Genomic DNA, 132,939 nt, shown 5'->3' on the forward strand with positions numbered 1-132,939 from the left:
CTCCAGATTGATTCTCAAAACATCAATCACGTAAAAAAAAAAATTTGCTTTTTTAGCCAAGGGTTAACAAGACTAGATGAGAAGACTGTTGTTTCAGAGAGGGAGGGCTGAAGGTGAAAGGGTGGGCAGAAGAAAGAACAATAAAGTGCTTTTTGATTTACAGGCTGAGGACAATTTCCTGAGAAAGGACAAACATTAAGTACTTTTCTGTTATCACTATTATTTCTGTGCATCCCTACAAGAGGGGGCTGGTACTGAATCCCAGGGGAGGGGCCTCAGGTACACAACAGATCAATGATGCTCACGACAGAGAAGCACTGAGCAAATAAATCAGATGTGCTGTTGAATAACTGTGTGTTATGCAAGAATCTGCTGACCAAGTGGGCTGGGAATACAGACAGGTCAAAGGACTTTTCTATAATGGTGGAGTGGAATTTTCTTATCAAGGGAAAGTTTTACCAGACATTCTCAGGAGAAAGTGATTAAGGTGGAGGTCCCAGGATTGGTGTATTACTAGACCACATGCAACCCAAGTGTGAACCATGATGGTAGTTCTTAAAGGGCTCCCACTGAACTCCAGAAACTTCTCTGTACAGACGCTGAGCACCATGGGGCGGGGGGAGGGGGGAGGTGGCGTGAATCTTGAAGTCAGGTGTGGTGTAAACATGGACACGCTCACCAGTGGGATCACTGTGGCCCATAGGATTAAATACTTTGGTAGGAAGATGAGAAGCTTTCCAGAGTATCTCGAGCCTCTTACAAATGCAATGATTGGCTGTTTACCAGGGACATGGTGCACAGATTCATTAGATGTGAGGGGAAGTCACATTTGGAGAGATCTTGTCTCCAAGTCTCCTCTGGACTGGTGAGAGTAGGAACTTGACGATATGGTTCTGTGGCCCCTGTGGCTCAGGACCCTGGCTGTATATGCTCAATAACACTGCCATTTTAGAGTTACTTTCCATTGTCACATAGCTAGTCAGCAGACCTAGTCTGGAAATGGCTCTTATGCTTCCCAGAGTGGTACTCATCCATTTCTATATAGTGCTGGTGCCTTGACTGTCCTGTGAACCCATGTTTGAGTTGGGTCTTGCCAGGCAGGGGAGGTTCATGTGCTATGTGAGAGTGTTCTCTTATGATACCCACAGGGCAGGCATTCTGAATACTTGGATTTAAGTATATACGCTTTGTCTTTTTGTGCTGTGAAAGTGTGGGCCTCCTAATTCTCTCCCTTCTTTTTTTGGAATATTGTTAGGAAATTTTGAATTATGTCCCCTGTTGGAGGACTGACTGAGGGTGAGGATGTTTGCACTTGAGAACGGCGGTACAGAATGAGGCAGAGAATTTAAGGAGGAAGCAGAAATTCCTGAGATCTAAATGATATTGACAGGACCTCTCTGGTGGTCAGTGGTTAAGAGTCCACCTTGCAATGCGAGGGACACGGATTTGATCTCTGGTCGGGGAACTAAAGATGCCACGTGCCCCTTGCACCATGACTGAGCCAGTGTGTGGCAAGGAAAGATCCCGCATGACAAAATGAAGATCCTGCATGCTGTAAGGAAGACCTGACACAGTCAAATAAATGAATATTAAAAAAAAGTTATTGACAAAAAGCCTAAGTTCTGGAAAAGTTGATCTTGGGATGCTGGCTTATTAGGAGACTGTTGATCCTGCTTCTGAGAGTGGAAGTGGCTGCAGCTGACAGTCCCCTGGGATGCAGACTGGGACTTCTAATCTGTGATGAACAGTCTTTTTTTTTTCCCATTTTAGTGGGTAAAAGAGCAAGATGTCTTAGTTCTGGCTGCTGTAACATACTACCATAGACTGGAAGGCTTAAACAGTCCTGGAGGCTGGACAGTCCAAGATCAAGTTCCCAGCAGATTGGGCCTCCGGTGAGGGCCCTCCTCCTGGTTTGCAGACAACTGCTTTCTTATTGTGTCCTCACATGGTGGACGGGGAGCTCTGGTCTCCTCCTCTTCTTATAAAGTCACCAAACCCCCATGGGGGTCTGCCCTTATGACTTCTGACCTCATTTAAACCTAATTACTCCCAAAGGTTCCATCTCCAAATACCATCACCTTGGGGATTAAGGCTTCAACATATGGATTTTGATGAGACACATTTAGTCCATAGAAGAGACCATAAACTGCTGTGATTTATTGGTCAAACCGGTTGCTTCTTCCAGTGGGTTGGTGAGGAATCTTATCTTACGAGCTTGCCCTTTGGCAATCTTGGCAAACAATGTAAATAGCGCAGAGCAAATTTATGGAAACTGACACATCCTCTCTGCATATTCTTGGAGACATTTTTCTCTCACATTATAAAGCCAGTGTTTTGAATGTCTAATACAGGTCCCAAGGAACTCAGGCTGGGATATACCATCTCTTCTGAAAAGCAACACTGGAACTCAGTCTTGGGCTGTGGAATATAAAAACCTGAATGCAGGAAAGGAGCAACATTAATATTAAAACCTAAACCTGCTGGGAGCACTTTATATATATTAGCTCATTTAATCAGTTTAATGACACTGTGAATAACTACTATTATTATTCTCATTTTACAAATGAGGAAATGGAGGCATAGAGAAACTAAGTGATTTACCCAACTTACACAGATAACAATTAGAGGAAACAGAATTCAAATTCAAGCCCTTTTGTTTGGTAGATTACACTCTTAACCACTATTTTGATATATTGTAGGTAGGCAGTAGTTATCGCAATAGGTAGCAATAGCATGACAATAGCATTTCTTGTTGATTCAAGGGCTTCCCTGTTGGCTCTGTGGTAAAGAATCCACCTGCCGATGCAGAAGACATGGGTTCAATCCCTGTGTTGGGAAGATCCCCTGGAGAAGGAAACGGCAACCCTCTCCTGTATTCTTGCCTGGGAAATTCTATGAACAGAGGAGCCTGGCAGGCTACAGTCTATGGGGTTGCAAAGAGTCAGACATGACTTGGCAACTAAACAACAACAACTGGTTCTAAAATTTTTGTTATACTTGGTCTTATTAAAAAAATAAACCAACATTCAAGATAAGATTTGGTCACTGGAATGAAAACACAGGAATTTCCATAGCGCTTTTAAAAAGATTCAGCTGTGTAAATATGATGACTTCCTCAAACTGATCTTTTAAAATGGATTGAAATAAATGTTTTTCTAATGCTCCATGAATCTGCTGTGTGTGTTTGAATGCGTCTATGGTTATACCTGGCTTCCCAAGTGGTACAGTGGTAAGTAATATGCCTCCCAAATGCAGGAGATGCACGAGACAGGTTCTATGCCTGGGTTGGGAAGATCTCCTGAAATAGGGAATAGGAACCCACTCCAGTATTCTTTCCTGGAAAATTCCATAGACAGAGGAGCCTGGTTGAGTCCATGGGGTTGTTCCAGGAAGGGGGGACCCTTTCCAGGGCCCAAAACTAGGCTCTTATCTAACACTCGGAAATGAATTGTCTGAGGAGACGTGTGCTGTCAAAGCAAGAGATTTTATGGGGAAAGGTCACCCAGGCAGAGAGCAGTAGGGTAAGGAAACCCAGGAGAACTGCTGTGCCACATGGCCACAGTCTTGGGTCTTATGGTGATGGGATTAGTTTCTGGGTTGTCTTTAGCCAATCATTCTGACTCAGAGTCCTTCCTGGTGGTGCACACCTTGTTCAGCCAAGATGCATGCCAGCGAGGATTCTGGGAGGTGGTCAGACATGTGGTGTCTCCTTTTGACCTTTCCCAAACTCTTCCAGTTGGTGGTGGCTTATTAGCTCCGTGTTCCTTACCAGGACCTCCTGTCCCTGCCCCACCCCAAATGAAGCTGTGACTTCAAACCAATACACAGTTCCATTTGATTTCATCTTGAATACGTGTATGCATACCTGAAATATTTAAGAGGCAAGTTTTGATTAATGAAAATTTGATATTTCTGAAGGTTTTAGATAAACAGCAATAAAAAATATTGTGCATAGAATGCCAAAAAAAAGGATAAGAACATTCATTCAGTCTCCTGACCTTCCCTGAGTCCCAAAGACCAGATTCAAATGATTTCTATTCAGGGAAGGGAGGGGATACAGAAACAGAGGAGGAACAATCAAATGGTGGTACAGCCTTGAGACAGGGTCCTGGTTCCTACTCAAGAAATATGCATAACAAAGTCTTTGAGTTCTTCTGCAGAACTGGGGCCCCCACCGAGGTGGAGGATGGTAACTTCAGGCTGAACACAAGAGTCTTGGAGCACCACTCTGTTGCCTCACCACCAACCAATCAGAAAAAAGTCACACACCCTGCAGCCCTCTCCCCAGATGTTGCCTTCTGTTTCTGGGGACCAGTAACGACCATCCTGTTAGGTCTCCTGTTTGGCCCCTGTCTATTTCATCTCTGAGAGGAGCCAACAGTTTCAAGCTAAATTGCTGTTATTACAAGGGTGAATGCTATTTTCAGGCAAAGAATACCTTGACTTAGATCAGGTAGAGAGAGACATCTGCTCTGCTAGGCAGGTCTATGCCCATGCACAGCAGGAAGAAGTTAACAGAAGCAAGAGACCTCCGCCTCAATTCCCAAGAAGTATCTGGATTATGAAGTCTCTCAGAGGGGAGTTGTTAGGGGAAGCACACTGACTGAAACCACCACCCTGGCCAGGCACTATAGTAACCATTTACATGAGTTGTTTTAAGACAGGAGGTCCCAGTAAGGAACATGGAACTAATATGCCACCACCAACTGGAAGAGTTCGGGAAAGGTCAAAAGGAGACACCACATGTCCGACCACCTCCCAGAATCCTTGCTGGCATCCATCTTGGCTGAACAAGGAAGGACTTGTTCACCAGGAAGGACTCTGAGTCAGAATGATTGGCTAAGGACAACCCGGAAACTAATCCCATCACCATGAAACCTGAGACTGCAAGCCATGTGGCAGAGCAGTTCTCCTGGGTTTCCTTACCCTACTGCTCTCCACCTGGGTGCCCTTTCCCCATAAATTCTCTTGCTTTGTCAGCACATGTGTCTCCTTGGACAATTCACTTCTGAGTGTTAGACAAGAGCCCAGTTTTGGGCCCTGGAAGGGGTCCCCCTTCCTGCAACAGGATCACAAAGAATGGAACACAATTGAGCAACTGAGTACATTCACACACGTGGGCATATCTACCTAGAAATATGTCTATTGTGATTTTATCCTAAGGATATGAAACTTTAATAAACATTGACTTTTTAATTAAATAACATTAATTTTCTAAATATTTTGGAGATTTCAAAATATCTTTCTGTTATTGATTTCTAGTTCAATTCCACTGTGGTTATAGAACATACTTTGAATGATTTCAATCCTTTTAAATTTATGGAGATTTGTCTTATTTGTCATATTTTGGTTCAAAATATGATCTAGTTTGGTGAATGCTTCATTTGCACTTGAAAGGAAGTTGCTTTCTACTGTGATTCAGTCGAGTGTTCCACAGTGTCAATAAGGTCAAGTTGGTAGTGTTGTTCAAGTCTTCTGTATCCTTACTGATCTTCAGCCTGCTTGTTCTATCAGATATTGAGAGTGTTTTGTAGATTTATCTATTTCTTCTTTCAATTCCATCAGTTTTGCTTCATGTATTTTGAATCCCCATTATTAGGTGCATAAACTTTTAGGATTATTCTGTCCTCTTGATAAACTGACCCATTTGTTGCCATCAAACGTCTCTTTGTATCTGATATATTCTTTGTTTTGAAGTCTACTTTGTTTGGTATTAACATAGCTACTCCAGTTTCCCTTTGGTTATTGAAGTAGTATGTATAAACTCTGTGCATATAAGTAGACTTTATTTGTTAGGGTTCTCCAAATAAACATGTATAAATATATACATGTACATATAAAATAAGTTTTATTATTAGGAATTGGCTCATGTGATTATGAAAGCTAAGAAGTCCAATGATCTGCCATTGCATGCTATAGACCCCAAAGCCTCTGGTGTAAATTTCAGTTTGACTCTGAAGGCCTGAGACCCAGGAGTGCCAGTGGTGTAATTCTCATTCCAACGCCAGGAGGACACCAATGTCAGCTCAAGCATTCAAGTAGAGAGAGAAAATTCAACATTTCTCTTTCTATTTGGACCATCGATGGGTTGGGTGATCCTCATCTATATTGAGGAGGCCAATCTGCTTCATTCTATCCACTTTCAAATGGAAATCTCTTCTGGAGAAGCCCTCACAGACACACCCAGAAAAAAATGTTTAACTAGATATTTTGCATCTTGTGGCCCAGTCAAGTTGACACAGAAAATTAACCATCACAAGTCCATCCCTTATTAACTTGGCATCCATGCACATCTCTAAGCTATACTTAATCTCCAAATGAAGATAATAATAAGGTCATAATTCCACCTAATTATCTTACATACAATTGAAAACATACTCATCCTTTCCCCAGAAGAGGAGATAGAGAACTTGAGAGATGTTTACTTTTCTCCTTGATATCCTGTACTTAAGTACTATGATGCAAAATGAACTATACTTACATACATAATGTAAAATATGTTGCATGATAGGGAAATAAGGGAGAAAAGAAAAAAATTATATTTGCTTAATATACATGCAGAAATTCATGACAAAGCAAAGAGGAAATATTCATGACAAGTATAGCTTTCGTCTCTACTATACAGCTGGTCATGTGGTTGTAGCTGGTATTTTAGTTCTCTTCTTGAACTACCAAATCTGTATTCCCTTTGCCTTGAGCAAGCACCTCAGCTAGTTGTGGTTCTTTACCTAATGGAGTGACCCATACCTTTGTTCCTAAATTGGGCCGTTAGTAGCCCTGCCTGGATTAGGTTGTTGACCTTAATCACAGGGCATGGTAGCACCAAGAGAAGACCTAAAGGATCTTCTGTATTCCAGACATGCTCTTCTTTCCTTCCATTGTGGAGTAGTAGTCCAGTTTCTCCTTGGTGAACAGGACCAATCACACCAGTCAGACAATTCCTTCCTTCCTTGTCTGTTGATTCAGCGGCATGAACAGCCCAAAGTGTCCAGGTATTCGTCTTAACTTCTTGTTCAATAGAATCATTGTTATGTTCCCTGGTGGAAACATTTACCCTCTGGAACAAAGACTTCTAGGCCTGCAGGTCATAAGATCATGGGAGCAGAAAACAGAATTTACCAATGGATTACTTGGGATAATAATAGTGAGTGAGACCAGTGAGTGAGTGATGCCACTCCCGTTTCCATCCCTTGGTTCTTGGATCTCTGAATAGTGGATGGGAGAAATCTTACCATATCCTGGATTTGGATTCAGAGCATGTACAACCTTCTGCACATTTTTGACTAGGAGCATGTGCCTGTTGCAGCACTTCTTTTGCTGTGAAGAGAGTTCCTAGATTAGAAGCAATCCTGTGTGGAATACCATGACTGTGGATAAGACATTCTGTTAGTCAACAGATGTTAGTTTTACTAGAAGTATTGGATGAAGAAAAGGCAAATCCATATCCATACTTAGTGTCAATTTCAGTAAGAACAAAGCACTGCCTCTTCTGTAATAGAAACAGTTCAATGTATTAATGCACCATCAGGCTGACCACCCTGGGGAATGCTGCTATATTGAGGACTCAGTGTTAGTCTCTTCTGCTGGAAGATTAGTCACTCAGTAGTGGCTGTGGCCAGGTCAGCCATGTTGCTGAGTCTATGCATGACCTTACCCTTGTCCCCAGGGCCACTTTGTTCATGAGCCCCCTGAGTGATGATGGGACTGACTGGGGAAAGAGGCTGACTGGTACTGTGTGCACATGCTAAATCACTTCAGTTATGTCCAACTCTTTGTTACCCCAGGGACTGTAGTCCACCAGATTCCTCTGTCCCTGGGATTCTCCAGGCAAGAATGCTGGAGTGGGTTGCCATGCCCTCCTCCAGGGGATCTTCCCAACCCAGGGATCGAAGTCTTATATCTCCTTCATTGGCAGGCAGATTCTTTACCACTGTGCCACCCGGGAAGCCCAACTTGTACCATAGAACAAGTCATTCTCTCTGCTTGATTATTAAAGCCCTCCACTGCTGAGATATACATTTTGGTGAGCATTTACATGGGACACAAACTTCTTCATATTTTTTTGAACATTCAGAGAGGTTTATCCATGTTCCTGTTCCCTTGGCACCAACTTTCCAGTCATGTCTTTCCATGTTCCTGACCATCTAGAAAATCATGGGACACAGCCTAAGAATCTGAGTATAATGCACACCTGGCCATTGCTCCTTCCAAGCAAAGTGAAAAACCAGATGCCCTGCTCAAAGTTCTGTCCACCAGGAGGGTTTCCCTTCCTGCTGCTTTCAGAGGAAGGGCTGTGGTATTGCAGCCATCGCAGACCAGATCTGAGTTGTCCCTTCCTCTGTCAGCTGATCACAGCACTCATCATGCACCAAGGGGTCATGGGTGCACACGAGAGAAAGAGGGCAGGATAGCAGGAGGAGGGATTATGGGCATTTGGGTCACATCGTCTCATAACTTACTTATGTTCTTTAGCCTGCTCAGTCCCAGTCACATACACATCACTGCTATTTGATGATGGGGTGCTGCGGTGCTCATCAACTTTCTGGCTTGGTGGTCAGATAACACCCACTTCACAAGGTGCAGCTCAGCTCACACAGTAACTTGGTGACCCACAACTAAGTGTTCCATCTCTATTAAGGCCTAGTAACAGGCAAAGAAGAGTAGTTTGTTTCTTGAAAGAAGAGGAATTTGCAGAGGATGGCAGGGCTTTGCTCCAAAATACAAAAGCCTGTTGTAGCACTTCTTTTGCTGTGAAGTGAGAGGCCCACGAGGCGTTGTGCCTTTCTTGGTTGTAGGAGCAGCAGGATGCAATAATTTACTCTTCACCATAGATAGGATATCTCCACATGGTCCCATACCACTGGATCCCTAGACATGTCACTGAGGGAGATGATCTCAGTTTAGGTAGATTTATTTCCCAACCTTGAACAAATTAAGGTCTTACCAATAAATCTAGAGTAGTTGCTATTTCTTGCTCACTAGATCCAATCAGCAATGCAATTGTGTGATGTGATATTTTGTAAAAGAGAAAGGTGATCTATATTCCTATGAATTGTTATGCCATGAATCCCACTTAAGCATATTGTGGTGTATGATCCTTTTAACACTCTGTTGAACTTAACTTGCTAACATTTTACCGAGGACTTTTGCATCTATATTAACCAGGGATATTGGTGTGTAATTTTCTTGTCTTATGGTACGCTTGTTTTGGTATCGGAGTAATGCAGGCCTTGTAAAATGAATTTGGAAGTGTTCCTTCCTCTTCTATTTTTTGGATAAGATTTTTTTTTGAGAAAGATTGATATTGATTTTCCTTTTAATGTTTGGTAGCATTCACTGGTGAAGCTGCCTAGTCCTAGACTTTTGTCTGTTGGAAGAATTTTGATTACTGATTCAATCTCTTTACTAGTAATTGACCCTGTCATTTCTTTCTTCTTTATTTTTTAAAGTTTTTTTTTTTTTTTAATGTGGACCATTTTTAAAGTCTTTATTGAGTGTGTTACAATATTGTTTTGGTCTTTTGGCTGCACGGCATATAGGATCCTAGCTTCCTGAGTAGGGATCAGACTTGCACCCCCTGCATTAGAAGGTGAAGTCTTAATCACTGGATGGCCAGGGAAGTCTCTGTCTTTTTTAAAAATAAAAGTTCTTAGTCCAAAATGCTGTCACCTATGTCTAATTCACCAGCTTATCTACTCTGTTCATTGCATGCTAAAATACTAGTTTTTTATTTCATTACCTTGATCAATAACTTCTTTTGATAACTTGGTTTCTTCCAAATACAGTATAACTCAATTTGTCCTCCAACATTTGGCCCTTTGCTATTTAGCTGTCTTTATCTCGTAGTAACACCTTTTTGATACAGTCATGGGGCTCCATTCCACACTCTATGAAATGGTACAGATTGCAAAATGACCCAATAGACCTGTCTACCCCCATCCACAGGTCTGGCACATTCTCACCATCTCTACTCTAAGCAGAGCCATTGAGAGTTAGATGTGAGATAATTATAATTCCACTGGAATGAAAGTAAAGATAAATTTCAACTCCCCCATCTGTCTCAGAAAAATTTAAAAAGTCCTGGTGAACCTGTCCTGCAGACTAATAAGCAATTCTCCACGTTTCCCATTTTAAGATAGAATTTCTTTTTGACTGCTGTGCCAACTGAGGCATTGGTCAATTTAATCCTCAAAAGTTACTTCAGAATATGAGGAGGAAGTGGTAGGTAAGGTAGAGGGAAGGATTTCTTATCTTGTGTTTTTCTGTGGCTCTCAAATTGAAAAAGAAACTATGAGTCACATATATTTAGAAAATTGTGTTCTCCAAATTTATCTTTCTTTCAGGATAAGCACCTAATTCTATAAATAAAATCCAGGACAGTGTGTCCAGAAGGAATACAAACAAGTAATACTGTTTTGTTGGATAAATAAAGTTTGGTAAAGCCGAGGGAAAAAGCAAATGCCATTTCTCAGGTCATGTCTTAGGGGTTTCTACATGTACACAAACACACATATTTTTATGATGAGCCCCACTGTCCTTCCCTCACGTTGCTCCTGACTCTTTCCATGTTTTATTCTGTCCTGGTTTTAGGGATACTTAAAGTAAATTAAAAAGAAAGAGAAATTCTGAAGAATGATAATTCTCAGACTATAGCTGTAGAAAATTTTTTGCCAGAGAGTTTCTCTCTGTCAGGATGTAGATCAAACATTCTGATTAGCTTACAGGTTGCTAACATGTCTGACTGACATGCGTTTTCTAGTTTTATACATAGATAATCTGAAGGATAATTATGGGGTTGGGGACTCAGTCAACTGAGAATATAACGCTGTTAGAAGATGTTTGCTATAACCTTGTTGGAGTCTCTTAAGGACTCCAGAATAAGTACCTGGTCTTGGATTTTATGTTTGAAAACTGCGGTGGTATGGGGAAATCTCATTTAAGCGATCCCCCTGGCTTCTTTCTCTGGAAGCGTGTCTCCTCCTTCCCATTTGCGGTTTTTTGTTTTCCTGTTTTCTGGTAAAACTGCCTTCTTAGCAAAGTCAGCCAAGCTAAACGTCTCTGATTTACCAGCAGAACACTGGCTTTCACTGTTGGGTTAAAGGGCAGAGTGCTAAATTGCAAAATAATGTCATTCAGAGGGCTTCAGAGTAGTGCTGGCCCATTAAGCAGTCTGTGAACATCACCGAATCTCTATCCTAAAGTAAACACAAGTTGAAAAATGATTACATGTGCAAATAATGGTGAGGCAAACAGCAGGAGTAAAACTGGAAAACAAATCTGTAATTTCTTCAAGAGTACTTGAATATATGTTTTCTCTATAACTTTATTTCCCTGAGATCTTCAAGAGGTCTCTCCCCGCTGAGTAACATGCCTGTGTCTCAACCATAGAGGTGAACCACGGAGGCCAGTGGAGGATTAACCAAAAGAGAGGCATCCAGGGGTGTGGGGGTGGGCAACTCTGAGCGGATGGTAGTGTTTGGGAGGGATTCATGGAAATACTTGTTGAGGTGAGAAAATAGATCTAAATTTCTCCTGTCACACAACCTGACCGTGACTTATTCTGTACGTTATGAGAGCAAGCAAGAAGCCTTCAGTGGGAAATTACAGTCTGTAAGAGGCCGCCAGAACAGCTGAACTGGATCCTCTGACTAGAGGGGCCATGCTGTCTCCAGCCTCCCAAGAAAAGCAGCAACGTTCACTGAGCTAGGAATGTGCCACTTGGGGTGGGATAATCAGTTGGCTTTATATTATCAATCACGGAATTTATGTTAAGATTTGTGATTATAATAATAAATTTGTTACTCATTAATATTTATATTGTATAGTTGACATTTAGTTAATAATGCTTCTGTGCCAGATTTCTACATTCTTTACATGTACACGAATACATCTAATCTTCACAACAGCACCTTGAGGTAGATAAATATGATCCCAGTTTCAGTTCAGTCGCTCAGTCATGTACAATTTTTGTGACCCCATGGACTGCAGTACACCTGGCCTCCCTGTCCATCAATAGCTCCTGGAGTTTAACTCACATCCATTGAGTTGGTGATACCATGCAACCGTCTCATCCTCTGTCCTCTCCTTCTCTTCCCACCTTCAATCTTTCCCAGCATCAGGGTCCTTTCAAAGGAGTCACTTCTTCACATTAGATGGCCAAAGTATTGGAGTTTCAGCCTCAACATCAGTCCTTCCAATGAATATTCAGGACTGATTTCCTTTAGGATGGACTGGTTGGATTTCTTTACAGTCCAAGGGACTCTCAAGAGTCTTCTCCAACACCACAGTTCAAAAGCATCAATTCTTCGACACTCAGCTTTCTTTATAGTCTAATTCCCACATGACCACTGGAAAAACCATAGCTTTGACTAGATGAACCTTTGTTGGCAAAGTAATGTCACTGCTTTTCAATATGCTGTCTAGGTTGATCATACCTTTTCTTCCAAGGAGCAAGAGTCTTTTAATTTCATGGCTGCGGTCACCCCCTGCAGTCATTTTGGAGCCCCCAGAATAAAATCTGTCGTTATTTCTATTGTTGGTCCATCTATTTGCCATGAAGTGATGGCACTAGATGCCATGATGTTAGTTTTCTGAATGTTGAGTTTTAAGTTAACTTTTTCGCTCTCCTCTTTCATTTTCATTAAGAGGCTCTTTAGTTCTTCTTTGCTTTCTGCCATAAGGGTGGTGTCATCTGCATATCTGGGGTTACTGATATTTCTCCCAGCAATCTTGAATCCAGCTTGTGCTTCATCCAGCCCAGCATTTCTCATGATGTACTCTACAAATAAGTTAAATAAGCAGGGTGACAGTATACAGCCTTGACGTACTCCTTTTCCTATTTGGAACCAGTCTGTTGATCCACGTCCAGTTCTAACTGTTGCTTCCTGACCTGCACACAGATTTCTCAAAAGGCAGGTCAGAGGCTGGTCTGGTATTCCCATCTCTTTGAGAATTTTCCACAGTTTGTTGTGATCCACACAGTCAAAAGCTTTGGCATAGTCAATAAAGCAGAAATAGATGCTTCTCTGGGACTCTCTTGCTTTTTCTATGATCCAACAAATGTCAGCAATTTGATCTCTGGTTCCTCTGCCTTTTCTAAATCCAGCTTGGATTTAGAAAATTTCAACAGTATGTGAAGTTCATGGTTCACATACTGTGGAAGCCTGGCCTGGAGAATTTTGAGCATTACTTTGCCAGCATGTGAGATAATCATGCGGTAGTTCAAGCATTCTTTGGCATTGCCTTTCTTTGGGATTGGAATGAAAACTGACCTTTTCCAGTCCTGTGGCCACTGCTCAGTTTCCCAAATTTGCTGGCATATTGAGTGCAGCACTTTCACAACATCATCTTTTAGGATTTGAAATAGCTCAGCTGGAATTCCATCACCTCCACTAGCTTTGCTTGTAGTAATGCCTTTTAAGGCCCACTTGACTTCACATTTCAGGATGTCTGGCTCCAGGTGAGTGAGCACACCATCATGATTATCTGGGTCATGAAGATCTTTTTTGTATAGTTCTTCTGTGTATTCCTGCCACCTCTTCTGGATATCTTCTGCTTATGTTAAGTCCAGACCATTTCTGTCCTTTATTGTGCCCATCTTTGCATGAAATATTCCCTCGGTATCTCTAATTTTCTTGAAGAGATCTCTAGTCTTTCCCATTCTATTGTTTTACTCTGTTTCTTTGCATTGATTGCTGAGGAAGGCTTTCTTATTTCTCCTTGCTATTCTTTGGAACTTTGCATTCAAATGGGTATATCTTTCCTTTTCTCCTTTGCCTTTTGCTTCTCTTATATTCACAGATATTTGTAAGGCCTCCTCGGCCAACCATTTTGCCTTTTTGCATTTCTTTTCCTTGGGGATGGTCTTGATCCCTGCTTCCTGTACAATGTCACAAACCTCCGTCCATAGTTCTTCAGCCACTCTATCAGATCTAATCTCTTGAATCTGTTTGTCACTTCCACTGTATAATCGTAAGGGATTTGATTTAGGTCATACCTGAATGGTCTAGTGGTTTCCCCTACTTTCTTCAATTTAAATCTGAATTTGGCAATGATCTGAGCCACAGTCAGCTCCTGGTCTTGTTTTTGCTGACTGTATAGAGCTTCTCCATCTAAACAATCTGGTTTCAGTATTGACCATCTGGTGATATCCACGTGTAGAGTCTTCTCTTGTGTTGTTGGAAAAGGGTTTTTGCTATGACCAGTGCGTTCTCTTGACAAAACTCTGTTAGCCTTTGCCCTGCTTCATGTTATACTCCAAGGCCAAATTTGCCTGTTACTCCAGGTATCTCTTGACTTCATACTTTTGCATTCCAGTCCCCTGTAATGAAAAGGACATCCTTTTTGGGTGTTAGTTCTAGAGGGTCTTATAGGTCTTCATAGAACCATTCAACTTCAGCTTCTTCAGCATTACTGGTCAGGGCATGGAATTGGATTACTGTGGTATTGGACAGTTCGCCTTAGAAACAGAGATCATTCTGTCATTTTTGAGACTGCATCCAAGTATTGCATTTGGACTCTTTTGTTGACTATGATGGCTACTGCATTTCTTCTAAGGGATTCTTTTGCCCAGAGTAGTAGATACAATGGTCATCTGAGTTAAATTCACCCATTCTAGTCCATTTTAGTTCACTGATTCCTAAAATGTTGATGTTCACTCTTGCCATCTCCTGTTTGACCACTTCCAATTTGCCTTGATTCATGGACCTAACATTCCAGGTTCCTGTGCAATATTGTTCTTTACAGCATCGGACTTTACTTCCATCACCAGTCACATCCACAACTGGGTGTTGTTTTTGCTTTGGCTCCATCCCTTCGTTCTTTCTGGAGTTATTTCTCCACTGATCTCCAGTAACATATTGGGAACCTACTGACCTGGGGAGTTCATCTTTCAGAGTCCTATCTTTTTATGTTTTCATACTGTTCATGGGGTTCTCAAGGCAAGAATACTGAAGTGGTTTGCCATTGCCTTCTCTAGTGGACCACATTTTGTCAGAACTCTCCACCATGATCCGTCCGTCTTGGGTGGCCCTATACCACATGGCTCATAGTTTCATTGAGTTAGACAAGGCTGTGTTCCTTGTTCCCAGTTTACAATGTCCATGATCCCAGTTTACAGATGTGGAAGTTGAAGTACAGGCAGGTAAAATGATTTTTCCCAAGTCACACAGCTAGTAAAGGGTGAAGCTGGAATGTGATAAAAAGAGTCTTGGAAATTCGTGTCAGGGTGAACCCCTCTAAGATTAGGGTTTGGACAAAAGTCCAGCTGTGGTATGTGTTTCATGTGGCCATTCTACCTAATTTCCACCAATCAATGATAAGGGAGGCTCTTTGCTGGTTGCCAGGGTGGGTGAAGAGTAATAGTGGTGATGGATATGTGAAGAAGTATCAGATAAGATCTTGTGTGAGTGAATTTATACTTGTTGAGAATGTCTTGTAGTTCTGGGTGGCTCAGCCCACATTCTGTTACAACTCTTTGCCCCATATTCTGAAATTGTCTTGTGGGATACTGTAGCTATTAGGTACATATGGTTACTTAAAATTAAAAACTTAATTTCTCTGATAGACTAGTGGCTAGTGGCTTGTGGCCACTAAGGCTAGTGGCTACCATATTAGCCAGTGCAGATATAGAGCATTTCCATCATTGCAGAAAGTTCTATTGGAACTGTCATTTGACATAAAATAACCTGCCAAAGAGGTCAACTAAACCATATCTCTTGCCTTCTTGCTTTGTTTCATGTGTGTTAATGCTTTGGAATAGTTCCGACTCCATTAAGAATTTAATCAAAGCCATTACCCCAAAATACACCTATGCAATTATACACAGAAACTTGCATATGACTTAGGTGGGATCACAGCCTCTCTGTGTTAGTTACCCATTAGTGCATAGCAAATTACCTTAAAGCTTAGTGGCTTAAAACAACATGGATTTATTATCTCATACAGTTTTGTGGTTCAGGAATCCAGGAGTGGTTTAGCTTAGTGATTCTGACCCAGGACTCTGGTTAGATTGTACTGGAGTGACCAGATTTAGCAAACAAAAATACAAGATGTTCAGTTAATTTGGAATTTTAGAAAAGCAGTAAATAATTCTTTAGTAGAAGTGTGTCCCATGCAATAATCAGGACACGCTTTCACTGAAAAACTACTCATTGCTCACCTGAAATTCAAATTTCATTGGGCATTCTGTATTTTATCTCATAATCCAGTCAATGTGTCAACTTGACTTCAATCATCTGAAGGCTTTGCCCGGGGCTCATGGATTCATTTCCAAGATGGCTCCTTAACAAACCTAGCAAGTTAGCTCTGGTTGTTTGTAGAAGGAATCAGTTCTTGGACACATGGATCTCTTTTTGGGCGGCTTGAGCATCCTTATGTTGGCAGCTGGCTTCCTCCATAGTGGGTGATTCAAGAGAGGGCAGTACCATTTATGACCTTGTCTTGAAAGTCACACACTGTAACTTTCTGAACCTTTGTATTGATTGCACAGGACATTTCTATTCACTGTGGGAAGAGAGTTACAGGAACACCAGGAGACAAGAATCATTTGGAGCCATAGAGTATAAATTTCATGAGGGTAGAATTTTTGTACTTTTTTTCCTCATAGTTGTAGCCCCAGTGGCTATAACAGTGCCTTATACATTTATAGGCACTCAATAAATATTTGTTCAATGCATGAATAAATAAGACTCTGGTCTAAAATCTCTGACCTAAAAGACTCCTTTGGTTCCTAAAATGTTTGGTGGAAATGAGAGAAATTTTCTCAAGAACTTGAGGATGAAGGGATTAGAATATAGATTAGAGGAATTTATAAGGAGACATGTCAATTTAGTAAGTGTTGCCGTTGTTTGTGAAAAGAATCCTAGGACTTGTTGGAAAACTGAGGATTTTTGAAGAAGGCATTGACATTCTGTTTCGAGACTGCTGTGCTAATCTATAGATCGTAGACTTGAACTGCAACACTTCCAGTCTCCAGCCAACCCTGCTTACTTCAGACTGGGCACCATAATCCGAATTGGCAAGAGCCAATTCCTTAATATCCTGTAACTGCTTGTCCTGAGTTCAGTGGTTTTTGTATACTGACAGACTCCTAGTTTTTCTCAAGTCTGGAGTCAAGAGGAGACTCTGCCAGCAACCAAGGACCTCTCTGTCAGTCCCTAACAGGTTTTTCCTCCAATTGCATGGCTTGTCCCTATACTTGTGCTACTAAATATAAAAGGTATGTAGTTATGATACCCCCTAGATTTTCTCAAATTGTTAACGTACAGTGTTAAATACATTGCATCCTTAAAGCTATCAGTTTAACTTTATTTCAGAAATCTGAACAAAGGGCCAGATCATACTTGAGCTCAGTGTTTGAAATTTAAATGTTCACAAGACAAAAATAATAGCAAAAAATAAGGCTGCTAATGAATGATTGTGATCGTGGTGGTGTTAAATGAGTCCTGGACTCTGTGTTAGAAGTTTCTTTGTCTGAACATGACTTCCTGTACATAGCTTTTCAGGTGTGCATTGTGAAAAAGAGTGAAGAGTTACGATTCAGATGCCATGAAGCAGGTTAACACATATGCACTTGCATATACACAATTCAAAGAGAGGAATGCTCTAGGATAAAAATGGAAAGGAGATAGTGAGATTTAATACAATGTCAGGAAGGGTCTTTTGTAGAAAAGTCCCTGGGGCACAATCTCGACACATAAATTACAAAGGAAGAACAGACAGGTTAAAGTTTGTCATAAGACTGTTTCTTAGAAAGAAAAGAGCCTGAGTAGCAAGTCAAAACTGACAAAGATATGAAAAGGGGCTATGAGCGGAAAGTAGCAGTAGTCCTCTTCTCAGTGGCAGCAGAATTGTTTGACGTTCTCTCATTTTTTTGGTATCTGTTGGGATGTAAGCTTCCATTGAAGGCTGTCCTGTGCAAAGGCCATGTGGCTGTCACCACTCACATCACAGGTTATTCCTCATGTGAACTGGTGAGTGTGGTTTTTGCCAACTGAAGCCACCAGGGAGTCTGGAGGGTAAGGGATATACCACTACCTCAAGATCCCCACCCTGGGCGCCACCTCTTTCCTCAAGATATTACAAGTTTGTGAGTTGTGAGGATGAAGACAGGACTCAGTTATAGAAAAAGCCTAGCAGTTTATTTCCTGATGGTTTACAGATGGACACTTATCTCTTTACACCTTCTCAGGAGGGTCTGCGTGGCAGCTTCAGCTGCTCTCTGGACACTGATACAGGGGTCCTGTCGCAGTGCTTGGAGCTCTGAAATGGGAAGAAGAGCAATGTCCACTGAGGGAAGAAAGCCAAAGCCCAAGCTCTGCAGTGCAGGGAAGCCTCCACTAAGGATCAGAGCTACATGGGGCTCAGGTCCCTGGGCTCACATTTTGCCCTAATGGTTAGGATTTGGATCCACAAATTTAGAAACTATTTTTACATTGAAATAAGGGAAGAGAAGATGCTGACCTTGGGACCAGTAGGTTTACAAACAATCGAAAACTTGAAGTCTGCTGGGAATGGTGCCTGCAATGGGATGGAGCTGGGGGTCACCTTACACTCTGGAGAAAGTCCAGTATATGGGGAGCATCAGAGACCACTGATGATGGGGTACACTATGATTTTACAGCTGATGTGGAACTTGGAGTGGCTTTAGTTTCTCTTTCTCTAAGAATATAACAGGGCTCTGGACAGAAACTAAGGTTGGTACTCACGTGTGGTCAGTTGTTCTCTGTCTACTAGCTCCACATATTGATAGGTCAAATTGAGAATAATGGCATCTAAAATCAACAGGAAGAAAAGTTACTATTTGCTATAGAGGAATGGGCCACAAAAAGTCAGGGCAGACTCTGCACCTGGTCAGAAATTAAGTGGTCTGAATAGTGAATGAACAAGCTAGGCTCCCCTTGCACCTCCAGGATGATGTGTATGGAGTCTTGAGTGCTGTGACTCGAAGCGGTTGCTTGCCCACCATGTTACTGGGAAAACTCACTATCTCCTCCAGGGGAGCGGCGCGAGTTGTCAGGGTTTTGAACATGTATGGCCCCTGTCTTCCAAAAACTTACAATGTAGTTAGGGGGCTATGGTTTTTCCAGTAGTTATGTACAAATGTGAGAGTTGGACCATAAAGAAAGCTGAACACCGAAGAATTGATGCTACTGAAATGTGGAGCTGAAGAAGACTCTTGAAAATCTCTTGGATGGCAAGGAGATCAAACCAGTCAATCCTAAAGGAAAACAACCCTGAATATTCATTGGAAGGACTGATGCTGAAGCTGAAGCTCCAATACTTTGGCCACCTGACGTGAACAGCTGACTCATTGGAAAAGACCCTGATGCTGGGAAAGACTGAGGGCAGGAGGAGAAGGGGACGACAGAGGATGAGATGGTCGGGTGGCATCACCAACTCAAAGCACATGAGTTTGAGCAAACTGCAGGAGATAGTGAAGGACAGGGAAGTCTGTCATGCTGCAGTTCATGGGCTCACAAAGAGGTGGACACATTTTAGTGACTGAAAAACAACAAAAAGGGGATCCTCTATAGGATCCAATAAGGGATCCTCAGGGTCCTGGCTTCCTTGGTGGCTCAGACAGTAGAGTCTGCCTGCAGTGTGGGAGATGCAGGTTTGACCCTGGGTCGGGAATATCCCCTGGAGAAGGAAATGGCAACCCACTCCAGTATTCTTGCCTGGAAAATCCCATGGATGGAGGAGTCCAGCAGGCTACAGTCCACAGAGTCGCAAAGAGTCAGATATGACTTAGCGACTTGACTTTCTTTCTTTCTTTAAGGTGGCCAACCCAGTGGGCCTATTCATTGTAGGCCTGATTAGATGGAATGGGTTTCATGATAAGACTTAATCCTCAGTGATTCACTTACTTTACTATTTTATAGATCAAACAAAGAAGCAACACAGAGTGCAATTTCACAACAAAGAGTGAAATTAAGTGAATTGTCCAAAATCAGCTAGCAGAGCCGAGGTCCGCTGGCCCCCAAGCACCCGTACACTTTTCACTAGTTATCACGTTGCTGCTAAAGCTCTCAACTTGAACTGAGTTTAGAAGGTTGACTATGGTTTGTGTTAATGGGTGATACAAAGGAAAACAATTTGGCAGGGGCTTCAGGCTTGGATCAAAGACCTGGGGAAAAGAGGGAACAGTGACTTGGAGCCAAAAGAAGCAGGAAGGACCCAAATAGGGAGAATGGTCTGATGGAAAGAGAATGAGTGTTGGGAATTCAGAAGCTGCTACTGTAAGTTTGCAAAGAAAACAGGTTCTTTTGAGGGAAGATGTCGTAATACATAAAATGAATTTTCTGGCTTATTATTATTATTTTTTTTTTGGTCATACCAATCATACTGGTCTTCCCAGGTGGCACTTGTGGTAAAGAACCCACCTGCCAATGCAGGAGACATAAAAGACATGAGTTTGATCCCTGGGTTGGGAAGATCCCCTGGAAGAGGGCATGGCAACCCACTCCGGTATTCTTGCCTGGAGAAGCCTATGGGCAGAGGAGCCTGGCAGGCTACAGACCACGGGGTTGCAAAGAGTCAGATATGACTGAAGCAACAGCACACAATCATACCAGCATTCATGCTGGGGTAGCTTCCAGGCAAAGCAAAACAGGATGGCAAGGAGTGGACCTGTGAGTGGAGAGAGTGGACATGGCCTCACCTGTGAGTTTGATGGCTGCACTCCTGATGGTCTCCCAGCTGCTGCTGAAGAACGTGAATGAGTGTGTGTGGAGGATCCATAGGATTTCTTGGTTTCTCTTCGACTGGAAGAGATTTGTGTTACAAAGAGGGTAACTGAAAGTGGGAGGGACGGGTGGGCAAGGGAAGGACTGGGAGTTTGGGATTAGCAGACGCAAATGAGTATATACAGAATGGATAAACATCAAGGTCCTACTGTATAGCACAGGGAACTATAGTCAATATCCTGTGATAAACCAGAATGGAAAAGAACATGAAAAAGAATAAGTATGTATAACTGATTTATTTGGCTGTTGAGCGGAAATTAACACAACCCTGTAAATCAACTATACTTCAATAAATTAAAAAAAAAAAAAGAAGGCAACTGAGAAGTGACCCTTTATGAAATTCAGCATCCTATAGGCCCCAAGAACAGACATCAAAAGACCAGTGAGCATGCATACAGCGGCTATTTCATTCTAAATTTAATCAGGGTGGCACTGGAGCTTATAGGACTAATCAACAGATGTTTCAGGAGTCAAGAGCAGATTCCAACTGGAACTTGGGGACAGAGTAGAGGGTGATGTGGCAGGATATCCAGAATCACTGTTCTTCCCAGATGGTTCTCGCTCTAGCTGGGATTCTTTGCTATGTGCTTTGCCTTCTGGGATTTGCCTGGACTCTTGGCCTGAATTTTTGGAAGCAGCACCTATTGCACACTCACCAGCTTCATGCAGAACTGCCTGTAGAAATCCCTGGCTCTTGGTAGATCCTGAACATCCAGGAGATGGTCTAATACCCCATAGAGTTCCTGGAGACCCAGAAAAGGAATGCAGATGATCAGGACATCACGGCAAGCCTGGAAAACAGAGTTTTCTGCGTCACAGTGCATAATGCTAGATCCCCTTCCAGAAGGGAAGGCAGGCTTATTGGTATGTTGGGAAAAGAGCAGTAAAGAGTGATGCAAGGGCTGGACAGTCAGTGCTACCACCTTCCCAGTTTCAAAGATGGAAGTGCAAACTCAGGAAGTGATGGCCAAAAAAGAACCCAAGATGGGATAACTGGTTTTCAGGTTCATTTGAGACTGGTGTCTTCAGATATGGCTTCTGGCCCAGCCAGACCAAGATTCCTGGCACCTCTTGGCTATGGGCAGAGGAAGAGGTGCAGCTGTCTCTGAAAGGGCCACTTACAGTTCCAATCTTGGGATTGGGGTCCCAGAGGTGGAGAAGGAATGAAATCATGCTCTTTTTTATTTCTTCAGCAAAAAAAATCTTCCACCTTCTTCCTGTTAGGGATGCCAGATTCTCAAATAAGAGGATGGCAGTCAGCCTCACATCATCCTGCTCCTGTGATGACAGATGCATGTCTTGGGTGAGTCCCCGACATGGCCATTCCCAGCTGGAAACCCCCCAGCCCACTATGCCCCTTCCCATTCAGTAAAGGAGGCTGGAGTCCAGGCACTGGAGCTCGCTTGTCACAGCCCCTGTGTGTTTCAAGAATGCCTTTTCTTTCCCAGTATCTCTCCATCCACACAACCCGAGTTTAGAGCTGGAGACTTGGTTTCTGACTTTGAGGAACTAATGAGGAAATATGACCACAGGAATAATACACAGGGAATGCTAGTGGGAGAAGGCCAGGGAGGGTTCTTGTTTGTTCTGTATTTTATACATATTAGTCTGACTGCATCATTAGCCTGGAGTTATGGGGCCTCTGATCGAAACTGCTCAAGGTCTAGGATGCTTCTCCAAGATCCCATACACTTTCCAAAGGGATTACAGAAAGCTCAGAAATTTGAACTTTGGGTCTCAGAGAGAGAGAGAGAGAGAGAGAGGATAAACAAGAAAGTGCTTAGCCTCACTATTTTATATATGAAGTTACGGAGCTCCCTTGCTTACTGTCCAGGATGGTTGGCAATGCTTTACAGGTGGTGGAGAAAGATGGCCTTCTATTATCTAAGACACTTTGTTGATATGGTTTAGAGTTCTAACAAACTCTGATGAATTTTCTGGAGGTTTTCTTTTTTCTTTCTTTTTCTTGAGGGAGTTGGGTATCTAGAAAACTAGTCTAAAATACCTATAGGAAGGCAGAGGGATGAGGGGAAAGGTCATTTCGGGTAACAATATTATTTAGATTAGCAACAAACAAGAACCAATAAAAAAGCATTCCCATGGACATGAGGGGAAGACGACAGAAGAATTAACTTTGATGGCAAAATAAAATGTGTGTGAGAAGTGGGCATATGAACAACAATGTTATGAAAAAGGACGCTGATAAAGATCTACCATAAAAAAATAAAGATGGCTTGTTGGGAAAAGGCTAGAAAAGTTAAATACATGAGATGTGACCTTGTAGAATGGAAATGGAAGTAGACATGTTCTTTAAATGTACTAGAAGTAAGGTCAAGGTATATTTTTAAAAGATCTCCTTTTAGAAAGAGAAGCAACCCAATAACAAAGTATCCAAAAGCTAGAGAGTTATTTTCTTAAAAAAAAAAGAAACCATTTGAATTTTTAAAAATCAAAGACCTAAAGCTAGGTGGAGGAGGAATTAACCAATTGGGAGGATGAGAAAGCAGAAAAGAGAAGTGTAGAAGTGTCTTGGGTGCTGGGAGAAGTATTAAAGTTTAATTTCCTGTTATAGAGAGTGACGTAAGCGCTTGGGTGCTGGTATGGGAAATAGTGAGCAGGGCCTGGAGCATGGGACAGCAGCTGTATTTTATACCATTTTTTCAAAGTGTCACCATATTTTTGGATTTTCAAGAAAGTATTTGAATAGTGAAGAAAAGAAAGAGAGAATTTGGAGATTACAGAATTGTATGTTTTACCTATAGAAAAATATAGGGGCAAAGTATCATAATTTATTTGCAGAAAGAGAGAATTGCGTGCATTTAGTTGCTTTAGTTGTGTCCAACTCTTCACCATCTTATGGACAGTAGCCCACCAGGCTTTTCTATCTATGGGATTCTCCAGTCAACAATACTGGGGTGGGTTGCCATGCCGTCCTCCAGGGGATTTTCCCAGCCCAGGGATCGAACATGCATCTCTTAAGTCTACTACATTGGCAGGCAGATTCTTTACCACTAGCACCACCTGGCAAGCCCCCAAAAGAGCATTACAGGACTGTAAAGAACATGTCATTATTAAGACTCAATTTTTGTCAAATTTTATGCAAATTTGATGAGGTTGATACCTACTAGAAAGGAAAAAGTTCTAACCTAACAACCAGAAAGACTTTAGATTTTTTTGCAGTAAAACTGAGAAACATTCTTTTGACCATAAAACTTGTAGACAGACTTGTGATTATTGAAGGCTCAGATCCAAGAGTGTTACTATCACTGAATCAACAACAGTCCAGGAAACCTAACAGGTGGGTCTCTCTGGGGCTGACTTCAGCTCTTTGTTGTTAAAGATTGTTTCAAATCTGTGTAGTGAAGAAAAGAACATCTTTGTTATTTTAAAAAAGATACTGAGTTGAATGAAAGCCCATGAAGTATTTTTTGAGTACAAAATGAGAATGAAAAGTAACACTAACACATTGGAGAAAGTAACACTAATACCAGCAGAAAGCTGCTTTCAAAGGTCAGGTTCAGACTCACACAAAAGAAACGGAAACACAAAACTGGTGGACTGTGGACTGAGGGCACGGATTACAAACTGAAATCTGGAGGTCGGGTGGTTAATAAACCTCTGAAGAGTCAGGAAGAAAGGGTAAGATTAAAAAAAAAAACTGGAGTGAATAAATAGGAAAAAATTGGACTTGAGAGGTGATTTTTCTTCAGATTCTATTCAATACTTCTCAGGCCTCATTTAGAGATACAACACAGTCACTGGCTTGTAAAATATTAAGGAGCTGAAAAATTAGGTTTATGGTGAATAATGAAGGAAATAAAGACTTTTCATTCTGGAGACCATCAGGTGAACAGGTAATTTAATAAGGCCTTAATGTTTAAGAAGGATGCACTTGAGGAGCCAGCCAAGATTTTCCATCTCCTCCAATCACACAACAGGAGCAGACAGGTTTAGATGATAAAAAATAGGTTTATGTTAGATGTGAAATAGATTTCTATATTAATGACAGTGAATAAACCAAGAAGAAATAATAAAATCTAGTTTCCCAGAAGGTATAAAGAAAAATGACCTTCCTTTGCCTAGGATCATTGACTAATCTTTTCTGAAATGAGGGCTGTAAACCAGATCAGGGGTTGACAAAATTTTTCCGTAAAAGACCAAAGGCTGAATAATTTAGACTCTGCAGGCCACATGGTTTCTGTAACAACTAATCAGCTCTGCAGATGAAGTGTGAAGGCTGCCATAGAAAATATGTGACCAATGAGCACGGCTGTGTTCCAATAGCACTACATTTGCAAAAAGATGTTCTGGGTCGAATTTGGCCCATGAGCCATGGGGCAGTTTAATGACTCCTGGGTGAAATGAACTACGCAAGCATTTTAAGTCTTTGAAATCTTGCACATGGAAAAGATGGTGCTGGCGGCATCGACGTCTAGCCCTGTAATGAGTACTGTCATCATCTGTGTTCCCCCAACAGCAAACGTTGAGGTAAGGATTTAAGTGTAAGGGATTTACATGGGAGGTGAGCCCAGGAAGCAAGACGGACAAGAGAGGAAAGCTACGAAAGGGAATATAAGCGGGTACGGCAGATGGACACCAAACTGGTCTGCTGCAAGCACCGCCTGAACCTCTTTCTGTTCACTCACTTCTGGGGAGGGAACATTCCTGAACAGGTTCACTTACATCTTCAAAGAAGGTTCTTGTTTGCAGCACTATTTCTTTGAAGTAGAAGCTCACGTCTCTGTCTGTGAGCAGATCCAGGATCTTTTTTAGAGCCTTCAAGCTTTCACAGACGACCTCAGTGCGGGCCAGGTGATAGAGGCCTCTGATGACAGATTCTAACATCATCTGCTTGTGCTTCTTCACCTATTTTGAAATAAGGTCTCTTAATCTCAAAAACTGTTCTATGTGTATCTGGAATAGGGTAGGAGACCCCAGACAAGGGGACTGACATTCTGTTAGGGTCACGGATCCTTCAACACAAGAGCCACTACTTCAGCAACTTATTTGGATTTTCACTTAATTTCTGAAATTAACACACACGGTAACCATGGGGTGTGGGTTACTAAATAATTATTTTAAAACTCTACTTGTGTCCATGCATGCTCAGTTGGGTCCAATTCCTTGCAACCCCATGGACTGTAGCCCACCAGGCTCCTTCTTCTCCATGGGATTTTCCAGGCAAGAATAATGGTGTGGGTTGCCATTTCCTTCTCCAGGGGATCTTCCCAACCCAGGGATAGAACCTGTCTCCTGTGTCTCTTGCATTGGCAGATGGATTCTTCTTTTTCTTTTAACCACTGAGCCACTTGGGAAGCCCCTAACTCTATTTAGATGAACTACTTTTTGTCCCTCCCCCAACCCCTTTTACCTTGTGAGGGGCTCCAGAAGCTGTATTACCAAGACCCCGGATGGCCATTTGCCTCAGGATGGGGTTGGAGTCCCAAGCACTCTGATCCATCAGGACAAGCACTTCCCGTAGATTCCCATGCTTCCAAAGGACTGGCTCCTTCATGAGCTGAAAATGACACACTTCTCCCCTTTAGTTGAGGGAAGGGCCTCCCTTCAGGAGAGTTCTGAAGGCATCACAGCTATGATGAAAGGATAGGGCCCCAGCTGCTTGTGGAGCAGAGGAAGAAGCCTTGGGTGAATATGCAAATCTGGCAGGAACTAAACTCTAGCAGTAAACAACCCACAGGTCAAGGTTATGAGCTGATGAGAACCAAAACACCTGGTTAAGAATATATGTGCACGTGCTTAGTTGCTCAGTTGTGTCTGACTCTTTGCGACCTCATGGAATAAAACCCGCCAGGCTCCTCTGTCCATAGAGATTCTCCGGGCAAGAATACTAGAGTGGGTTGCCATGCCCTCCTCCAGGGGATCTTCCTAATTCACGAATCGAACTGGGGTCTCCTGAATTGCAGGCAGATTCTTTACCAGCTGAGCTACCAGGGAAGCCCAGTTAAGAAGATAATTCTAATCTAAATGGGAAAATAGAGCATGGAAAACAGGAGTAACTGATGATGTTATTTCTCTGGACTGGCTGGGCCAGCCTTTATCCCAGGGTGTGGAAGGACTGTAGTATTGATATATTTGTTGGTTATATTTTGTTTTGTCCTTTGCAGGTTAAGTCTCTATCCTTCTCTGCTTTGGAAATTGATGTCTACAGACCAGAGGGGAGGAAGAGGATGAGGCTGGGTTCTTTTTCCTCTCTCTCTCTCTTCTCAGGTACTGTATCTCTGGCAGTCATTGGGCCTCTCCCACAGCTTCTGGTGAAGGTCCCTCTTCCGTGGCTCTGGTTCCCACTGGACTCCTGAGAGAGATACCCCATGGGACCCAACGAGCCTCCTGGGATGGCTTGCCTCAGAGAAGAAAGCTGTGCCCGTTATCCGGTAGTTCTCCGAGGAGGAGGTCAGGGATGGGAGGAGTTGTTCTGTGATGTCCCGTATGATTCCATGTTGCCACACGGCCATGCTCCTAGAAAACCAAGGCTCCCATTGTAGCGGAAACTTTTTTCTTTCTAAACAACGGAAGACACTTTAGTCTATTTCTCTATCAGGAAAATCAATAATTTTAAAAAGGGATGTTAACAAGGAAAGAGCATCAAGCCTTAAACTTTATAGCACCCTATCTAAGTGCCTGACTACAGTGTTCAGTTCAGTCACTCAGTCGTGTCCAACTCTTTGTGACCCCATGGACTGCAGCCCGCCAGGCCTTCCTCTCCATCACCAACTCCGGGAGTTTACTTAAATTCTAAAGTGTAGTTTGCCTAAAACTGTTAATTTGTATCACTATTTTTTGAGGAATTGCTGAGTTTGGAGCTGATCCTACCATGTCTTCCCAACCCCCTTTGCTCTTTCATCTGTTTTTTTCTTTTTTCTCCTTGACTCTAAGTCCTTGGTGACTCAATGGCTCTCAGTGAAGTTGTCTGCGCTGCATTTTCACTTTATTTTCAGTTTTTTCTTTGGTATCTAGTTTTGGAGTATCTGAACATTACCTGGCCAGTGCACAGACTCCTATGTGGTGGGTACTGGGGCTACTGAGGAGGGTCCACACGTTGTCTCCCTCGTCAGATTCTTTGGTCAGCCCTTCTCTCATGGCCTGGGCCTGCACACACTTCAGCGTTGTAGTCGAGAGCCTGAAAGAGACAGTTGGCATCACAAAAGTAAGTCATCACCATGCAGGGAATTGTGAATCCCCCAAGTCCATAATCCATAATAAATACCATCAAGTTGTCTGTATTCTATATTTTCACATATTATATCTTGGGGCTGTATATTGACATGTATGAATCTGGTTACTTATAATCACTACATTCTACAGAATAAATATAGCACATTTTGTTTGTTTAAAAAAAATGTTCCCCATAATGCTCCCTTACTTCTGGATGAATGGAGGCTGTGCAAAGAAAACACAGGCAGCCTTGATCTCACACTTTGGTTTTGGGGCCAAAGGCGATATTGACATGTCCTGAAGTCAGTCAATAATTCCCCAAAATCTTAACCTCTCCTGAGAAAATCAAGCCCTGAAGATAGAAAGTGTGAAATACTGTATTTTAGTGGTTCAAACACAGCACCTTGGAAACCAGGATGCACCTCTCAATGGATAGTGCATTCCAGTTGTTGGCCAAACAGTAGTTGTGATGCAGTCTCTATTGACTGTGTCTACAATTCGTGTACACAAACAGATTTAAGTGTGGCTCTTTGAGCTGTCACTGGAGGAGGACCTGGCCACCTGCTCCAGTATTCTTGCCTGGAGGATCCCATGGACAGAGGAGCCTGGCAGGCTACAGTCCATTGGATTGCAAAGAGAGGGACACGACTGATGTGAATTAGCATGCACACATGCATGCTTAGAGCTGTAGGTATTTTAGTAAAGTTACATGTATGTATGTACATGTGCTGAGCCTAACTGCTTCCTTGGTGGCTCAGATGGTAAAGAACCTGCCTGCAATGCAGGAGACCCATATTCAGTCCCTGAGTTGTGAAGATCCCCTAGAGAAGGGAATGGCAACCTACTGTAGTATTCTTGCCTAGAGAATTCCATGTACAGAGGAACCTGGTGGGCTACACAGTCCATGGGGTCACAGAGAGTCAGATGGGACTGTGTGACTGAGTGCCTGGGCCTGCACAGGCAAGCAAGCAGACCCCACCCCCCACCCCACCCCACATGCATGCTCACTGAGTCTAATTGCTCTTTAAAATGCCTTTTAATAGGTTGACTTGACTTTGGAACAAAAAGTTAGGCAAGAGAACAGGGAAGCAAAGCAATGTGTTACAGGATAAAAATCTATACTTAATAATCCTCAAAGAGCTCTATGGAGCAATATAAAATATGAATTTAATAGTTTAAGAAAGCACTAATTTATGACTTAATTGGGACTTTTTTTTTAACTTTTTCAATGGTTCATGAAATAATATTGGTTCTTTCAATTGGTGAAGTCTTAGATTTGAGGAAATATGATATTTATTTTTATTTTTCTTCTTTCCTTGTACAGTGTATATGTGTATACTCGTGTTGGACTCTTTGTGATCCCATGGACTGGGGTCCCCCAGGACCCTCAGTCCATAGAATTTTCCAAGCAAGAATACTGGAGTGGGTTCCATTTCCTTCTCCAGGGGATCTTCCCGACCTAGGGATTGAACCTGCATCTCTTGCATTGGCAGTCTCCTTTGTTGGGAGACAGATTCTTTACCACTAGTGCCACCTGCCTTGAATATTACAGAATTCCAACTTTCCTTGAAAGGTTTCAAGGAAAGAAGACAAAGGAAGTGGATGGGGCACTCTAGAGAAGAGGATGTTGCTGCTTATAAGACTGTTCTGGACAACAGCGCCTGGGTACCAGTTCCGGGAAGAAGGGCTATGAGGCTCAGGGATGGAGGGTCCTTGTTTCTAAATGGGTACTTGAGGCCATGCCAGGCCCTTTTCTGGAGTCTTGGGTCAGGATGTCTCCAGAAGGCCCTTCTGCCTGGCCGTTTACCTGCAGGGGTCAGCTATCTGCTGCCGCTCCCCCTGCGGCATCACCCGCCGCCGGCGGCTGAGGGCTGAGGTGGGCATCTTCTGACCGAGCGTGCAGCTGACCAGCTTCAGGAGAAGCGCGAACAGCTCCGGGTACAGGCTCGCGACAGGGGTGCCCGTCGACACCACTTCATACACGGCACAGGCCACCTGCGGGGAGGAAGGGTCTCGTGTCAGGTGGGGCTGACCTTCCAGGCTGTTTTCCCTCCACAGGATTGCTTCCCAGGTGGACCACACTTGTGGTAAAAGCACACAGAAAGGGGAGAAAACAGAGGGTTTATTTTTCTGGAAACTTCTCAACTCAGATTGTGTTTTTCTCTCAGGGCTCCCATATGGGGTGACTAGTTGGCACCATCAGGTTAGGCTTAGAGTCTTTTGACAACAATTAGATGTCTTGAAGGATAATTTGGAAACACAGAGGCATAGATTTTCCTTGGGCTGGTAAGAAATTGGCTTCTAAACATGATCAGCCACAAAGTCATTGCCACGGGTTGTCCAACTCACAGATATTGCCTCTATCCTGGCTAGGTCATCTTCTAACTCATTCTCCAGTTTGTCAACTAAGGCTCGCAAGAGTTTGCCACTGGAGGCTGGGTTCTCAGCCAGAGATTTCCACAGTGTCTTTGTGTCCCTAGGGAAGGAAGGCAGGAAGCTGATGAGGCTCAACTCCTTGGGAGATGCGCTTTTCCATTGGATCCACTCTAAAACCACATTATGACTAATCACAATTGCAGGGACGAGTGGACATGCCAGCGTGCCTGGGGATAATAAGGATGCTTTATTTAACAATCTAGCATTTGGGCCTTGGGTTGCTGAGGTTTGTTAACATCCATCAAGACAGAAACCTCTCATATAGATGCATTCTCAGCAACCAGAAAGAGGGGAAATAATCACTTTCTAAAACTCACCTACTCCTATTTTAAATATATATATATATATATATATATACACACACACACACATACATACACACACACACACACACATACATATACCTAAAATTCTCATTATTCAATGAGGACATATATTTGAAAAATACTTGGAAAACCATTACCTGTGATTCAAGCACTGTTTCTGAAATTAGTCAGGTGAGATGTTTTCAACTTTTTCTTGCTATCTTTCTCTCAAACCAGAGATTTTTTCCCAGTGCCTTACAGAGGGGTCTTCCCTGGGAAAAGGGACCACCTTAGTTTGAATCTACCTGTCAAATGGCAGAGGCTTCTGTAAAAGGTTGGCAACAACTGCGTCCATGTGAAAGCTGGCTATCTGAGAGATGGCTTCTAGCATAAACTGAAAACTTTCCTCCTTTTGTCTGAGGACCGGCATGTGATGGTAAATTATGCCCAAGATCTCCAACAGCTAAAAAGAAAAAGCCAATTCAATCACTGAATCACCATTTTTCCTTGACATGGTTGGCTTAGGTCATGTACAATCAGCAAGTTGTGGATGGTGATTGATGAAATAGAAATAATGTTAAGGAGGTGATTGATTCTACACATGGCCTATCCCTTGCTCAGGACAATTATTGATAAATTAGGCATTTATTCTTAAATCAGTTTAGCAAACATTTAGTAAAAGGCGGCATTATGCCAGGTGCTGAGTTAGGCATTGTGGGGAATTTACCAGGGTTGCATAAGATGTAGCCCTTTCTCAAAAGGAATGAGTCATCTCATAAATGACTTCAGCTGTACACCCAAAGGCTTGTGCACAAAATTGTGTATGACAAAGGGTGTACAAGAGATTCATGGGACGGATAGGGGAATCCAGAAGTAACTGAGGTCACCGGTCTGGGTCTCAAAGGATATATACCAATTCCAAAAGGCAAGGTGGAGATGGCGAGGAAAGGAATCCTCGTCAGAAGGAACAAGACAGGTAAAAATGCAAATAGAACACAGAAGGTTCAGAGAGCAGTGAAACTGATCTATCCTCCACTTTTGGATACCTGTCATTTTACATCTGTCAACACCAAAACTAAAAGCTCTAATGTGAACTGTGGACTTTGGGTGATTATAGGATGGGTCAATGTAGGTTCATCGATTGTAGCAAATGTAACCTGAGGTGAGGGATGTTGGAAGTGTGGAGATAGGAGGTGTACTGAGACTCTATAACTTCTGCTCAGTTTTGCTGTGAACCTAATGGCTTTATAAAGTACTGCTACTGCTACTGCTAAATCACTTCAGTCGTGTCCGACTCTGTGTGACCCCATAGATGGCAGCCCACCAGGCTCCCGTCCCTGGGATTCTCCAGGCAAGAACACTGGAGTGGGTTGCCATTTCCTTCTCCAGTGCATGAAAGTGAAAAGTGAAAGTGAAGTCGCTCAGTCTTGTTCAAACCCTCAGCGACCCCGTGGACTGCAGCCTTCTAGGCTCCTCCATCCATGGGATTTTCCAGGCAAGAGTAATGGAGTAGAGTGCCATTGCCTTCTAAAATCTATATAAAAACTACATGAAAGCCTGGTAGAAGCAGATGTAGAAAAGCTTTATGGAATAGGAGAATGGTTCAGTTTGGAGCACAGAAAGAATGAAGGTGAGAAAAAAGAGGTGGATAACTTGATAGACAAGACAAAGCTGAATCCGAAAGGGCATTGAGGGCCACCTTTCTGAGTTTGGATGTTAGTCTGTGTGCAGTAGGGAATTATATCATGCATTTGGATTTTTGACATGGATTAGGACACATCTCTATGTGAAAGCAACTTTGCGTCCAGTAGATATTTCTCTTTCTTATTTTGGATAGACATTTTTAGGTTAAATATAACATTTTTCATAGAATTGTAATTCCTTAATCATAAATATCCTGCAAGCCTGATTATCACACAGTCCCATACTAGTGATTCTTGGAAAACATTTAGGTCCCTAGCCTTTACCTAGCATGTGAACAACTTCCCCTTTTATGTTTAACACACAAACACATGTATATTCTAAATTTATTAACCTTTCATTCTCCCATGACTGGCCTAGGGCCTGCCACAGTATATACTCAATAAATGTTTTTGAAAACAAATGAACAGTTGGACAGTAATTAGAACAGAGGTCATTTGTAAAAGTCATGCTTTGGAGAACTCTTTAATTTAGGATGATTAACTCTGGGCTCTGGGGTCCATGACTTCTTCCTCTTGTTACCCTTGGGAAGGAAGCTTTTCGGGGTTAAAAATTCTTTTCCTCATCATTGATCTCTGAATTGCTAATATTTTGATTCTGACTTTAGGAGAGAGAGAAGACAGCATATCCATTTGGAGCTCTTAACCAGACTTCCTGAATTTAAATCCAATCTCTCTGCTTAATTCTCTAGTTGGGAGAAAGGATTGAGGACTTTTCTTTCAGTCAGTTCCTCAAGAATAGCCTTCTTTATCAGAAAATACCTAAAGGATGTTAAAGAGCAGCTCACAGGGTGGCAGTGGAATTAGAAAGCACGCCTGGCCCTCAGTGGCCATCTCAAAGGTTCACGAGATCACTCTTATGCTTGTAGGTCTTACAACCCAGTTTTGCACACCCCACATGCTTCTGGTTCAGATATTCTTCCTCTGGCCAGAGAGTGGCAGCTTGGAAAGTGCTCATGATCACAGACTAGAGAGGCAATTGAGTCAGGCGAGACGGGCCCTCCGCCTGAGCCTGGTTGCTCATACACAACTTGGGTCTCTGTTGAGGCCTCCTGCGGCTGTGTATACTCTTGCCTGTGACTCATCAGAGGACCAACTGAGGAGTGATGACCTGCTTCTGGTACTGGCCTTTCAGAAGTGCTAGAATTGTGCTCAGTTGTCAGACTGGCTGTCAGTTCACCTGGTCTTCCAGAGTAGCTCCCTGCTCCTTCAGGGCAGTGATCATCCAGACGCCACAGGCCTTTGTACATGGGGGATTGAGGCTCTCCAGACCATCCAGGGTTTCCTCCAGGAACACGAGCATTTCTTCACTGGGGATGAGTTTACTGACAATCTGAGAAAGGACCCAGAAAGACTCATGTCACCAACCCCTCCTTCATATCTGGACCCAGAAAGACTCATGTCACCAACCCCTCACATCATATCTGGACCCAGAAAGACTCATGTCACCAACCCCTCACTTCATATCTGGACCCAGAAAGACTCACGTAACCAAGCCCCTCACTTCCTATCTGGACACTCAAAACGTGCTATCCTTTGTTTTAGGATATTAGAAACCACTGGGCTTTCCAAAGAGTTAGCGTATGATTGAGGCCATAGAAACTAGAGAAAATACTAAAATAGGACATAGACATGGCCTTTCAGTCTAAGTAAAACTTTCTTGAAGTTGCTTTCTAAAAATCATTTCGTATTTATTAAATTCTAGGTCTGCCAAGGCAATTTCCTCTCCAAACCTGAATTTACAACATGCCTCATAATGGAAAAATAATGCATACATGGCAATTTAAATGTTGTCAAGTACTTTCATATACATTTCATCTATCATAGAAATGTCTTGTGTCTGCCAAAGAGTAGCTAGGAGCTAGGCTTGAGGATTCAGGAAATCTGTCACATGTACTAAGTGCCTGGCTAAATAGCCTGTGCCTCACAGCATCCAAATGGAGGGTGAATTAAGATGAACCCTGTCTTTTGCTTTTGTGTGTTTCAATATTGAGTAGTCAATAAAAAGGTCAAGAAAATAAGACTTTGTAATTTTGGTCTCTCGACAATAATTATATAGAATGTTTGATTGTATATGCCTCTGTGTATGTGCGAATGAAAAGGCAAGCAGGGTAGGTGAAAAGTTAGCAGTCTGAATAAATTCCAGAAGCATTATCTGGGGCTTTAACCAAACAAGAAGGTCATGGTTTTGAGTTTGTGGGTATGAAAACATTCCTATTCACAACTGAATTCCCTCTGTATTAAATGGCCCAGTGATGTGTGGTAGAACAATCTTTGAGAGGACATGAATTCTTTTTCATGAGTAGCTGCCTGTCCTAGCTGGATTCTGAGTTACCATGGCTCCAAGATCAAGGCCTAGACCCATGTGTCTGTTCTTTGGAGCACCAAATGTCTGCCTGGGTCCAAGCTCAACAGTTATGTGTTTTTTTCTTTCTCATATTGGGATGATATTGGCTTAAGAATAATTGAAGGAAGGGAACTCATGTTTTTGACACTTATCACGCATCAGACACTGTCTTAGGCATTGGACCTGTTTTCCCTCCCTGTGCCCCCATGAGTTTCTCTCCTGTATACTCATCACTTTCTTGTCCCTGCTGCCGCCTCCTTAGTCCAAGCCACCTGAGCTCGCACATGGATTCTTACAGTTTCCTCCAAACTGACCTCACTAGTTTCACTCTTGCCAGCTTATAGTCTAGTTTCAACATGGCAGCCAGGTGACCCTTCAGAAATAGAGTTGTATCACATTCTTCCTCATAGAACCACCGCTACCCCATAAGGAGATTTTGCAAGTTAGGAAAAATGCTTTGTTCTCAAGAAAGTTCCCTTCTCTCTGTTATTGTCATAATGACCAATTTTGTTGTTTACCGCCCTCAGTGGGTAATTACCATAGTACACATATAAATGCATAATGTCTGCATTAGGAACAATATTGTCTCATACAAGTTGTACATTTCACACCTGCCACATTGTATGTAGTGGTTTTGACTCTTCTGTTCAAATCCCTCTGCTGGTTTTTGATTTTTATTAGAGTGAAACCAAGGCTCTTAATAAGGCTTGGAAGGCACTTCAATCTGCTCTGGGCTATCTCTTGGATCTCAGGATCCACTTCTTTCTCCACCTCAGGGCCTTTGCACATACTGTTTCCCCCTTTGCCTGGAATGTTCTTTCCAGATATCTTTGTGGTTCTCTCTTTCAGAGTTGTGATCCCAGGGGATCTGCGCCCACCTTACTCTTTATTCCCCTCCTTGACTTTGTGTTTCTCACTTATCACTACCTGACATCATATTTATTTGGCTGCTCCATCCACTAGGACGTGAACTCAATGAGGCCAGGCATTTCTATCCTAAGACCCTGGAAAATAGTCTGGCATGTGGTAGATGCACAGGGCACATGAGGTGAATGAATAAGTGACTGAATAAATGAATGAATTGATTGACCAATTCTCATAGCAGCTCTGAGAGGGAGGTTATGCATTTTTTTAAGATGAGGAAATGGATCACATAGTGCACGCACTTCAAGGGGTGCACACAGAATACATCTGACGGACTCCAATGCCCTGTTTCTCTCATTTTACCCTACTGCCTCCTTCACCTGGAGAGGACTGCATGGTTCCCTAGGTTTCCCAGAGTTTGAAATGAGATTAGCAGGGGTTGCTTATATACGTGGACCCAGATTTAATGAATGGACAAAGTCTTTTATTTTGCTAGAATGGCTAGACTGTTTGCCCTCCTTGGTAGAGGTGCGTACACAGCTGACTCATTTGAAAATCAACCCAGAATCATCCTTATGTCCCTTGATCAGTCCTCCATATCTATTACCTTTGCTATTTTGGAGGAAATCTTGATCTGGACCTGCACATCATCACATTGCAGCCCTTCCTGCAAATCCTGTAGTCTTTCCACTTCCAGGTGAACACCTACAATCAACAAAGGGTGACATGGGAGTTCAAAGAGCTGATAGGGGTTGAGAGGCTGTCTATATTTTAATGTGACACTAATTCAGCTGCTGGATGCCTTTCACAAACGCACGAAAGCCTCTCTGATGAGCATAAGAGCAAACACTGACTGAGGAGTTTCGGCATGCTAAAAGCATGCTAAATACTCTGATCTCATTTATTACTCCTAGAGATCATCTGAGGTTATTTGCAGTTGAGAAAACTGACACAGAGAGATGTAAAGTCATTTGGCCAGGTCATGCAGGGGGTGAAAATGGAAGGTTGGAACTTGAACCCTGGTCTGACACCACTGCCCAGGCTCTTACTACTCTACTCTACTGCTGGCTCTGTTGGAGTTCTATTCTACAGTCAACTTCTGTTGAGGGGAATGGTAAGGTAACCATTGTAATCATTGAAATTGTGTGATTGTTGATAGTGAAAGTGAAGTGAAAGTGAAGTCACTCAGTCGTGTCCGACTCTTAGCAACCCCATGGACTGCAGCCTACCAGGCTCCTCCGTCCATGGGATTTTCCAGGCAAGAGTATCGGAGTGGGTTGCCATTGCCTTCTCCGATAGTGACTTGTAAATGCAGACCTCAATGGTGATGATTTTCTGTTTGCTGTCTGGAGTTAGTAATTGGTGGAAACACACCTGAATCACTCTCTGGGAGGTAGCTTAGCCTCCTGGGCAGAGGACCTGGGCTCAAAGTCCAGCTTCACTGCCTTCAATTGTCCAAGCAACTGGTAAATTTCTCAACCTCTGATCTATTATCCGCATTAACAATGGACTGAACAACATCCACAAATATTAAGTGGGCATTTAATTCAGTAAAACACTAGTTACTTGTATCCAGTACATATTTAATTTAATGATCATATTCTTTCTCTCTCTCTCTCTACCATGTTTATTTGATCAAACAGGAAAAAGAGTTAATGAAAAATGAAGTATGGGATTACCTGCTAACGAAGAATATTTAAGAACTGGAACTTTGCATGTTTCAAGAAAATAAAAGGACCTAAAGGGAGAAATATAGATCTGATCACCTGAAGAACTATGGACAGAGGTTCCTAACATTGTACAGGAGACCGTGATCAAAACCACCTCCAAGAAAAAGAAATGCAAAAAGGCTAAATGGTTATCTGGGAGGCCTTAAAATAGTTGAGAAAAGAAGAGAAGCAAAAGGCAAATGAGAAAAGGAAAGATAACTATCTGAATTCAGAGTTCCAAAGAATAGCAAGGAGAGATAAGAAAGTCTTCTTAAGTGAACAATGCAGAGAAATAGAAAACAATAGGATGGGGAAGACTAAAGATCTCTTTAAGGAAATTAGAGATACCAAGGGAACATTTCATGCAAAGATGGGCTCAATAAAGGACAGAAATGGCATGGACCTAACAGAAGCAGAAGATATTACAAGAGGTGGCAAGAATACACAGAAGAACTATACAAAAAAGATCTTCATGACTGAATAACCACAATGGTGTGATCATTCACTTAGAGCCAGACATCTTGGAGTGTGAAGTCAAGTGGGCCTTAGGAAGCATCATTACGAACAAAGCTAGTAGAGATGACAGAATCCCAGTTGACCTATTTCAAATTCCAAAAGATGATGCTGTGAAAGTGCTGCACTCAATGTGCCAGCAAATTTGGAAAACTCAGTAGTGCCCTCAGGACTGGAAACGGTCAGTTTTCATTCCAATCTCAAAGAAAAAAATGCCAAAGAATGTTCAAACTACCACACAATTGCACTCATCTCACATGCTAGCAAAGTAATGCTCAAAATTCTCCAAGCTAGGCTTCAACAGTACACGAATCGAGAAGTTCCAGATGTTCAAGCTGGATTTAGAAAAAAACAGAGGAATCAGAGACAAATTGCCAACATCTGTTGGATCATGGAAAAAGCAAGAGAATTCCAGAAAAACATCTAGTGCTTCATTGACTATGCCAAAGCCTTTGACTGTATGGATCACCACAAACTGTGAAAAATTCTTAAAGAGATGGGAATACCAGACCACTCAACTTGCCTCCTGAGAAGCCTGTGTATGCAGGTCAAGAAGCAACAGTTAGAACTGGACATGGAACAACAGACTGGTTCAAAATTGGGAAATCAATACATCAAGGCTGTATATTGTCACCCTGCTTATTTAGCTTATATGCAGAATACATCATGGGAAATCCTGGGCTGGATGAAGCACAAGCTGGAATCAAGATTGCTGGGAGAAATATCAATAACATCAGATATGCAGATGACATTATCCTTATGGCAGAAAGCAAAGAGGAACTAAAGAGCCTCTTGATGAAAGTGAAAGAGGAGAATGAAAAAGCTGGCTTAAAACTCAACATTCAAAAAATGAAGATCATGGCATCTGGTCCCCTTACTTCATGGCAAATAGATGGGGAAACAATAGAAACAGTCAGAGACTTTATTTTCTTGGGCTCCAAAATCACTGCAGATGGTGACTGCAGCCATGATAGTAAAAGACACTTGCTCCTTGGAAGAAAAGCTGTGAAAAATCTAGATAGCATATTAAAAAATAGACATTACTTTGCCAACAATGGTTCATATAGTGAAAACCATGGTTTTTCCAGTAGTCATGTATGGATATGAGAGTTGGAACATAAAGAAGAGTGATCATTGAAAAAGTGATGCTTTTAAACTGTGGTGTCAGAGAAGACTCTTGAGAATCCCTTGGACTGCAAAGAGATCAAGCCAGTCAATCCTAAAGGAAATCAGTCCTGAATATTCACTGGAAGGACAGATGCTGAAGCTGAAGCTCCAATAATTTGGCCCCCTGATGCAAAGAACTGACTCAATGGAAAAGACCCTGGTGCTGAGAAAGATTGAAGACAGGAGGAGAAGGGGATGACAGAGGACGAGATGGTTGGATGATATCACCAACTCAATAGAGTTTGAGCAAGCTCCAGGAAATGATGAAAGACAGGGAAGCCTGGCATGCTGTAGGCCATGGGGTCGCAAAGAGTTGGACATCAACAACAACAACAACAAAGAAAGACCAGGCAGAAGAATAACAGAATTCCTTTCTTCCTATGAGGTCCTTTTGTGGTACATTTCTTGTCTTATTAGAACGGTCCTTTAATTCTCACCCCTTTAATTCATTTTTTTTTCTTGCTTTGATAAAATCATACACCCTTCATGAATTCTCTTCCCAAATCCCAAGGGACTGTCAGATCTTTTCAGGTTCTGCTGAATAGTTTTTCCCTATTGACTGACTCTATCATCTGCCCTCAACCAAATTCCACCTGTCTTTCACACACTTTTAGCATGCAAATTTAGAATTGTTATATCTCTGTGTCCCAGCACCAGAACAGTGTCTGACACACAAAAAGGCACTCAAATACTTCCCTAGGGGCTTCCTTTGTACCTCGTTGGTGAAGAATCTACCTGCAATGCAGGACACCCAGGTTCGATTCCTGGATTGGGAAGATCCCCTGGAGAAGGGTTAGGCTACCCACTCCAGCATTCTTGCCTGGAGACTTCCTTGGACAGAGGAGCCTGGCAGGCTACAGTCCATGGGGTCGAAAGAGTCAGACACAACTTAGTGGCTAAACCACCTCTTTCACCTTCATCAAGAGGCTTAGTTCCTCTTCGCTCTCTGCTATCAGGGTAGTGTCATCTGTATATCTGAGGTTATTAATATTTCTCCCGGCAATCTAGACTCTTAATTCTACATCTAAAAGAATGAAGAGTCTAGTGTAGGCATGAGCAGCAGCAAGCTGGCTGGGGGATCCTGGCTGCAACTGGTCTGGAGGGAACTGTACACAAGGCAGGTCCCACCTCGGCAAAACATTTGCTGATTTAACCTGGATTTAATCTAAAGGAAGCCCTGAGTGTTGGTTTCAGCCTGATACTGAGGTTTTAAAATTCCTTCTGTTTCCTGACATTTATAGGCATTTACACATTCTGGCAGAGCAGGCAGAGGTCCTGCTATGCAAGCTACAAAAGTCTCCACAAAGTTCTCTCTCTTAGAGAACTCTGAAATTCACTTAGCACCAGGATAATAGTATGATTTCCTCTGAAAGAAAACTGTGTGGTAGAAAAAGCTTTGCTAATATGCCCAATTGGTGTGTGGTTTAAATCAGACACTCTGAAAACATTTCACCTGCTTTAATGGATCTTTATGATGCTTTGGTGCTATTATCTTTATTTTAAAAAAAACAAAAAGCAGAGCCACTGAGGAAAAAGGATCTAAGAGAGAGAGATAAATTGTGTGACATAACTCAGAAATGACTGAACTAGGGGAGGAGAAAGAAAGAGAGAGAGGAAGGAGAGAGACAGAGATATACACAGAGAAAAGCTGAGAAAAGTGAAAACAGGTATCTTCTCTGCATCTGTGGGTTTCTCATCCTTCCCTCACCTTTTATAGAGAACAGACCAATAGCCGAACTAGCAGCCGCCTGGCGGATGGAGGGCAGGGTGTCACAGGAGTGAGGAGCCAGGAGGCCAAGGAGTGAGCCGATCTTAAAATTCTCTGGTGCCTGCAGGATAAAGGAGGATCCCGAGGTGATGGGGTGGCTTGATGATGTTTCAGGATAGTCCCAACGCTGGATATTAAGTCCTTGTTTCCTCCGTGCAGGTCCTTAGAATAAAATGGAATCTCGGACTTTCCAAGCGGACAGGCAAGCAAAGACAAATGAATCGCTTCACTCCCCGCCTCCAAATCTCCCCCTCCCCCCGCCCCCCGCAACCCCTCAGCCAGCTCCTGCTTGTACTCACAGTGCTGAGGGATGGGGCAGACCTCAGGGTGGCTCTCTGAAAAAAACTCCGCCTGGACTGGAGATCCTTCACACGGGAGTTTTGGATTCCAGCGGCCTCCGAAGTCCTTGCTGTTAGCAGGCAATGACATCCACCCATTCTAGGGGCTTACTCACCTCGACATCATTTGTCAGAACTTTTGCGGTGATCTGGAAGGCTCTTTCTCTTTCCCAGTCTTTTTGTGAGACAAGCCACATTCGGAGAAGCTGTTGGTCAAAGAGTAAAAGTGCTTTCCTTCAGTTCAGTTCAGTTCAGTCTCTCAGTCGTGTCCGACTCTTTGCGACCCCATGAACTGCAGCAAGCCAGGCCTCCCTGTCCATCACCAACTCACGGAGTTCACTCAAACTCACATCCATCGAGTCAGTGATGCCATCCAGCCATCTCATCTTGTGTCGTTCACTTTTCCTCCTGCCCTCAATCTTTCCCAGCATCAGGGTCTTTTCAAATGAGTCAGCATCAGGCGGCCAAAGTATTGGAGTTTCAGCTTCAATATCAGTCCTTCCAATGAACACTCAGAACTGATCTCCTTTAGGATGGACTGGTTTGATCTCCTTGGAGTCCAAGGGACTCTCAAGAGTCTTCTCCAATACCACAGTTCAAAAGCATCAATTCTTTGGTGTTCAACTTTCTTCACAGTCCAACTCTCACATCCATACATGATCACTGGAAAAACCATAGCCTTGACTAAACGGACCTTTGTTAGCAAAGTAATGTCTCTGCTTTTTAATGTGCAGTCTAGGTTGGTCATAACTTTTCTTCCAAGGAACAAGTGTCTTTTAATTTCATGGCTGCAGTCACCATCTACAGTGACTTTGGAGCCCCCCAAAATAAAGTCTGCCACTGTTTCCACTGTTTCCCCATCTATTTGCCATGAAGTGATGGGACCGGATGCCATGATCTTCGTTTTCTGAATATTGAGCTTTAAGCCAACTTTTTCACTCTCCTCTTTCACTTTCATCAAGAGGCTCTTTAGTTCCTCTTCACTTTCTGCCATAAGGGTGGTGTCATCTGCATATCTGAGGTTATTGATATTTCTCCCGGCAATCTTGATTCCAGCTTGTACTTCCTCCAGCCCAGTAGAGGAAGTTAAATAAGCAGGGTGACAATATACAGCCTTGACGTACTCCTTTTCCTATTGGAACCAGTCTGTTGTTCCACGTCCAGTTCTAACTGTTGCTTCCTGACCTGCATACAGGTTTCTCAAGAGGCAGGTCAGAGGCTGGTCTGGTATTCCCATCTCTTTGAGAATTTTCCACAGTTTCTTGTGATCCACACAGTCAAAGGCTTTGGCATAGTCAATAAAGCAGAAATAGATGTTTTTCTGGAACTCTCCTGCTTTTTCAATGATCCAGCAATGTTGGCAATTTGATCTCTGGTTCCTCTGCCTTTTCTAAAACCAGCTTGAACATCTGGAAGCTCACGTATTGCTGAAGCTTGGCTTGGAGAATTTTGAGCATTACTTTACTAGCGTGTGAGATGAGTGCATTTGTGCAGTAGTTTGAGCATTCTTTGGCATTGCCTTTCTTTGGGATTGGAATGAAAACTGACCTTTTCCAGTCCTGTGGCCACTGCTGAGTTTTCCAAATTTGCTGACACATTGAGTGCAGCACTTTCATAGCATCATCTTTTAGGATGTGAAGTAGCTCAACTGGGATTCTATCACCTCCACTAGCTTTGTTTGTAGTGATGCTTCTAAGGCCCACTTGACTTCACATTCCAGGATGTCTGTCTCTAGATGAGTGATCACACCATTGTGATTATCTGGGTCATGAAGATCTTTTTGTACAGTTCTTCTGTGTATTCTTGCCACCTCTTCTTAATATCTTCTGCTTCTGTTAGGTCCATACCATTTCTGTCCTTTATTGAGCCCATCTTTGTATGAAATGTTCCCTTGATATCTCTAATTTTCTTGATGAGATCTCTAGTCTTTCGCATTCTATGTTTTCCTCTATTTCTTAGCATTGATCACTTAGGAAGGCTTTCTTATCTCTCCTTGCTATTCTTTGGAACTCTGCATTCAAATCTTTCCTTTTCTCCTTTGCTTTTTGCTTCTCTTCTTTTCACAGCTATTTGTAAGGCCTCCCCAGACAGCCATTTTGGTTTTTTTCATTTCTCTTTCTTGGGGATGTTCTTGATCCCTGTCTTCTGTACTATGTCATGAACCTCTGTCCATAGTTCTTCAGGCACTCTGTCTATCTGATCTAGTCCCTTAAATCTATTTCTCACTTCCACTGTATAATCGTAAAGGAGTTGATTTAGGTCATACCTGAACGGTTTAGTGGTTTTCCCTACTTTCTTCAATTTAAGTCTGAATTTGTCAATAAGAAGTTCATGATCTGAGCCACAGTCAGCTCTCAGTCTTGTTTTTGCTGACTGTATTGAGCTTCTCCGTCTTTGGCTGCAAAGAATATAATCAATCTGATTTTGGGGTTGGCCATCTGGTGATGTCCATGTGTAGGGTTTTCTCTTGTGTTGTTGGAAGAGGGTGTTTGCTATAACCAATGCATTCTCTTGGCAAAACTCTATTAGCCTTTGCCCTGTTTCATTCTGTACTCCAAGGCCAAATTTTCCTGTTACTCCAGGTGTTTCTTGACTTCCTACTTTTGCATTCCAGTCCCTTATAATGAAAAGGACATCTTTTTTGGGTGTTAGTTCTAAAAGGTCTTGTAGGTCTTCATAGAACCATTCAACTTCAGCTTCTTCAGTGTTACTTGTCAGGGCATAGACTTGGATTACCGTGATATTGAATGGTTTGCCTTGGAAATGAACAGAGATGATTCTGTCATTTTTGATATTGCACCAAAGTACTGCATGTTGGACTCTTTTGTTGACTATGATGGCTACTGCATTTCTTCTAAGGGATTCCTGTCCACAGTAGTAGATATAATGGTCATCTGAGTTAAATTCACCCATTCCAGTCCATTTTAGTTCTCTGATTCCTAGAACGTTGATGTTCACTCTTGCCATCTTCTGTTTGACCACTTCCAATTTGCCTTGATTCATGGACCTAACATTCCAGGTTCCCATGCAATATTGCTCTTTACAGCATTGGACCTTGCTTCTATCAACAGTCACATCCAGAAGTGGGTGTTGTTTTGCTTTGGCTCCATCCTTTCATTCTTTCTGAAGTTATTTCTCCACTGATCTCTAGTAGCATATTCTTTCATATTTATCCATTCTCATTCTCTTGCTCTCACTCTGCCTCTTCTGGAATAGGGTGCTGGCCTCCCCACAAACACTGTGTAAGTGGGCTGGCTCTGTGGTGTTGCTGGGGGGCTATGTGGGTCAGGCTAGATGAGTCCCTGGGAGGAGGCAGAGTTTGGAGGGTGACCTGGAGCACAGGTTAGGGTCCATGGGACCTACTCACATTGAACATTTCTTGGCAGTCCTCTGCTTTCATGTTATCCCACATCATGGTCCTCAGCAGCTTTCCGAGAGCATCCATGGATCGTTCGTAGAGAAACTGAAATGAAGTGAGTGACAGTGAAGCTGAGAGCACGCGTTCATTCAAGTTCATTCATTCTACCCGGTTCTTCACCCTCCTCCGGCCTCGCCCCCACATACTTGGATGTGCTCCTTGTCTTTGTCCGTCTCGCCCTCATTTCTGAGTTTTTCCAAGGGTGGAAGGGGCAGCAGCCTCCGAATATTCTCCTCAAGAATATTAAGATGGTCATTCAGTGAGAGTTGAGGTTTCAATTTACTGAAATGAGAACCACGTGGAGGAGTGGATATTATATCGCCAAACAACACACATCTCAGTTGAGTTCCAGAGAACTGAGGATCTGAAGGGGCTTGAAGGGGTCAGATGCATTTCTGATGGGAATGCAATGTTGAAGGAGATGGTAACAGGAGTAGAGAAAGATTGGGGACATAAAACCAGACTGTAAGTCTAATTTATTACAGTGATAAACAAACCATCACTTGCTTGGCATTACTTAATCCTTTATTGTATGATCTAACATTTATCTACTTATTTTCTTCAGCACTCAAGTTATGTGTGTATGTGTATGTGAGTGACTGAGAGAGAGAAGAGAGATTCTAAGTTTGGAGCAGTGAGTTTTATCGATGTCATATGTCCTTTCATGTCATGTGTCATCCCTGATGGCTCAGTCTGGCAAGAATCCGCCTGCAATGCCAGAGACAAAGGGTTGATCCCTGGGTGGGGAAGATCTCCTGGAGAAGGAAAGAGCAACCCACTCCACTATTCTTGCATGGGAAATCCCATGGACAGAGGAGTCTTGTGGGCTACTCCCCATGAAGTTGCAAGAATGGAACACAACTTAGTGACTAAATACCACCTATAAACACAGGAGTAAATGACACTGGAACCTTCCTTTTCCTTTCTCACTATCTGACATATAGTATAGACATGAGGATATAAAGAAACCTGGATATAGCTTAGGAACATGTAAGTATTCAGTAAATATGAAAACCTCCATTTGTTATTAGATAAATGTAAGCTAAGACAATACAACACCACTTGTCTGCAACAAAATTAGCAAAAAAATAAAAAATGATGACACTGTCAGAGAAGGGTGAAACTGGTTCTCTTACAGGGCTTCCCTTGTAGCTCAGCTGGTAAAGAATCTGCTTAAGACCTGGGTTTGATCCCTGGTTTGGGAAGATCCCCTGGAGAAGGGAAAGGCTACCCACTCCAGTATTCCAGCCTGGAGAATTCCATGGTCTATAGTCCATGGGGTTGCAAAGAGTCTGACATGACTGATAGATTTTCACTTTCACTTGCACAGAGGAGTAAAAGTCAATAAAGCTGCGACAGCTTTATTGAATGTTAAATGTGTTGATATATAGTGTGCAATCTTCTCATCCTTATTGTCTGGCTGGCTATTTAAAAATATCAACTTATTGAGGCATAATTTATGCACAACAAGCTGCATCCATTTAAAGTGTGCAATCAAATAAATTCCACACTCATGAAACTACCACTATAAGCAATACAGAACATTGCTATCAGCCCCCAGTTTTTCCTGATGCATCTTTGCAATTCATCTATTCCTCCACCTTGGTCCAAGGTAACCACTGATTTGCTTTCTGTCATTAGTCTTCAAGGTCTACAAATGTCCTGTCTATATGAGGGAAGCCGTTAGCTACATGTGGCTATTGAACTCTTGAGTTGTTGCTAGTTTGATTTAAAATACACTGTAATTGTAAAACACACCGGATTTTGAAGATGTGGTATGAAAATCATGTAAGTCATCTTATTAATTCTTTATTTTAAATACATGTTGAAGTAGTATACTGAATATATTAGATTAAAATAATTATTAAAATTAATTTAATGTTTCTTTTTTACATATTTAATAGTGGCTACTAGAAAATTTTAAACAATAAATGTGACCTGTATTATTTCTACTCAACAATGCTGTTCTGGAACCTGGTTAAGTCTTAATTCATCTTCAAGATTTCTTTGCACTTTCTTGAAACCTCTCTTATCTTTATAAATATGGGAACTTGTGCCTTTCCCTTATTTTGCTTCTTACTGAATTTTAGAAAAACTATGTGGATGTGTTTTGAATTCATTTCTCTTTGTTGGCTAAAACTCCTTCAGAGAAAGGTCATATTTTGTTTAACATTGTCCTTTTAGAACCTAGCTCAGTGTCTGATACATAGATGCAACTCAATAATATTTATTGAACCAAATTGTCAGCTTTTATAATTAGATGTTCAAAGAACATTTTTTTTTTTTTTTGCATGAGGATGTTCATCAAAGTATTACTTACAGGTTTTAAAACAAGAAATAGTTAAATGTAGCAATAGGAGGTTGATTAATAATTGAAGGTAATAATATGAGGCATATCTATGCATCAAGATATCAGGCAGTGATTAAAATAGTTGTTACCTCAACATAATAAAGGCCATATATGAAAACCGTATAAGCTAACATCATGCTTAATGGTGAAAGACTGAAAACTTACCCTCTAAGATCAGGAACAAGACAAAGATGCTACTTCTATTTAACATAATACTGCAAGTCCCAGCCAGAGCAATAGATAAGAAAAATAAATAAAAGCCATCCAGATTGGAAAAGTAAAGTAAAATTATCTCTGTTTGCAGATGACATGATCTTATATATAGAGAATCCTAAAACATCTACAAAAATATTATAACTAATAAACAAATTCTTCAAAGTTGCAGAATACAAAATCAGCACACAAAAATCACTTCCATTTTTATACACTTAAAACAATGAACCATCAAAAAAGTTAGCAATTCCATTTATAATAGCATCAAAAGAATAAAATACTTAGAAATAAATTTAACCAAGAAAGTGAAAGGCTTGTACACCAAAAAACCACAAAATGATGCTGAAGGAAGTTAAGAAGACACAACTGAAGGGAAAGGTGTTTCATATTTAAATTGCAATACTTATGATTGTTAAGATGTCCCTCTAAAGCAGTCTGCAGATTTAATGCAATCCCTATCAGAATCCCAATGATACTTTTTGCAGAAATAGAAAAATCTATCCTAAAATTCACATGGAATCTTAAGGGACCTCAAATACCCAAAACTATTTTGAAAAAGAACAAAGTTGGGGATCTCACACTTTTTGGTTTCAAAACTTGTTACAAAACCACTGTAATCAAAACAGTATAGTGCTGGCATAAACAAACAGACACACAAACCAGTGGAATACAATAGAGGGGCCAGAAATAAACTCTCGTGCATATGGTGAAATGATTTTCAACAAGTGCCAAGACCGTTCAGAGGGGAATAATGTTGCATTTGGCCATGATTACTTGGATATGACACTAAAAGTACAAACAGTGAAAGTACAAATGGACAAATGGACCTACGTCAAAATTAAAAATTTCTGTTCATGAAGGACACAAAGGCTAGAGTAAAAAGACAGCCTATGGAAAGAGAAAATATTTGCAAATCATATATGTGATAAGGGGTTAATAACCTTATCTAGAGTAGAAAGAATACGAAAAGTATAAAAATATAAAGAACTACAACTCAACAAAAAAAAGAGAAAGAACTGAGAAAAATGGACAAAGGATCGAATAGTTTTCTCAAGAAGATATGCAAACAGGCAATAAGCCTATAAAAAGATGCTCAAAGCCATTAATCATTACTGAAAGGCAACTCAATGCTACAGTGGGACACCATCCTACACCCATTAGGATGGCTACAGTAAAAACAAACAAACAAAAATCAGAAAGTGACGGCAAGGATATGGGAAACTTAGGACATTTGTGTGCTGTTGGTGAACATAAAACAGTGCCCTGCTATAAAGATCAGTGTGGTGGCTCCTCAAAAGATCAAAAACAAGCTTGCCATCTGATCCAACAGGCTGACTCATGAGTATATGCCCCAAATAAATAAAAGCAGGGTCTGGAAGAAATATGTATGTACCTATGTTCATAGCAGCATTATTTACAGTAGCCAAAATGTGAAAACCCTCCAACAGATGAGTGTCCAATAGAGGAATGGATTAACCAAGTATACTATACACATCAAACAGAATATTGCTCTGCCTTCAAAAGGAATGAAATTCTGATACACCCTACAACATGGATGGATCTTGAGGACATTATTCTAAGGAAAATAGGTCAGGCATCAAAAGACAAATACTAGATGATGCTAGTGACATGAGCTACCTAAAGCATAAAATTCACAGAGACAGAATATAGAGTGGTATCAGCCAGGGCTGATGGAAGGAGGAAATGAAGAGTTGATTAATGGGTATAGTGCTTCCATTTCTGGAGATTGGTTACACAATCATGTAAAAGTACTTAACACTACTGAACTGTACACTTAAAGACGGCTAAGGTGATAAACATGTATATTTTACCACAATAAAAAATTAATGAAAAATGAATTATGTTTGTGAAGAATTGGTCATAACATGGGAATATATAAGACGAGGAAAGAAAACAGGATAAAAATTATATGCAGAGCAGAATCTCAGCTCTGTAATCAACATGGACAATTAGGAATAAAGAATTGAAGAAAATATACCAAAATTTTGATAATCGGGTAGGGTTAGGTGTGATTTTTACTATTTTTAAAGACTTTCTGCAGTTTCCAAGTTTTAACAGTGAACTTCTATTTCTTTTACTGCAGGGGAAAAGATTATTTTTAAAATGTGCTTAAAATTATCATTTTCTTCAGGCATAGTGCTGCTAACCAAACCTGAGTGTGATTAAGGCTTTCATAAGTTTTTAATGGGAAGATTAAAATTTGCCTATAGGCCAAGAGAAATTATTTTTGCACAGAAATTTCGGTCCTCATATATCAATAAATCTGACTTTTATAAGCAGCTTGCTAGTCTCTGTCAGTCATCAAATGATCAGGCTTTCAGTCAATTCTGTCACTTTGGAAAAAGAAAAAGCTCCCATTTGAAATAACCTATTGATGAATTGGGCTTCCCAGGTGGCACTAGTGGTAAAAGAACCCACCTGCCAATGCAGGAGACGTAGGAGACATGGGTTTGATCCCTGGGTTGGGAAGACACCTTGAAGGAGGGCATGGCAACCCACTCCAGTGTTCTTACCTGGAGAATCCCAGGGACGGGGGAGCCTGGTGGGCTGCCGTCTATGTGGTCACACAGAGTCAGACATGACTGAAGCGACTTAGGTAACATGCATGCATTGATGAACGGTGTCCTTTTTGTGATGGTGCACTAGAGTCTGCACTTATCAATGTCAGTTGATCAGAATGAGTATATGTGGAGGAAATTTTTTTTTTAATGAGAAGAAACAAAAAATTCTCTACCTGAGGTATCTGATGGCAATTAAGGCTTTCCACCGAATAGGGCTGGCCAAGGAATCCAGAGGTTCATCCCTGATGAAGTCCTGCAACACAGACAAGGCGGTGAACCGTCTCAGGGAGGACTAGGGGAGTTTCTAGATGCATTGAGGTAGAAGCCTCATTGGACTGTTGGGTGCCCTCAGGCAGAACCATGGCAAAATTCTGTTCTTAGGGATTGGCAAGTTTTACCCACTTAAAAAAAAAAGACAACTTGCTCTCTTGGTAATTAACTTCTCAGGATCTTGCCCATGTCCTTTGCACACTCACCAGCATGTAACCCAGCAGCACCTCCTTGTAGGAGAACTTGAACGTCTCATCCTCAGCATCCTGGACAGCAATACCAATCTCTGTGATACTTCTGGTAAAACTCATCTGCAGATCCATGTCCTAAAGGAAAATGACTCACAGTGCAAGCCAGAGTCTTAGGCACCGAACCTGGTTCTACGAATGTTTGACCTACGGTTGAAATATGTGCCCGGACAGCAGTGGCACTGTGCTTCTTCTGCCATTTTCACCTTAGTCTCAGATCCAAGTTGCGGGGCTTCTCAACCCCAGCCTCTGCCATGGACTGAGGATTCTCTAGAACAGTGGTTTTCAAACATTTCTGACCAGAATCAAAATAGGGAACAATTTACAAATCTATCTGGTACTTACATGAACTATATATATATATATATATATATATATATATATATATATATATATAATGCATGTATAATGTGGTGTTGGAGAAGACTCTCGAGAGTCCCTTGGACTGCAAGGAGATCCAACCAGTCAATCCTACAGGAAATCAGTTCTGAATGTTCATTGGAAGGACTGATGCTGAAGCTGAAGCTCCAGTACTTTGGCACCTGATACGAAAAACTGACTCAATGGAAAAGACCCTGGTGCTGGGAAAGATTGAAGGCAGGAGGAGAAGGGGATGACAGAGGATGAGATGGTTGGATGGCATCACCGATACGATGGACATGAGTTTGAGTAAGCTCCGGGAGTTGGTGATGGACAGGGAAGCCTGGTGTGCTGCAGTCCATGGGGTTGCAAAGAGTTGGATGTGACTGAGTGGCTGAACTGAACATGTATATAATACATGATGTATTATGTATACATATATATATGTATATAATATATAATTATATATATATATAAAACCATGATTTCTCAACCTGCCTGCAACTTGGATCTGAGACTAAGGTGAAAATGGCCAAAGAAGCACAGTGTCACTGCTGTCTGGGCACATATTTCAACCGTAGGTCAATATAATATATATTATATATATATAATACATAACTGAAATAAAAGTTTTGTGATACTTAATGCTATATATAGTCATTTTTCTTTCTTTTTATTTTTTACATTATGAAAGTATGATAACACATTTATAGGAGACTTGGAAAATACAGAACACAGTTACATACAGTTTCACCATATATCACAATTATTTTTTAAGTAGAAAAATTATGATTTTTAGTTGGAGTTTCAATATCAAACTCTCAAAAATTATCTTTTATTCCTCTTTTATTTTATTACAAAAAATTACTAGTTGTGATTTATTAGATATATTAAATTGATTTCCTAATCTACTGGTGGGTCACAAATCACAGTTCTAAGAACACTGTTCTGGTTTACAGGTAACTTTCAAACCACCTAGAACCAAATGTAGTTCCTTGTTCTGTTTTAAATTAGGCTTGGGAATCCTGACTTCAGAATCAGATTAATTAGTTAAAATTTGGGATTCTTTCCTGCGGAATCAAATCAAGAGAACATTTACGCTTACTGTATTTTCAGGGAGCATAATTTGTATTCAGATATATTTATACTCAAACACAGGTATTCAGGTATATAAAATATATCACCTACCTTGTTTGCCACAGACATGCCCAGAACCTGAAAAAAATCAGAAGGAAAGGCAGATACTAGAGCAGCAGTCAGAGTTCCTTCACCCCAACCAAAGAGCCACGCATCAACCTGAAGGACAACAGTGAGGCAGGGTGTTCAGCTTTTCCAAGTGGTGGGGGCTGTTCCCTCCCTCCCTCAGATTCAAAAGGGACACCTGTGTATTGGTGGATTCTTTGCCATGGATGAATCATGACTAAGCTACAAAAGGCAGCACAAAGATTTCAAGCCTTTGGATTTCAGGCTTCTCATTTTAAAAAGGCTCTATCAGACCTTGGTAAGAAAAAGGGCACAAAACTCTTGGAAGAAAGAGCAATGAAAACTTATAAAATGAAAGTTAATGTAGCAGCTGATTTTGGAACTGAGATATAGTCAGTTCTCTGACAATGCCTGTGTTGAAAATGCAAATTTGTTACAATGAAATTGATGTATGAGGGGATACTTTTAGCGTATTCTGAATTTTGAGTTTGCTTATGTGCAGTTTTGTCTATGAGGGCAAAAAGGTGAACCAGACGAACTGAGCCTGAGGAAGACTTGCACATACACCACAGACGTCATCAGCTGCCTCTGTTTACTGTGTGTGATGAGCTGCTCTCACCCAAATCCGGCATTACAGCTGTCTGTCGGATTTCAGATATCCCTCCTTCCCACCACCGTTTCATAATAGCTCATAAATTGTGCAGTTGAATTCAGGGGTTTTTTAAGGAAAATTTCCATCATTTTTTAGTAGTATTTATCTACTTACTGTTTTTAAAATTACTTTTGAAAATTAAATTCTTGTTGTTTTTTTTTAAACTGTATCATTGATGGGGTTGTTGAATATTGTACCACTCACCCCATTTCCCCCATAATCCCTGTGGTTTTTCCTGTATTCTCTTGTGCAAAAGTTGCATTTTAGCAGAATTGACTTACCTTAAAGTGTAGTGATCCTTATCTAAAACATCTTTATCTCCTTTCTATTTTATTGTTACCAAAACTTTCCTCAGTGATGGACTTAATAGTAATATAAAATACCTTCTTAAACTATGTTTTCAGTTCTCATCATTATTTATCAAATTTCGGGTGTGTAGCATCAGAATCACATTTAGAATCTGTCTAAAATGACAGATTCAGTGATCCATCCCTGAAGACTGATTCATTGTTGTTGTTCAGTCACTAAGTCACGTCCAACTCTTTGCGACCCCATGGACTACAGCACGCCAGGCTTCCTGTCCTACACCATCTCCTGGAGTTTGCTCAAATTCTTGTCCATTGAGTCCATGATGCTCTCTAACCATCTCATCCTCTGCTGCCTCCTCCTTTTGCCTTCATCTTTCCCAACAACAGGGTCCTGGCCAATGAGTTGGCTCTTCGCATCAGGTGACCAAAGTATTGGAGCTTCAGTTTCAGAATCTGTCCTTCTAATGAACATTCAGGACTGATTTCCTTTATGACTGACTGGTTTGATATCCTGCAGTCCAAAGGACTCTCAAGAGTCTTCTCCAATACCATAGTTCAAAAGCATCAATTCTTTGGTGCTCAGCTTTCTTTATGGTCCAACTCTCACATCCATACATGACTACTGGAAAAACCATATCTTTGACTAGACATACCTTTGTTGGCAAAGTAATGTCTCTGCTTTTTAATATGCTGTCTAGGTTGGTCATAGCTTTTCTTCCAAGGAGCAAATGTCTTTTAATTTCATGGCTACAGTCACCATCTGCAGTGATTTTGGAGCCCAAGAAAAGAACGTCTCACTGTTTCCATTGTTTTCCCATCTATTTGCCATGAAGTAATGGGACCAGATGCCATGATCTTGAATGTTGAGTTTTAAGCCAGCTTTTTCATTCTCCTCTTTCATTTTCATCAAGAGGCTCTTTAGTTTTTCTTCACTTTCTGCCATAAGGGTGATGTCATCTGCGTATCTGAGGTTATTGATATTTTCTTGGGAATCTTGATTCCAGCTTGTGCTTCATCCAGCCTGGCATTTCAGATGATGTACTCTGTATATAAGTTAAATAAGCAGGGTGACAATATACAGCCTTGATTTACTCCTTTTCAAGTTTGGAACCAGTATGTTGTTCCATGTCCAGTTCTAATGGTTTCTTGTTGACCTGCAAACAGATTTCTCAGGAGGCACGTCAGGTGGTCTGATATTCCCATGTCTTGAAGAACTTTCCACAATTTGTTGTGATCCACACAGTCAAAGGCTTTGGGATAGTCAATAAAGCAAAAGTAGATGTTTCTCTGGAATTGTCTTGCTTTCTCTATGATCCAACAGATCTGGCAATTTGATCTCTGGTTCCTCTGCCTTTTTGAATCCAGCTTGAACATCTGGAAGTTCTTGGTTCACATACGGTTGATGCCTGGCTTGGAGAATTTTGAGCATTACTTTGCTAGCATGTGAGATGAGTGCAACTGTGTGGTAGTTTGAACATTCTTTGGCATTGCCTTTCTTTGGGATTGGAATGAAAACTGACATTTTCCAGTCCTGTGGCCACTGCTAAGTTTTCCAAATTTGCTGGCATATTGAGTGCAGAACTGTCACAGCATCATCTTTTAGGATTTGAAATAGCTCAACTGGAATTCCATCACCTCCACTAGCTTTGTTCATAGTGATGCTTCCTAAGGCCCACTTGACTTTTCATTCCAGGATGTCTGGCTGTAAGTGAGTGATAACACCATCCTGGTTATCTGGGTCATGAGGATCTTTTTTGTATAGTTCTTCTGTGTATTCTTACCACCTCTTCTTAATATCTTCAGCTTCTGTTAGTTCATACCATTTCTGTCCTTTATTGAGCCCATCTTTGCAAGAAATGTTCCCTTGGTATCTCTAATTTTCTTGAAGACATCTCTAGTCTTTCCCTTTCTATTGTTTTCCTCTATTTCTTTACATTGATCACTTAGGAAGGCTTTCTTATCTCTCCTTGTTATTCTTTGGAACTCTGCCCAAGATCTTACAAAAGAAACAAATCACTCAACTCCATTTCATAATCAAATTTTCTCTTCCCATATATTCTCACTTTGCAGACAAAGGTCCATATAGTCAAAGCTATGGTTTTTCTACTAGTCATGTACAGATGTGAGAGTTGGACCATAAAGAAAGCTGAGAGCTGAAGAATTGCTGCTTTGTATCTGTGGTGCTGGAGAAGACTCTTGAGAGTTCCTTGGACTGCAGGATATCACACCAGTCAATCATAAAGAAAATCGGTCCTGAATGTTCATTGGAAGGACTGGTGCTGAAGCTGAAGCCCCAATACTTTGGTCACCTGCTGAGAAGAGCCGACTCATTGGAAAAGACCCTGATGCTGGGAAAGACTGAGGGCAAGAGGAGAAGGGGACAACAGAGGATGAGATGGTTGGATAACATCATTGACTCAGTGCATATGAGTTTGAGCAAATTCTGGGAGATGGTGAAGGACAGGGAAGCCTTGCCTGCTGCAGTTCATGGGGTAGCAAAGAGTGGGACATGACTGAGTGATTGAGCAACAACAATATGTTCTCATCTTCCAAATGCACCAGATCCTATCTTCCCTTTGGTCTGTATCCTTTGAGGATGATTTTGAAGAGCTGAGCCCCTGTAATGTTTGGGAACCCCAGTCTTGGAAATTGAAGTAGCCCTGTGTTGGCTATTACCCGAGAGCACTGGCCGTAGAGAAATAGGACTTGAGATACAATGTCCTGATCAAGCCTGGTTAGGAGTTGACTCTTGGGTGCATGGAGGGCCACGGCTCCATAGATTACCATGACGTCAGTTTTGCTCAGGCTCTTTTTCCCAGAGAAAATACCCTGAAGAGGAGAAAAGAGAGACATGAAAAATATGGCTGAAGGAGTTTCTTTTCCTCTCATGATTTTTCCTAATCCTATGGGCCACTATGGGAGTTAAGAAATGGGACTGGGATTATTAAAATGAGTCTGAAGCTGATGTGCTTGCTGATATAAATTTCAACACCCAGAATGGTGTGGTGGATCTACCAGGCTTTAATAGAGGTACTTGAGAGAGGGCTTGCATTCATTTTACTCATTCTTCCTCTTCTTTAGGGGAAGCAGTGTATGCAATGGAAACTGTCCATGAGGCCTGAGGAGCCAGAAGAGGGATAAAACTAGACACCCACAGAGCTCCTCAGGTCCTCCCAGGTCAGTATGAGTGACAGGAAGTGGAGGAGATTTGTTATCTAGCTGGTCATTCTACAGGGCTTGGGCTCAGATGGTTCCAACCGGGAATAAAGACCGGGGATGGGAGCAAGTATGATATGGAGAAAGGATGTCCACGGATGGAGTCAGTGTCACTTGCCTTTGCAATGACCAAGGGGTTTGGAGGAGAAGGATATTCTTTTTACCTTACATCGATTCATGAAAAACTTTTCCCGATCTTGGAATGTTTTAAGAACTTTTAAGACAACTTCAAAGTGTTTCTCAGCACAGTATCCTAAGATAGATGTTATTCCCTAAAATCAGAAAAGACAGGGCATTTTGATGCATCAGGAACTCTAGGTGCTGGAGGTATAGGAGTCAACAGAACACACCAAACTCCTCATCCTCTTGAGTGTAAAACCAGGGGAAGTCACAAGGAAGTGACATAAAGTGAATACGCAAATCCAGTAAGCCTATAAATATATAGTATGTCAAATGGTGATAAGTGCTGTAAGAAAAGAAGAAAAAAGGGTAGCTTCTATAAGTTCGGGGAGTTGGCAATACAAATAGAGTAGCCAGACAAGTTGTCAATAAAAGGGTGACATGGAGAAGAGCCCCGAAATAAGCAAGACAGTGAGCTAATGGACTTCCTGGAAATGAGAGTTCCAAACAGAGAGAGTTTGTGCTAAGGTCCTGAGGTCCACCAAGGAGGACAGATGGAACAAAGAAGTAAAAGATGAGGTCAGAGAGAAAGTGGGGGTTGGTCTGAGTAAGGTCTCTTAGGCCACACTCAATACTTTGGATTTTTAATCTTAGACCAGTGGGAAGCAAGTGGAGGTTTTCTTGAGCTAGAGTTGACTATCATTTCTACAGGATCACTCTCCTTCTGAAACTTTACCTTGAAAAGTGTAAGTGTTAGTTGCTTAGTCCTGTCTAACTCTGTGACCCCATGGACTATAGCCCTTCAGGTTCCTCTGTCCATGTGACTCCCCAGGCAAGAATACTGGAGTGGGCTTCCATTCCATTCTCCAGGGGATCTTCCTGACCCAGGGATTGGACCCAGCTCTCCTGCATTGCAGGCAGATGTTTTACCGTCTGAGCCACCAGGGAAGCCCAAGGTTAACTTCACCCTTAGGTGATTAAAATGTTGAAAGCTCCTGTTTCACACTCTGTGTTCATATTTCCCCCTTGCCCACATTCTTTCCACCTCACTTGCTTCAGGCTCACTTCACCACTGTACCTTCATGCCAGTTTGTTCATGAGTCCTGGTTTGTTTCATTTGGTTGCATAACCCTGCTAGAGCCAGCATGAGAATCCAGGGACTAGACTTCTGTCATCAAGCTCTCAACCAGCACTGTTCTTAGATATTGGGTCTTACACTCTCTACCACCAGGAGATGCTTGGAAGAAATCTTTAAAGGCCGGTGGCCTGGTGTCTCTGTGTTCCTTGGTCATGGTGCCTTGGTTCCTTAGGTTCCTTTACATCCTAAGATGTAAACTTCTGTGACTTTCCATCTCTGGCTCCTCTCACCCCACAGTGCTCTGTGTTTCTCCTCTCCCGACCCATCTTCCTAACTTCTTAACTTCCTCCCCATCTTTCCAGCTCTGACCTATGTCCCACTGTCTTTCTGTCATGTGAGTCTGGAAAACCCCAGGCCCTGGATAAATCTGACTCTCATACTTGTCTATCACCTATCCGTATACCCCATTTGTTGGATGCTACCGGGAAAAAAAATGACACCCCTGAGAAAATTGCTGGAGTAGAAGATGATTTCAACTCCCCAAGGGGCCCTCAAATCTGCACACATATCCTATTTGTTTTCTTTAATCTATTTTCTCTCTCCAATTCCTCACAGTTGTAATTTCAGATCTTCTCTCCTGAAACTCCTTACTAAGCATTTTCTGTGAAAAAAAAAAAACTTTGAGGAGTCTATTTTCCTTTATTTTATTTGGAGGAACTTGAGGGATGCAGGCAATGTGTTGTGGAGACAGGATTTGAATCCAGCTGGTCTGACACCAGAATCAGAGCCTAGGTGTCACCTGAGTGAGAGAGTCACTCTTAGGAGAAGGAAGGCCAGCTGATCAGTGAGACTTAGAGAGTTATGTGTTAACTCCTCACCAACCCAGAGGCCATTTGCTAAGTGATTTGAGTGTGCAGGATACACTGAAGAACTTGAAGCAAAGTTAAGTAAAAGAGGAATTTGAGAAGCTTAAGTGGATGTCACAAAGTTCATCTTCCTTCCAAGGCTTGTGAATTCCTCAGACTTTGAATGATGGCCATATGGTATGCTTGGATCTAAAATAAACTTAATTGTTTTCTAGCCCAGAGCAGAACTAAAAGGGCAACTAGAATGGAAATAATGGTGCTAGGAATAATGTCAATGAGAAATAATTGAAGGCTGAATATCTGAGATGGAAAAAAGAACTAATGACAATATAAAGTCAGTTTTAAAAGTTCAGTAAGTATAATGTTTTCCAGCTATTTACAATGGGGAAAGGACCCTAAACACCTGAGAATTTCTGAGAAAGGTATATAAAAAGACAGACTATGATAATTTATTTTTTACTAGCTAGTCTTTATTCCTGGGTGGTTTCTTTTCTTAAGCAGACATCGTCTTTTTCTTCACATATGCTCTCCAGCTTAGGCTAGGGTAGGGAATAGACAAAAGCTCTTTGCAAAAGCTCTCCAGGTTTTATTTTCTCTAGGAGGAAAATCAATGATACATACCCTTACTTTCGGCTTACACATTTAATGATTTTGGTACTTACAATCATGCCCTTATGTTACAAAGCCAAGGTCAAAATATTTTTAAAATACTCTTGTTGAGTAGGAGTGACTGAAATTCATTTTTCACTATTTTCACAAATCTGATTAGATAATGAAGCACTGATTTTTAAATAGGGAAACCTCAACCTAAATGTCCATCAACAGATGAATGGATAAAGAAGATGTGGTACATATATATGATGGGATATTACTCAGCCATAAAAAGAAATGAAATTGGATCATTTGTAGTGACATGGACGGACCTAGAGTCTGTCTACAGAGTAAAGTAAGTCAGAAAGAGAAAAACAAATATTGCATATATTTGGAATCTAGAAAAATGGTACAGAGGAACCTATTTGCAGAACAGAAATAGAAAACACAGATGTAAAGAATATACTACCATGTGTAAAATACATAGTTAGTAGGAAGCTGCTGTGAAACAAACACAGGGAGCTCAGCCCTGGAAGAATGGTGGGTGAGAGGGAGCCTCAAGAAGGAGGGTATATATGTATACATATAGTTGGTTTATGCTGTAGTACAGCAGAAAATAACATATTGTAAAACAGTTAGACTCTAATAATAATAAAAATAGGGAAGCCTCATTTTTCTGAAAAATTCTGTTGGACTATTTTGAATGTATGTGTGGATAATTCTGCGTGGATAATTCTGGATAAGTAAGCTATTAATGTAAGAACTGCCAGCGGTTTTCCAGAGGGAATTCACTATCATTGTCATGAGAGGAAATTGAGAGAAAGTGGTCCCACCTGTCGTTGGTCCCCCAGGTGGTGGGGAGCAGCCAGAAATTCCTTAATCTGTGAGCTGACAAAGTCCACATCTTGGCAGGATGCCAAGGTGGTTCCCAAGGCTTTCCAAAGAAATTTCTGGAAAACAAAGGACAAGCAACAGAATGTTAAAAGTTGGAAAGCAAGACTGATAAAAAGTAGAAAGAGTAAAAACAGTCATTCAAAAAAAAAAAAAAAAAAAAGACATTGAGTTGACTTAGGACTGCTTGCTTATCAAGCACTTTCGCATATTGTCTCTTTTTCAAAATGTTCCCTCCCCACAGGCTCTGTCCTCTGCCTGTGCTCTCCTGCCTTCCTCTATGCTGTGTGCCCTGCCATCATAATAATACCTTTTATTACCTACTGTGATTTTTAATTTTCTTATTGTCTCTATGCTCAGAATTTCAGTTCTTGGTAGCAGAGGTTTTCACTGATTATCTATGTACAAATAAGTGTTAATAAGTTCTTATTGAATAAATATGCTCAATGAAAATTGGGTTATTTTGAAGACAATGTCATCTGATATTTTCAAACTTCACAGTATATTGACTTGGTTTATAGTTTAAGAGATTTAACAGTAGTTTTGAAAGTAATACCTTGGCTTCTCTACCATTATCTCTCTCCAGAAGTGCTGTCAGACTGGTGTTAGGAATGAAGCAGAAAAGTCACATAAGAACTTTCACATACACATGTGTCTTCGGTAATGAACACTGAGTAAATTGAGGAAGGAAAGCACCCAGTGGAGGAATGCTGGTGACAGAGCATGTCAGGAATCATTCTGTGGCTTCCACCCGCTCCAGAGGCGGTGAGAGTGTGGGATCCATTATGCCAGCCATACGCTGGGCACTTCTGTAGTGTCAGGATGGAGAAAAGGCAAGTAGAACAGGCACTGCTTCCTGTCATCTTTCATCGGAGGCCATGCAGAGTTATTGACTAGGGGCAAGGGACAGCCCTGCAGTAGCTTGTGTTTGAAAATCACAGCACATGCCTGGCTGTAAATAGGTGTATGAACATGCAGGTATACAAAGCAATTCAATACCAGACTGGCATCTTTTAATTTAGAATGTCCGTCTTGTTACAGAAAGGAGAGAAAAATGGCCAGTTGGAAGTCCACTCCAAAAACTGCAGAGCTCAAAGGATTGTAGCTCTGTGAGTGGTCATTAGTAATCAGAAAGGATCTATGGGACAGGAGGAATGGAAAATCTAGGCATAACAGATAAAGACAAATTAGCACATTCAGGAGAAATTGTACAGATTAATCTGATTTGGGATGGGAGGGGGCCATAAGGCTATAAAACAGGTGGAACAGAGTAAGAGTAGACTTGATCAGAGTAAGATTCTGATGAGGGAGCATCCACTCCATTCTCAGTTGTCTAGGCAAAAGATCCCCTGAGTGGGGCCAAAGCTGCTAGAGTCTATTTAGTTTCATCTTGGGAGAAGGGTAGGAGAGAGGTGGGAAAATCTTGTGCTGCAGGAATATTGATTTGAGGAAGGAGGAAAATATATTGTATTATAATATAGCTTCAGTGCCTCCCAGTACTGCTGACCTTTTGCTTATCTGCTGAATTTTATCAGATTCAATGAATAGTGCATTCACACCTGGGGACTTGGTTAGGAATCCCAGAAATCAGAAAGCCCGAATTGGGGGAAAATTGTGGTTGATCGTAAAATAGCCATAATCTTTCTATCTCATTTCTGTCCATGCTTCCCTGCTATGGGAGTTTGTGATTCCTATCAAGACAAGTCTATTTCTCCATTCTTTGGATCTGGGCTTGCCTTGCAACTTGCTTTTGTCACTGGAATGTGGTAGAAGTGATAGCACGCCCCCTTTGAGCTTAGACCTCAAGGATCTTGCATGTATCATTGCCACCACCATGAGAGCAAGCCCCTGATAGCCTGCTGCAGGATGAGGGACTGCAAGGAGCAGAAACAAGCTGTCCTAGACAAAATCATCCCAGACCAGCCAATCCCCAGTACACCCCAGTGAGGCTAGTTGAGATCAGAAGACTTCCCAATTGAGTCTAACCCAAACAGTCAACCTGCAAAATCCAAAGCTTTTTAGGTGCCCATTATTTTAAGCCACTAAGGATAGCTTGTCATGCTTTTAAAGCTACTTGGTACACTCCTAGTTTTCTGGTGTCAGGCATAACAGATGAGAGCCATTGAGGCAGCTCGTTGTTTGAATTGTTTTGTCTACTCACACCACCATTATCTTGAACTAATCTTGTGGGTTTGGGAGCTATTGGATGAACAGTATTACATAAGATGCAGAAGGCTGGTTTGTGTATAAGAAGATGAGGCATTGCTCACCAAATCTTCCTGATGGGTGTGTCTGTAGGCTGGGTAGGCCAATTTGGAGAATCAGTACTCTCTACCAAATTAGAGAGTCAATCAATGAGGGGAATTTTGAAAATTACATAGAAGAGTTGCAGGTTGCTAATAAAGAACTTGTGGAAAGAGACACTTAATCCTGGGAACACAATGATTTAGGAAATGATTTTTTCCAGGGAAAAATTTAGGATTTGAAAATGATGTAAGAGAGTTGTAGGTTGATAATAAAGGATTTGTGGGAAGAAACACTCAATACTGGGAACACTTAATAACTGAGCAAATGTCTTTCCAGGGGGGAATAAATTTTGGAATGATATAACCACAGTGATAACTACAATCTACTTTTTATTGAACACATGCCATGTGCCAGACACTTTACTAGGGTCTTTATATACTTTATCTCATCAAACCCTTATAACAATACAATCCTCAGAGAGAGATAAAAATTTCCATCTTATTGGTGAGTATACTGAGGCTCTGAAAAGGTTAAAAATTTTACCAAAAGCTGCATTAGTAGTTAAGTAGTGGAAGCTGAATTCAAACTCCATTTGGAATGAATGGTTACAGTGTGGAGGGTTTGGTAGAGGTCATGTGTAGAGAGAGGAATGAAAATTGGTAAATTTGTAAAAATGTAAATTTGAGCGTTCTGTTTTTTTTTTTTTTCAATTAAAAAAAAAATGATAGATTATTTCCCGCAGCCAGCCTCACATGAGTGGCCCAGTGGAATGCAAACCAAGACATAAACTGGCATTAAACCAGTGCTATGGTTAAGAGGCTGCTATTTGCTCTCGAGTAATTTTTTTTTTCCTTCTCTAGAACAGAACCTCCAAATTTTGGTCAGGCATGTATTTATCTTAAAGGCACTATACTCAGCAGTTTTCCTTGCAGATAGGCTGTGGCCCTGTAACTTTGGGTCAAATAAAGGTAAATAGAAGGGAGCATTTTTCTAACCACTTCTTCCTCCTTTGCATTGCAGTGCAGACAAGCTGGAACTTGCACCACAATTTTTGGTCATAAATTAGAAGGTATGGTCTCTGAGCTGAAAAACCAACCTTCTCAACAGAGGTGTTGCTGTAACTGTCCATTTGCTGGTTGAAATCCCGACTCAGTTGAATGGTCCAGGCTACCTCACTGATCTTCCATAACGATTCTTTGAGCAACTGTTGTAGGAGGTGAAAATCAGATATGAATGTGACTGTTTAATGTGTTTTCTTGCTACTTTTCTGTTACAATATATTCTAGAAGTATAAAATGTATACTATATGGGATTATTCCTTTTCCCATAAAAACTTGATTACTTTGAAACTTTTCTTCTTATTTTAGAAGACATACTCTGTATTGTTCTGAATTTCCAGTAAGAATCAGATCCACAGGAAGTGGAAGTTAACTTCATGTAAGTGCCTTCTGTTTTCCTTTTAAATAAAAATTGCCAAAAGACTTACAATAGAAACTCATCCAATCTGAAACTTAAATTGAAGTTAACATTTTTCAAGGTTTCAGTAGATTTGGAAAAACTCCACTTGTCAAAGTTAGTTTGCTTTATTATTTACTAAGAAAAAGGGACATTTTTGGAATAGTGAGTTAAAGGCCTTGAAGAACCAATTAGATATACAAGCACAAGTTGCCAACTTCAACTGGAGTAATGAAATATTCCTCATTTCATCAATTATTTTGAGCCAGGGCCACAATCAGTCATCTGAACCCATGTCTTTCTTTATTGAACCATATATGAAGAGGTGTTTTTGTCTTTTTGGAGGACAAAATCCATTGCAATTTCTAAAATCTATGATTTCTCCTGCGTTTTCTCTATCTTAATCTTAGAAAGAACACAGTGTCAAAACCATTGAAAAAGTTTGTGAACATGTTTTCTTAATAAGAATTCATTCGATGGATCTTTTGAAAAGAAAAAATTGTACAACCTTGGCATTATAAGGGAAGAAAGCAAATGTAGACAGTTTTGGAAAAAGAAGCCAAGAAGTATACTCAAGATTGGAGGAAGGGAAAGTAATGTTCTCAAGGCTTCAAGAACTTTCCTTCCTAGTAAGAACAGTTATTTTAAAATGGTAAGTGGGGAAATAAGGTAGAAATTATGATAGAGGGAGGGAGGGAGAGATAGAAGAAGCATGAATATAGGAGGAAGATAGATTCTAGACTTAAGGAACAGGAAGAATAGAGCTGTTGCTTTCAAACCTCATATTGGATAAGACTCATTTGTGAGCGTCATCAAGACCTGTAAGCTGTCAGGTACCCCCTCTTAGAGATTCTGATTCTAGAAGGGGGGTTTTAGGGGTAGAGGTGTTGTGGAGACATCACTGAAGTATTACATTTTATAGAAATTATAGTTCACATGAAAAGATGCTCAGCATTGCTAATTATTAGAGGAACACAAATCAACTCTAAATGTCCATAAACAGAGAAATGGATAAAAAAGCTATGGTACATATATACTGTGGAATATTACACAGCCATAAAAAGGAATGAAATAATGCCATTTGTAGCAACATGATGGATCTAGAGATTATCATACTAAGTAAGTCAGAGAAAGATAAATATCATATGATATCACTCTTATGTAAGATATAATTTTTTTAAAAAGATGCAAATGAATTTATTTATAAAACAGAAGTAAACATAGATATCAAAAACAAACTTATGGTTACCAAAGGGAAACATGAGAAGGGGAGGGATAAATCAGGAGCTTGGGATGAACACAAACATGTCTACTATATAAGATAGATAGCCAACATGGGGGCTTCCTAGTGGTGCTAATGGTAAAGGACCCGCTCACCGATGCAGGAGATGTAAGATATGTGGGTTTGATTCCTGGGCTGGGAAGACCCCCTGGAGGAGGGCACGGCAACCCAATCCAGTATTCTCGCCTAAAAAATCCCATGGACAGAAAAGCCTGGCAGGCTATAGTCCATAGGGTCACAAAGAGTTGGACACTACTGAGGTGACTTAGCACAACTAACAAGGGCCTACAGTATAACACAGGGAACTCTTCCCAATATTCTGTGATAACTTATATGAAAAAATAATCTAAAAATGAATGAATATATATGTATAATTGAGTCGTTTTGCTGTATGCCTGAAACTAAGACAATATTGTCAATCAGCTTTACTCCAATAAAACTAAAATACTAAAAAAATCTAGTAAATTTTATAATCAAAATCCTAAAAAGTTATTTGACAGGTCCTTTTTAAAATATAAATTTAAAAATCATTATAAATACCCTTAGCTTACTTTTAAAAACACACCTTTTCTGTAATACATAGTAATAAATACATCCCCTCAAAACTGCCCCCAAACAAAAACAAACTACAATGAGGTACTACCTCATTAGATTAGTATGATTAGAATGGTCATCTTTAAAAAGTCTACAAATAACAAATGCTAGGGAGGGTGTGGAGAAAAGGGAACCTTCTTACATTCTTGGTGAGAATGTAAGTTGGTACGGCCCCTGTGGAAAACAGTATGGAGGGTCCTCAGAAAATAAAAAAATAGAATTGCTATATGATACAGCAAGCCTGCTCCTGAACAAAACTATAATGCCAAAAGATACATGCAGCTCTGTGTTCATAGCAGCACCATTCACAATAGCCAAGACACAGAAGTAATCTAAGTGTCCATAAATACATGAATGGATAAAGAAGATGTGGGACATAAATACAATGAAATACTACTCAGCTATAACAAAGAACAAAATAATGCCATTTACAGCAAGATGGATGCAAGTAGAGACTATCATACTAAGTGAAGTAAATCAGAAAAAGACAAATATCATATGGTATCACTTATATGTGAAATCTAAACTATGACACGAGAACCTATTTATGAAATAGATACAGACTCTTGGACATGGAGACCAGACTGGTGGTTGCCAAGGGGGACAGGGAGAGGGAAAGGATGGAGTGGGAGGTTGGGATTAGCAAATGTAAGCTTTTATATATAGAGTGGATAAACAACAAGGTCCTACTGTATAGCACAGAGAACTATATTTAATATCCTATGATTAACCATAATGAGGAATGTATATGTATATATATAGATATGTAGAACAGAATCACTTTGCTGTACAGCAGTAAATCAATAAATTCAATTAAAAAATAAAGAAGCCATAGTTAATTTCTATATAGGTGGTTTATGCACTGAAACTCTGTTGGATTAAAAGCTTCCTGGCTGTGGGCTCCTTGATCTTCTGTGGACTCCTAAAACCAATGTGCTGTTTGTAACGCTAATGTCCAAGTCCTATATGCAAGTCCTATCTTATAGTTTTGGGGATTTGACATTATGGCACTGTTGGCTGTCAAAGTCCAAAAAGTTATGGATGAGAGTAAGATTCTTTTCTGGAGAAGGGGTGCAATATGGTCTTTTGGTGTTTAGACATCAAGAAAAAGATAATGAGAAGCAGATATAGGAGGAAATGGAGTTGTATTTAGGAGCAAAGAAGTGGAAATTATGTTAATTTCTATTTCTCTATATGAATGATGAAAGAATGCAATTGGAAGGAGAGGAGAAAACTTGAAAATTAGAGAAGATTTAAGAAAGAGGGAGAAAAATATTAGTACGTGAAATCTTCAAAACTGTCCTAGATTCTGAACCAAATTGAAGACTAAAGATAGTTGTTCAAATTATGGTAATTCAAAGAGTACAGTTGACACGATCACATCTAATAGTCTAACAATTTTCTCAAGAAAAGAAATGCTGTTTTCTGCCCTTGGGAATTTAATTCTTTCTGGTCAAGGTGAGTAATTTTAGGTGGTTTCATCACCCCATCATCAACAGTTGGTCTGGGAGCCCTCTTTACCTGAAGCAGCATGGTCTCCCACAGCACGATACTACTGTTCTTTCCTAGAAACAGAAATTGATGCAATAAGGGCAAAAAAAAAAAAAAAAAAATTCAAGATGTACTTCTCCCTTGCCAGGTTCCCACTGGATGATAGTGTTCCATTTTCAGTTTTCTCCCTACACAGGATGGTTATTTAAGATTAAAATTACTATGTTAGCAATCTTAAATTGCTAGTTCATGGTAAAAATCCAGGCTTTTTGCCAATTTCAACAGTACTTACTGAATGATAGTATTTTAATATTCTAGCATAGATGAATAGTAACATTTTAGAATACTACCAAAAGAAGACTTCTCTAAATACAAGAAAAAGACCAGATCACAAGTAAAAGTTCTTGCTAAGTATGTAACCCACCTGGCCTTATTACAGTATAAGTATTTGGTAGAGAAATGGAACCTGAGGAGTCTAAGACAAAACAGAGCTGTCCACCTTGCATATCAAGTTCACTGTCCTTATTGTCTAGCATGAACACTCATGGCTTAAGACACAGAAGGGATGCCTTGTTCTTCGTGCTCTTGCCTCCTTGAATAAGACCTGATCCCATGCACTTGTACCTTCCAAAGGCTGTAGGAGTTCAGGTATGCGTGTTTTCCACAGCTCTACTAAATTTGGGTGAATTATCTCAGGCAATATCTTCAAAAGTCCTATTGCACCAGCCCCACGCAATTTCCCCACACTAGCGAGCATAGATATTACCTGGAGGATGGAAGAAAAATTACTGATCAACTCAGGGGTATTTAAAGGGCTCACCGACATTTTCCTTTTAATCATTGTTCTGGATTCCCTAGAATCCTTCATTAGATAATCTTTTAACAGACCATCACAGACTATTCTAGAGTAAAGCTAATACTTAGACATCCATCTGTCCAATTTTTTTCTGCAGATAAAAGTGAAAAAGTGTATGGAAGGCATCAACTGAAAATAAATGAAATGTACTAACAGATCTATCTGTGAATTAAATAAGGGCACGTGGAGATACAACTGGAGTAAATGATGCATATGTGGCCAAAAGGAGAGAGAGAGAAATCTGAACAACAGATATGCAATTTGCTTGAATCATTCTCACAGATCAGATTCAGTTTACGCTTATTAAAAAATCATAAATGAAGTTTTAGGAAACATTTCAGAGTTAGGAGATAATCTTGCCAGGAATAAATTTTCATGAGTGTCATTAATATAGCAGAACATTTATTATGCCGTTTTAGTGTTTCTTTTGGTTTGGAGTATCTTTGTCGCTTTTACTATCATTTATTTGGAACTGGAAATATCTGCATTGGTTTAAATTGATCCCGCCTTGATTTTTCATAACTCACTCACCAGAAGTCTGGCTAGTAGCTGTTGTGGTGAAGGAAGTTTCACTAGAAAGAGAAAGCAATTTTCATTACTGTTATGGGGACTAGAAAAATTCAGATTGGGGCTGGGTGTACGAGCGAAGCCCTGTAGCCCTTCAGGAAACGAGTCTCATAAGAGAAAAGTTTTGCTTTGTTTTTGAATGTACAAACCAGCTCCTGTAGAGATGACAAGTGCTGTTGATTCTTCGGCATTCTTCTTCTTTCTTTCCTCTGCCATAAACAGAATCCTGATGATATTAAACAGGTATTTCAGCGTTCCTGTATATTCTGCAGGTACCACGAAAGTCAGGATTCTGGGCCATAGCACCTGTGGAAAACGAAGGCAAAATGAAAGTGCTGCTTGTTCTTTTCCATTATTCCTCCCTGGTCCTCACTGTGTGTTTCCCTCTAGTTTAGAAAACTTCCTCTCATTTGTTATTATTTTGCTCTTTGGGCCAAATCAAAATGAAATCATGAAATCCGCCTCTGCTGAGCACATTCATTTTCAGGCGCTACTGGCCATGAGTGTTTCTCCATGGGGTTGCTGCTGGAATCTGGGACAGGACAAATCTTCACTGTGGGTCACTGCAGGAAGCGCCAGGCTCTGCTCACCAAGTGCCCTTAAGCCCCGCATCAATATGACAACCAAAAATGCCCCATATATTTCTCCAAACTCCAAGACTGGAGTGGAACGCTCCAAAGTGAGACTGATTGTGAATGGATAGCGAATGGACTGTGTTTGCCGTCTGTGCTCCAGGTGCTAACTTCTGTAGTCTGTGTGTTTCACATCCCTTGGAAAACTTGAATATGGTTCATGTCCTAATGGAAACCTAGGTATCGACTTGGACTCTGCCTTTTGTCTTGCCATCTGCATTTAATCACCAACATGCTGAGTTGCTTCAGTCATGTCGGACTGTTTTTGACCCCATGGACTGTAGCCTGCCAGGCTCCTCTGTCCATAGGATTCTCCTGGCAAGAATACTGGAGTGGGTTGCCATGCCTTCCTCCAAGAGATCTTCCTGACCCAGGGATAGAATTCAAGTCTCTTATATCTCTTGGATTGGTAGGTGGGTTCTTTACCACTAGTGCCACCTGGGAAACCCCATTGAATCACCAAGCCTAGACCTTTTTTTCATTATAAGATTTTTCATGCCCTTGTGTATTTCCCTTCCTAATTTTATGACCCATATCCAGTGTCTATGAATCTCATCTCATCTTATATATAGTCTCTGTGCTTAGACTACTCATGTCAATTCACCGACTTCCTATAGTTATCAAATGTTTCAGTTCAGTTCAGTCGCTCAGTCATGTCCGACTCTTTGCGACCCCATGAATCGCAGCACGCCAGGCCTCCCTGTCCATCACCAACACCCAGAGTTCACTCAGACTCACGTCCATCGAGTCAGTGATGCCATCCAGCCATCTCATCCTCTGTTATCCCCTTCTCCTCCTAACCCCAATCCCTCCCAGCATCAGAGTCTTTTCCAATGAGTCAACTCTTCACATGAGGTGGCCAAAGTACTGGAGTTTCAGCCTTAGCATCATTCCTTCCAAAGAAATCCCAGGGCTGATCTCCTTCAGAATGGACTGGTTGGATCTCCTTGCAGTCCAAGGGACTCTCAAGAGTCTTCTCCAACACCACAGTTCAAATGTTTGGCCCTTGCTTAAAATTTCCAGTGGCTCATCAAGGACAAGGTAGGAATTTAGCATTTCAGATCCTTTATGATTCTGGCTCTAGACTACTTTTTCATCATTTACTACTAGATCAGAAATTCCCCAAACTTTAATATGCATCAGAAATGTTGGAACTTATTTGCATGCTGATTCATGGGTCCCACGCCCAGATATGCTGACTCATTTAGGTCTGGCATGTGACCTGGAAATCTGCGTTTTAAATAAATATTGCAGGTAATCTACAATCACACCTTAAAATACCATCCTAGATAAAGCCTCCAATTCATTTAAATTGGTCTGTAGATTGTCTTCTGGCTGTGCCATGTATTTCTGGCCATTAAATCCTTTCCCAGGTTGTTTTTCTTAAGCAAAACGCAGATCCCAAAGTTCCTGAGGTTCAGGTTATTTTAAACCTCAAGTGAGGTCTGAGAATGTGTGCCTTTAACACCTTCCCAGGTAAGTGGGGGTAAGTTTAGCATTCACTGCATTACTACTTGGAAGAAGAGAAACAATATATCAAGATGCTTATAAACTGCCATTTGCCTCCAGATATAAGAGTATGTAGCTAATTTAACACCTGTTTTTGAGAAACCATTATGTGCTGGCCTTGAACATTCTCACATAATTTCTCTGGCCAGAGCGTCAAAAAGCTGATGACAGATGGAGTACCAACTTCTTTACTCCTAAATGGACAGAGCTTTAGAAAGGTGATCAAAGGAACTATGATTGGTGACAGAAGACTCCTTACCTGAGGCATTCCAATGACCAGTGGGTCCAGGGTTTTTAAGACCTCCAGGCTTATTTCTCGGATAGATGTCTCTCCCTTTTCAGTCTCCTGGGAGTTAGGTTTTATTGGTTTCTCCTTTAAGAAAGATGAAGCAGGTGACTTGTTAATAATCCCTGTTGTTGGTCTCCTCTGACCTTGGGTGTGTTCTTAGTCTCTGGGGTGGAGGATAAAGTCACTCAGCTTAAAGGGCTTGAGGAACCCAGTGACCTTGGACTCCAGTATCTAACCCCTGCTTCTAACTGCTCTTTGGAAGAGGGGGGAGACAAAAATGCCTCTGGCTTTTTTCATAGAAAAACAAACACTGTGAACTTCAGTTACCCCCTTTCTCAGGCCTTTCCCCATTTTTCTCTGGGACAAAAATTTCCACTACTTCCTATGGAGTGGACTGCAATTTCACTTGCAGGTTGTAAGATCACTGAGATCTTAGACATGTGTTTTTCAGGCTCTTCATCCAAAGGAACCAGTGTAACAAGTATGGATGTTTCCTGTTTTCTAGAGACAATTCACTTTCTCTGCCTCTCTCCAAACCAGCCCCCAGCCTTGGAGGCCAAGTTGTCTCCTCTCTAGGGAAAACTGTGAGTTAACCTACCTTGCATTTATGATAAGTTAGAAATGGCACCAGTGGAAGGGAAATGAGAACACTAGATGCTGAAAAATTTATTAATAAAAGTGAAAGCTTAAATATGACTTTAGTTACTAAATTGAACTTCAGGTATTTTTAAAAATCCAGTCGAGTCAACTGCACTTGCTGCAGAGCAGCACTCAAGATGGCACCCTCTTCGTACCAGATTCTTGTTGGACATTGAAAACTGGGTGAAGATGTAGTCAATCAGTGGCCAGCCTTCCCGGGCTTCAATGTAGCATTTTTCACACATGGTTTGGATGAGGAGGAGGGTGGAGTTCCTCACCTAGAGTAGGGAATATACATTAACAATATTTCATTTCTTTGGGCAGAATGGAAATTTAGATACTCCTATTCTGTAACCTTTATGGATTGTTCAGCGGGAATCTTAAAAAAAAAAAAAAACAACCCTATAAATTGAATGATATTGCTGTAATAGATGGGGCTTCCCAGGTGGCTCAATGGTAAAGAATCTGCTTGCCAATGATCAGACCCCAGGTTTTATCCTTGGGTCAGGAAGATCCCCTGGAGAAGGAAATGGCAACCCATTCCAGTATTCTTGCCTGGGAAATCCCATGGATGGAGGAACCTGGTGGGCTACAGTTCCTGGGGTTGCAAAAGAGCTGAACATGACTGACCAACTAAACAACAACAACAATTACACCCTGTAGGAGCAGGAAGTAATCTATAAGGTTATGATTTAAGTGTCACTAGCAAAGCTCTCTTTAAGCAAACTCTTTCTAGTTCCCACGACATATCCTGGCTAAAACTCAGTTCAGTTAAGTTCAGTCAGTCCTGTCTTACTCTTTGCAACTCCATGGACTGCAGCACGCCAGGCTTCCCTGTCTATCACCAACTCCCAGAGCTTACTCAAACTCATGTCCATTGAGTCGGGGATGTCATCCAACAATCTCATTCTCTGACATCCCCTTCTCCTCCTGCCTTCAATCTTTCCCAGCATCAGGGTCTTTTCCAAGGAGTCAGTTCTTCACATCAAGTGGCCAAAGTATTGGAGTTTCAGCTTCAGCATCAGTTTTTCCAATGAATATTCAGGACTGATTTCCTCTAGGATTGATGGGTTTGATCTTGCAGTCCAAGGCACTCTCAAGAGTCTTCTCCAACATCACAGTTGAAAAGCATCAGTTCTTTGATGCTCAGACTTCTTTATAGTCCAACTCTCACATCCATACATGGCTGCTGGAAAAACCATAGTTTTGACTAGTTGGACCTTTGTCGGCAAAGTAATGTCTCTTCTTTTTAATATGCTGTCTAGGTTGGTCATAGCTTTTCTTCCAAGGAACTAGCATCTTTTAATTTCATGGCTGCAATCACCATCTGCAGTGATTTTGGAGCGACCCCCCCACCCCAAAATAAAGCTTTTCCTTTTCTGTTTTAGCCTATGAAAAGGCTAAAACACTGCCTCACTTAAAAAATCCTCGGTGAAAGATGGCACATTGAAATAAAGTTCCACAATTTCTTATCCACAAACTCAAACTCTAAATGACACTGAAAACTGGGATTTTGTTTCTTAAATTTGGTTCCTACTTGGTGGAGAAACTCAAACTGAACTGTTTTAAAGCAATTTGTTGGTATTCAGTTGCTCAGTCATGTCCGACTCTTTGCGAGCCTATGGACTCTAGCATGCCAGGCTTCCCTGTCCTTCACCACCTCCTGGAACTTGCTCAAACTCATGTCCATTGAGCCAGTGATGTCATCCAACATCTCTACCCTTTCTATGTAGTGTGAATATGCATACATTTTCTTGAAGAAATCTTAATAGGTTTGATTGTGGGCTACTATCACAGTAACACTTTTTTCAAATCTGAAAAATTGTAAATTATGAAATATGTCTTGCTCTATGGATTTGAATAAATGGTTATGAACCTGTGTCACAAGTTTTTTAATAATTTGGCTTCAATTCGTCTATTGGATTGTTTTCCTGGAGGATAGAAACCTCAGATCTAATTCCTTAGTGAATGGGTCTTTTAATGGAGAGTAGGAAGAAAATAATTTTTCACAGGGAAGCAGGGTCCCAAGGTTGCACACACGGACTCTGTAATCTCCTTAACTGAGGAGAAAGAGGTAAACCTTCTCTGTATATTTGCCCAAGGAGTGAGCGCTTTCCTGGAAATTTCTGTCCTCTTTTATTCTACCCTAAATCCTAGCAATGCTTCAACTGGCTTGCTCAATTACTGGGTCAGGTTTATATATATAATCAGTTCAGTTCAGTTCAGTTCAGTCGTTCAGTCGTGTCCAACTCTTTGTGACCCCATGAATTGCAGCACGCCAGGCCTCCCTGTCCATCACCAACTCCCGGAGTTCATTCAGACTCATGTCCATCGAGTTGGTGATGCCATCCAGCCATCTCATCCTCTGTTGTCCCCTTCTCCTCCTGCCCCCAATCCCTCCCAGCATGAGAGTCTTTTCCAATGAGTCAACTCTTCACCAAAGGTGGCCAAAGTACTGGAGTTTCAGCTTTAGCATCATTCCTTCCAAAGAAATCCCAGGGCTGATCTCCTTCAGAATGGACTGGTTGGATCTCCTTGCAGTCCAAGGGACTCTCAAGAGTCTTCTCCAACACCACAGTTCAAAAGCATCAATTCTTCGGTGCTCAGCCTTCTTCACAGTCCAACTCTCACATCCATACATGACCACAGGAAAAACCATAGCCTTGGCTAGACGGATCTTTGTTGGCAAAGTAATGTCTCTGCTTTTCAATATGCTATCTAGGTTGGACATAATATAATCACTCCATTATTATTTATTGCATAGCTTTGATTATTTTAACCATAGTTATTGGTGACCAAAGCCTCCTGGGGGAATTTTCTTCTCTTCATTGGCTTCTGCATAGGGCTTTGATTCAAATAAAATACAATTTTCATACAAAATAATACTATAATTGCTAATTTTAAAAATTTCTCACATAAAAGTTCTATGTCTTTTTCAACATGGAATACTTTAATCAGATAATCAGGAGATATTGAGAAATCTGTTGGGCATGTAAGACTTTCTATAGATGCTCCCTGACTGGAAAATAGGATATCTCTGCTCAAAATAGGGTTCAGGGGTTATTATTTTTGGAGGAAGAAGTATCATCTTTATAATTAACAATTAATTTTAAAACTATTTAACTAGCATAGCAGAATCATGCTCTAGACCAAAATCTTTTTTTTTTTTTTTCCTACTGAGAAGCCCTTGAGAATGTGCTTCAGAACTTTACTTTGATAGAGTTTATCTTATTAGGGAAAGATGGAGTTCTCTTAAAAGTAGAATTGGTCACTGAGCTCTTTATAAATCAGTCTCATAAGCACATCCTTAAAGAGTCAAAACTATTTCATTTACTCCTAAAGCTATCATTATCCAAATAAAAGTCCCCATTAATTCTCTTACTTTAATACTGAGGTCACCCATGACGACTTTGACTGCTTTTTCAATTGAAGTGATATGATCCCTCAGCTTGGGCTCTGAAAGACAGAAAGAGAAATTGAGAAGCCTGCTTCAGTAGGAGTACAGTACATTCTGGAATTGTTGAAAACCGATTAGAGTTATGGCACATAATTTCAAAGTCTCTTGTCCTTAACATTTTATATTGTTCACTTCCTTCCTACCTTCTCCTTTTTCAACTCTTTATAGATGTTGACTGCTTTTTTGGTTCTCTGTTACACTTTGTTTAACCTTGTTTAAATTGTTAGATTCTTAAGTGCAGTCAATACATCACACCTAATGGATTAGCCTTAAATTTTGGAGACCACCTCAGGTTTCTTTTGCCAATTTTTCAGTAAATCACAGGGCAAACTGAATTTTTTTAAAAAAACTATTATTTTGTTGTACAAAAATGAAAGATCATATTCTATTGAATCTAAGGTATCAATTTTATGAGGCATCATTAGTTTATATTGCACCGAGTGAAAACCTATAGTGGCTAATGATAATTAAAGACGCTATCAATTATAAGATGCATTCTGAAATTGCAAAAATTAACAGTTTTTAGAATGAAAAATGAAAATTCATTAAATTCTCTTTTCTAAAAGTACAAATTTTTAGAACATTGTGCATTCTTACACCCACCCTCAGTTTATTGGGCCACTTAACCAATACCTCCTTTCAATTCCAGATTCAATTCTCAAATATTCTATTCCTTTACTGATTGCATCCATAAATATCATGAAAGAACAGAGGTAACTGGAAATGCCTATTTAAAAGTAGTAGATTGATTATAGACAACTAAGAAAACCTAGCTTTACTTGAATATGATGTTCTGTAAACTTCCCAAAGACACAGGATCAAATTAGAGACAGTGCACAGATTTCAGTCTGCTTCTTAATGCAAAAGAAACAACTCTGGTGTCATCCCTATTCTTACCTTCAGCATTGATAGCTGATCTTAACAAAGTCAAGATTCCCATTCGAATGGCTTCATGATTATTTCTCATTTGTTCATCAAAAAAATCCATCAGGTCTGCAGGGTTTGAATGGGCTGTGGGTTTAAGAAATACTGGAGTCAAAAGAACTCGTTTTCACCTTAGGTAAAATTCTTGTGAATGGGAAGACGATCATTCTATGAGAATTGTCAAAGTCACCCTTTGGTTGGTAATCAGATTTTATTAGGCCCATACTTCTTTAGTATACAGAATTTAACAGTTTGGTCCCTAAGAGAGCTAGGCCCACTTCTGTTCATACCTGTGAATGTAACCTTATTTGGAAATTAGGTTCTTTGTAGAGAAAACAAGTTAAGATGAAGTTGTATTAATTCAATATAGCTGGTGTCTTTATAAGAGATGGATAGAAGACACAGACAGAGACACAGAAGGATGCCTTGTGAACATGGAGGCAAAGTGATGCTTCACCATCTGTGCAGCTGGTGGGGGTAGGGAGGAAGCAGGTAAAACTGAAGAAAGGTCTGGATAGAGTGGACGGGTTTGGGCTGGAAATGATAAAGCGAAGTAGTTAATTAGGCTGGCACATAGAGAAATGGAAAGTACAAAAACAGAGGGGCTGATTAGGAGAGAACTAGGCCAGGCTAGAAAGGTATGCAGTGAGGTAGTGGAGATGACACATTTTGGAGAGGGTGCAGGTGTGGGAGGTATAGGGTGTTCTTGTCCCTTGCCCTGAGAAACTATTAGAACATGGTTTTGTATCCTGACCCCAGGACCTTGGTGTTTCCTCTGCAACTTGTGTCAGGTTGTAGATTCTAACATAGTGATGGGCAGGATTGTGATGTGAAAGAAAAAAGAGTGAAGGCTGGAGAAAATGATAAGGGATAAATACCAAGAGTTGACAGGGAAGAAAAAAAGGGTAACATTAGTTTGATAGAGTGTCTAATAATCACAAATACCAAGAAAAAATGTATTTCCTAGCCTTAGGGTTACCAACTCACACTGGTTTGCTTGGAAATAAACCCAAGCATATATGGTCAATTAATTTTCAACAAAAGACCCGGGAATATATACAATGCAGAAAGATTAGTCTCTTCAGTGAATGGTGCTGGGAAAAGAAAGAAATCTGATTGTTACCTCAAAAAATACAAATGCACACAAATTAAATCAAAATAAATTTAAAACTTGAACATAAGACCTGAAACTCTAAAACTTCTAGAAGAAAATATAGAGACTAAGCTTCTTGACACTGGTCTCGGCAATGATTTTTTGCATTTGACTCTAAAAGCAGAGGTAACATAAGCAAAAATAAACAAGTGGGATTCCATCAAACCAAAAAGCTTCTGCTCAGAAAAGGAAACCATCAACAAAATGGAAAGGCAACCTATGAAATGGGAAAAGTAATTGCCAACCACATATCCAGTAAAAAGTTTATATCCAAAATATGTCTGGGACTTTTCTGGTTTTAAAACTGAAAGTTCTAATTTCCCGGAAATCCTTCAGTCCTGGGCAGATCGGGATAATTGGTCACCCCACCTACAGCACTCCTCAGAACAGGTAGGGTATGAAAAAACAGAATAGCGTGAGTCAAAGGAACGTTTTGTGTGTATGTGTGAAAGTGACTAATGTGGCAGTTTGCTCACACTTCATCCTTGTCATCACCCCTCTGAGACATTTTAATTAAAAGCCCACTGGATGCTGAGTCCTACCTAGAATGAGGAAACAGTTTGAAGCTTCGGTTTCGTTTTCTTTTTCTGGAGGCTCTGGAACTCTGCACACCTGAATGAGAAGAAAAAACATTAAGGGGCTAGACGTGAAACAGAAAACTGGTGACAACAAAACAGACTTGACAGCATGGTCTTCTTACCTGGCGGAGTAAATTGATGAAGATGGCCTTCCTCAAGGCCTTCGGAAGGCTGACATCGTAAAGGACTGCTGCGGTCAGTATCTGTCTTAGACTCTGGAATAAAAGCTCTCCAAGGTTAGCTGGAGCCTGCCTGCGGAGCGACAGCCCAGAATGTGGAAGGCAAATGATCATGGTTGTGAGGAGAACATACCCCTATCCTTCCAGTGGTTACCGTTTTCTTTAGTGATTCTGGCTGCCTTACCTTGTTCAGTGCTCCTGCAGCTTGAACAGGAATTCCTTTCTGGAGTGTCTGCCACCTTAGAGGCCTACTGCTTCTCTACCTCGTATTTCCTGGGAGGTATGTAAATTCAACTGCCCCAAAACATGTCTGAGTTCCTTAACCCCTCCTGAGAATGAACATCCTTCAGGATGATCTTTGGACAACCGTGGGAATCAGTTTCTCTGATGTGGCTCTCACCTGAGTGACGTGAAAGTCAATCTCTTTGTCTTTGTACTGGTTAAGGAGCCATGGGACCTGGCCCAGGGCATATTCACAGAGGTCTTCCCGATGGAGCAGCAAGCTTACTGTGGGGCCGTGAGCCTTAATGATGGCCAAAATCTGCAGAGGCAGCAAACAGATACTTAGAAAAAGTATAATACTTAATTATACTTTACATAAGTATAATATACTTATGTATATTATATTTATGTATATTATGTATATTATACATATTAAGCATAAGTATAGTAAATTTATGTAAAGTATAATACACAATTATATATTAATAATATAAGATATATAATAACTACTCATTGGAAAAGACTCTGATGCTGCGAGGGATTGGGGGCCGGAGGAGAAGGGGATGACAGAGGATGAGATGTCTGGATGGCATCACCGACTCGATGGACGTGAGTTTGAGTGAACTCCGGGAGTTGGTGATGGACAGGGAGGCCTGGCGTGCTGTGATTCATGGGGTTGCAAGGAGCTGGACACGACTGAGCGACTGAACTGAACTGAACTGAACTGATACTTTACATAAGTACATAATAAAATATTTCACTATGTTTTTGTACATTTCTCAGTATACCAGGAAGAGTTTTAGATACCTCCAAAAACCTTTCCTCACTGCTTTCAACCAAACAAGGTTTTTTCAAAAAATATTGAAGCTAAGATCACTGTATTCATTGTATGAAGAGTTATATTTATATTTGTATCTACATCCATATCCATATCTATGCTCATTTCAATGTTTGCCCCTCTCTTCTATTTCTTTAATCTCATTCTAATTGTCAGTTTATTTTACTATATTAACAGATTTATTAAAAACTTTTTCTCTTTCTTTATTTTTTAAATCATGAAAGTATGATAATAGCACAGTTGCAGGAGACTTGGAAAATACAGAACAATGTTACATGTAGTTCCACTATATATTACAATTATTTTTTTAAGTAAGTAAATTAAGATTTTTAATTGGAGTTTCAATATTAAACTCTCAAAAACTAATAGAATATACAGAAAAGTAGAAGGATATAGTAGATTGGAAAAGCACCATGAGCCAATCAACATAATTAAGGTTTAAATAATTTTCACACAATAGTAGGATACAAATTTTATTCAAGTTCCCACAGACTAAATTTTTTTTAATTAAAAATTTTTTCATTAAATGTTTAATTTTCTTCAGTATTCCTCTGAATATTATTATTATTCTGAATAATATTATTAAACATCATGGTGCTTAAAATGTCAATAATCTAGAAAATTTACTTATAAGTTTATTTTGCAAACAACGTGGATTTTTTTCTTTTTAAATGAACTTTCATTGGGGCATAGTTGCTCTACAATATTGTGTTAGTTTCTGCTGTACAGCAAGATGGATCAACCATATGTATATCTCCTTTCTTTTGGACTTCCTTCCCATTCAAGTCACCACAGTGAATTAAGTAGAGCTCCCTGTGCTATACAACTAATGAGAATATACTAACAAATTAAAAATCTCCCTGACATGAAATATTCTTTGATTCCATATCACTTCAACCCCACTGTTACCCTCACCCAATTCTCTTTCTCTTTTCTTGCTTGCATATCAAAGTTTATTGAAGGACTGGTCTGCGTTTGCTATCTCCACTCCCTGCTGCTGCTGCTGCTGCTAAGTCGCTTCAGTCGTGTCCGACTCTGTGCGACCCCATAGACGGCAGCCCACCAGGTTCCCCCGTCCCTGGGATTCTCCAGGCAAGAACACTGGAGTGGGTTGCCATTTCCTTCTCCAATATCCTTCCATTTATTTCTCAGTCCACAATACTCTGGCTTCCACATGACATGAAAAGCGAACCCGCACAAAATATAAATGTAATGTATATTGATGATAACAATTTAGAAATCACAAAAATTAGGATGAAGCAGAAAACATAGTGCCCAGAGTACTCATGGATAGGCACTATTTGGTATGTTTTTAATATGTTTTTTCTTTACTTGACCTTTTCTTTTCTCTCTTTTTCTCTATGTATTTTAATTTCTTAGAAACTGACATCATTCTTTAATCTATAGTTCTATATTCTGCTTTCTCTACCTAATATTATATAATTTTTATCTATTAGCTAATTTTTCCTATAGAGCAAACCATCTCAAAAGTTAGTGGCAGTCACAGAAAGGAATAAAATTGTGTCATTTTTAGTGATGTGGATGAACCTAGAGTCTGTCATGCAGAGTGAAGTAAGTCAGAAAGAGCAAAACTCTTTGCATATTGTATATTGTAATATACAATGCAATAATATTGTATATTAACACATATACTTGGAATCTAGAAAAATGGTGCCAATGGACCTATTTGCAGGACAGGAATTGAGATGCAGATGTAGAGAACAGACTTGTGGGCACAATGGGGGAAGGACAGAATTGGATGGATTGAGAGACGAGCATAGACATATAGACACAACCTTGCATAAAACAGATAGCTTTTGAGAAACTGCTGTATAGCACAGGGAGCTCAGCTCAGGGCTCTAGGATGACCTACAGGGGTGGGATGGGCTGGCAGAGAGGTTCAAGAGGGAGGGGATATATACATACACATATCTGATTCATGTTATTATACAGCAGAAGCTAACACAACATTGTAAAGCAATTATACGCCAATTAAAAAATTAATAAATTTTAAAAAGCTTAGTGGCTAATAACAATAACCATTGATTTCACTTAAGACTGTATGTCAGCTGAGAGGTGGTTCTACCACATTTCCATGCAGTGGACATGTTTTAAGATTTTCCTTATTTGAGCACCATAACAATGGCCTCTGTAGATCTGCCTTTGCTTTTTGAAAATCACTCCTTAGTTTCTAAGATCTCATTCTTCTTAAGTCCTTCCAAGTTTTCTTAATTCTTAAAATACATCCTGTGTAGAATTCAAGGCTCTTTATTCTGTTGGCCAAGATCACCATTTGGGTTTCTTTTGTTTCTGCCTGTTTATATTCACTTTCCTCACCCTACTTCCCCTCCTCCCACTTAACTCACTCAAGTGCCACGTTATCCCATCTCCAACCTATGCTTCAGTGAGTTTTCCCCTCTTTAGTGACTGCATCTCCCCAGCAGTAAATGACTTCATAGGCTGCAAGCTCAGTTCTAGTGTCACGGCCTTTCTAGTACTCATCGGGTGTTAAGTGTTTCTCTCCCTGTGCTCTCTTATTACTTTGTGCACCTTCTTATTACTTGCCTAACTCTTGTAGTGAGCAAATTTGAATTGCATTTTGCTTTTCAAGTGGCTTTCATAAAAGACCTCTACAGAGTATTTAAAAAATTTCATGTTCGCTGATGATTTCACCATCCCAGCATGTTAAAAAAAATAATAGCTCAAAATATAAAAAAGAAACTAGAGAAGGTAGCTAAATGTTAAATCTTTTATAATATAGCAATAAAGAAATAAAATATAAGTTAGCTTACTTAAAAAATTATAGCAATTAAGCAAGATTAGGATGGGATGCAGTCCATGGGGTCACTAGGAGTCGGACACATCTGAGCGACTTCACTTTCATTTTTCGCTTTCATGCATTGGAGAAGGAAATGGCAACCCACTCCAGTGTTCTTGCCTGGAGAATCCCAGGGACGGGGAAGCCTGGTGGGTAGCCGTCTATGGGGTCGCACAGAGTTGGACACGACTGAAGCGACTTAGCAGCAGCAGCAGCAGCAGCATGGGATTATATATATGAATGAACTTAGTAATCTATTCTTTATAAGGCATTACACTATTATGAAATGATCAGTCTCATTCTTTAGATGTCATTTTAATTCATTGTGATAGTCATAGACACAGCAAATTTCTGTGGACTGGTGTTTTTCCTAATCAGTGATTCAGTCCAAATATGGGTTATGATATAGCTAACATTCCGTATATTTTGCTCATTTTAGATGTTTATTGTTCTCTCCACACATAGGTATGTCAGTTCCATGACAGTGGAGATTTGGGTCTGTTTAATCTCTGCTGTATCTCCAGTATGTGGAATGATATGACATGTCATGGGAACTCAACAAATATTAGTTGAAATAAACAAGTAAATAGTGATTTGAAACAGGAAAAACAAAAGACTTAATAAACCAGATAAAATACAACCCATCACTTTCCAAAAGAACTAAGATGAATTATCATGTTAAAAAGAGAAGAGGAAGTTCAATCGGGATGTGAGGAGAGCTAGCTGGAGTCATACTGAGCCCCACTCACTTGCGTGGGCGAGGTCGTGGAGGCCCACTTGTCCATGATATACCGGAACAGCATGAAGATCTTGTCAGAGAGGCGGTTGGCATCCAATCTGGGATAGGGGAAATCTCTCCAGTGGTTGACATACTTGTAAATGGCTCTGCTGAACTTCTCTAGGGCTGCATTTAAAAACAACCACAGACTGAGAAAAGTATCAAGAGGGGATGGGCCATAATATAATCTGAGAAGAGCGTACTGATGATTAACAAATGTGTATTAATTTCTATAAAATCTATGACAGTACCAAATGAATTTATAAAAAAGTGCTCCAGCCACTTCAGTGAAATGTAAATTAAAACCATAATGAGATACTGCAGCATACCATCGGGAATTGCTATCATTTCAGACAGTCATTGTCAAGTATTGACAAGACTAAAGTACAGCTGGTATTTTGACATTTTGCTAGTGAGAGTATGAACTGCTGCAAACACTTTAGAGAAAGGTTTGACGTTATCAACCAAACTTGAACATGCTTTATCTTGGACTCAGAAATTCTGCTCTGAGGTATACAGCCCTTAGATATGCATACATATAGGCACTACAAACTTGTACAAGAATGTTTCTATTCACTTTTTGGTAACAACTTCATACAAAAAACAATCCAAATTATTTGTCAACAGGCAGGATGGAAAAACTATCATATAGACGTGTAACTGTAAACAGAGGTGAAAATGGACTCCATGGACCCAAAACAACCTGCATGAATCTCACAAACAGGCAAAGTTAACCTGTGGTGTTAGAATCCACAACTGTGGTTACTCTTGGAGAGGATGGAGAGGGTGATGATTGGGAAAAAAGATGAAGGGGGCCTCTAAGGAGCTAGTAATGTCCAAAGGTTTAACCTGAGTGGAGGTCAAATGGATGGCTGACTTTGTGACAACTCAGCTCTTTGTATACTTACGGTAATTATGTTTTTCTCCATGTACATTTTACTTTAATAAAACTTAAAAATTTTGAGCCTGCAATATATCGTATATATTTGCATCAAGTCATTACATAATTGTTTTTTCCTTCAGCTCCTCATACTATTCCTTGTGTTAGATAGTAAAAAATTATAGTTTACTCTCTCAAGGATATGTCACACAATACTATGGAAAAGACGCCGAGTACCTTAACTTTAGAACTGGTCATTTATTGGTTTATTCCTCCCCCTCCAGACTCTCTCATGTAATCTCATGTTGCTGCTGCTGCTGCTGCTAAGTCACTTCAGTTGTGTCCAACTCTGTGCGACCCCATAGACGGCAGCCCATCAGGCTCCCCCGTCCCTGGGATTCTCCAGGCAAGAACACTGGAGTGGGTTGCCATTTCCTTCTCCAATGCATGAAAGTGAAAAGTGATGTTACGTTTTCTCAAATCTGTTTTGTCCGTGTGGTATACATACCTTATTTGTTTATATTCTGAAACAACAAACACAACATCTGTTTCTTTGCTGATTGATTGCACAGCTAGATGGATGGCTATTAAATTGTATATATTTTCTTTATAGTATAGACATTTAACCTTAACTGGCAGTCAGACAAAGGTTGTTTTAGGACCAAAGAGCACTTAGATACTTTATAATACACAGATAAGAATTCCCTTATTCATTGCATTGTGATTTCTGATTTTATTTTCTTTTACCTTCTTGGTTATTAATACTGGAGGTAGAAATGCACTTACAGGCACAAATGTTGTTTTGCTGGAACACAATATTAACTGTGACGATAAGTAGGGAAAATAAAAAAATACTGAAAACTGCTAATCTAGTATCGTAGTTTGAGTCCTTGACTTAGACTGTCATACTTCACATCTTGTCTCTGTCATGTATTGGCTATGTGATTGCAGGCAAGCTGTTTAACCTTTCTAAGCCTCAATTTCTCATCTGTAAAATGAACTGAAATTGTTATCTGCTCAATGTAGTAACTGTGAGGGCTAAATGAAAGAATAATCTAAAAATACCCACGGCAGTACCCAGGTAGATAGTAAATTCTCAATATTTATCAGGTACAAATCTTACCTTCACTGAGGACAGACAAGAAGAAACAGGCAAAATAGAACAGAGAAGACTTGGATGATAAGTAAAGAAGGCATTCCTGACAGCATGGGCCTTAAAATACTATAAAATAATAGTCACAGAGATGTCAGTGGTGGAAGGAATCTCAGCAGTCACTTCATTTATTGTTTTAAGAGGTGAAATTGAGGTTGAGAGAAGGACAGAATCACCTGATGCCTCAGTGACTCATCAGAGGAGAGAGTTCAGGTCTTCAGACTCATCCAAGAAGCCTCTTATTGTTCAAAGAATGCTTTTTCCAGGAACTGAAGGGCATGCCATTCTCTGCAGACTATTGATTACTATAGATGTCTTTCAGTTTTGGGGTAGAAGGGACTTGTGATCATAGTTTGTATACCCATTTTCCTTGATTTTATGATTGCTTGTGCTTTTATTAGACTATTTACTTATCATTTTCACAGTATTTCATTACAAAGAGATACCAAAATTTAGCCCATCTTTTTGGGCTGCAAAATCACTGAAGATGGTGACTGAAGCCATGAAATTAAAAGACGCTTACTCCTTGCAAGAAAAGTTATGACCAACCTAGATAGCATATTGAAAAGCAGAGACATTACTTTGCCAACAAAGGTCCGTTTAGTTGAGGCTATGGTTTTTCCATAGCCTTGGTCATGTATGGATGGTCATGTATGGATGTGAGAATCGGACTGTGAAGAAAGCTGAGCGCTGAAGAATTGGTGCTTTTGAATTGTGATGTTGGAGAAGACTCTTGAGAGCCCTTGGACTGCAAGGAGATCCAACCAGTCCATTCTGAAGGAGATCAGCCCTGGGATTTCTTTGGAAGGAATGATGCTAAAGCTGAAACTCCAGTACTTTGGCCACCTCATGTGAAGAGTTGACTCATTGGAAAAGACTCTGATGCTGGGAGGAATTGGGGGCAGAAGGAAAAGGGGACGACAGAGGATGAGATGGCTGGATGGCATCACCGACTCAATGAATGTGAGTTTGAGTGAACTCTGGGAATTGGTGATGGACAGGGAGGCCTGGCGTGCTGTGCTTCATGGGGTTGCAAAGAGTCGGACACGACTGAGCAACTGAACTGAACTGAAGAGCTAGTAAGATCTCATAATCACTACAGAAAGTGTGGTCCAGTTGAAAAAGGAAACTAGTAGAAACTGATTACGTAGGACAGTGGAAAGAATATGGGCTGGGTGGCCATATAGATCTGAATGCCACCTCTCCATCACATTGACTGTCATGACTTTGAGAGAAAATCACTTAACTCCCTTGACCCTCAGTTTCTCATCTGTAAAATGGGCTAATAGTACTTTGTAGAATTGCAGTGAGGATTGATAGGGGTAACTCCTGGCAGAAGGCCTTCCATGTGGAAGGCCCTCAGTAAATGGTAGATACTACTACTAGAAAGGACATGAGTAAAAGGAAAAATAAGACATTTGCTCCACTTATAGTCTGATCTTAACAAAGGGGAAACCGCAGGGATACCCACCAACGCAGAAAGCACCTTTCATCCTCTCCTCCTCGGTCAGCCTGAGCATGGTTTGCATGGTGAGCAGGGTCATCATCATGAAGGGAATACTCTGGGACACTGCAGGAAGGGCACAAGAGGAATTTCTGTCACAGCTCCCCAAACCATCATCAGTTAACAAGAATTTCAAAGCAGATGAGGTGTGGTGGGAAGCCATTCTGTCCCATGCCCACCCCCCAATGCCAGCCTGTACAGTAAGTCTTCTTCATATGAATCTTCAAGTTGCAAACTTTCAAAGATGAGAATGTGCAATTGCCTGTCCAGTCTCATACGTTAGTTCACGTGTCTGGTATACAATGTCATGTGCAAGTAGACATGTTCTTTACCGTCCAGTACTGTAGACAATACAGAAGTATATAATTTTTATTCCAAGCCCATCATGTCTGGAAGCAAGCACAAAAGCTGTGGTGATGTAGCTTGGGATTACTGTACTTTTCAAGGTACTGTACAGTAGGATTAAAATATTTTCTCCATATTTTGTGTTCATTTTTAATGTATTATTTGTGTGAAAATTATTATAAACCTATTACAGTACAGTACTATACAGCTGACCATGCTAGGCTAACTTTGTTGGACTGAACGAACAAACTGGACTTACAAACATGCTCTTGGAATGGAACTCAGTCACATCTGGCAGACTTACTGTAGTTAGAGCACCTTAAAATAAGGTGCTTTCTGTTAGTTGTCTGTACCTGTTGCTTCTTAGCAATTACTTTGGATAATTATTTTGTTAATGTTCATCCCTCCCACCAGAACTTGCCTGTATCCCCAGGGCCTAGCACAGGCGATATGCTAAATAAATAAATAAATATGTTAAATAAAGAAGAAAGCATCCTAGGAAACCCTTACTTCATGTAAGAGTTGAGTGGTTTGCAGAATATGCCTTGTGGAAAATGTGCTTCTGCAAACACAAGGCCAGATGAAAGGAGAGGTGAAGGTGGGAGAAAGAGTCCAGCCAAATTCAGAGCAGCGTGGACCCATGGCTGGAGGACAGGCCCATCCAAGCTCACAAACAGCAGCCCAGACGGGTCAGTATTTCTTTAGTACCGAAGGAAGTAGGAGAGACACTCCCCCTCTGCTGTTTGCTCCCATTTGGGTTTAGACAATTAAAATGATGGTTTCCCAGGGAAAATGTGGAGGCTATTCCCTCCGTACCGTAGCTGGTTGCCAGTTCAGCCAGGGCAAGCACAACGAACTCGTTTGGTAGCTCCAGAATCCTGAAGTTACTTTGTACTTCATACATTACAGAGTTGAAGTCATGTGCAGCAAGAGACACCAATACCTCCCCAGCTAGCATTCTGATTTCTCTGAGGATCTGAAGAAGAAAAGGAAGATAACAATAACAGCCAGCATGAATCAGCAGAGGGGAAATAGTTGACATAATATTTATAAGTTCTCTACCTTTTCAATCGAGGGAGAACAGGCTGTTACAAACCCTGTGTGGAAGACTCTAGGGTAGATGTCAGCAGCTGGGAAGCGGATGTGATTCAAAAGCTTCTCAAAGCCAGGTTTTCATAGAGTTCTTGTAAACTCGAGGCAATGCATATTTTCTAGCTAATTAATCAGGTACCGTGAACTTAAGATTTACGTTTAAGTGATATGAATTACTGAAGGGAATGGAGAAAGAAAAATGGGCTGGGAGTCCAGAGCTTTGAGTTTTAGTATTGTCCTGATCTAATTATCCTTAATGTTGGAGATATTTGGAGGGGCCTTTGCTTTTGGTAATGGGGAATGAAGTCAATTTGATCCACTTTCCTGCTGAGGAAAAGAAAAAGTGCTGGGCAAGATATTAAAAAATATACTCGTAGAAACATCAAAGACAATCACAATATAAGGTGGAATGAATTACTGAATTGAAATCTGGACAAGACTGGAAATCCAGAGATGTGAATTTTGCCTTTGGGACTGCTTTGCAGCTTTTCTGGACAATAGTCAGAATTCAGGGCCAACCAATAGTGAGACCCTGGTCATCCTATGTTTTAAGAGCTGCGTTCATATGGGAGGTTAAATTGGCTCTCCGTGGACTAGAGTCCAACCTTGAGTCACGGAAGTTGCCCAGAAAAATCCCAAGCCTTGAAATTAGATTGCTTGTACCTCGGCAGGTGAACAAGTGAAAATCCTTTCTGGAAGGAAATAATGTAAGACTCAAACTACTTCTACAAATAATTTTTCAGACACAATGCCTAGTATACATGGACAATTAGGCATATGAAGAGATAGGAATTCACATGGGAACAAAGAAATTTGGGTTCTAGTTTATTCATTCTGTTGATAGATAGCTGTGTTACTTTGCAAACAATCTCTCTAAGCACCAATTTCCTCACCTAAAAGTGAATGGGATATTACTTCTAAAACTTTTCGAAGCTCTACCTTGGTTTCCTCATCTGTGATGGGGTAAATAATATCCAGGTTACCATGAAAAACAAATAGAAGTGATCTACGGTCCTTGTAGTGATGTAAAAAATGTTTATGGATGTCTACATGGGTGCAGTTGCGTCACATAAAGACCTGTTACTGGCCCTGACACTGATGCATCATTAAGGATAAAACTTACATTGTCATCTCTCATGTCCTTAGAAGCATAATAAATCAACCTTTGGACAATTGCATCATCCAAGATGTCGGTATTCTGAATAGTGGAAGCGAGATGACCATAAATGTCTTCCTGTGAACATACAAAGTTATACACAGAAATTTGAGTTGCAAAACTAAAAGAGTCAGAATATATCCAGATGAATAATACCGTTAAACTAAGCAAAGTATCTACCAGATTTTATATATCCTAATTGAGGCTTCCTTAACATAATATAGGCTTCCCAGATGGCACAGTGGTAAAGAATCTGCCTGCCAATGCGGGAGACCCAAGACACGTGGGTTCGGTCCCTGGGTCCAGAAAATTCCCCGGAGTAGGAAATGGCAACCCATTCCAGTATACTTGCTTGGAAAATTCCAAGGTCAGAGGAGCCTGGCAGGCTACAGTCCATGGTGTAGCAAAGAAGTGAACATGACTGAGCACACATGCACTTAACATAATATGCATCTTTAGGAATCAAAGGCTTATAGGTAAAGCGAAGTTCATTCTAAAACCTGTTTTAATATGACCATATTTCTAAGGCAGTATCTAACTGAAGGCAGGAATGGGTCACTTGACATACTAAAGTCTCTCGAAATCCTCTGTTGTAAGGCCCTCAGGGCAATGGAAATGCCCATCACCCTAATTGTTGCTTTTACTACCAAAGAGCACCTATAGCATTAAGGAATATGATGTCATTCCCAAAGAGGCTGAAAGTTATGCAACTTGTTCCTAAAGGGGATTTGTAAGCCCTTATTTCATCTATGCCTTTGTGGAGGAGAAGTTGTGAACTCCTTTCCACAGAGCTGCAGCCTCTGGGAACTACATGGCTTGAGCAGATGTTGTGTGTGAGGGCTCTTCTCAATCTCTTAGATGGCCACAAGGCCTTTGGAAGATGAGAGACTGGTCTTCTGAAATCTCCAAGAGCCTCAGGCATGTTACCTTGAGGTACTATGCCTGTGTTTAAGGTGTGAGATAACTCACTTTGCGTACAGGATTCTAATATGGAGTCAGGGTTGAGAACCACTGGATTAAGAGATAAAGGTGTAGGCACCGCCCTTCACAGGGAGGTTACACTGAATAATGATTAGGAGCATTATTTTGGAATCAGATGGGCTTGTCTACTATTCTCAAGCATGTTACTTCTCTGGGCCTCACTTTTCTTAGCTGTCAAATGGAAATAACAACACCTATATCACAAAGTTGTGAGGAGTGAGCATAATACAATGCATTATTGTTTGGAAAGAATCAAGTGCCCTAGATAAGTGTTCTATGAAAGATAGCATTGTTATTTTACGAAAGGTTATTGAAGCCAGAAAAACCTTCAAATCTCAGAGAAATTCATCTCTATTTGTGGAATAGCATACAGATGGGTCGTTGCTGTTGTTCGCTGTTCTGTCGCTAAGCGCTGTCCTTCTCTCTGCAACCCCATGGACTGCAGCACACCTGTCCTTCAGTGTCTCCCGGAGTTTGCTCAAACTCATGTCCATTGAGTCCATGATGGACACACCGGTCATCCTTTGTCGCCCCCTTCTCCTGCCTTCAATCTTTCCCAACATCAGGATTTTTTCCAGTGAGTCGGTTCTTCCCAGGAGGTGGCCAAAGTGCTGGCGCCTCAGGTTCAGCCTCAGCCTCATTCCTTCCAGTGAATACTCAGGGTTGATTTCCTTTAGGACTGACTGGTTTGATGTTTGGGAATTTTCTCATAGGAGCCCTCAAATTCCTTGCAGGTCATTTGGTCCTGTCCAAAACATTCATAAAACATTTGGTCCGCACCAAAAAATGTCTGCTAACCCTCAGAGTACACAGGAGTAGGCTCTAACCCACGTGGTTGTGACTCTGGCATCCCCCTCTTTCCACATCTATCTGCATAAGGTTATGGAAGGGGACATTCTTTTGCTAGCTTCTACAACCGGATACTCTGAATCCTCAAATGCCAAGTGTCATGGTGGAAACATTAAAATGACTTCCATGAAAGTGCATTTTCTGAAAAACTGAATACCACTTAAGAAGCCAGAAAGAAAAGAAGAAGTTGAAGCAAAGAAGGATGCAGATGAAATGTTGCAATAACTGGACTAGAAAAAGTGAATGGGGAAGAGATTTTTCTCTCTTTTCCTTACCTTGCTAATATTATCTTCCTTGTTCAGCATGCCAAGAGTGAGGTTAATATCTCCCAAAATCTCTAAAAATGGATGGGAAAAGAATTAAATATGGCAAAAACCAATACAACATTGTAAACATTAAAAAAAAAAAAAAAAACACATGCTGAAATGCCCTCCTGTTAATTACTTTGCAGTGTTCACTTCTCTCTCCTTCTCTTTCTCTTCTCTGTCTCTCTCCTCTCTCTTCTTCTTTCCTTCTCTCTCCCTTTGTTTTCTCTCTCCCTCTCTCCCTTCCTCCTACTTTTCTCCTCTTCCCTCTTGACTGCCAGCTCTTTGATGGCAGGAACAGTGTCATGTATATTTCATATACTTGACAATAGAAGATGCTTTGTATTTTTTCTTCAAAACCTAAATTAAACACGTAGGGGAAGACAGAAGATGCTATGTCCCAATTAATTCCTCCAGTCATGTAGGTATCACTCTATATCCTCTTCAGCAAGGCTCCCCTCTCAGATTCCATGAACTGAGCCCCTTATGCCTGACTTGAGTAGGGGAAGGTAGGAGTGTGATAGAGCTGGTTATTTTCTACCTCCGTCCTCCATGCTCCCCTCCATCCTATTTATTCACATCCTCTTTTTCTCTGACTTCCCTTCTGGGCCTGCCAGCTCTTCTGGTATCATGTTCATGCAACCTTGTTCTTTTCTAAAAATGATCCAAATATTTTTGACTTGCACATTCCAGGCATTATTTGAATAAAGCACGTTGGAAAACTGAAAAGACATATTTGAGTCAAGGGAACTGAGAAATTTCACACCACACGGCAAGTTGGTAGGAGGGATCCTTTTGGATGTAATGATTTTCCATAAGCCTCCAAATCAAACAACATCACCCTTTCATACAGTCGTTTTTGGCAAAGCAGAATATTTCCAAAGGACTCTGCCAGCACTGAAGATTAAACAAGAAATTGCCTTTGTGTTGTAGGCACTTTCTCTTCAAATAGACTATACGTTTTTAAAGAGGTAAAACACAATCATCTCTCAGGCTCCCAGTCCTTCACTGGTCCTTTATAATTATAATTTATAATCTGGTGATTTTTATTATTTTGGAATGAAAGGAGAGTGGAGAGAAACAATCTTACTTTAATATAATTTTTCATAAAACCTTTCAGGTGTACAGATCTCCCTAAATCATGCTCACTATTCCCCACCATATGTACATGGTCACACAGACACAAAATATCTAACTCCTCAGGGTCCAGTGACGCTTACCTGCAGATTCCTCCATGTCCTCAGCCATGTCTTGGCTGTTTCAGGCTCTCTAAGAGACAGCACCTAAGTATCAGAAACAGTAAGGCTAACAAGTCCAAGAAACAGGTTTGCAATTTTCTCACATAAGGGTCTCTAAATGAAAGTCCGTCCACCACTCGATTGGCACAATGCTCTGGAAACTTCCAGTGAGGGGCTGCTGCTGAGGAAGATGATGCTGTATTCTACCACTGGGACATTTTCTTGCTTCTGAGCTCCTGCTGACCAACAAAATGGCTTCATCTCACCAAATAGTGTCCTTTTGGTGGAGACCAGAGTATCTGAGAAGGAAGAAATTAGAGACTGAAACTCAAACCATTTTGGTAGACCAAAGGAGTTCTTCTTAAACGTGGGTCCATTGATTACAAATTTGGAAATTGTTTTCAGTGGTCACTTTACTGGCCTGGTGTTGGTCAAAATTTTATGGTGACCTTGTTGATTGTTCTACCTGGTGAAAGTCAGTCACACAAACTAGGCATGGTCAGTGGACTGGAATGCCCACCACGGGCAGTTGAATGGAATGTCCAACTGACAGCAGAAGAGCCCAGACCTTCTCAGCCTCCCTCCCTATCCCCTCTGTCACTGACTTGATCTGGATACTGCCCTCACTCCAGGCTCAGGCTTTTTTCCTCTGACTTCATTCTCTCTTCTTATTTTCAAGTCATTCTTTATCCAGATCTCTTGGCTATAATACTTTCAACTTTACTAGTACTTCAGTCTGTTCTCCACGCACCGGCAAACTTAAATCTATTCACAACTTTCAGTGTGTGTCCAGATTGTATGTTAAGGTGGTAGATGTCAGAGGAAGTGGGAGTGGGGTACCAGCAGTCTGTAGGTCTGAGTGTGAAAGGGGCTGAGGAGAGGGGCCCAGGACAAGTCTCAGCTTCTGCTGCTTCTCCAGCTATCTTCTCTTCATTAAGGATATTTCAGATTCCAAGGCTGGGTGCTTTGGCCTAAACCTTTGGATTCATTGTCCTTCTTATAGGTATTTTCACTCTGGATCTGTTGTAGAGGTCTTCAGTAGGCTGGTGATTAGAAGCATTTTCAGCTTCCCAAGTCAGCATCACTGTTTCTCAAAGTGTGGTCCACAAGTGTGTTATATCAGGAATCACCTGTTGTCCTTATTTAAAAATGTCCATCCTTCAGGGACACCTCATACCTGGTAAATTACAAAGGGGCTTGCAATTTGTATTTTTAATGAGTACCCTAACTGATTCTTAGGTCTACTAAAGTCTGAGAAGCACTTGCCAAGATCTTTGTGCAATCACCCATTAGTGGATAATTGAAAATTTAGCACTTACTTGGAGGCTCTTCATTGTGTTTTGGTGAGAACAGCAGCTGCTCATCTTCAGAACAATGACTCACTCACCCATTGGAGGATAGGCTAAGAATTAGTGGGTCAGAGAGGTGATGAGGTGATGAGAGGAAACCGGAATCTCTTAATGTCTTATAGCGAAATGAAAATGTTAGAAATGATGTGCTTTTAGAATCTTAAAGAACACTGTGAAACAGAATCAATACTAAGACAGTGATTCAGCTGATTGTTACAATCAATTTCTTATTCTTTTCATGAATGGTGGCAAATGATTTTTTTGAGTGTCTCTACATAAAGATTTTATTGATTTCACAGAGATTAGGGAAGTTAGGAGATGATTGATTTATACTGACTTTGTAATTTATTCATCAGGGCAATCAAAACAACTTTTTGTTAAATGTTCTTTCAGATAAAGCAATTTACTCATAGATCTCTCTTTTCATAAAGTAGTGTTGCAGATATATTAAAACAAAAAGTCATTTTCCTATTATTTCCTACTTTTTGTGCTAGACTAGCACAATATGGGTTTGATTTCTCTGAAGCCCTAGTAGCATCCTAAACCCTAATTCTCAAAGCTAATGGGATGGCATGTGTTAATTAATGATGTATTGTTTCTAGATGTTTGATTGCAGGGGAGTTGATGTTCACCTTGCTAAAGAACTAGGGTGTCTCTCTGGGTATGGTGTAACCATCCCCTTTCAGTGTGACTTGTCAAATGATACCACTCAACCCTATGTGTACTATGGGAGCACTATGTTCCCAAATGCAGCGTTATTGGACAAGGATATTAATAAGGCAGTAAAGGAAAAATATAAGGCTATGTGAGAATAGATATGTGAAAATAATATAAAAATATTATAGAAATTAAAATTTTATGAAAATCAAATTTTAAATTTTTGTGGTTTTAATGGTTTCATTATAGAGCACAATTCCTTAAACCTTAACACAAATCCTTTTGTTCTTTAAATGAAATATTGAATCTTATAAAAGATATCAAAAATGAAATTTAGGCTCTGAATTTTTGTTAGTTTCATGATATAAGCCTAATCCCTAGTACTCTAGCACCCAGAAGGGCAAGAAATACGAGTTGGTAATTTCACAGACAAATTAAAGATGCCTTAGTTTCCATTTTCCTCTTTTTATTTCCCCTTTTTTATTTTCCCTTCCTTCTTTCCTCCTCTCTCCTCCTCTCTCCTCTCCCTCTTGTCCTCTTTTTGCTCCTTTCCTCCTCTCTGGTCTCTCTTCTGTCTCTTGTTTCTCTTCCCCTTTCTTTGCTTTTTCTTCTTGTAGGAAGCAATAACAACTAAAGAATGATGTCCAGTATAGTTCACTGTGGTTCAATTCAAAACACACTTACTGTCTACTTGTTGGGCAAGAAGCTCCATGATGGAGGTGCTTGAACGTATCGTGATGAGAGGCTATGCTGTAACCTCAAGGAACTTGCAATCAGAGGGGCAAAGCCATCCCATTGACACAGCTGACTGACAAATGATCCAGTGTAGTGACAGTTACACTAAAGGCATAAACAAAGAGCCCAAATGGATTGTGAACTCTGTCCATAGAGCACCGGGGTAGTGCTTGAGATAGTCTATATGACAGTGGAGACGAGTCCTCTGAATAACATACAGAGGAACACAATTCCTCTTTTTTCTAAGTAGAAGCCCACAGGCCTTCTAATTACTCTATTTTGTCATCAACATGAATAGTAAACATAAGTAATAGCATTTCTTGATTTTTTATTTATTTAACAAGATTTAGACTGCTACTCTTTTCAATGCAGATGTAAAGTATTCAGATATGATACTATGATAAAATATACATTCAAAATTCTTTCTTTCTTCAGAGCGGAATTCACATAGGAAACAAAAGTGAAATGAAGAAATAGTATGAGACTTGGAGTTTAGGAGCTTGGAGTATGTCCAAATCCTGCTACAAATTAGTTGTTTTACTCAGGGAAAAATCAATCTCTCTGGACTGAATTTGAGTTTTTTAGTAGCAAAGATGAAAGGATCTGGTTAGTTAATCTGAAAATCTTTCCCTGCATGAAGCAACTTTGTTTTTACTTTCTCAGTGAAACCAAAACCACGCACAGTGTTGTTTTGCATTTCCAAACACTAAATGTATAAGGAAACGATAGAGGATAAGATGGTTGGATGGCATCACCGACTCAATGGACCTGAGTTTGAGCAAACTCCAGGAGATGGTGAAGTACAGGGAAGCCTGGAGTGCTGCAGTCCATGGGGTCACAAAAAGTCGGACACGACTGAGCGACTGAACAACAAATGTATAAATGAATTGTTTAGACTGCCCTTTTGTGGACAGGGAATTCTCACCCTCTCCCGCACATAAATCCAGCATGGAATCTTCCTTCTTCCTTGCCCTGATGGCAGCAGCGATGTTGGGCAGGGTCCCCAATCTTTTTGGCACCAGGGACCGATTTCTTGAAAGACAATTTTTCCATGGACTGGGTCAGGGAGATGCTTTCAGGATGATTCAAACACATTACATTTATTGTGCACTTTATTTCTATTATTATTATATCAGCTCCACCTCAGATCGTTAGGCATTAGATCCCAGAAGTTGGGGACCACTGATGTAGAGAGAGGAAGTCGGAGGAGCATCTAGGGATTGAATACAAGGCAGCCATTGCTATGGACAGCAAGGGAAGGCACATGAACATGTTCTCACAAATGACTGACTTCAATTAGTGATTCTTGATTAATAACCCTCAGGAGACATTAGTTATGAATTGCTAATGTGAAACATGTATAAACAGCAGTTACTCTTCTGTATGTTATTAAGCATGCAGCATTTAAAAACTGAGACTATGGTTTTAAGGTTATCTCTCAGAAATTCAGAAGAAGCTTAAGAGTTTAGTCTTGTCAAGGGAACTTGCAGATGGATTTATAAAATGGCTTCACTCTCAAGTGACAGGTGATTTAAACTCCTGCAGATGAGTAAATAATTTTCTAGCAAATTCTTTCCCCTTGGGCTTCCCTGGTACTCAGCTGGTAAAGAATCGGCCTGCAATGCTGGAGGCCTGGGTTTGATCCCTGGGTTGGGAAGATCCCCTGGAGAAGGGAAGGGCTACCCACTCCAGTGTTCTGGCCTGGGAGAATTCGATGGACTGTATAGTCCGTGGGGTTGCAAAGAGTCAGACATGGCAGAGAAAATTTCACTTTCTCATAGTAGGCATTTCTATTATAGTTTTGTTACTAATAGATGTCAGGAGAAGAATACAGTCTGTTTTGTAATTTGGAGTAGTGACAGACACTACAGGAGCCCTTTGTACCTCTAAACACCCTGCCTCTCTTGTGGTCTGGCATCACAAGAGTTTGCTTTCTGCTTTCTGGAGCCTGTTTGCCCTCAAGAGATTTTAGAAGGACTAAATTTTAACTGTCAGTGGCTTCTTGGACCCTCTGGTTGCAGTTTTTTGCTGTTTTGTTGTTTGTTTATTCTCTAAGTCGTGTACACATCTTTGCAACCCCATGGACTGCAGTACACCAGGCTCCTCAGTTCTCCACTGTCTCTCAGAGTTTCCTCAGATTCATGTCCATTAAGTTAGTGATGCTACCTAACCACCTCATCCTTGGCTGCCCCCTTCTCCTTTTGCCTTCAATCTTTCCCAGCTTTGGGGTCTTTTCTAATGAGTTGGCTCTTCGTGTCAGGTGGCCACAGTATTGGAGCTTCAGCCTCAGTCTCAGACCTTCCAGTGAAGATTCAGGGTTGATTTCCTTTAGGATTGATGGATTTGATCTCTTTGCAGTCCAAGGGACTCTCAAGAGTCTTCTGCAGGTTGCATTAGTGAGAAATACAGCATTATCTTTCTGGTTGAGGAATTCACCTTTAACAGTTGCTAGATAATTCAAAGTAAGATTCTTGCATTACCTCAGTGTTTCAGAATGGATTACTTGGGTTCTGTAACTGCCCAAGTATATAAATCTTAGAAGAAACAATCATCAGTATATTTTTAAGGGATAGAAAAATAGTTCTAAAAATATACTGTGATATTCTTTTCAATTGTTTCATTCATTGTGCTCTTATATTGCCAACAAATATTTCTAATTAAGTTCAGTTCAGTCACTCAGTCATGTCTGACTCTTTGAGACCCCATAGACTGTTGCACACCAGGATTCCCTGCCTGCCACCAACTCCTGGAGCTTGCTCAAACTCATGTCCATTGAGTCCAGCCATATCATTCTCTGTCGTCCCCTTCTCCTCCTGCCTTCAATCTTGCCCAGCATCAGGGTCTTTTCCAATGAGTCAGTTCTTTGCATCAGGTGGCCAGGGTATTGGAGTTTCAGCTTTAGCACCAGTCCCTTCAATGAATATGCAGGACTGATTTTCTTTAGGATTTACTGGTTTGATCTCCTTGCTGTCCAAGGGCCTCTCAAGAGTCTTCTCCAACACCAGAGTTGGAAAGCATCAATTCTTTGACACTCAGCCTTCTTTATAGTCCAAGTTTCACATCCATACATGACCACTGGAAAAACCATAGCTTCGACTAGATGGACCTTTGTCCTCAAATTAAGTTCTGCTGTATTAATTTTTGTAATTGACTGTTTTTACTTTAGAGAAAAATAAATTAAAAGTATCATCAAAAAGAGACAATTCCATTGCCTATGGGTGATTATCTTGTATTTAGAAAATCCTTTACTTAGAGTATGAAGAAACAAATGGAATTCTGTTATTTTTTGTAATAAGTAATCTTACTTATGGCAGAAAGTGAAGAGGAACTAAAGAGCCTCTTGATGGAAGTGAAAGAGGAGAGTGAAAAAGCTGGCTTAAAACTCAACATTCAGAAAACTAAGATCATGGCATCTGGTCCCATCACTTCATGGCAAATAGATGGGGAAACAATGGAAACAGTGAGGGACTTCATTTTCCTGGGCTCCAAAATCCCTGCAGATGGTGACTGCGGCCATGAAATTAAAAGACGCTTTCTCCTTGGAAGAAAAGCTATGACCAACCTAGATGGCATATTCAAAACCAGAGCCACTACTTTGCCAACAAAGGTCCATCTAGTCAACTGAACTGAACTGAATCCTACTTTTTGTAAGATTAAAAACATGTTTCTAATTCATAATTTTGATAGTTCCAATGCTTTGTAGATATGCCATAAAAATGTGGATATCATAGCAGAAAAATGAACAACCCAATCAAAAAGTGGTCAAAAGACCTAAACAGACATTTCTCCAAAGACATACAGATGGTTAATAAACCCACGAAAAGATACTTAACTCCACTCCTTATTCAGTTCAGTTCAGTTCAGTCACTCAGTCGTGTCCGACTCTTTGCGACCCCATGAATCAAAGCACGCCAGGCCTCCCTGTCCATCACCAATTCCCAGAGTTCACTCAAACTCACGTCCATTGAGTCAGTGATGCCATCCAGCCATCTCATCCTCTGTCGTCCCCTTCTCCTCCTGCCCCCAATCCCTCCCAGCATCAGAGTCTTTTCCAGTGAGTCAACACTTTGCATGAGGTGGCCACAGTACTGGAGTTTCAGCTTTAGCATCATTCCTTCCAAAGAAATCCCAGGGCTGATCTCCTTCAGAATGGACTGGTTGGATCTCCTTGCAGTCCAAGGGACTCTCAAGAGTCTTCTCCAATACCACAGTTCAAAAGCATCAATTCTTCAGGGCTCAGTTTTCTTCACAGTCCAACTCTCACATCCATACATGACCACTGGAAAAACCATAGCCTTGACTAGATGGACCTTTGTTGGCAAAGTAATGTCTCTGCTTTTCAATATGCTATCTAGGTTGGTCATAACTTTTCTTCCTTATTAGAGAAATGCAAATCAAAACCACAATGAGATATCATCTCACTCTGGCCAGAATGGCCATCGTCAACAAGTCTACAAACAACAAATGCTGGAGAAGGTGTGGAGAAAAGGGAACCTTCTTACACTGTTGGTAGGAATGCAAACTGGTATAGCCACTAAGGAGAACGGTGTGAAGACTCCTTAAAAAACTGCAGTATGACCCAGCAATCCCTCTGCTTGGCATACCCTGAGGAAACCAGAATTGAAAGAGACACATGTACCCCGGTGTTCATTGCAGCACTATTTACAGTAACTAGGACATAGAAGCAACCTAGATGTTCATCAGCAGATGAATGGGTAAGAAAGTTGTACACATACACATCGGAATATCACTCAGCTACAAAAAGGAAGGCATTTGAGTCAGTTCTAGTGAGGTGGATGAACCTGGAGCCCATTATACAGAGTGAAGTAAGTCAGAAAGAGAGAGACAATTACTGTATATTAACGCATATATATTGGAGAAAGAAATGGCAACCCACTCCAGTATTCTTGCCTAGAGAATCCCATGGACAGAGGAGTCTGGTGGGCTGCTGTCCATAGGGTCACACAGAGTCAGACACGACTGAAGTGACTTAGCATGCATGCATGCATTGGAGAAGGAAATGGCAACCCACTCCAGTATTCTTGCCTGGAGAATCCCAGGGACAGAGGAGCCTGCCTGGTGGGCTGCCATCTATGGGGTTGCACAGAGTCAGACACAACTGAAGAGACTTAGCAGCAGCAGCAGCAACGCATATATATGCAATTTATAAAGAGGGTGATGATGATCCTACGTGCAGGGCAGCAAAGGAGACTCGGATGTAAAGAACAGACTTTTAGACTCAATGGGAGAAGGCGATGATGGGATGATTTGAGAGAATAGCATTGAAACATGTACATTACCATATGCAGAATAGATGACCAGTGCAAGTTCAGTGAATGGAGGGCACCCAACACCTGTGGTCTGGGCCAACCCAGAGGGATAGGGTGGGGAGGAAGGTGGGAGGGGGTTCAGGATGAGGGGGACACATGTATACCTGTGGCCAATTCATGTTGATGTATGGCAAAAACCATCATAATATAGTAAAGTAATTATCTTTCAGTTAAATAAATTAATTAAATAAATAAACCTCTTAGGGGGGAAAATGTGGATAGCTTCATTTTAGAAACTTTTGTAATTCTACAAATGTTCAATGAATTTTGTAAAAACAACAATAAATAAAACTATTCAAAACATTTTGCTGCTGCTGCTAAGTCACTTCAGTCGTGTCTGACTCTGTGCGACCCCATAGACGGCAGCCCACCAGGCTCCCCCGTCCCTGGGATTCTCCAGGCAAGAACACTGGAGTGGGCTGCTGTTTCCTTCTCCAATGCATGAAAGTGAAAAGTGAAAGTGAAGTCGCTCAGTCGTGTCTGACTCTGAGCAACCCCATGGACTGCAGCCTACTGGGCTCCTCTGTCCATGGGATTTTCCAGGCAAGAGTACTGGAGTAGGGTGCCATTGCCTTCTCTGTCAAAACATTTTAATCAACAGCTATTAGGTAAAATTTCAAATAATGAAATTTCTGGTTACAGAATGGGGATTTTTGCCAGAAAGAAGGCAGATCACAAGACTCTATTCTAGACCCAGGATTTAGAAACAAAACATAACTTTCATGGCTGGTCCTTGTGCTAATGTGTCAGTCTTCTTCTGCTTCTATAGGGCACAGAGATGAGCACACACATTCCAGAAGAGGAACCTGGAGCTCATGACGGCATTTTGTGCTGGCTAAAGTAGAAAACAGACATATTCATTAATAAATAATAAAGATGTTTAGCAATAAAGTTGCTTGATCTACCCAAGGCTCACTTACATCTTCTGTAAAATGGTTAGGTGAGAAGATTAAATTTTATTTAAGTTATCATTTCCTGTTATTTTGTGTTGTTCTGGTTCTTGTCAAATTTGTAATGTTACCAAAGAACAGACTAGTCAGACCACATCAATCCAGCAGCATTATGCTTATTGAGGTTTTAAGAGTATGGTTTCTGATTTCAAAAAAACACATGCTTTTCCAGGACATTTAATGAAATAATCATACTTATGAATGTAATCCTTACCCAATTGTGGTTACTTCTTAAGCATTTCTCATTTATATTTTGTTAAATAATATTCCTTAAATCCTCATTGCTTCCTGATGGTATATTAATTCTATAAAAGCAAATATACAAATCACTTTCCTTGCTGTTTACATCCTAAAGAATGTGATTTCTGTTTCTCTTTATTGATTATGGTTATTTCTCTTATTGGTCATATTTTCCTGCTTATTTGAATGTTTTTTTCCCATTAGATGGCAGACATTATTTTTTTTCTTGTTGCGTACTGAATATTTTTGAGCTTTGTTCTGTGACAGAGTCAAGTCACCTATAAACAATTTGATCCTTTTCAAGCTTACTTTTAAGTTTTATAAGGTGTGAAGACCAGGCAACCTTAATAAAGACCTAATTTGGTCTCACTAATGAAGTGATGCCTACTGAGTCCTATCTGGATCCCATGAGTTATGAAGTTTTCCACTTTGGCTGGTTTCTTTTCAAGAGTTCAACCCATCTGTAACACTACCTACTCAAAGATGGTATCAGATTCCATAGGCAAAGGGCTTAGTCCCAAGACTTCTACATACCAGTCACCAGCCCAGATTACCACCCATGCTGACCCACTCCAGGAGGTGCTAGTGGTAAAGAATCTGCCTACCAGTGCAGGAGACATGGGTTTGATTCCTGGGTCAGGAAGAACCTTTGGAGGAGGAAATGGCAACCCACTGTAGTATTCTTGCCTGGAAAATTCCATGGACAGAGGAGCCTGGCTGGCTACAGTCCATGAGGTCACAAAGTGTTAGAAACGACTGAGCATGCACACTCTGACCCACCAGCTATAGATCGGAGATTCCCGTGAACCCTTCTTCAGGTTCCACTGATTTACTACAGTGGCTCACAGAACTCAGTGAAACGTTTTACTTACTGGATCACCAATTCATTAGAAAAAGTTACAACTCAGGAACAGCCAGATGGAAGAGATGCATTGGAAGAGGTATAGGGGAAGCGCACGGAACTTCTGCCCTAATCTTCCAGTGTGCACGAAACCAGAAACTCTCTGAACCCTCTCTTGTTGGGTTTTTATGGAGGCTTCATTGCATGGGCTTAATTGAGTAAATTGTTGACCAATGGTGACTGAAATCAATCTCCAACTCCTCTCCCTTCTGCAGAGGTCATGGACTGAAAGTTTCAATCCTTTTAAGTTGGCTCCAATGGCAACTTGCCCCATCCTTTGATGCTTTCCGAAAGCCACCTCACTGACATAACAAAAACTTCTTTATTGCTCTCAGTACTTAAGAAATTCCAAAGGTTTTGGAAGCCATGAGCCAGAAAAATGGCTAGAAACCAAATATATATGATAAATATGTTTTCTTCAACTGAATGATAAAAATATATCTTTTTAATACATAAACAATATTGCTTATGGTTTTAAGGGCAACATGAAGCAAAATCTACTACTGCTCACTGTTACTTAACAACATGTGGGCTATGACAAAATAATTCTTTTTCCCAATTTACAAAACACTGGTGTAGCTGGAAAAAAAAAGGAAAAGAAGAGAAAATAATCTTAAAAACAGTAACACAGTCCAGTTAAAGCTATAAGCATTTGCTTTATAAACATAAAGCATACAACATAAGAAGGAATACTTCTAAAAGCACGTATGTGTGTGTCTACATGTTTGTGCCTGTGTATGTATGTATATACCTTTGCATTAAAAATTTTAAAAAATTTTTTGATTTGCATTAAAAATTGGCAAAGAATCTCATTCATAAATTAGTATTCAGACAGATTTGTAGTTCTGAAGTTGGCACTTAAATATTTCCTTTGCTTGTCAAGAAATGTCACTTTTAAAATTTATTAAATGAATACCATATGCACATCTAAATTTAGACAGTTTTTATTTAAGTGACTGAACTAGAAATCCTCACAAGGGCCATTTTGCCTCAATTTGTGCTGACTGCTCTGTTGTTAGATATAGCTTTCTCCATTGCAGGATGATTATCAGATTTCTTTGAGTATTTTCTAGTGCCTGGGAATATCTCTCCTTCCTTTGGTATATGGTAGAGTAGCAAGTATTGATGAGAGGACTTTATAATTGGAGAGGATGTTAAATGGTCATACAGGTTCACATATGTCTGACTGCAGAACTCCTTCTGTCCCCCTCAGTTCTAGCAGGTGGCATCTTGACCTCTGCTGGAAACCTTCCAGGGACAGAGACTTTACTGCTTCCACACAGCTAGACTACATTGCTTTGACACAACTTAGAGTTATTGGAAACCCAGCTGATGACTTTCTTTGGTTTTGAAAGCTTATGTTTGCTTCAGATCTGTCCTTTGCAGTTGGAAAATTCTGTTCTCACTTCCATATGATAGCACTTCAAATATTTGGAAAGGTTTCCAGAACCTTGCTATCCCTTGCAGATTTCCTGTTTTCCAGGAAAACGTCTCTAAAGAATCTCTTTAATTGTTCTCCCTACTCCCCACCCCCGATAACATGGTTTCCATGTCTCGTAACCATCTTTCTCATTTCCTTCTGATTACTTTCTAGTGTTTAAAAGCCCCTCTTCATCGTTTATAATGGATCCCAATATTTCATTCAGATGTAGACATTGAACTTCTCTTACTTCAGTGTTTTTTTGCTTTGGTTTGTTGGCAGTTGTTAGGCTTCTATGCTGTGATTAACTCGCAGAACTTTTTCACTTGCACTGCCAGCATACCAGATCTTCCCAAATTATATTTAAACAAAGGAGTTTTAAAAGCCTGTCACCAAATGTATTACTTTTCTAAATATAGTTTTATTTATTTTGATTTATCATAAAATTTACTTTGATCATTTTGTCTCCTAACTTGCTGAATATACCTCCTAGTTTTTAGAAAATTTTAAAATTAAATATATCTTACCTTAAGTGAGGGCAGGGAAATTTACTTGTTTATTCATTTATCTGTTTCTAGTTCCTAGAATAGTGCTAGGAAAGTTCTCAGAAAGTATTTGTTGAATGAATACATTAAAAATAAACATTTCAAAAATATTTTAGAGCCTATAAATTGGATGATCTCACCCATAGAAATAATTAGAAACTGATAACACTGGCCGGCCAGTAGGAAGAGAATATTAAGGCACCAGAGACATGTTTATTGAGATGAAGGATAAGTATTCTTAGAAAAGTAAGAAAATAGCTTATACTTATTCAGGAAGATGAGCAGACTTCTGGATCCTGGGATTTCAGGTGGCAGACAAATAGAGAATAAATCATAGCTACAGAGGAGATGAGGAGAGAGATCCTCGTTAGTAGGTAGGAGAAGTGAGTTTGTGAGGGCCAAGGACTGTCCTAGGGAGGAGCACAGTAGGAACCTGGAGGCCTCCACAACCCCAACCCAACAGGCAAAACGCAGCTACTAGAGGAGCCAAGCAGAACAACAACTAATGGAAACGCTTAGGATCATATAGGTTGGCTTCATGGGGAAGAAAGTCGGGCTAGCACTGAAATTTGAGGACACTACCCAGGTGCCCAAGATTTACTCCTAGTTCTTGAGATTTGGGTATAATTGGCTTTAAAGAAGACCTTGAGGGATAGGAGAGTCTGTGTTGTGGACTGATTATTTGTGGTCCCTCAAAATTCATATTTTGAAGATGGACCTGGAGATTATCATAGTAAGTGAAGTAAGTCAGAGAAAGACAAATACCATATGATATCACTTATATGTGGAATATAAAACATGACACAATGAAGTAATTTATGAAACAAACAGACTTGTGGTTGCCAAGGGAAAAGGATGGATTGGGAGTTTGAGATTAAGGTGCAAACTATTAACTGGTATAAATAGGATGGATAAACAAAGGATCTTACTATATAGTACAAAGAACTGTATTCAATATTCTGTTATGAACCATAATGGAAAAGAGTATGAAAAAGAATAATATATGTGTGTTTGTGTGTGTGTGTATATATATATATATATACACATATATGAATCAATTTGGCTGTATAGCAGAAATTAACACAACATTGTAAATCAACTATACTTTAATAAAATAAATGTTTAAAATTGCATGTTGAAATTCTAACCCTCAATGTGATAATAATAAGTAGTGGAACCTCTGGAAGGTAATGAGGTCATAAAGGTGGAGCCCTTGTGAATGGCATTAGTGCCCTTATAAAAGAGACCCCAAGAGAGCTCCCTAGCACTTTTTCTGTCATGTGAGGTCATAACAAGAAGCTGGTGTATATTCTGCTGTGAAGATTGGCTTGGGAGAGGGGACAGGTTCTAGGCTGCCTAAAGGGAGAATTGGAGAGTCCCTTTCTAGAAATGGGGCAGATGGAACAAGGAAAATCTAGCAGGAATTGAAATTTGAGGCTGGAGATTATTCTGGGTATATTGACAACGATGAACTAGCTATTTGAGGATTTGTGCTCAATAATTCTTCAAATTTTTCTTCCTGTATGTCTCCATTTTAGAGTTCTCTCTCTTGACAATATGGTTGTGAAAATGTTTGCTAATTGTCCAATTGAAATAAAACTATGCTCTTTTAGGCACTCATAATGTTTTTGCTACTGTTTTATAGAGATTGTACATTTATTTATGACTTTCCACATCTATCAAAGTGATTCTCTCTGAGCCTAGTTCTCATATCACTTTTTCTTTTTCCCTTTATGCCCATTCTTCCTTCTGCACCCTTAAACATAAAAACATCAAAACATCGTTCAAGAAAGTTACTGAGCACATACTAGATTCTAAATATGATGTCTTGGTGCATTTAATTATTTTAATATCTAATCTTCCCAAAAAAGTACCAGGTATGGCTATTCTTATTTCACAAATGAGGAGACCAAAGTTGACAGAGGTTGTAATGAAAGGGACTTTGAAAGAAAGATAATTAAGTTTCAAAGTCAAATCTTGTCCTTCTGATCTAGAATTGAGTCAAGTGGTTAAGTAGAGGAAGTTTCTCTATAGTACTTCCCTTCACATTTCCCTTTTGGGACCGATTCTAATGTCTATTCTCCTTGTGTCTTACTCAAACACATAAGTAGTTCAAACCTGAATTCAGCCCAAATTTACTCAAGTTGTATCCCATTCTCTAAGACATTTCATCCACCTAGCAAGATCAGAATGAAATAATTTGATAAACCCCTTTCTGCATCTGTTCTCAAGTTTCAACTGTTATTAGTACTGGGTACATCTGGGTATTTTAGGGGATTTCTGGAGACCCCTGAAAATGGCAACTGTTTGAATTTCAGGTATCATTATAAATTGGATTTTTCTGAGATTTGAAGGAGGAGTGAAGTCATGAACACAGCATGATTTTAATTGTCTTTAAAACATCCCACACCCAGTGTGTTTAGGGAATACCTTGATTCTCATGCCTTTGGCGTATATAGTGTATGTTGTCATCTTTAAAATGCTTTCACAAACTTCATCTCATTGAAACTCCACAGGGTACAGAATCACTGCTGTTTTAAACTACATTTTACTGTTGAGAATACCAAGGCTTCCACTGACATGGCAACTTGTTAACATCTCCTGATTTCATGAATAATTCTCTTTCCTAATTTCTTTTTCTTTAATTGAAGTATCATTGCTTTACAATGCTGTGTTAGTTTCTACTGTACTATGAAGTGAATCAGCTATATGTGTACATATATCCCCTCCCTCTTGGACTTCCCTCCCATGCCCCCCACGATCTCACTCATCTAGGCCATCACAGAGCACCCAGCTGAGTTCCCTGTGCGATAGAGCAGCTTCACACAAGCCATCTATTTTGCACATGGTGGTGTATATCCGTCAAGCGTAATCCCTCAATTCATTCCACCCTGCCCACTGTGTCTACCTGTCCACTCTCTACATCTGCACTTCTATTCCTGCCCTGCAAATAGGTTCTGTACTAAAGCCAGCAGGTGCTCAGAGTGAGCTGGAAAATCAACTTTCTGGGTGTTTAAAAATTTTGTTATTTTGCTGAACACTGAGCAGTAGAACAGGATCAGGGCACTTCTAGGGGCTTACAAGCAGAGCTGAGAATTGAGTGAGCGTCCTCTTGGGAGCATCTGGGTGTTGTGGAGGAGGCAGCAGCATAGAAAAAAGGGCAACTAGCCAAGGAGGCAGGGGACTGAGTGGGATTTTGTAGGAATACAGTCATTAGAGATAAATAATAAAATAGGACAGAAACGTGTGCAGAATGAAAACCTAAAGTAGAAGCCACAGTTCTGTAGAATATCTTGGATAACATGTAATCCAGAAATGCTACTTTATTTTGGACCCGATGCTCCTGACAGGAAAAACCTACTCTTTTTAATTTACACCCAGCATCTTGGCACAGCAATGGTAATTTCCCAGCATCCTCCTCCTCAATTTCTGCTGAGTGTTGACTGGTGGGATGCTTTTAATGAGGTCTATTATCATTTTGGCAGCTCAACAAGATTTTCATGACAGAAGCAGAGAATATGGTTTGGGACAAACATATCTCAAAGCTGTTTCCTATTATTCATACTGACTACTCAGTTTTCTTCGTAGAAAACTAGACTGGAGTAAAAATTAATTGCTCTATCAATATAGCATGCATAAAAGGCATAACTGTGATACCAAGAAGCCAATATACTACATTTCTGGGTGGCATATTCTTCACAAATCCCTTAGATTTTCCCTCAAAACAAAAGATAAACAAGAAGAGCTAGTGTTGGTGTTTGAGTGTTAAGAAAAAGCTTTTTGTGTTCTCTTAGGACTTATCTTGGAGAAGGCAATGGCACCCCACTCCAGTACTCTTGCCTGGAAAATCCCATGGATGGAGGACCCTGATAGGCTATAGTCCATGGGGTTGTGAAGAGTCGGACACGACTGAGTGACTTCACTTTCACTTTTCACTTTCATGCATTGAATCAGGAAATGGCAACCCATTCCAGTATTCTTGCCTGGAGAATCCCAGGGAGAGGGGAGCCTGGTGGGCTGCTGTCTATGGGGTCGCACAGAGTCGGACACAACTGATGCGACTTAGCAGCAGCAGCCAGCAGCCAGCAGGACTTGTCTTCCATACAATGTCACAAACCTCCATCCAAAGCTTTTCAGGCACTCTGTCTATCAGATCTAATCCCTTGAATCTATTTGTCACTTCCCCTGTATAATCGTAAGGGGTTTGATTTAGGTTGTACCTGAATGGTGTAGTGGTTTCCCCTGCTTTCTTCAATTTAAGTCATAATTTTGCAATAAAGAGTTCATGATCTGAGCCATAGTCAGCTCCTGGTCTTGTTTTTGCTGACTGTATAGAGCTTCTCCACCTTTGGCTGCAAAGAATATAAGCAATCTGATTTCGGTGTTGACCATCTGGTGATGTCCTTGTGTAGAATCTTCTCTTGTGCTGTTGGAAGAGGGTGTTTGCTGTGACCAGTGCGTTCTCTTGGCTTCATTCTATACTCCAAGCCAAATTTGCCTGTTACTCCAGGTGTTTCCTGACTTCCTACTTTTGCATTCCAGTCCCCTATAATGAAAAGGACATCTTTTTTGGGTGTTAGTTCTAAAAGGTCTTGTAAGTCTTCACAGAACTGTTCAATTTCAGCTTCTTCAGTGTTACTTGGTCAGGGCATAGACTTGGATTACCGTGAGTTGAATGGTTTGCCTTAGAGACGAACAGAGATCATTCTGTCATTTTTGAGATTGCATCCAAGTACTGCATTTCAGACTCTTTTGTTGACTATGATGGCTACTCCATTTCTTCTAAGGGATTCTTGTCCGCAGTAGTAGATATAATAGCCATCTGAGTTAAATTCACCTATTCCAGTCCATTTTAGTTCACCAATTTCTAAAATGTCAGTGTTCACTCTTGCCATCTCCTGTTTGACCACTTCCAATTTGCCTTGATTCATGGACCTAATATTCCAGGTTCCTATGCAATACTGTTCTTTACAGCATCAGACTTTACTTCCATCACCAGCCACATCCACAACTGGATGTTGTTTTTGCTTTGGTTCCATCTCTTCATTCTTCCTGGAGTTTATTTCTCCACTTTTCTCCAGTAGCATATTTGGCACCTACTGACCTGGGGAGTTCATCTTTCAGTGTCCTATCTTTTTGTGTTTTCATACTGTTCATGGGGTTCTCAAGGCAAGAATACTGAAGTGGCATGCCATTCCCTTCTCCAGTGGACCACGTTTTATCAGAACTCTCGACCATGACCCGCCTGTCTTGGGTGGCCCTACATGGCATGGCTCATAGTTTCATTGAGTTAGACAAGGCTGTGGTCCATATGATCAGTTTGATTAGTTTTTTGTGATTTTCATTCTGTCTGTCCTCTGATGGATAAGGATAAGAGGTTTATGGAAGCTTCCTGATGGGAGAAACTGACTGAAGAGGAAGGGGAGTGAAGTCACTCAGTTGTGTCCAACTCTTTGCGACCCCATGGACTGTAGCCTACTATGCTCCTCCATCCATGGGATTTTCCATGCAAGAGTACTGGAGTAGTTGCCATTTCCTTCTCCAGAGGATCTTCCTGATCCAGGGATCGAACCCAGGTCTCCTGCACTGTAGGCAGACGCTTTACCATCTGAGCCACCAGGGAAGCCTGAAGGGGAAACTGGGTCTTTTTCTGATGGGCAGGGCCATGCTCAGTAAATCTTTAATCCAATTTTCTATTGATGGGAGGGACTGTGTTCCCTCCCTGTTGTTTGACCTGAGACCAAACTATGGTGGAGGTAATGAAGATAATGGTGACCCTGGTGGGAGACCTGGGTTTGAGCCCTGGGTTGAGAAGATCCCCTGGAGAAGGAAATGGCAATCCACTCCAGTACTCTTGCCTGGAAAATCCCACGGACAGAGGAGCCTGGTAGGCTACAGTCTATGGGGTCGCAAAGAGCTGGGCACAACCGAGTGACTTCACTTCACTTTTCAAAAGATCCTGTGCGTACAGTGCTGCAGTCAGTACCCCTGACCCTGCAGCAGCCACTGCTGACCCATGCTTCTGCCAGAGACTCCTGGACACTCACTAGCAAGTCTGGGTCAGTCTCTTGTGGGGTCACTGCTCCTTTCTCCCGGGTCCTGGTGCACACAAGGTTTTGTTTGTGCCCTCCAACATCACTGCCTCCTGTACAATGCCCTTCTAGTCAAGGCTATGGTTTTTCCAGTGGTCATGTATGGATGTGAGAGTTGAACTAGGAGGAAAACTGAGCGCCAAAGAATTAATGCTTTTGAACTCTGGTGTTGGAAAAGACTCTTGAGAGTCCCATGGATGGAAAGGAGATCCAACCAGTCAATCCTAAAGGAAATCATTCCTAAATGTTCATTGGAAGAACTGCTGCTGAAGCTGAAACTCCAATACTTTGGCCACCTGATGCGAAGAACTGACTCTTTGGAAAAGACCCTGATGCTGGGAAAGATTGAAGGCAGGAGGAGAAGGGGATAACAGAGGATGAGATGGTTGGATGGCATCACCAACTCGATGGACATGAGTTTGAGTGAGCTCCGGGAGTTGGTGATGGACAGGGAACCCTGGCATGCTGCAGTCCATTGGGTCACAAAGAGTCAGATATGACTGAGTGACTGAACTGAACTGAGGGCTTATCTTCATATTCCCTTTGCCTACACACTGCCCTGAGTTCTGTATCAACTTTAGTTGCACTTACATCCACTTGTCATCATATTTCTTTTCTTTTTTTAGAATTGTTTTATTTTAAATTAGTTTTTATTGGAGTATAGTTGCTTTACAGTTGCTTTTTTCAGCTTCTATTATTACTATACAGCAAAATGAACCCTTCATACATATACATATATCCCCTCTCTTTTGGACTTCCTTCCCATTCAGGTCACCACAGTGCACTAAGTTGGGTTCCCTGTGCTACACAATTAATTTATACATGTCATCAATAGTATATATGCATCAATCCCAATCTCCCAATGTTATCATGCTTGTGTGATTATGTGATTCATGTCTGTCTCATCTCCATGAAGACAAGGATCATGTTTGCTTTGGGATCCATTTGTATCCTCTGTGCTGAGCAAAGTATCTTGCCAAGGTTGTCCTTCAACAAATGTTGTTGTTGATGTTCAGTTGCTGAGTCATGCCCAACTCTTTGTGACCAAATGGACTGCAGCACACCAGGCTCTCTGTCCTCCACTATCTCCTGGAGTTTGCTCAAATTCATGTCCATTGAGTCAGTGATGCTATCTAACCATGTCATCCTCTACCTCCCCCTTCTCCTTTTATCTTCAGTCTTTCCCAGCATCAGGGTCTTTCCCAATGAGTCAGCTCTTTGCATCAGGTGGCTAAAGTATTTGAGCTTCAGCTTCAGCATCAGTTCTTCCAATGAGTATTCAGGGTTGATTTCCTTTAGGATTGACTGACTTGATCTCCTTGCCATCCAAGGGACTCTCAAGAGTCTTTTCCAGCACCACATTTCAAAAGCATCAATTCTTCAGAACTCAGCCTTCTTTACGGTCCAACTCACATTTGTACGTGACGACTGGAAAACCATAGCTTCAATTATATGGACCTTTGTCAGCAAAATGATATCTCTGCTTTTTGGTATGCTATCTAGTTTTGTCATAGCTTTCCTTCTGAGGAGCAAGCCTCTTTTAATTTCATGGCTGCAGTAACCTTCCACAGTGATTTTGGAGCCCAAGAAGAGAAAGCCTGTCAGTGTTTCCACTTTCCCCTCTTCTGCTTGCCAAGGAGTGATGGGATCAGATGCCATGATTTGTTTTTTCAATGTTGAATTTCAAGCCACTTTTTTCACTCTCCTCTTTCACCCTCATCAAGAGGCTCTTTAGTTTAGTTTCTGCCACTCTAATGGCAGAAAGTGAAGAGGAACCCTTCAATAAATAGCCACTTAATGAATAAATACAGCTCATCTGCCTGCATATAATTAGTGAAACTCACCAACTCTCATTTCAAAATGAAGTTTACAAATATCAGTCCTATGGTAAACAAGCCAAAGACTAGATTAAATCCTCTGGCCATTTCAGGCAGCCTAAAATTACGGTCTTGCTTTAATTTTGTCTGTCTTCAATGTTTACTCATGGAAGTAAGAGGAAAAAGCAGTCTTTGTTAAAGAAGTTAGATTGCTTGTTGTTAAAGAGACAGATTTACTTATAAATTCACATGCACGGACAGAGCAGAATCAGTGTTTAAAAACTTGTCAAACTCAGCCTGGTGCTTTGAGATGACCTAGAGGTGTGGGGTGGGGGTGGGGTGTAGAAGGGAAGCTCAAGAGGGAGGGAATATATGTGTAGAAGGAAATGGCAACCCACTCCAGTATTCTTGCATGGAGAATCCCATGGACAGAAGAGCTTGGTGGGCTACAGTCTACGGGTCACAAAGAGTCGGACATGACTGAGCAACTTCACTTTCATTTATGGCTGATTAATTTTGTTGTAGGGAAGAAACCAACACAGCATTGTAAGGCAATTATCTTCCAATTAAAAAAAAAAAAAAACTTGTCAAAATGTGGGCAGGGCTGGTCTGGATAAATCTGGCCTGTGGTGGGTGGGCTGGATGCACAGGCAGTGGGACTGTGATTTTCGTGCACCTGGTATCTGCCCTTTCATGAGTGAGGCTTGTTTAAAGATTAGCGCAGGCTTCCTGGAGGGAGGGGCTGTTGCCTGCCCACTGGCTGATAGAATTGGGTGGTGAGCCTCTGGTGGGCAGGGCCATGGGTAGAGGTGTGTCTAGAAGCAGCTGTGGGCTCAGGAAGTCTGCGAGCAGTTTCTCTGCTGTTGGGTAGGGACACAGCCAACACAACCAATAAGTTTCTTGGCCTGAAATGTCCTAGCACTGGCCCTACTGGCTGTTAGGTGGGGCCAGGTCTTGCCACTAATGACCTGAGCAGAGGTTCACATGGTGGCTCCCTGGCACACTAGTGTCTCCCAGATACATCTGCTACCAGTGTCTTGTGTCTCCAGGGAGAGCTGCAGCCGCCTCCCCCACCCCACCACCCCCGCCCCAACCCCCACCTCTCCAAGGACTCTCCAGACTAGCAAGAAGGCCTGCCCATGTTCCTATCAAGTTGCTGCTTTCACCCTGGGTCCCAGAGCCTGTAAGATTTTGTGTGCACCCTTTAAGAGTGAAGTCTTTATTTCCTTCAGCCCTCAGACACCTGAAATTAAGCCCCACTAGCCTCTCCAACCTGTCTTGCTGTGGTTCCTTCTTTATGTCTTTAGTTGTAGAGATTTTCTTGAAGGTTCTGGTCTTTTATTTTAATAGATGGTTGTTCTGCAGATCGCTGTGATTTTGGTGTGCTCATTAGAGGAGGTGAGCTCAGGGTTCTTTCTACTCCCCATCTGGGCCAATGGCCTCAAAAGAGGTGGTGGGAGGGGTGTTTTCAAATTTCCCTCCACAGGTGCTATTTTAGTAGGGTTTATGTGTGGAACGGTGCATGGAAACGTGTTTGTTTATTCTGGTTATGACTCAGCATCCTTTATAGATTGACCTCTCCATAATCTGACTCAACAAAAAGTTTCTATTTTTAAAGAGTAGAGAGTTGACTTAAAGTGGGAGATTACTATTAAATAAAAAACTTTTTTTCCTGCTTTTTAAAAAAATATAAATTTATTTATTTTAATTGGAGGTTAATTACTTTACAATATTGTATTGGTTTTGCCATACATCAACATGAATCTACCACAGGTATAACTCTATATGAACAATATTAGATTTGCAGTGATGGAGAAGAAGGAGTCAAAATGGAAATACTCTCACTATAAATGCCCTTCAAAAAACCGCCAGTAATGAAGGTTGAAACCTGTGGGCCTGTGAGCCAAACTTAGCTACCAGATTGTTTTGTGCTTTAATTTTTTTTTAAAAAATTTATAGCCAAATTTTTTAGTCCTATTTCAAGTACAATAATGTTGGGTGAAATAACAACCTGGAAATGTCAGGGCATACAACAACAAACATCCATATCCATCACTCCTGAGTCCACAGGTCGGCTGGGGTGGTTCTGCCTTAGACTGCATGTGAGGGATCTCTTCCATCTTAGGATCAGTGGCTACAGTGGCACTGAGTTTACATCTCTGGTTAGATGTGCAGTATGAGGATCACTCATTGGAGCAAGTCACATGGCCAAGCCCTTCCTCAGAGGGGCCAGGAATTTCACACACATCAAGGCAGTGGGTGTGTAATTCAGAACAACAAGGAAATCTCTATCACAGCAACATTTAAAATCATTTAAACTTGCACATAAAGTTGGTCAATCTTACATAAAAATCTGTATTCTCAAATCTTAAAGATTAGTAGCTTTGTCACATCTGAGCCTATATTCTTTTATTGGCAAAAACGTGGTGGATCTGTGTAGAGCTTTTTCCCTTCAGAAAGGATGTGCTCTTTCAGTTAGCTAGGAACTCCACCACCCACGATTGCCATTCATCAGTTCGCTTTACTCATCATTACCCTTCTGGTGTTTGGAGGCAATTCAAATTATGGCCCGTCGTACTGCAGATGGGGCAAAATGCACACACAGAAAAAATGCCTCAAAATCCAACTGGAAAGTATCATAAAACTACTTTAAAATAAATCGCCAGGGGAGAACTCTGGGACAGAGATTATTTTTGGCTGATGGCAAGTCATTAGGTTAGAAAGAGAGAACAGTCTATGGAACTCTTTATTAAAGAGCAAAAATTGGATCAGAGTCCCAAAGCATGGGTAAATTTCACTATATAACAAAAAAGTCTTGTTCTAATAAGTGGTCTGCAGACACTATAGAATGTGTGAAATAGAAGCATGCTCTGGGTGTTAGTAGAAGGGTAATACTAAGCAAAAAGCAGAGATATAACTCATCTGTTTATCTTCACATAGTTATTTTTCTCTACCATAAAGGAGAATTCAGTAACTTCTTTGGGGCAAGAGAGACCCCATGAAACTGTAGGAATAAACAATAAAAACTAATTAACTTTCCCTATCAGTTATTTTAAAGTGTGAATTTTATAGGTTGCAATTTTTACATACTTCCTGTTTTCAGAATCATAGCTGGCTGGTGTCTCTTAGAAACATGCCTTTCCCCCCTAGAATGTTAATTACATTCTGGGAAGTCAAAAGCTGCTGATCTTGAGCCTTATTGTTTCATAGTTGCCTAACTGTGTAATGTGGCTAGCATTTTAATATTTAAAGAACTCTTAAGGAACATTTCTAGGATTAATTGTTTGATGGAAAGGTTTTCCTTCACTATGAATACAAGCAATATTCAATCTTTTGTAGGTTTTGCAACCTGAAGGATTAAAAAGAAAAATACAATCCAATTTGTGTGTCATGTGGGGACAGGGTTTGGGGGGTAGATTATTCATCTATTAGCCATAAAACTGCTATGTAACAAATCACGCCAAAATTCAATGCATTAAAGCAATAGAATTTATTTTTACAGGTCTATAGGCTGGCTGTGGGTGGTTGAGTTAGGCAGGGGTGTGACTGGATGGTTCTGCTGATCTTGGCTACATTCACTCACGTGTCTGCAGTTTGCTGGGTTCAGCTGGTCCAGGCTGGGTATATTTGGTTCATGTTTTTCTCATCTTACTTCTGAACCAGTCTTTCTCATGGTGTTGGCAGAGGTAAAAGAGGGCAAACCCAACCATGCAAATACTTTAAAGTGCCTGCTTGCATTATGTCTATTAATATCCCATGGAACAAAGCAAGTCACATGGCTGAGCCCTGACTGAAGTTTACTCTCCACCTATGGTTCAGTAGGTAAAGAATCTGCCTGCAATGCATGAGACACAGAAGACTCAGGTTTGATCCTTGGGTTCGGGTAGGTCCCCTGGAGGAGGAAATGGCAACCCACTCCAGTGTTCTTGCCTGGAGAATCCCCATAGACAGAGGAGCCTGGAGGGCTACAGTCCAAAGGGTTGCAAAGAGTCAGACATGACTGAGCAACTAAGCATGGACTCCACCTATAGTGAGTCTGTTAGTTACTCTGTCATGTCCGACTCTTTGCAACCCCACGGACTATAACCCGCTAGATTCCTCTGTCTGTGAGTTTTCCCAGGCAAGAATACTGGAGTGGGTTTCCATGCCCTTCTCCAGGGGATATTCCTGACCCAGGGATTGAACCCAGGTTTCCTACACTCAAGGCAGATTTTTTACCATTTGAGCTACCAGGCCCTATAAAGTTATCTGTCAGGGACCTCCCTGATGGTCCAGTAGTTAAAAAAAAAAATCTGCCTGCCAATTCAGGGGATGAGAGTTAGATCCCTGGTCCTGGAATACCCCATGTGCAATGGAACAACTAAGCCCATGCACTGTCACTTCTGAAGCTTGTGTGCCTAGAGCCTGTGCTCCACAACAAGAGAAGCCATTGCAATGAGAAGCCCATGCACCTCGACTAGAGAGTAGCCCCTGCTTGCCACAAGTAGAGAAAGCCCAGGCAAAGCAACGAAGACCCAGAGCAGACAAAATGCAGGAAGTAGTACAAAGCTGAGAGCCACATGGCAAAGGGTGGTTGTACAGGAAGTGGTGAAAATTTGGGAGCATTAAGGTAGACTACCACTATGAGCAAGATCACACTCTCATTCAACATGTGCACAACAGTACAAAAAGCTGGAGAAAGCAATGCTTTTGGAATTTAGACAGATTTGGATTCACATCTTGGCTCTGCTCTTTATTTGCTCAGTTTTGTTAACTCTAAAATGGAGCTGCTAACAATGCTTATTTGTTACGGTGCAGAAAGTGCTTGGGACCTGGTAAGCACTTATAAGTGCTAGTTCCTCTTCAAACATGCTTTCTTTCAAATATCTCTTCATCTTCCTTTATGGAGACATGTTTTTTTTGTTTTTGTTTTTTTAAGGCTCATAATCTCCATCTTTAATGAAATCCTCACCTGACATTCTTTGGTAGTATGAGTCAATTACCTAGAAGGATGCTTTTAACCCTAAAAGAGGGATACCAATGAACATATTCCACCATCATTATATCTCCCCAGGAATAATTCCTTTGATTATTTTTCAAAGCATACTCATTGAAACTCTCCTGGCAAGAACATTCTTTTGTCAGAACATAAGTCTAAACTGGGTTTAAGACAGATTTGTGATTTCTAAAGAAAGTCATATAACTCTAAAAATAAACATGAGTTGCAGGCACAGCACAGCATTCTCTGAGTCTGCAGCAGACTGGAGTTTAAAATAACACAGAGATTTTGCATGCTGGGAATACATGAGGTAGTGTGTTTGAAACCAAATTGACTTTACAGAACTGGATGGAAACAAATTTTTTGTCATGGCAGAATTGTCATGAGCTGTATCAAATTCCCTTCAAAGAAACAAACAAACAAAAATATATGTGGAAAGAAGGTTTTCAGTGCAAAGAATATAGGCTTTGGCTGTGAAAGGATGCCAGTCTGTATAGTTGAGGCAGAAAGGAAGGATGAGCCCTTGTAAAAGTTCTGCTCAAAGTAATAAAAAGAATCTCTGGGGACATATATTCTCTCCACCAGAATCATTAAATATGTTATCATATTTTCCCTTCCTGGAGCACTGCAATTTTTATTCCAGTGCTGAGTAGGAGTAATACAATCACTTTTATTATATTAGAGATGAAAATTACCCATGACATTTTGTCTAAACTCATCAGCACTTGGAACTTATTTATGCATATGGAAGAGAAACCATCTGACTTTAAGGATAGTATGGCCATTACCTGGTTAAAACCAGAACTGGTTCTTTTGTGTTTTTTTGTAATATAAAACTTAAGCACAAGGATAAGAATAAAACTTCAGCAATACTCATTTAAAAAGGTTAGTATTGATCTATATATATATATACATATATATATGTATATATATATACAGTATTATATCAAGTTGAATACTGTGGAATAAGGAGAGTGCATATGCATTTACAAGACCTGTTTTGGTCTCAGCTATATAGATTATTATACTTCCCTGGCAGCTCAGCTGGTGTAGAATCCACCTGCAATGCAGGAGACCCTGGTTTGATTCCTGGATCAGGAAGATTTGCTGGAGAAGGGATAGGCTACCCACTCCAGTATTCTAAGGTGTCCCTGGTGGCTCAGTTGGTAAAGTCTGCCTGCAATGTGGGAGACCTGAGATCGATCCCTGGGTTGGGAAGATCCCCTGGAGAAGGGAATGGCTATCCACTCCAGTATTCTGGCCTGGAGAGTTCATGGACTGTACAGTCCACGGGGTCGCAAAGCACTAGACACGACTGAGCGACTTTCAGTTTCATATAGATTATTAACTGATGGGTTTGGGACACATTACCAATGGCGATATCAGTCATAGAACTTCTATAGAACTGTTTTCAGTATCAAATAAAATAATATATAATAAAATTCTTTTTAAATGTTAAAGTGCTGTATTTGTGCTGTACCTATGTCATGAAAACCTTCATTAGGGAGTCTTGCATTTTCAAGATTTTTTGTTTTTCAGATTCCTGTGTTTTACAGGTTTCTTTTCAAGTCATATTGTATTTAAATAGCATCACCAAGGTTAGGCAGCTTATACCAAGGGCTTTAACAGTGTTCATTCTTATGTGACCTAGTATCTCCTAAGATGCTCATCACAGTAATATTTACAAAATAAAATTTTATTTTGCTCCTTTTGACTTCTTTCAAATTATATTTTAAATCATAACATTTTAGTCATATTATACTTATATAATCATAATTATACTTTTAATCATCACTTATTACCTTGTTGCTGCTCCTAAGTCGCTTCAGTCATGTCCGATTCTGTGTGACCCCATAGACGGCAGCTCACCAGGCTCCCCCGTCCCTGGGATTCTCCAGGCAAGAACACTGGAGTGGGTTGCCATTTCCTTCTCCAATGCATGAAAGTGGAAAGTGAAAAATGAAAGTGAAGTCGCTCAGTCATGTCCGACTCTTAGCGACCCCATGGACTGCAGCCTACCAGGCTCCTCCGTCCATGGAATTTTCCAGGCAAGAGTACAGGAGTGGGTTGCCATTGCCTTCTCCTATTATCTTGTTTAAATGTTCTAAAGTCCTTGCATTGTCTAGAAAGTGGTAAATGTATTAATTTATATTGTACTTTAATAACTTAAGGATACAGATTGTAATCTCTAGATTACATCTCTAGATTACAATCTGTATCCTTAAATTATTAAAGTGGGTTTAGAGATTACAATCTGTATCCTTAAGTTATTAAAGTATAATATAAATTAATACATTTACCACTTTCTAGACAATGCAAGGACTTTAGAACATTTAAACCTTATTTATCCTTACTCCAATTACTTGGGCTTCCCTGTAGTTCAGCTGATCAAGAATCCATCTGCAATGCAGGAGACTCTGGTTAGATTCCTGGCTCAGGAAGATCCCCTGGAGAAGGAATATGCTACCCACTCCAGTATTCTTGGGCTTCCCTGGTGGCTCAGCTGGTAAAGAATCCTTCTGCAATGCGGGAGACCTAGGTTCAATCCCTGGGTTGGGAAGATTCCCTGGAGGAGGGCATGGAAACCCACTCCAGTATTCTTGCCTGGAGAATCCCCATGGAGAGAGAAGCCTGGTAGACTACAGACTTTGGGGTCCCAAAGAGTTGGACACAACCCAAAGAGTTGGACACGACTGAGTGACTAAGCACGCACACATCACTTTCTAGACAATGCAAGGATCTTAGAACATTTAAACCTTATTTATTCTTTTCTCCAATTATGTAATGTTGTCTTCATTTATTTTTCTCTTCATTTTTGTTCAATCCTCACACATTCTGATTATGTACACTCTCTATTCACTTACCCACATATTATCCTTTTCCTCTCATTTTTCTTCTATCTAAAAGAACAGCTTTTGTCATTTGTCTTGGTGTAGGTCTGCTAGTGATAAATTCTCTGTGTTTCTTAGAAAATATATTTACATCATTTTCATTTTCAAAAGGTATTTTTATTGTATATTAATAGATGTTTTCTTTCCATCCCCTTACAATTCTATTATCTTTGGCTTCCATTATTTCTTTTTAGAAGTAACCTGAAAGGTTAGTTTCTATTCTTTTGAAGTTTTTTTTTTTTTTTTCATTTTATAATGACATTAAAGATTTTTTTCTGTCTTTAGTTTTCAGCAGTTTAACCTACATGTGGTCTAATACAGCATTATTCTTAGAGTGCAGCTCTTCATAGGCTCAATCAAAAGCCTGGCATATTTAGTAGCTCCTGTCTTTTTGTGTGATCCTTGAACTCAACTGCAGTAACACCACAGATTGCTATATAGTTCTGCTCAGTTTCTCAATCCTCAGCTGCCATTTTCAGAGTTGGCAATTATCTCAGTGAAAGAGCTAGTTTCTGTGCCTCTCCCCTCTGCCTAGATCTTGCTACCAAAGATCCTCATCTTCGTGGTAGTTCTCAGATGCTTTCACATAAATTTTGCTAACAAGTTATCTAGATTTCCCAGCTGTCCTCATTGCCATTGTTAGAAGCAGAACCCCTGTGTGAGACACTCAGTGAAGCGCTATGGAAATGTCACTCTTAATGTAATCAAACTCATTGGTGTAGGCTTGATATGATTTGTTCTGTTGTGCACCAACAGTTTTCTTTCTGATAATTTCTGACTTCCTTTAATTTGGGAAAATCATTAATCTTTTAATTTAAAAATCTCTGGTCTTAAATTGTGGAACAACGGTCAGATATATGTTGGAACTTCTTATCTATTCTCTCTTATCTTCTACATTTTTATTTTTGCTTATGCTCTACATTTTCTTCCAGGTAAATTCTTTTTTAATTTTAAATTTATTTATTTTTAAATTGAAGGATAATTATTTTACAGAATTGTGTTTCTTTCTGCCAAACATCAATATGAATCAGCCATAAGTATGCATATGTCCCCTCCTTCTTGAACCTCACTCCCGTCTCCCTGCCCATCCCACCACTCTAGTCTGTTACGGAGCCCCAGTTTGAGTTCCCTGAGTCATACAGCAAATTCCCATTGACTACCTATTTTATGTATGGTAATGTAAGTTTCCATCTCAGTCTCTCCATACATCCCACCCTCTCCTTTCCTCACCACCCCGCCCTCCCCACCCCAGGTCCATAAGTCTGTTCTCTATTATGTCTGTGTCTCCATTACTGCCCTGGTTCCAGGTAAATTCTTAACCACTATTCTCCAATTTGGACTTTCCAGGTGGTGAACTTTCCAGGTGGTGAAAAATCCACCTGCCAATTCAGGAGGTGCAAGAGATGTGGGTTTGATTCCTGGGTCAGGAAGATCCCTTGGAGTAGGCAGTATTCTTGCCTGGAAAATTCCATAGACAGAGAAGCCTGGAGGGCTGTAGTCCATGGGGTCTCAAGGAGTCAGACATGACTGAGCACAAATGAATAATCCTCCAATTCACCAGTTATCTCATCAGTTAGATCCTTATTTTGTCTTTTCCTATTACAGTGATTGTATTTTTCATTTTTGTGATTTGTTTTCGTCTTGCTCTAGTTACTCTTGATTCCTATCTTCCTGGTTTTGTTTCATAATGATTGATTTTGCATTATAGAGATGAGAGCAAGATTCAGGGGAGAAAGTAGAAGCTCACTGATAAATGTTCAGCATTCGGCACCATTTGTTTTCTCTTGAGGTGTTTGCTGACTCCAAAGTTAAGAGATTGAGAAGTTAAGCACTGATTTTGTTGAATAGGAGTCAGGTAAAAATTTGCAATTTTCTCCTTTATTTTACTCATTGATTTGTTATAGTAAATGAATCAGTCCACTTGAGAATAGTGGCAGAAGTACTCAATTCATTTTAACTGCTATTATTTTGTTGTTGATTTTAGTATTAATATTATTCTCCTCATCACTCCACTCCTCTTTATGGAGATTTTAAAGTCCTTGGAAGACTGTTTTAATATATGCCATTATTTTAGAATATTTTTTTTCTGTTTTTTGAGCTTAATGATGTTTATTATTCTTAGGTGCTTTCAAAGTTTTTATTTGCAAGTTGATTTTGGGTAGGATATATGTGTGTGTGCCCTTGTATGTGTTTTCTTTTTCCCTTGCCACATACTTACCTCTGTGTTAGTATTCTTAAGTTAACTGATATGTTGGTTTCTCATTGTGGAACCAGACTTCATTTTGGTATTTTATCAAGGGTCTATTATGCTGGGAGAATATCAAAAACACATTTTTTAAGCCAACAGGATAGCTTGACCCAAGTTTGTGGTCTCAAATGCTACTACTTTCTCCATATAGAATGGGCTTAAAAAAAAAAAAGACTTTGTTCAGACAAGAAGCCCCATCTCTGAATTTACGTCACAAAACTGACCCTGGTTGTCTAAAACGTATGTGACATTATGTGAGCTTCCTTGTTGGCTCAGTGGAAAAGAATTCGCCTGTCAATGCAGGAGATATGGGTTTGATCTCTGGATTGTGAAGATCCCTTAGAGAAGGAAATGGCAACCCACTGCCATATTCTTGCCTGGAAAATCCCATGGACAGAGGAGCCTGGCCTGCCACAGTGCATGGGGTCACAAAAGAGTCATACATGACTTAGCAACTAAATAAACAAACAAAAACCAATGTGACAATATAGTTTCTAACAAGCTACCTAGAAATTGATATAGATGTTTGGTCTGGTATCACCCTGAAATTCAATAGGTCTGGGGTCTTAATTCAATGTAATTCTCTTTCTGGTTCATGAATATCTGGTTAATACTGTTTTAAGCACAAATACATATGTATGTTTTAAAAAATATGCAGATATTTTATCATTGTTATATGTTTACATTAAAGTTGCTTGTTTGATGAATAATCTTACAATTATTCATCAAATTGACTAGAATAAAGTATTGTTATTATCGATAGCAGTAATAGAAATAATGCTAGCAATTATTGCAGTGTAGGCTCACATTAAGATTGTCATCACCTAAAAGCCTACTTTTTTTAAAAATACAAACTGTTCTAAAGACAGCATTTGATTTTCTACATGCACAACTCTACTTTTGATGTGCATTCATACATTTTTGGAAGCCAATGAAGGGAAATAGCTATGTTTATATAGTTATATTAAAGCTATTTAAAATATAAACTATTTTGTTTATAGAAAAATAGCAGAAGAAATAGATCAAATAGCCCAATTTTATTAAGGAGTGGAAGGAAATAAATTAATCAAGTCACAACAGATATCTTGAGAGATCCTCTCTCCTAAAAGATAACATGTTATGAAAAAACAGATGCAAAGTGAAATAAAAATTCTAAAATATTAACTTGATAGTGACAATCCTGCGGGCCTTACGTCTTCAGGATAGTTCATTGGTATTGAATTATTTTGCTTTGTGTATTATATAATGAATTGAATGTTTGTCCTTTCATTGAATACATTTTCAAAAAATAAGCATGTAAAAGACACTCAGGCATTTTGTCAAAAAACACACTCCCCTGGTATTCTGCCAAATGTGGTTCTATATTAATGACTTTAGAAATTACAAAACTGGCAAGAAACATTTCAGCTGAATGCCTTCTAAATTGAAACATAAAAATTAAACATTTTCTTAAAACTTTAAGAAATTTCTTGAAATAGACATAAACTAGGGTTTTCTATGTCACAATTTTTCCCCACTGCTTTTTTATTGAATTCCCATATGTTAGTACATCACTGGCAGCTTCTACTTAATAAACATGCTCTTCTCCCTCTTTCTGTTTTCTGTTCCTAGGTGATGAGGTTGAAGTTTCCTGGCATCATATCTCAAGGGGACAATAAGTGCATCAGGCAAGATAATCCAGTTAATTTATTTGAATTTTTGTTGTAAAAGATTAGAAGCATCATGATTGCTGGATCACAATACATTATCATGATTGGTTTATTCTTTTAGTTATTTGTTTATGGAATAAACTTTAGATTTCTATTTTACATAAAAACATTCAGGCATCTAGGAGCGTGTTGCCATTTCCAATAAGTGGCTATATGAGAGTAGAGTCCTTGCACTGAGCTCTTCTATCTTTTTGCTCATGTTCAAAAGCAAAGGTGTTTCCAAACACATTTGCATCTAATTAGCAGGAGTTAGTAAACTGCTTATAAATATGTTTTAATTGGCAGGAGAGTAATTAAAATGTTTTAAAAATTGTATTTGAATGACAGTAGATGGTATATATGCTGCAGGTTCATCAAAAGATCCCACACCCCATTCTCTATTAGCAAAAACCCTGATCTTTACCCATCTTATGCCCTGCCTCTGAAAGCACTGGCATTTGTCACCCATGTTTAAAGCCTCAAAACTGATATTTGACTACCTGGAAACTGGACTTCTTAACACAAAATGTTTTTTCTCCATCTGTGTAAAACAGACAGACATCATACTACTGAAAATAATTCCTGGAGAAAAGTTAGCTTAGTGTGGTAGAAAGTACTGGAGTAAAATCAGGATACTTGGATTCTAGTCCTTTTGCTACCGAGTTAGTAGTCTCAGGAAAGCTTCCCAACTTCCCTCAGCTTCCTAACCTATTCTATTATCATTCTACCCCATCTTGCTCAAGTCAGAAACCTGAGAGATCTTTACTATCTTTCTTTCTCTGGCCAATTATATTCAAACCACCAGCAAGTCCTGTAGTGTCTACCTTCAAAATATAACTTGAATCTATTTCCTTCTCTTCATATCTTATACAACAATACCAGTCCAAGCTCCATCATCTCTCAGCTGGGTTAGAGTTATGGCTTCTTAGATGATTTCCTTGATTCTTCTTTTTTAAATGCAAATTGAGTTATTTCACTCTCTTACTTAAAACTATAACTCAGAATAGAATTAAGACTTTCCACCATAGCCTAAAAGGGTCTGCATGAGCAGCCCCTGCTTATATCTTAAATCTTATATTTTATTCTCTTGTATGGTCCAGCTACATTGGCCTTATTTGTCTATTTTAAAAATATTTTCTTGAATGTAATAATCATACTTATTTAAGTGCCCATGTCCTTACTTCAATATCTGGGTCACATGAGAGTCTGTATTTACTGTCTATTTTTCCTCTTGGTTATTCCTTGTATAACCCTTATATGATCCTGTCTAGTAATTTTTAGTTAAGTATCAGACAGTATATATATTTTAAAAAACTTAGAGGTTCCAGTTGATATTATGACTCATCAGGGAACTTTCTCTCTTTTCTTTGTTAAGGAGATAGAGGGCAGAACTGATGGCTTTAATCCACTCATTGCTGAGCTCGATTGAGGTTGCACTGTGGTTTACCCCCAGGTCACCCTTGTCCTTAGGACTTGGTCCTTTGGGACTTTTCCAGTGAGGCTTGTGGACTTGCATCTCCTTAGTGGAGAGATATGGTATGAACTGTGGTGCTGGAGAAGACTCTTGTGAGTCCCTTGGACTTCAAGGAGATCCAACCAGTCCATTCTAAAGGAGATCAGTCCTGGGTGTTCTTTGGAAGGACTGATGCTAAAGCTGAAACTCCAGTACTTTGGCTACCTCATGCGAAGAGTTGACTCATTGGAAAAGACTCTGATGCTGGGAGGGATTGGGGGCAGGAGGAGAAGGGGATGACAGATGATGAGATGGCTGGATGGTATCACCGACTTGATGCACATGAGTTTGGGTGAACTCCGGGAGTTGTTGATGGACAGGGATGCCTGGCGTGCTGTGATTCATGCAGTTGCAAAGAGTCGGACACCACTGAGTGACTGAACTGAACTGAACTGATGGTGTGACACTTCAACTCTGATTTTGACAGGTTTTTATTTAACAGCTTTTTTAAGCTATAAAATTCACCCATGTTAAATGTACAATGGAATTTAGTGTTTTCAGTTTTTAGTGTTTTAGTGCACAGAGTTGTGCAGCCATCACCTCAATCTAATTTTAGGCCTTTTTAGTGGCTTGCATGGAGAAGGCGATGGCAACCCACTCCAGTACTCTTGCCTGGAAAATCCCATGGATGGAGGAGCCTGGTGGGCTGCAGTTCCTGGGGTCGCTAAGAGTCGGGCACAACTGAGTGACTTCACTTTCACTTTTCACTTTCATGCATTGGAGAAGGAAATGGCAACCCACTCCAGTGTTCTTGCCTGGAGAACCCCAGGGACAGGGGAGCCTGGTGGGCTGCCGTCTCTGGGCTCGCACAGAGTCGGACACGACTGAAGCGACTTAGCAGCAGCAGCAGCAGTGGCTTGCATGGTCTTCCCAGGTGGCTCAGTGGCAAAGAATCCACCTGCCAAGGCAGGAGATGCAAGTTTGATCCCTGGGTCAGGAAGATCCCCTGGAGGAGGAAATGGTAAACCACTCCAGTATTCTTGCCTGGAAAATCCCATGAGAAGAGAAGCCTGGTGGGCTACAGTCCACGGGGTTGCAAAAGAGTCAGCACTGAGCACACACACATGAGAGGTTTTTGACTTAGCTCTTTAGCCTGCCACCCTATGAAGTTTCAGTTGGCCGATGCCTTGAGGGAGAGACTTACTCAGTACTGAAGTCCATAAATCTCCATTTTTGTCACTCCTAGTCTACAGGACTGCCAAAAGTCCTGCTGGCTTTTCTTTACCTCATCTGTGACTCTTTTCCAGGAACCAGCCTGGATTTTCACTCTTTAGAAGTGCTGATGTTCCTATATAGGTACATGTGCTGTGCTATGCTTAATCTCTCAGTTTTGTCTCACTATTTGTGACTCCATGGACTGCAGCCCTCCAGGCTTCTCTGTCCATGGGGATTCTCCAAGCACGAATATTGGAGTGGGTTGCCATGCCCTCCTCCAGGGAATCTTCCCAACCCAGGGATTGAACCCAGGTCTCCCACACTGCAGGTGGATTCTTTACTGTCTGTGCCACCAAGGAAGCCCAAGAACACTGGAGTGGGTGGCCTATCCCTTCTCCTGGGGATCTTCCCAACCCAGGGATCAAACTCAGATCTCCTCCATTGTAGGCAGATTCTTTACCAGCTGAGCTACCAGGGAAACTCCATATAGGTACATGCTCCCATATAAAATGTGTTAAGAAGTTGCCAGGGTCATCTCATCACTTCCTCAAGGGTTTCTGACTCCTACTTGGTCTTTTCTTCCCAGATCTTGTGCTCCTAAGCACTGGGAGACTGCAAGAAATCCCTCTGCTTTTCTAAGACTCAGCTTAATGTTTTAACCTCCTGTTTCACATCTCTGGAATGTCAGTATTTTGAGAGAGAAAGTGGCCAAATGCCTCAAGCCATTTACTTCTCCATTTATCACTCCATTCTGCACAACCAAATGATCCCACACTCCTCTGTGCCCCAGCATTGGCGCGCTGCCTGTCTTTGCCCTGATTCTTGGTCTGTAGTAGATGCTGAGGATCAGCATGTGTCCCCAGCATGTGAATGTGAAGTCGCTCAGTTGTGTCCGACTCTTTGCGGCCCCATGGACTGTAGCCCACCAGGCTCCTCCATCCATGGATTTCTCCAGGCAAGAGTACTGGAATGGGTTGCCATTTCCTTCTCCAGGGGATCTTCCCAACCCAGGGGTCGAACCCGGGTCTCTTGCATTGTAGGCAGACGCTTTACCATCTGAGCCACCAGGGAACTCCATGTGTCCCCAGGGGTGGAGGCAAATCACCAGCTCACCTCTTGAAAGTCCCTTTTCTGAAGTGTTATCCCCTTTAGTCCTTGTTGCTTCTATAGCCTTTTACGCCTTAATAGATACACTTAAAAATATGTCTGGCTTTTCTTTTTGTTTTAACAGCATATTGGCCTCCAACCTGCTTAAAAGCAGAAGTCAAATTAGCCTCACTTCTTGGAAAGGTCCCCGACCCTTTCTCAGCTCAGGGTCTTTGCTTGGGCTGTTCTCCACGTCTTCTCTACTCTCCCTCAGACTTCATATGCTCTATGGCTTCTTCCACCTCTTTGGTTCTCATTGCAGTTTGTAATACTGTAACTTACTTACTAGTAATTAATAATTTATTGTTTGTTTCTTCCATAATAATTTATGTTCCATGAGAATAAGAAACATGCTTGTCCCTAATAATGCTTTTAGTAAACTCTCAATTGAATGAATAAATACTAAAATGAATTAGTGGGTGAATAATTCAAAAAAGAAAACTGGGCTTAATTCTCTTAGGGAAATTATTTACTTACATGGTTTTTTGTGTTGCTGGTAGATGACTTATACTTTTATATTTCTAATCCCCTTCTAATCCATTTTCTTTATTTCTCTTATGTTTTTACTTCTATTCAAGTAAGTGTATCACTTGCTGTATCAATAGCTCTCTACTATGTATTTTGAAGTTTACTAAGAAGACTTTTAGCTTAGCTCCTTTCCTCATGTATATCACTATCAATTTTAGTAGACTACTAATAAAATTTATAATATCTCTTTATACATGACACTGAAGCATATAGTAAATATTCAGTATATTATTATTGTTGTTGTTGTTATTTAAACAAGTACCCTAGGTTAAGTATGCTTGAAGTGTCACCTGAGAACTAAGTCTTGCTGGTTTTCATGGGACAAGGAGCTTGTGACAGAATGCATGTAAACTTTAGTGCTAATTACACTGCTTACTTTACCCCTTTTTTTTTTTTGGTAGCAAGACTTTATGGATAAAGGAAGCAGTTTGTTGCTTTGCATTTTGGTGCTAGCCCATTATCTTTCTGGAGACCATAACAGATAATTCACAGATAAGCATTTTGAGTAGCACTACTTGAGTCAGTTTTGGTACAGGTGATCTTGGCACCAGCTTTTGAGTTGGAGGATAAATTGCCTACCCTTTGACATGGCACATTCTTCTTTCATCCCAGCCTGTCATTTTACTCTCTACCATTTTTCTCTCCTTATTTTTCCTCCATTCCTTGCTATTTTAGAGCCATACACATTCTAGAGGTAATAGGTAGAAATGAAATATTTCCCTTGACCACTGGGTATCGATTTTCCATATTCCTAAGATTAAAGCTAGAGTCAGCCAGCAAGGCCAGCCAAAGCGGAGGACTTGAGTGCAGTGCTTGAAGGAACCAGCTTTCAGAAAATGCTGGCCATGTGATCTTATTGCCACATGATCTTACTGGTACAAGCCTAGGACAGCTGTGGAAGCCTTGAAGAGGGTGTGAGAGAGTGGGTGAGGGATAGGGTTTGGATTAGCACCAGTGTCCAGGGACTCAGAGCAGGTAGGGAGTATGATTCCTGTTATATAATAAATTGTCCGCCTCAGCCTAGATATGAAACAGTTTTGCTGACTGGGTTTCTAATTGAGTGTGTGCTTTTATCTGTTCTGGACATTCTAGTGTAGTAACTCTCGGTGGGACTTGGGAATCAATCTTTTTAAAAAGCTCTCTAAATGGTTTCCATGATTGCTAGGTTTGGGAACCCCTGTTAGTAGATTTCTTATTGCTGTAACAGTGTCTCCACTTTCTGAGGGAGTTATCATTACTCTGATTCATGCCCTCACATTCTTGTAACTCAATGGAAATTTTGAAGCTTTGGTGAGACATTGTACTATTGTATTAGGTATGGTAACCAATCTCAAGGGAATTGCACCCCTCCCTCCATCTCTCTTTCTTCCAGAGGGCTAGTGTCCAAGCTGCTTTACTCTGCATGACCTTGCCTTCTGATCACAGTTGATTGGTCTACATGTAACCATCTTACTGAAGCAAGATTAATGAGAGTCTTCCTGGGGGTTTTAACTTGAGATGCAGAGAGCCAAGATTTATCCACTCATTTCCTTAAAATCTGGCTGTCATGTTTTCTACTATGTGATACAGCTCATCTGTGGAGATAGAGAATAAGGCAGAATGCATAAAGAAACTCAAATATGAGATAAGGAGACAGTCTTGATTATATTCAAATGTGAGTATTTTGGAAAGTTCTAACATCTCTGGTCCCATGTTATGGGGTCAGAAACAAAGAGGACAGGATATCCTTACTATTTGCAGGAATGATATTGGTCTTCTACTTTGTGAAATGATTTCTCTTTAATTAAAAAAAAAAAAAAAAGCTTCCAGGTTTATGGAGAACTCTGAATCTCTTATGGCTAATGATGTTTGGAATACACCAGATGTGGCAGACAGAATCATGTCTCCCCAAAGATGTCTATGTTCTGATCTCCAGAACCTGTGACTGTGTGACCTTACATGCACAAAGGGAATTTGCTGATGTTATTAAACTAAGGATGATGAAATAGAGAGATGACCCTGGACTATCTGGGTGGGATTAGTGTAATCACAAAGGCTCTGATACGAGAAAGTGGGAAGAGAAAAGAGAGAAGGAGGAAGACGTGATGACAGAAGCAGAGGTAGGAGCGGTGAAATTTCTAGGTTCAAATACGGTGGAAGAGAACCATGTGCCAAGGAAAGCAGACGATCTCTAGGGGCTAGAAATGACAAGGAAAAGGATTTGCTCCTAGGGTCACAAGAAAGAATCAGGACTGTGATCGTTAACAGTCTGTGTGGAATGATCAGTGGCCATCAGCCCTTAAGTGCAGTCAAAGAGTCCTAAATGATGCTTGTTAATAATTTAATAGAATCCAGCTTTATTCTTGTTGTTGTTTGTTTTTCTGATGTGCTCTCATCCTGGTCTCAATAAATTTGACCGTTTGAAGTAATTCATATAAGCAGAATCATACAATATTTACTTCACTTAGCATAATGTCTTCAAAGTTAACCCAGCCTATGTCAGAATTTCCTTCTTTTTAAAAGATGAATAATATTCTCTTGTATGTATGTATATGCCTTGTTCATTCATTCATCCATTGATGGACAGTTGTAGAAGCCACATCTTAATGGGAGAGAGTAAAAAATTTGCAGCCATCTCTATTATTATCTTCACAATAACCACAGTGTAATTATAAAGATCAACAAATTTAACACTGTTACAGTACCACTGGTCCTTGAGTCCTTGAGTTAGACTGGCAGGTTTGAAGTCTGTCTCTTGTCTCTGCTTTCTACAAGGTATAGACCTTTGGCAAGTAATTCTGGCCTCTGATCTTTAGTCTCCTCATCTCTAAATGAGGCCAATAATACCTATGTCTTAGGTGGCTGTGAAGCGTAATAAACTATCATGATTTTGGCGCCCAGTAGTGGCTTAGAAAGCTTTAGGTTTCCCTTTGACCTTCATAGAATTAAACATACCCTGAGTGCTCAGGAGGCCTACAATTAGTTATTGGCTGGTTGGAAAGCTTTAGAGGCAACTTCAGTTTTCCCCAAAATGATGAAATTCGTTATATGCTTAAATTGTTGCCTTTTGAGTTTCCATTTCTGAAGGTTCATCTTTCTTTATCACATGCAAGTTTAGTATCATCAATCAAGAGATAGAATTCTCTATTTTTAAAAAACAATTTATGTCATTTAAAAGAAAAATGCACTACCAATCTAACATGTTAATACAATGTATTAACATCATGAAGGTACAAACCTCAAGACCTTGACTAATTTTGAATTAGGATACCTTTGGCTAATGTAGCAGAGCAACAACTCAAAAATAGGTTATGCTACAGAGAAATTGTTACAACAGGAAGACCAGAAACATGGATACTCCAGAATTGGGTAAATGAATAGATCAATGATTTCACAAGGGTTCTCTCTATGTCTCTAGTGCAGTCTCTTCCATATGCTGGCCTGGACCACAAATGTAAACCTCCTCATGGTGGCAAGATGGCTGCAGCAGTTTCAAGCATCACATTCAGACATGGCAACATTCAGAAGAGACCATCCCTCCTGTGAACTCTTTCGGAATGAGAAACTCCTTCTAAGAAGCCCTCCAGAAGATGCTCCTCATCTCCCATTCATCAGATTTGCATCCCCTGTACACGTCCAAACCACTTTGGGAGGGAAATGCAACCCTGAAGATTGACTTAAACCAGTTGTAGTTTACTTCTTGGGTCTAGTGTTGGGGCTGGTACCAACCTCTTCTGAAATACTGGCCATTGGCCGGGAGCTGAATAAATTGGTGGGGGAGGAGCAGTAAATACTACCTGCTACAGTATACTAGTTAGATTGTGTTATAACCAAGCATTAGAAACTAGAATAAAAAAATCCATTTGGTACATTTGCATCATTAGCAAATGCCTGACGTTCTTTAGAAAGCAGTTTTGATAAGCAATTGGCATGAAACATAATAAGAATGATTTGGTAATCAAGAAAAATGAAGTAGATTTAATTAACTTTGAAATGCTTTTTAAAGTAATAAATGTTTCTAAGATTCTAAAAAATTTCCCAAATATAATAAAGAGATTGTTAAAAGTGTGTTCACCATTTTTGCATTTGCATTTATGTTTCTTTATAGTCCTAGCCAGTAAACTCTCTATGGGAGGATTTATTTTCTTTTAACTTTAATTTTCCACTAATCCATTTCTCTATAAAATGAGGGATGCAATTATGAATGTATTTAAGAACTAAGCATAATCACTCCTCTTCACTAATTTTAATTTGTCCTGTATTTTTTTTTCCCAATCATTTTAGTGATTATAGGCTCTGTTCAGACCAAAAGCAATTCCTATTTACTCAGTAATGCCCATAGGAACTGAGTGTTCTAGATGCAATCTGGGCAAGTGAAAGAGATCAGCTTCCCATGTCATCATGTCATCTGTTACAGTTAGGATCAAACAGGTAGTAACAATGTAACAAGTATACCACCCCTGCATCTCAGAAAGGTTTATATTTCACTCATGCCATATACCTACAGAAGTTTGACGACGTATAGAGGACTCTGCTTGTGCTAGTGAATCAGGTTGATAGAGGAGCTACCATTTCAAATGTGCCACAAAGGAGTGTTGGGAGGTCTTCATGCCAGCAATTCCTTGTTTTGTCCAGAAGCTACACACATACTTCTGGTCACATTTTATTTGTCAGAATCAATTACATGGCACCCCAACCCGTGGGGGCTAAGAAGTATGTTCCTACCAGGTCCCTGGGAGATGGAGAGCCAGCAACAATGGTGAGCAGTATTTTTGACAATGGCAAAGATGTACCAGTGTGAATCATTGCCTTTCAGTAGAAGGAGAGACATGCCCTAAAAGAACATTAGTCTTCATTAGTTATAACCAAAATGGAAATGCTTCAGTTAGGGTGTGCTCTATACCCTAGTATTACTACAAATACAGATTCATAAAGGACAACAGAATCTCACCTCATGAACTGGAACTGTGGTATGGCTTTTCCCTCACATTAAGGGTCATATTTTAGGTAAAATGTAGCCTTTTTCAAAATCTACTCTGTCACTGCATACTGGTAGGATTCAGTTCAGTTCAGTCGTTCAGTCGTGTCTGACTCTTTGCGACCCCATGAATTGCAGCACGCCAGGCCTCCCTGTCCATCACCAACTCCTGGAGTTCACTCAAATTCACGTCCATCGAGTCAGTGATGCCATCCAGCCATCTCATCCTCTGTCGTCCCATCTCCTCCTGCCCCCAATACTGGTAGGATGGTATCAAGCAAATAATCTTGGAGGGTATTTCCAGCTGCCCAGTCTAACTTCCTCTTCACTTTCTAATCATGGGTCTTCCATCCAC

At 40.5% G+C, this 132,939-nt stretch overlaps 1 protein-coding gene across 1 annotated transcript; it reads right to left on the reverse strand.

The window, feature by feature from the left end:
* Positions 1–18,121: 18,121 nt before the first annotated feature.
* On the reverse strand, positions 18,122–90,760 carry MROH2B (maestro heat like repeat family member 2B). Its single transcript, XM_086362317.1, has 42 exons — positions 90,748–90,760; positions 90,177–90,238; positions 88,039–88,149; positions 86,640–86,799; positions 85,446–85,544; positions 81,913–82,067; positions 77,686–77,826; positions 77,229–77,321; positions 77,071–77,140; positions 75,349–75,462; positions 74,377–74,450; positions 71,150–71,272; positions 70,326–70,439; positions 68,075–68,231; positions 67,890–67,930; positions 67,127–67,268; positions 66,533–66,576; positions 62,777–62,884; positions 59,376–59,492; positions 56,052–56,159; positions 55,348–55,500; positions 51,697–51,723; positions 50,107–50,226; positions 49,804–49,883; positions 44,632–44,767; positions 44,435–44,530; positions 41,184–41,273; positions 40,670–40,790; positions 36,180–36,277; positions 33,542–33,694; positions 30,967–31,124; positions 30,270–30,396; positions 29,728–29,915; positions 27,745–27,885; positions 27,110–27,224; positions 26,119–26,265; positions 25,431–25,613; positions 21,870–22,025; positions 21,404–21,538; positions 20,663–20,765; positions 18,708–18,773; positions 18,122–18,261 (listed from the first exon to the last, which is right to left on the reverse strand). Exons 1-42 carry the CDS (start codon positions 90,758–90,760, stop codon positions 18,155–18,157), a joined length of 4,746 nt encoding a protein of 1,581 aa, XP_086218443.1. The 3' UTR covers positions 18,122–18,154.
* Between the last annotated feature and the right edge of the window lie 42,179 nt (positions 90,761–132,939).

This window comes from Bos grunniens, chromosome 20 (genome assembly GCF_055505025.1).
Source record: "Bos grunniens cultivar Pamir isolate PY7600 chromosome 20, Bosgru_T2T1.0, whole genome shotgun sequence".
In the NCBI taxonomy this organism is placed as follows: Eukaryota; Metazoa; Chordata; class Mammalia; order Artiodactyla; family Bovidae; genus Bos; species Bos grunniens.

What these genes read in the sequence shown, in the direction of transcription:
- MROH2B (XM_086362317.1), bottom strand. An exon ending in ACTGCCAAGAAATGTTCAAT is followed by an intron (nt 41,274 to 44,434) that starts GTGAGTAGGTCC and finishes TTTGACCAACAG; the next exon opens with CTTCTCCGAATGTGGCTTGT. An exon ending in TGGTCTGTTCTCTATAAAAG is followed by an intron (nt 36,278 to 40,669) that starts GTGAGGGAAGGA and finishes TGTTGATTGTAG; the next exon opens with GTGTTCACCTGGAAGTGGAA.